Source organism: Anomaloglossus baeobatrachus, unplaced genomic scaffold (assembly GCF_048569485.1).
Source record: "Anomaloglossus baeobatrachus isolate aAnoBae1 unplaced genomic scaffold, aAnoBae1.hap1 Scaffold_164, whole genome shotgun sequence".
NCBI lineage: Eukaryota > Metazoa > Chordata > Amphibia > Anura > Aromobatidae > Anomaloglossus > Anomaloglossus baeobatrachus.
In genome coordinates this window covers 80,633-224,811 of record NW_027441934.1, presented here as the reverse complement: position 1 = coordinate 224,811, position 144,179 = coordinate 80,633, and the positions used below count along the sequence as shown (strand labels likewise).

The following is a 144,179-nucleotide window of genomic DNA, read 5'->3' as shown; positions in this document are numbered from 1 at the left end:
GATGGTGGCAGTCTCACTTTTTGGCTGTTGTGATGGGATGACTGCTATCTCACTTTCTGGCTGTTGTGATGGGATGACTGCTGTCTCACTTTCTGGCTGCTGTGATGAGATGATGGCAGTCTCACTTTCTGGCTGCTGTGATGAGATGATGGCAGTCTCACTTTCTTGCTGCTGTGATGGGATGACTGCAGTCTCACTATCTGGCTGCTGTGATGAGATGATGGCAGTCTCACTTTCTGGCTGCTGTGATGAGATAATGGCAGTCTCACTTTCTGGCTGCTGTAATGGAATGATGACTGTCTCATTTTTTTGGCTGCTGTGATAGGATAGTGGAAGATTCACTTAATAGCTTCTGTGATGGGATGACGGCAGTGTAACTTTCTGGCTGCTGTGATGGGATGACTGTAGTCTAAGTTTCTGGCTGTTGGGATGGGATGGCGGCAGTCTCACTTTCTGGCTGCTGTGATGGAATAACGACTGTCTCATTTTTATGGCTGCTGTGATGGGATGATGGCAGTCTCATTTTCTGGCTGATGTGAAGGGATGACGGCAGTCTCACTTTTTGGCTGATGTGATGGAATGACGACAGTCTTACTTTCTGGCTGCTGTGATGAGATGACGGCAGTCTCACTTTCTGACTGCTGTGATGGGATGACTGCAGTCTCACTTTCTGGCAGCTGTGATGGAATATCGACAGTCTCAATTTCTGGCTGTTGTAATGGAGTGACGAAAGTCTTACTTTATGACTGCTGAGATGAAATGTAGACAGTCTCAATTTCTGGCTGTTGAGGTGGAATGACGAAAGTCTCACTTTCTGGCTGCTGTGATGGGATGACGGCAGTCTCATTTTCTGGCTGCTGTGATGGAATGACGACAGTCTCATTTTTATGGCTGCTGTGATGGGATGATGGCAGTCTCATTTTCTGGCTGCTGTGATGGGATGACAGTAGTCTCATTTTCTGGCTGCTGTGATGGGATGATAGCAGTCTCACTTTCTGGCTGGTGTGATGGGATGATGGCAGTCTAATTTTCTGGCTGTTGTGATGGGATGACTGCTATCTCACTTTCTGGCTGTTGTGATGGGATGACTGCTGTCTCACTTTCTGGCTGCTGTGATGAGATGATGGCAGTCTCACTTTCTGGCTGCTGTGATGAGATGATGGCAGTCTCACTTTCTGGCTGCTGTGATAGGATGACAGCAGTCTCACTTTATGGCTGCTGTGATGGGATGATGGCAGTCTCACTTTCTTGCTGCTGTGATGGGATGACTGCAGTCTCACTATCTGGCTGCTGTGATGAGATGATGGCAGTCTCACTTTCTGGCTGCTGTGATGAGATGATGGCAGTCTCACTTTCTGGCTGCTGTAATGGAATGATGACTGTCTCATTTTTTTGGCTGCTGTGATGGGATGGTGGAAGATTCACTTAATAGCTTCTGTGATGGGATGACGGCAGTGTAACTTTCTGGCTGCTGTGATGGGATGACTGTAGTCTAAGTTTCTGGCTGTTGGGATGGGATGGCGGCAGTCTCACTTTCTAGCTGCTGTGATGGAATGACGACTGTCTCATTTTTATGGCTGCTGTGATGGGATGATGGCAGTCTCATTTTCTGGCTGATGTGAAGGGATGACGGCAGTCTCACTTTTTGGCTGATGTGATGAAATGACGACAGTCTTACTTTCTGGCTGCTGTGATGAGATGACGGCAGTCTCACTTTCTGACTGCTGTGATGGGATGACTGCAGTCTCACTTTCTGGCAGCTGTGATGGAATGTCGACAGTCTCAATTTCTGGCTGTTGTAATGGAGTGACGAAAGTCTTACTTTCTGGCAGCTGAGATGAAATGTAGACAGTCTCAATTTCTGGCTGTTGAGGTGGAATGACGAAAGTCTCACTTTCTGGCTGCTGTGATGGGATGACGGCAGTCTCATTTTCTGGCTGCTGTGATGGAATGACGACAGTCTCATTTTTATGGCTGCTGTGATGGGATGATGGCAGTCTCATTTTCTGGCTGCTGTGATGGGATGACAGTAGTCTCATTTTCTGGCTGCTGTGATGGGATGATAGCAGTCTCACTTTCTGGCTGGTGTGGTGGGATGATGGCAGTCTAATTTTCTGGCTGTTGTGATGGGATGACTGCTATCTCATTTTCTGGCTGTTGTGATGGGATGACTGCTGTCTCACTTTCTGGCTGCTGTGATGAGATGATGGCAGTCTCACTTTCTGGCTGCTGTGATGAGATGATGGCAGTCTCACTTTATGGCTGCTGTGATGGGATGACAGCAGTCTCACTTTCTGGCTGCTGTGATGGGATGATGGCAGTCTCACTTTCTTGCTGCTGTGATGGGATGACTGCAGTCTCACTATCTGGCTGATGTGATGGGATGACGGAAGTCTCACTTTCTGGCTGCTGTGATAGGCTGATGGCATTTTCACTTTCTGGCTGCTGTGATGGGATGATTGCTGTCTCACTTTCTGGCTGCTGTGATGGGATGACGGCAGTCTCACTTTCTGGCTGCTGTGATGGGCTGATGGCAGTTTCACTTTCTGGCTGCTGTGATGGGATGATTGCTTTCTCACTTGCTGGCTGCTGTGATGGGATGATTGCTGTCTTACTTTCTGGCTGCTGTGATGGGATGATGGCAGTCTCACTTTCTGGCTGCTGTACTGGAATGACGACTGTCTCATTTTTTTGGCTGCTGTGATGGGATGATGGCAGTCTCATTTTCTGGCTGATGTGAGGGGATGACAGCAGTCTCACTTTCTGGCTGCTGTGGTGGGATGGTGGAAGATACACTTAATAGCTTCTGTGATGGGATGACGGCAGTGTCACTTTCTGGCTGCTGTGATGGGATGACTGCAGTCCAAATTTCTGGCTGTTGGGATGGGATGGCGGCAGTCTCACTTTCTGGCTGCTGTGATGGGATGACGGCATTCTCACTTTCTGGCTGCTGTGATGGGATGACAACAATCTAATTTTCTAGCTGATGTGATGGGATGATGGCAGTCTCACTTTCTGTCTGCTGTGATGGGATGATGGCTTTCTCACTTTCTGGCTGCTGTGATGGGAAGACTGCAGTCTCACTTTCTGGCTGCTATGATGGGATGACGGCAGTCTCACTTTCTGGCTGTTGTGATGGGATGATGGCAGTCTCACTTTCTGGCTGCTGTGATGGAATGACGACAGTCTCATTTTCTGGCTGATTTGATGGGATGACGGCTGTCTCACTTTCTGGCTGCTGTGATGGGCTGAAAGCAGTTTCACTTTCTGGCTGCTGTGATGGGATGACGGCAGTCTTACTTTCTGGCTGCTGTGATGTAATGACGACTGTCTCATTTTTGTGGCTGCTGTGATGGGATGACGACAGTCTCATTTTCTGGCTGATGTGAAGGGATGACGGCAGTCTCACTTTTTGGCTGATGTGATGGGATGACGACAGTCTTACTTTCTGGCTGCTGTGATGAGATGACGGCAGTCTCACTTTCTGACTGCTGTGATGGGATGACTGCAGTCTCACTTTCTGGCTGCTGTGATGGAATGTTGACAGTCTCAATTTCTGGCTGTTGTGGTGGAATGACGAAAGTCTCACTTTCTGGCTGCTGTGATAGAATGATGACAGTCTCATTTTCTGGGTGATGTGATGGGATGATGGCAGTCTCACTTTCTGGCTGCTGTGATGGGATCACGGCAGTCTCACTATCTGGCTGCTGTGATGGGATGACTGCAGTCTCCCTTTCTCACTGCTGTGATGGGATGACGGCAGTCTCATTTTTTGGCTGTTGTGATGGGATGACTGCTGTCTCACTTTCTGGCTGCTGTGGTGGGATGACGGAAGTCTCACTTAATGGCTTCTGAGATGGGATGACGGCAGTGTCACTTTCTGGCTCTTTCTGACTGCTGTGATGGGATGACAGCAGTCTCACTTTCTGGCTGCTGTGATGGGATGACGGCAGTCTCATTTTCTGGCTGTTGTGATGAGATGATGGCAGTCTCACTTTCTGGCTGCTGTGGTGGGATGGTGGAAGTCTCACTTAATGGCTTCTGTGATGGGATGACGGCAGTGTCACTTTCTGGCTCTTTCCGCTGCTGTGATGGGATGACGGCAGTCTCACATTCTGGCTGCTGTGATGGGAGGATGGCAGTCTCACTTCGAGGCTGCTGTGATGGGATGACGGTAGTCTCACTTTCTGGCTGCTGTGATGGAATGACGACAGTCTCACTTTCTGGCTGCTGTGATGGAATGACAACAGTCTAATTTTCTAGCTGATGTTATGAGATGATGGCATTCTCACTTTCTGGCCGCTGTGATGGGATGATGGCAGTCTCACTTTCTTTCTGCTGTGATGGGATGACTGCAGTCTCACTATCTGGCTGCTGTGATAGGATGACGGAAGTCACGCTTTCTGGCTGCTGTGATAGAATGACGACCGTCTCATTTTCTGGCTGATTTGATGGGATGACGGCAATCTCACTTTCTGGCTACTGTGATGGAATGTCGACAGTCTCAATTTCTGGCTGTTGTAATGGAATGACGAAAGTCTTACTTTCTGGCTGCTGTGATGAAATGTCGACAGTCTCAATTTCTGGCTGTTGTGGTGGAATGACGAAAGTCTCACTTTCTGTCTATTTTGATGGGATGACGGCAGTCTCATTTTCTGGCTGATGTGATGGGACGACGGCACTCTCACTTTCTGGCTGCTGTGATGGGATGACAGCAGTCTCATTTTATGGCTGCTGTGATGGGATGATGGCAGTCTCACTTTCTGGCTGCTGTGATGTGATGACGGCACTCTCATTTTCTGGCTGTTGTGATGGGATTACTGCTATCTCACTTTCTGGCTGTTGTGATGGGATTACTGCTATCTCACTTTCTGGCTGTTGTGATGAGATGATGGCAGTCTCACTTTCTGGCTGCTGTGGTGGGATGGCGGAAGTCTCACTTAATGGCTTTTGTGATGGGATGACGGCCGTGTCACTTTCTGGCTGCTGTGATGGTATGACTGCAGTCTAAATTTCTGGCTGTTGGGATGGGATGACGGCAGTCTCACTTTCTGGCAGCTGTGATGCGATGACGGCAGTCTCACTTTCTGGCTGCTGTGATGGGATAATGGTAGTCTCAATTTCTAGCTCTTGGGATGGGATGACGGCAGTCTCATTTTCTGGCTGCTGTGATGGGATGACTGCTATCTCGCTTTCTGGCTGTTGTGATAGGTTGACGGCAATCTCACTTTCTGGCTGCTGTGATGGGATGACGGCAGTCTCACTTTCTGGCTGCTGTGATGGGATAATTGCTGTCTCACTTTCTGGCTGCTGTGATGGGATGACGGCAGTCACACTTTCTGGCTGCTGTGATGGGCTGATGGCAGTTTCACTTTCTAGCTGCTGTGATGGGATGATTGCTGTCTCACTTGCTGGCTGCTGTGATGGGATGATTGCTGTCTCACTTTCTGGCTGCTGTGATGGGATGACGGAAGTCTCACTGTCTGGCTGGATTGATGGAATGACGACTGTCTCATTTTTGTGGCTGCTGTGATGGGATGACGGCAGTCTCATTTTCTGGCTGATGTGAGGGGATGACGGCAGTCTCACTTTTTGGCTGCTGTGATGGGATGACGGCAGCTTTACTTTCTGGCTGCTGTGATGAGATGACGGCAGTCTCGCTTTCTGATTACTGTGATGGGATGACTGCAGTCTCAATTTCTGGCTGCTGTGATGGAATGTCGACAGTCTCAATTTCTGGCTGTTGTGGTGGAATGACGAAAGTCTCACTTTCTGGCTGCTGTGGTAGAATTACGACAATCTCATTTTCTGGTTGATGTGATGGGACGACAGCACTCTCACTTTCTGGCTGCTGTGATGGGATAACAGCAGTCCCATTTTCTGGCTGCTGTGATGAGATGATGGCAGTCTCACTTTCTGGCTGCTGTGATGGGATGATGGCAGTTTCAGTATCTGGCTGCTGTAATGGGATGACTGCAGTCTCCATTTCTGACTGCTGTGATGGGATGACGGCAGTCTCATTTTCTAGCTGCTGTGATGGGATTATGGCAGTCTCACTTTCTGGCTGCTGTGATTGGATGACGTCAGTCTCACTTTCTGGCTGCTGTGTTGGGATGGCGGCAGTCTCACTTAATGGCTTCTGTGATGGGATGACGGCAGTCTCACTTTCTGTCTACTGTGATGGGATGACGGCTGTGTCACTTTCGGGCTGCTGTGTTGGGATGGCTGCAGTCTCACTTAATGGCTTCTGTGATGGGATAACGGCAGTCTCATTTTCTGGCTGCTGTGATGGAATGACGACAATCTCATTTTCTGGCTGATGTGATGGGACGACAGCACTCTCACTTTCTGGCTGCTGTGATGGGATAATGGCAGTCTCACTTTCTGGCTGCTCTGATGGGATGATGGCAGTCTCACTATCTGGCTGCTGTGATGGGATGAATGCAGTCTCCCTTTCTGACTGCTGTGATGTGATGAAGGCAGTCTCATTTTCTGGCTGTTGTGATGGGATGACTGCTATCTCACTTTCTGGCTGTTGTGATGGGATGACTGCTGTCTCACTTTCTGGCTGTTGTGATGAGATTATGGCAGTCTCACTTTCTGGCTGCTGTGGTGGGATGGCGGAAGTCTCACTTAATGGCTTCTGTGATGGGATGACTGCAATGTCACTTTCTTGCTGCTGTAATTGGGATGACTGCAGTCTAAATTTCTGACTGTTGGGATGGGATGACGGCAGTCTCACTTTCTGGCTGCTGTGATGCGATGACGGCAGTCTCACTTTCTGGCTGCTGTGATGGGATAACGGTAGTCTCAATTTCTAGCTGTTGGGATGGGATAACGGCAGTCTCACTTTCTGGCTGCTGTGATGGGATGACTGCTGTCTCGCTTTCTGGCTGTTGTGATGGCATGACTGCTGTCTCACTTTCTGGGTGTTGTGATGGGTTGACAGCAATCTCACTTTCTGTCTGCTGTGATGGGATTACGGCATTCTCACTTTTTGGCTGCTGTGATGAGTTGCCGGCAGTCTCATTTTCTGTCTACTGTGGTGGGATGGCAGCAGTGTCACTTTCTGGCTGCTGTGATGGGATGACGGCAGTTTCACTTTCCGTCTGGTGTGATGGGATGATGGAAGTCTCACTTCGAGGCTGCTGTGATGGGATGATGGCAGTCTCACTTCCTGGCTGCTGTGATGGGATGACGGTAGTCTCACTTTCTGGCTGCTGTGATGGAATGACGACAGTCTCATTTTCTGGCTGATTTGATGGGATGACGGCAGTCTCACTTTCTGGCTGCCGTGATGGGCTAATGGCAGTTTTACTTTCTGGCTGCTGTGATGGGATGATTGCTGTCTCACTTTCTGCCTGCTGTGATGGGATGACGGCAGTCTCACTTTCTGGCTGCTGTGATGGGCTGTTGGCAGTTTCACTTTCTGGTTGCTGGTATGGGATGATTGCTGTCTTACTTGCTGGCTGCTGTGATAAGATGATGGCTATCTCACTTTCTGGCTGCTGTGATGGGATGACGGCAGTCTCACTTTCTGGCTGCTGTAATGGAATGACGAGTTTCTCATTTTTGTGGCTGCTGTGATGGGATGACAGCAGTCTCATTTTCTGGCTGATATGAGGGGATGACGGCAGTCTCACTTTCTGGCGGCTGTGGTGGGATGGCGGAAGATTAACTTAATAGCTTCTGTGATGGAATGACGACAGTCCCACTTTCTGGCTGCTGTGATAGAATGACGACAGTCTCATTTTCTGGCTGATGTGATGGGACGACGGCACTCTCACTTTCTGGCTGCTGTGATGGGATGACAGCAGTCTCATTTTCTGGCTGCTGTGATGGGATGATGGCAGTCTCACTTTCTGGCTGCTGAGATGGGATGATGGCAGTCTCACTATCTGGCTGCTGTGATGGGATGAATAAAGTCTCCCTTTCTGACTGCTGTGATGTGATGACGGCAGTCTCATTTTCTGGCTGTTGTTATGGGATGACTGCTATCTCACTTTCTGGCTGTTGTAATGAGATGACGGCAGTCTCACTTTCTGGCTCCTGTGGAGGGATGGCGGAATATTCACTTAATAGCTTCTGTGATGGGATGACGGCAGTGTCAATTTCTGGCTGCTGTGATGGAATGACTGCAGTCTAAATTTCTGGCTGTTGGGATAGGATGACGGCAGTCTCACTTTCTGGCTGCTGTAATGGGATGATGGCAGTCTCACTTTCTGGCTGCTTTGATGGGATAACGGTAGTCTCAATTTCAAACTGTTGAGATGGGATGACGGCAGTCTCACTTTATGGCTGCTGTGATGCAATGTCGACAGTCTCAATTTCTGACTGTTGTTGTGGAATGACGAAAGTCTTACTTTTTGGCTGCTGTGATGGGTGATGGAATGACGGCAGTCTCATTTTCTGGCTGCTGTGATGGCATGACGACATTCTCATTTTCTGGCTGATGTGATGGGATGATGGCAGTCTCACTTTCTAGCTGCTGTGATGTGATGACGGCAGTCTCATTTTCTGGATGTTGTGATGGGATGACTGCTATCTCACTTTCTGGCTGTTGTGATGGGATGACTGCTGTCTCCCTTTCTGGCTGTTGTGATGGGATGATGGCAGTCTCACTTTCTGGCTGCTGTGGTGGGATGGCGGAAGTCTTACTTAATGGCTTCTGTGATGGGATGACGGCAGTGTCACTTTCTGGCTGCTGTTATGGGATGTCGGCAGTCTCACTTTCTGGCTGCTGTGATGGGCTGATAGCAGTTTCACTTTCTGGCTGCTGTGATGGGATGATTGCTGTCTCACTTGCTGGCTGCTGTGATGGGATGATTGCTGTCTCACTTTCTGGCTGCTTTGATGGGATGACGGCAGTATCACTTTCTGGCTGCTGTGATGGAATGACGACTGTCTCATTTTTGTGGCTGCTGTGATGGGATGACGGCAGTCTCATTTTCTGGCTGATGTAAGGGGATGAAGGCAGTCTCACTTTTTGGCTGCTGTGATGGGATGATGGCAGTCTTACTTTCTGGCTGCTGTGATGAGATGACGGCAATCTCACTTTCTGACTGCTGTGATGGGATGACTGCAGTCTCACTTTCTGGCTGCTGTGATGCAATGTCGACAGTCTCAATTTCTGGCTGTTGTTGTGGAATGACGAAAGTCTCACTTTCTGGCTGCTGTGATGGGTGATGGAATGACGGCAGTCTCATTTTCTGGCTGCTGTGATGGAATGACGACAGTCTCACTTTCTGGCTGCTGTGATAGAATGACGACATTCTCATTTTCTGGCTGATGTGATGGGACGACGGCACTCTCACTTTCTGGCTGCTGTGATGGGATGACAGCAGTCTCATTTTCTTCCTGTTGTGATGGGATGATGGCAGTCTCACTTTCTAGCTGCTGTGATGTGATGACGGCAGTCTCATTTTCTGGCTGTTGTGATGGGATGACTGCTATCTCACTTTCTGGCTGTTGTGATGGGATGACTGCTGTCTCATTTTCTGGCTGTTGTGATGGGATGATGGCAGTCTCACTTTCTGGCTGCTGTGATGGGATGACTGTAGTCTAAATTTCTGGCTGTTGGGATGGGATGACGGCAGTCTCACTTTCTGGCTGCTGTGCTGCGATGACGGCAGTCTCACTTTCTGGCTGCTGTGATGGGATAACGGTAGTCTCAATTTCTAGCTATTGGGATGTGATGACGGAAGTCTCACTTTCTGGCTGCTGTGATGGGATGACTGCTGTCTCGCTTTCTGGCTGTTGTGATAGGTTGACGGCAATCTCACTTTCTGGCTGCTGTGATGGGATGACGGCAGTCTCACTTTCTGGCTGCTGTGATGTGATAATTGCTGTCTCACTTTCTGGCTGTTGTGATGGGATGACGGCAGTCTCACTTTCTGGCTGCTGTGATGGGCTGATGGCAGTTTCACTTTCTAGCTGCTGTGATGGGATGATTGCTGTCTCACTTGCTGGCTGCTGTGATGGGATGATTGCTGTCTCACTTTCTGGCTGCTGTGATGGGATGACGGAAGTCTCACTTTCTGGCTGAATTGATGGAATGACGACTGTCTCATTTTTGTGGCTGCTGTGATGGGATGACGGCAGTCTCATTTTCTGGCTGATGTGAGGGGATGACGGCAGTCTCACTTTTTGGCTGCTGTGATGGGATGACGGCAGCCTTACTTTCTGGCTGCTGTGATGAGATGACGGCAGTCTCGATTTCTGACTACTGTGATGGGATGACTGCAGTCTCACTTTCTGGCTTCTGTGATGGAATGTCGACAGTCTCACTTTCTGGCTCCTGTGGTAGAATGACGACAATCTCATTTTCTGGCTGATGTGATGGGACGACAGCACTCTCACTTTCTGGCTGCTGTGATGGGATAACAGCAGTCCCATTTTCTGGCTGCTGTGATAGGATGATGGCAGTCTCACTTTCTGGCTGCTGTGATGGGATGACTGCAGTCTAAATTTCTGGCTGTTGGGATGCGATGACGGCAGTCTCACTTTCTGGCTGCTGTGATGCGATGACGGCAGTCTCACTTTCTGGCTGCTGTGATGAGATGACGGCAGTCTCATTTTCTGTCTACTGTGGTGGGATGGCAGCAGTCTCTTTTAATGGCTGCTCTGATGGGGTGACAGCAGTCTTACTTTCTGGCTGCTGTGATCGGATGACGGCGGTCTCACTTTCTGGCTGCTGTGATGGGATGACGGCAGTCTCATTTTCTAGCTGCTGTGATGGGATTACGGCAGTCTCACTTTCTGGCTGCTGTGATTGGATGACGTCAGTCTCACTTTCTGGCTGCTGTGTTGGGATGGCGGCAGTCTCACTTAATGGCTTCTGTGATGGGATGACGGCAGTCTCACTTTCTGTCTACTATGATTGGATCACGGCAGTGTCACTTCCTGACTGCTGTGATGGGATGACGGCAGTTTCACATTCCGTCTGCTGTGATGTGATGATGGAAGTCTCACTTCGAGGCTGCTGTGATGGGATGACGGTAGTCTCACTTTTTGGCTGCTGTAATGGGATGACTGCAGTCTCACTTTCTGGCTGTTGTGATAGGATGATGGCAGTCTCACTTTCTGGCTGCTGTAATTTAATGACGACAGTCTCATTTTCTGGCTGATGTGATGGGATGATGGCAGTCTTACATTCTGGCTGCTGTGATGAGATGACGGCAGTCTCACTTTCTTACTGCTGTGATGGGATGACTGCAGTTTCACTTTCTGGCTGCTGTGATGGAATGTCGACAGTCTCAATTTCTGGCTGTTGTGGTGGAATGACGAAAGTCTCACTTTCTGGCTGCTGTGATGGAACGTCGACAGTCTTTATTTCTGGCTGTTGTGGTGGAATGACGGCAGTCTCATTTTCTGGCTGCTGTGATGGAATGACGACAGTCTCATTTTCTGGCTGATGTGATGGGACGACGGCACTCTCACATTCTGGCTGCTGTGATGGGATGACAGCAGTCTCATTTTCTGGCTGCTGTGATGGGATGATGGCAGTCTCACTATCTGGCTGCTGTGATGGGATCACTGCAGTCTCCCTTTCTGACTGCTGAGATGACGGCAGTCTCATTTTCTGGCTGTTGTGATAAGATGACTGCTATCTCACTTTCTGGCTGTTGTGATGGGTTGACGGCAATCTCACTTTCTGGCTGCTGTGATGGGATTACGGCATTCTCACTTTCTGGCTGCTGTGATGAGATGACGGCAGTCTCATTTTCTGTCTACTGTGATGGGATGGCAGCAGTCTCTTTTAATGGCTGCTCTGATGGGGTGACAGCAGTCTTACTTTCTGGCTGCTGTGATCGGATGATGGCGGTCTCACTTTCTGGCTGCTGTGATGGGATGACGGCAGTCTCATTTTCTAGCTGCTGTGATGGGATGACGTCAGTCTCACTTTCTGGCTGCTGTGTTGGGATGGCGGCAGTCTCACTTAATGGCTTCTGTGATGGGATGACGGCAGTCTCACTTTAAGGCTGCTATGATGCGATGACGGCAGTCTCACTTTCTGGCTCCTGTGATGGAATAACGGTAGGCTCAATTTTTAGCTGTTGGGATGGGATGATGGCAGTCTCACTTTCTGGCTGCTATGATGGGATGACTGCTGTCTCACTTTCTGGGTGTTGTGATGGGTTGACAGCAATCTCACTTTCTGTCTGCTGTGATGGGATTACGGCATTCTAACTTTTTGGCTTCTGTGATGAGTTGACGGCAGTCTCATTTTCTGTTTACTGTGGTGGGATGGCAGCAGTGTCACTTTCTGGCTGCTGTGATGGGATGACGGCAGTTTCACTTTCCGTCTGCTGTGATGGGATGATGGAAGTCTCACTTCGAGGCTGCTGTGATGGGATGATGGCAGTCTCACTTCCTGGCTGCTGTGATGGGATGACGGTAGTCTCACTTTCTGGCTGCTGTGATGGAATTACTGCAGTCTCAATATCTGTCTGCTGTGAAGGGATGACGTAAGTCACACTTTTTGGCTGCTGTGATGGAATGACGACAGTCTCATTTTCTGGCTGATTTGATGGGATGACGGCAGTCTCACTTTCTGGCTGCCGTGATGGGCTAATGGCAGTTTCATTTTCTGGCTGCTGTGATGGGATGATTGCTGTCTCACTTTCTGCCTGCTGTGATGGGATGATTGCTGTCTCACTTTCTGCCTGCTGTGATGGGATGACGGCAGTTTCACTTTCTGGTTGCTGGTATGGGATGATTGCTGTCTTACTTGCTGGCTGCTGTGATAAGATGATGGCTATCTCACTTTCTGGCTGCTGTGATGGGATGACGGCAGTCTCACTTTCTGGCTGCTGTAATGGAATGACGAGTTTCTCATTTTTGTGGCTGCTGTGATGGGATGACGGCAGTCTCATTTTCTGGCTGATATGAGGGGATGACGGCAGTCTCACTTTCTGGCGGCTGTGGTGGGATGGCGGAAGATTAACTTAATAGCTTCTGTGATGGGATGACGGCAGTGTCACTTCCTGGCTGCTATGATGGGATGACTGCAGTCTCATTTTCTGGCTGCTGTGATGGAATGACGACAGTCCCACTTTCTGGCTGCTGTGATAGAATGACGACAGTCTCATTTTCTGGCTGATGTGATGGGATGACAGCAGTCTCATTTTCTGGCTGCTGTGATGGGATGATGGCAGTCTCACTTTCTGGCTGCTGAGATGGGATGATGGCAGTCTCACTATCTGGCTGCTGTGATGGGATGAATAAAGTCTCCCTTTCTGACTGCTGTGATGTGATGACGGCAGTCTCATTTTCTGGCTGTTGTTATGGGATGACTGCTATCTCACTTTCTGGCTGTTGTAATGAGATGACGGCAGTCTCACTTTCTGGCTGCTGTGATGGCATGACGACAGTCTCACTTTCTGGCTGCTGTGATAGAATGACGACATTCTGATTTTCTGGCTGATGTGATGGGACGACGGCACTCTCACTTTCTGGCTGCTGTGATGGGATGACAGCAGTCTCATTTTCTTCCTGCTGTGATGGGATGATGGCAGTCTCACTTTCTAGCTGCTGTGATGTGATGACGGCAGTCTCATTTTCTGGCTGTTGTGATGGGATGACTGCTATCTCACTTTCTGGCTGTTGTGATGGGATGACTGCTGTCTCCCTTTCTGGCTGTTGTGATGGGATGATGGCAGTCTCACTTTCTGGCTGCTGTGGTGGGATGGCGGAAGTCTTACTTAATGGCTTCTGTGATGGGATGACGGCAGTGTCACTTTCTGGCTGCTGTGATGGGACGACGGCAGTCTCACTTTCTGGCTGCTGTGATGGGCTGATAGCAGTTTCACTTTCTGGCTGCTGTGATGGGATGATTGCTGTCTCACTTGCTGGCTGCTATGATGGGATGATTGCTGTCTCACTTTCTGGCTGCTCTGATGGGATGACGGCAGTATCACTTTCTGGCTGCTGTGATGGAATGACGACTGTCTCATTTTTGTGGCTGCTGTGATGGGATGATGGCAGTCTCATTTTCTGGCTGATGTAAGGGGATGACGGCAGTCTCACTTTTTGGCTGCTGTAATGGGATGATGGCAGTCTTACTTTCTGGCTGCTGTGATGAGATGACGGCAGTCTCACTTTCTGACTGCTGTGATGGGATGACTGCAGTCTCACTTTCTGGCTGCTGTGATGCAATGTCGACAGTCTCAATTTCTGGCTGTTGTTGTGGAATGACGAAAGTCTCACTTTCTGGCTGCTGTGATGGGTGATGGAATGACGGCAGTCTCATTTTCTGGCTGCTGTGATGGAATGACGACAGTCTCACTTTCTGGCTGCTGTGATAGAATGACGACATTCTCATTTTCTGGCTGATGTGATGGGACGACGGCACTCTCACTTTCTGGCTGCTGTGATGGGATGACAGCAGTCTCATTTTCTTCCTGTTGTGATGGGATGATGGCAGTCTCACTTTCTAGCTGCTGTGATGTGATGACGGCAGTCTCATTTTCTGGCTGTTGTGATGGGATGACTGCCATCTCACTTTCTGGCTGTTGTGATGGGATGACTGCTGTCTCACTTTCTGGCTGTTGTGATGGGATGATGGCAGTCTCACTTTCTGGCTGCTGTGATGGGATGACTGCAGTCTAAATTTCTGGCTGTTGGGATGGGATGACGGCAGTCTCACTTTCTGGCTGCTGTGCTGCGATGACGGCAGTCTCACTTTCTGGCTGCTGTGATGGGATAACGGTAGTCTCAATTTCTAGCTATTGGGATGTGATGATGGCAGTCTCACTTTCTGGCTGCTGTGATGGGATGACTGCTGTCTCGCTTTCTGGCTGTTGTGATAGGTTGACGGCAATCTCACTTTCTGGCTGCTGTGATGGGATGACGGCAGTCTCACTTTCTGGCTGCTGTGATGTGATAATTGCTGTCTCACTTTCTGGCTGTTGTGATGGGATGACGGCAGTCTCACTTTCTGGCTGCTGTGATGGGCTGATGGCAGTTTCACTTTCTAGCTGCTGTGATGGGACGATTGCTGTCTCACTTGCTGGCTGCTGTGATGGGATGATTGCTGTCTCACTTTCTGGCTGCTGTGATGGGATGACGGAAGTTTCACTTTCTGGCTGAATTGATGGAATGACGACTGTCTCATTTTTGTGGCTGCTGTGATGGGATGACGGCAGTCTCATTTTCTGGCTGATGTGAGGGGATGACGGCAGTCTCACTTTTTGGCTGCTGTGATGGGATGACGGCAGCCTTACTTTCTGGCTGCTGTGATGAAATGACGGCACTCTCGATTTCTGACTACTGTGATGGGATGACTGCAGTCTCACTTTCTGGCTTCTGTGATGGAATGTCGAAAGTCTCAATTTCTGGCTGTTGTGGTGGAATGACGAAAGTCTCACTTTCTGGCTCCTGTGGTAGAGTGACGACAATCTCATTTTCTGGCTGATGTGATGGGATGACAGCACTCTCACTTTCTGGCTGCTGTGATGGGATAACAGCAGTCCCATTTTCTGGCTGCTGTGATGGGATGATGGCAGTCTCACTTTCTGGCTGCTGTGATGGGATGACTGCAGTCTAAATTTCTGGCTGTTGGGATGGGATGACGGCAGTCTCAATTTCTGGCTGCTGTGATGCGATGACGGCAGTCTCACTTTCTGGCTGCTGTGATGGGATAACGGTAGTCTCAATTTCTAGCTGCTGTGATGGGATGACTGCAGTCTAAATTTCTGGCTGTAGGGATGGGATGACGGCAGTCTCACTTTCTGGCTGCTGTGATGCGATGACGGCAGTTTTACTTTCTGGCTGCTGTGATGGGATAACGGTAGTCTCAATTTCTAGCTGTAGGGATGGGATGACGGCAGTCTCACTTTCTGGTTGCTGTGGTGGGATGGCGGAAGTCTCACTTAATGGCTTCTGTGATGGGATGACGGCAATGTCACTTTCTTGCTGCTGTGATGGGATGACTGCAGTCTAAATTTCTGGCTGTTGGGATGGGATGACGGCAGTCTCACTTTCTGGCTGCTGTGATGCGATGACGGCAGTCTCACTTTCTGGCTGCTGTGATGGGATAACGGTAGTCTCAATTTCTAGCTGCTGTGATGGGATGACTGCAGTCTAAATTTCTGGCTGCTGTGATGCGATGACGGCAGTCTCACTTTCTGGCTGCTGTGATGGGATGACTGCTGTCTCGTTTTCTGGCTGTTGTGATGGGATGACTGCTGTCTCACTTTCGGGGTGTTGTGATGGGTTGACGGCAATCTCACTTTCTGGCTGCTGTGATGGGATTACGGCATTTTCACTTTTTGGCTGCTGTGTTGAGATGACGGCAGTCTCATTTTCTGTCTACTGTGGTGGGATGGCAGCAGTCTCTTTTAATGGCTGCTCTGATGGGGTGACAGCAGTCTCACTTTCTGGCTGCTGTGATCGGATGACGGCGGTCTCACTTTCTGGCTGCTGTGATGGGATGACAGCAGTCTCATTTTCTAGCTGCTGTGATGGGATGACGGCAGTTTCACATTCCGTCTGCTGTGATGTGATGATGGAAGTCTCACTTCGAGGCTGCTGTGATGGGATGACGGTAGTCTCACTTTTTGGCTGCTGTGATGGGATGACTGCAGTCTCATTTTCTGGCTGATGTGATGGGATGATGGCAGTCTTACTTTCTGGCTGCTGTGATGAAATAACGACAGTCTCACTTTCTGACTGCTGTGATGGGATGACTGCAGTCTCACTTTTTGGCTGCTGTGATGGAATGTCGACAGTCTCAATTTCTGGCTGTTGTGGTTGAATGACGAAAGTCTCACTTTCTGGCTGCTGTGATGGAATGTCGACAGTCTTTATTTCTGGCTGTTGTGGTGGAATGACGAAAGTCTCACTTTCTGGTTGCTGTGATTGGATGACGGCAGTCTCATTTTCTGGCTTCTGTGATGGAATGACGACAGTCTCATTTTCTGGCTGATGTGATGGGACGACGGCACTCTCACATTCTGGCTGCTGTGATGGGATGACAGCAGTCTCATTTTCTGGCTGCTGTGATGGGATGATGGCAGTCTCACTATCTGGCTGCTGTGATGGGATCACTGCAGTCTCCCTTTCTGACTGCTGTGATGACGGCAGTCTCATTTTCTGGCTGTTGTGATAGGATGACTGATATCTCACTTTCTGGCTGTTGTGATGGGTTGACGGCAATCTCACTTTCTGGCTGCTGTGATGGGATTACGGCATTCTCACTTTTTGGCTGCTGTGATGAGATGACGGCAGTCTCATTTTCTGTCTACTGTGGTGGGATGGCAGCAGTCTCTTTTAATGGCTGCTCTGATGGGGTGACAGCAGTCTTACTTTCTGGCTGCTGTGATCGGATGACGGCGGTCTCACTTTCTGGCTGCTGTGATGGGATGACGGCAGTCTCATTTTCTAGCTGCTGTGATGGGATTACGGCAGTCTCACTTTCTGGCTGCTGTGATTGGATGACGTCAGTCTCACTTTCTGGCTGCTGTGTTGGGATGGCGGCAGTCTCACTTAATGGCTTCTGTGATGGGATGACGGCAGTCTCACTTTCTGTCTACTGTGATGGGATGACGGCAGTGTCACTTTCTGGCTGCTGTGATGGGATGATGGCAGTTTCACATTCCGTCTGCTGTGATGTGATGATGGAAGTCTCACTTCGAGGCTGCTGTGATGTCATGACGGTAGTCTCACTTTTTGGCTGCTGTGATGGGATGACTGCAGTCTCACTTTCTGGCTGTTGTGATAGGATGATGGCAGTCTCATTTTCTGGCTGCTGTAATTTAATGACGACAGTCTCATTTTCTGGCTGATGTGATGGGATGATGGCAGTCTTACATTCTGGCTGCTGTGATGAGATGACGGCAGTCTCACTTTCTTACTGCTGTGATGGGATGACTGCAGTTTCACTTTCTGGCTGCTGTGATGGAATGTCGACAGTCTCAATTTCTGGCTGTTGTGGTGGAATGACGAAAGTCTCACTTTCTGGCTGCTGTGATGGAATGTCGACAGTCTTTATTTCTGGCTGTTGTGGTGGAATGACGAAAGTCTCACTTTCTGGTTGCTGTGATGGGATGACGGCAGTCTCATTTACTGGCTGCTGTGATAGAATGACGGCAGTCTCACTTTCTGGCTGTTGTGGTGGGATGGCGGAAGTCTCACTTAATGGCTTCTGTGATGGGATGATGGCAGTGTCCCTTTCTGGCTGCTGTGATGGGATGACTGCAGTCTAAATTTCTATCTTTTGGGATTTGATGACGGCAGTCTCACTTTTAGGCTGCTGTGATGCGATGACGGCAGTCTCACTTTCTGGCTCCTGTGATGGAATAACGGTAGGCTCAATTTTTAGCTGTTGGGATGGGATGACGGCAGTCTCACTTTCTGGCTGCTGTCATGGGATGACTGCTGTCTCGCTTTCTGGCTGTTGTGATGGGATGACTGCTGTCCCACTTTCTCGGTGTTGTGATGGGTTGATGGCAATCTCACTTTCTGGCTGCTGTGATAGGATTACGGCATTCTCCCTTTTTGGCTGCTGTGATGAGATGACGGCAGTCTCCCTTTCTGTCTACTGTGGTGGGATAGCAGCAGTCTCTTTTAAAGGCTGCTCTGATGGGGTGACAGCAGTCTCACTTTCTGGCTGCTGTGATCGAATTACGGCGGTCTCACTTTCTGGCTGCTGTGATGGGATGACGGCAGTCTCATTTTCTAGCTGCTGTGATGGGATTACAGCAGTCTCACTTTTTGGCTGCTGTGATTGGATGACGTCAGTCTCACTTTCTGGCTGCTGTGTTGGGATGACGGCAGTCTCACTTAATGGCTTCTGTGATGGGATGACGGCAGTCTCACTTAATGGCTTCTGTGATGGGATGACGGCAGTCTCACTTTCTGTCTACTGTGATGAGATGACGGTAGTGTCACTTTCTGGCTGCTGTGCTGGCATGACGGCAGTTTCACTTTCCATCTGCTGTGATGGGATGATGGAAGTCTCATTTCGATTCTGCTGTGATGCGATCATGGCAGTCTGACTTCCTGGCTGCTTTGATGGGATGACGGTAGTCTCACTTTCTGGCTACTGTGATAGGATGATGGCAGTCTCACCTTCTGGCTGCTGTGATGGAAAGACAACAGTCTTATTTTCTGGCTGATGTGATGGGATGACTGCAGTCTCACTTTCTGGCTGCTGTAATGGAATGACAACAGTCTCACTTTCTAGCTGCTGTGATGGGATGACGACAGTCTCATTTTCTGGCTGATGTGATGGGATGATGGCAAACTCACTTTCTGGCTGCTGTGATGGGATGACGTAAGTTACACTTTCTGGCTGCTGTGTTGGGATGGTGGCAGTCTCACTAAATGGCTTCTGTGATGGGATGACGGCAGTCTCACTTTCTGTCTACTGTGATGGGATGACGGTAGTGTCACTTTCTGGCTGCTGTGATGGGATGACGGCAGTTTCACTTTCCATCTGCTGTGACGGGATGATGGAAGTCTCACTTCGATTCTGCTGTGATGGGATCATGGCAGTCTCACTTCCTGGCTGCTTTGATGGGATGACGGTAGTCTCACTTTCTGCCTGCTGTGATAGGATGATGGCAGTCTCACCTTCTGGCTGCTGTGATGGAATGACAACAGTCTTATTTTCTGGCTGATGTGATGGGATGACTGCAGTCTCACTTTCTGGCTGCTGTAATGGAATGACGACAGTCTCACTTTCTGACTGCTGTGATGGGATGACGACAGTCTCATTTTCTGGCTGATGTGATGGGATGATGGTAAACTCACTTTCTGGCTGCTGTGATGGGATGACGTAAGTAACACTTTATGGCTGCTGTGATGGAATGTTGCCAGTCTCACTTTCTGGCTGCTGTGATTGAATGACAACAGTCTAGATTTCTGGCTGCTGTGATGGAATGACGACAGTCTAGATTTCTGGCTGATTTGATGGGATGAAGGCAGTCTCACTTTCTGGCTGCTGTGATGGGCTGATGGCAGTTTCACTTTCTGTGTGCTGTGATGGGATGATGGCTGTCTCACTTTCTGGCTGCTGTGATGGGATGACGGCAGTATCACTTTCTGGCTGCTGTGATGGAATGACGACTGTCTCATTTTTGTGGCTGCTGTGATGGGATGACGGCAGTCTCATTTTCTGGCTGACGTGAAGGGATTACTGCAGTCTCACTTTCTGACTGCTGTGATGGAATGTCGACAGTCTCAATTTCTGGCTGTTGTGGTGGACTGACTGCAGTCTCACTTTCTGGCTGCTGTGATGGAATGTCAACAGTCTCAATTTCTGGCTGTTGTGGTGGACTGAAGAAAGTCTTCCTTTCTGGCTGCTGTGATGGAATGACGGCAGTCTCATTTTCTGGCTGCTGTGATGGAATGACGACAGTCTCACTTTCTGGCTGCTGTGATAGAATGACGACAGTCTCATTTTCTGGCTGATGTGATGTGACGATGGCACTCTCACTTTCTGGCTGCTGTGATGGGATGACAGCAGTCTCATTTTCTGGCTGCTGTGATGGGATGATGGCAGTCTCATTTTCTGGTTGATGTGATGGAATGACGGCATTTTCACTATCTGGCTGCTGTGATGGGTTGACTGCAGTCTCCTTTTCTGACTGCTGTGATGGGATCACGGCAGTCTCATTTTATGGCTGTTGTGATGGGATGACTGCTATCTCACTTTCTGGCTGTTGTGATGGGATGACTGCTGTCTCACTTCCTGGCTGTTGTGATGAGGTCATGGCAGTCTCACTTTCTGGCTGCTGTGGTGGGATGGCGGAAGTCTCACTTAATGGCTTCTTTGATGGGATGACGGCAGCGTCACTTTCTGGCTGCTGTGATGGGATGACTACAGTATAAATTTCTGGCTGTTGGGATGGGATGATGGCAGTCTCACTTTCTGGCTGCTGTGATGGGATGACGGCAGTCTCACTTTCTGGCTGCTGTGATGGGATAACAGTAGTCTCAATTCCAAGCTGTTGGGATGGGATGACGGCAGTCTCACTTTCTGGCTAATGTGATGGGATGACTGCTGTCTCACTTTCTGGCTGCTGTGATGGGATGACGGCAGTTTTTCTTTCAGGCTGCTGTGATGGGATGATGGCAGTCTCACTCCCTGGCTGCTGTGATGGGATTATGGCATTCTCACTTTCTGGCTGCTGTGAAGGGATGACTGCAGTCTCACTTTCTGGCTTCTGTGATGGGATGACGGCAGTCTCACTTTCTGGCTGCTGTAATGGAATGACGACAGTCTCACTTTCTGACTGCTGTGATGGGATGACGACAGTCTCATTTTCTGGCTGATGTGATGGGATGATGGTAAACTCACTTTCTGGCTGCTGTGATGGGATGACGTAAGTAACACTTTATGGCTGCTGTGATGGAATGTTGCCAGTCTCACTTTCTGGCTGCTGTGATTGAATGACAACAGTCTAGATTTCTGGCTGCTGTGATGGAATGACGACAGTCTAGATTTCTGGCTGATTTGATGGGATGAAGGCAGTCTCACTTTCTGGCTGCTGTGATGGGCTGATGGCAGTTTCACTTTCTGTGTGCTGTGATGGGATGATGGCTGTCTCACTTTCTGGCTGCTGTGATGGGATGACGGCAGTATCACTTTCTGGCTGCTGTGATGGAATGACGACTGTCTCATTTTTGTGGCTGCTGTGATGGGATGACGGCAGTCTCATTTTCTGGCTGACGTGAAGGGATTACTGCAGTCTCACTTTCTGACTGCTGTGATGGAATGTCGACAGTCTCAATTTCTGGCTGTTGTGGTGGACTGACTGCAGTCTCACTTTCTGGCTGCTGTGATGGAATGTCAACAGTCTCAATTTCTGGCTGTTGTGGTGGACTGAAGAAAGTCTTCCTTTCTGGCTGCTGTGATGGAATGACGGCAGTCTCATTTTCTGGCTGCTGTGATGGAATGACGACAGTCTCACTTTCTGGCTGCTGTGATAGAATGACGACAGTCTCATTTTCTGGCTGATGTGATGTGACGATGGCACTCTCACTTTCTGGCTGCTGTGATGGGATGACAGCAGTCTCATTTTCTGGCTGCTGTGATGGGATGATGGCAGTCTCATTTTCTGGTTGATGTGATGGAATGACGGCATTTTCACTATCTGGCTGCTGTGATGGGTTGACTGCAGTCTCCTTTTCTGACTGCTGTGATGGGATCACGGCAGTCTCATTTTATGGCTGTTGTGATGGGATGACTGCTATCTCACTTTCTGGCTGTTGTGATGGGATGACTGCTGTCTCACTTCCTGGCTGTTGTGATGAGGTCATGGCAGTCTCACTTTCTGGCTGCTGTGGTGGGATGGCGGAAGTCTCACTTAATGGCTTCTTTGATGGGATGACGGCAGCGTCACTTTCTGGCTGCTGTGATGGGATGACTACAGTATAAATTTCTGGCTGTTGGGATGGGATGATGGCAGTCTCACTTTCTGGCTGCTGTGATGGGATGACGGCAGTCTCACTTTCTGGCTGCTGTGATGGGATAACAGTAGTCTCAATTCCAAGCTGTTGGGATGGGATGACGGCAGTCTCACTTTCTGGCTAATGTGATGGGATGACTGCTGTCTCACTTTCTGGCTGCTGTGATGGGATGACGGCAGTTTTTCTTTCAGGCTGCTGTGATGGGATGATGGCAGTCTCACTCCCTGGCTGCTGTGATGGGATTATGGCATTCTCACTTTCTGGCTGCTGTGAAGGGATGACTGCAGTCTCACTTTCTGGCTTCTGTGATGGAATGACGACAGTCTAATTTTCTAGCTGATGTGATGATGGCTGTCTTACTTTCTGGCTGCTGTGATGGGATAATGGCTGTCTCATTTTCTGGCTGCTGTGATGGGATGATGGCAGTCTAACTTTCTGGCTGCCGTGATGGGATGACGGCAGTCTCACTTTCTGGCTACTGTGATGGGATAACGGTAGTCTCAATTTCAAGCTGTTGGGATGGGATGACGGCAGTCTCAATTTCAAGCTGTTGGGATGGGATGACGGCAGTCTCACTCCCTGGCTGCTGTGATGGGATTATGGCATTCTCACTTTTTGACTGTTGTGATGAGATGACGGCAGTCTCACTTTCGTTTCACTGTGGTGGGATGGCAGCACTCTCTTTTAATGGCTGCTCTGATGGGGTGACAGCAGTCTCACTTTCTGTCTGCTGTGATGGGATGACGGCAGTCTCATTTTCTGCTGCTGTGATGGGAATACGGCAGTCTCACTTTCTATCTGCTGTGATTGGATGACGTTAGTCTCATTTTCTGGCTGCTGTGTTGGGATGGCGGCAGTCTCACTTAATGGCTTCTTTGATGGGATGACGGCAGTCTCACTTTCTGTCTACTGTGATGGGATGACGGCAGTGTCACTTTCTGGCTGCCGTGATGGGATGACGGCAGTCTCACTTTCCGTCTGCTGTGATGGGATGATGGCAGTCTCACTTCGAGGCTGCTGTGATGGGATGATGTTAGTCTCACTTCTTGGCTGCTGTGATGGGATGACGGTAGTCTCACTTTCTGGCTGCTGTGATAGGATGACGACAGTCTAATTTTCTAGCTGATGTGATGGGATGATGGCTGTCTCACTTTCTGTCTGCTGTGATGGGATGATGGCTGTCTCACTTTCTGGCTACTGTGATGGTAAGACTGGAGTCTCACTTTCTGGCTGCTGAGATGGGATGATGGCAGTCTCACTTTCTGGCTGCTGTGATGGGATGAATGCAGTCTCACTTTCTGGCTTCTGTGATAGGATTACAACAGTCTCATTTTCTGGCTGATGTGATGGGATGATGGCAAACTCACTTTCTGGCTGCTGTGATGGGATGACGTAAGTAACACTTTCTGGCTGCTGTGTTGGGATGGCGGCAGTCTCACTTAATGGCTTCTGTGATGGGATGACGGCAGTCTCACTTTCTGTCAACTGTGATGGGATGACGGTAGTGTCACTTTCTGGCTGCTGTGATGGGATGACGGCAGTTTCACTTTCCATCTGCTGTGATGGGATGATGGAAGTCTCACTTCGATTCTGCTGTGATGGGATCATGGCAGTCTCACTTCCTGGCTGCTTTGATGGGATGACGGTAGTCTCACTTTCTGGCTGCTGTGATAGGATGATGGCAGTCTCACCTTCTGGCTGCTGTGATGGAATGATAACAGTCTCACTTTCTGGCTGCTGTGATAGAATGACAACAGTCTTATTTTCTGGCTGATGTGATGGGATGACTGCAGTCTCACTTTCTGGCTGCTGTAATGGAATGACGACAGACTCACTTTCTGGCTGCTGTGATGGGATGACGACAGTCTCATTTTCTGGCTGATGTGATGGGATGATGGCAAACTCACTTTCTGGCTGCTATGATGGGATGACGTAAGTAACACTTTCTGGCTGCTGTGATGGAATGACGCCAGTCTCACTTTCTGGCTGCTGTGATGGAATGACGACAGTCTAGATTTCTGGCTGCTGTGATGGAATGACGACAGTCTAGATTTCTGGCTGATTTGATGCTATAAAGGCAGTCTCACTTTCTGGCTCCTGTGATGGGCTGATGGCAGTTTCACTTTCTGTCTGCTGTGATGGGATGATGGCTGTCTCACTTTCTGGCTGCTGTGATGGGATGACGGCATTATCACTTTCTGGCTGCTGTGATGGAATGACGACTGTCTCATTTTTGTGGCTGCTGTGATGGGATGACGGCAGTCTCATTTTCTGGCTGACGTGAAGAGATGACGGCAGTCTCTCTTTTTGGCTGCTGTGATGAGATGACGGCAGACTCACTTTCTGGCTGCTGTGATGAGATGACAGCAGTCTCACTTTCTGACTGCTGTGATGGGATTACTGCAGTCTCACTTTCTGGCTGCTGTGATGGAATGTCGACAGTCTCAATTTCTGGCTGTTTTGGTGGACTGACGAAAGCCTCCCTTTCTGGCTGCTGTGATGGGATGACTGCAGTCTCATTTTCTGGCTGCTGTGATGGAATGACGACAGTCTCACTTTCTGGCTGCTGTGATAGAATGACGACAGTCTCATTTTCTGGCTGATGTGATGCGACGATGGCACTCTCACTTTCTGGCTGCTGTGATGGGATGACAGCAGTCTCATTTTCTGGCTGCTGTGATGGGATGATGGCAGTCTCATTTTCTGGTTGCTGTGATGGAATGACGGCATTTTCACTATCTGGCTGCTGTGATGGGATGACTGCAGTCTCCTTTTCTAACTGCTGTGATGGGATCACGGCAGTCTCATTTTCTGGCTGTTGTGATGGGATGACTGCTATCTCACTTTCTGGCTGTTGTGAAGGGATGACTGCTGTCTAACTTCCTGGCTGTTGTGATGAGGTGATGGCAGTCTCACTTTCTGGCTGCTGTGGTGGGATGACGGAAGTCTCACTTAATGGCTTCTTTGATGGGATGACAGCAGCGTCACTTTCTGGCTGCTGTGATGGGATGACTACAGTCTAAATTTCTGGATGTTGGGATGGGATGATGGCAGTCTCACTTTCTGGCTGCTGTGATGGGATGATGGCAGTCTCACTTTCTGGCTGCTGTGATGGGATAACGGTAGTCTCAATTTCAAGCTGTTGGGATGGGATGACGGCAGTCTCACTTTCAGGCTACTGTGATGGGATGACTGCTGTCTCACTTTCTAAGTGTTGTGATGGGGTGATTGCTGTCTCACTTTCTGGCTGCTGTGATGGGATGACGGCAGTCTTTCTTTCAGGCTGCTGTGATGGGATGATGGCAGTCTCACTCCCTGGCTGCTGTGATGGGATTATGGCATTCTCACTTTCTGGCTGCTGTGATGGGATGACTGCAGTCTCACTTTCTGGCTTCTGTGATGGAATGACGACAGTCTAATTTTCTAGCTGATGTGATGGGATGATGGCTGTCTCACTTTCTGGCTGCTGTGATGGGATAATGGCTGTCTCATTTTCTGGCTACCGTGATGGGATGACGGCAGTCTCACTTTCTGGCTGCTGTGATGAGATAACGGTAGTCTCAATTTCAAACTGTTGTGATGGGGTGACTGCTGCCTCACTTTCTGGCTGCTGTGGTGGGATGACGGCAGTCTTTCTTTCAGGCTGCTGTGATGGGATGATGGCAGTCTCACTCCGTGGCTGCTGTGATTGGATTATTGCATTCTCACTTTTTGACTGTTGTGATGAGATGACGGAAGTCTCACTTTCGTTCTACTGTGGTGGGATGGCAGCAGTCTTTTTTAATGGCTGCCCTGATGGGGTGACAGCAGTCTCACTTTCTGTCTGCTGTGATCGGATGATGGCGGTCTCACTTTCTGGCTGCTGTGATGGGATGACGGCAGTCTCATTTTCTAGCTGCTGTGATGGGAATAAGGCAGTCTCGTTTTCTATCTGCTGTGATTGGATGACATTAGTCTCATTTTCTGGCTGCTGTGTTGGGATGGCGGCAGTCTCACTTAATGGCTTCTTTGATGGGATGATGGCAGTCTCCCTTTCTGTCTACTGTGATGGGATGATGGCAGTGTCACTTTCTGGCTGCCGTGATGGGATGACGGCAGTCTCACTTTCCGTGTGCTGTGATGGGATGATGGCAGTCTCACTTCGAGGCTGCTGTGATGGGATGATGTTAGTCTTACTTCTTGGCTGCTGTGATGGGATGACGGTAGTCTCACTTTCTGGCTGCTGTGATGGGTTGATGGCTGTCTCACTTTCTGTCTGCTGTGATGGGATGATGGCTGTCTCACTTTCTGGCTACTGTGATGGTAAGACTGCAGTCTCACTTTCTGGCTGCTGAGATGGGATGACGGCAGTCTCACTTTCTGGCTGCTGTGATGGGATGAATGCAGTCTCACTTTCTGGCTTCTGTGATGGGATGACGGCAGTCTCACTTTGTGACTGAAGTGATGCAATGACGACAGTCTAATTTTTGTGGCTGCTGTGATGTAATGACAAAAGTCTCGTTTTCTACCTTATGTGAGGGGATCACGGCAGTCTCACTTTTTGGCTGCTGTGATGTGATGACGGCAGTCTCACTTTCTGGCTGCTGTGATGGGATGACTGCAGTCTCACTTTCTGGCTGCTGTGATGGGATAACGGTAGTCTCAATTTCAAGCTGTTGTGATGGGATGACGGCAGTCTCACTTTCTGGCTTCTGTGATGGGATGACTGCTGTCTCACTTGCTAAGTGTTGTGATGGGGTGACTGCTGTCTCCCTTTCTGGCTGCTGTGATGGGATGACGGCAGTCTTTCTTTCAGGCTGCTGTGATGGGATGATGGCAGTCTCACTCCCTGGCTGCTGTGATGGGATTATGGCATTCTCACTTTTTGACTGTTGTGATGAGATGACAGCAGTCTCAATTTCGTTCTACTGTGGTGGGATGGCAGCAGTCTCTTTTAATGGCTGCTCTGATGGGGTGACAGCAGTCTCACTTTCTGTCTGCTGTGATCGGATGACGGCGGTCTCACTTTCTGGCTGCTGTGATGGGATGACGGCAGTCTCATTTGCTAGCTGCTGTGATGGGAATACGGCAGTCTCACTTTCTATCTGCTGTGATTGGATGACGTTGGTCTCATTTTCTGGCTGCTGTGTTGGGATGGCGGCAGTCTCACTTAATGGCTTCTTTGATGGGATGACGGAAGTCTCACTTTCTGTCTACTGTGATGGGATGACGGCAGTGTCACTTTCTGGCTGCCGTGATGGGATGACGGCAGTCTCACTTTCCGTCTGCTGTGATGGGATGACGGCATTCTCACTTCGAGGCTGCTGTGATAGGATGATGTTAGTCTCACTTCTTGGCTGCTGTGATGGGATGACGGTAGTCTCACTTTCTGGCTGCTGTGATGGGTTGATGGCTGTCTCACTTTCTGTCTGCTGTGATGGGATGATGGCTGTCTCACTTTCTGGCTACTGTGATGGTAAGACTGCAGTCTCACTTTCTGGCTGCTGAGATGGGATGACGGCAGTCTCACTTTCTGGCTGCTGTGATGGGATGAATGCAGTCTCACTTTCTGGCTTCTGTGATGGGATGACGGCAGTCTCACTTTCTGACTGAAGTGATGCAATGACGACAGTCTAATTTTTGTGGCTGCTGTGATGTAATGACAAAAGTCTCGTTTTCTACCTTATGTGAGGGGATCACGGCAGTCTCACTTTTTGGCTGCTGTGATGTGATGACGGCAGTCTCACTTTCTGGCTGCTGTGATGGAATAACGGCAGTCTCACTTTCTGGCTGCTGTGATGCAATGACGACAGTCTCATTTTTGTGGTTGCTGTAATGGAATGACGACAGTCTCATTTTCTGCCTGATGTGAGGGGATGGCGGCAGTCTCACTTTCTGGCAGCTGTGATGGGATGACGGCAGTCTCACTTTCTGGCTGCTGTGATGGGATGAAGACAGTCTCACTTTCTGGCTGCTGTGATGGGATGATGGCAGTCTCACTTTCTGGCTGCTGTGATGGGATAACGGTAGTCTCAATTTCAAGCTGTTGGGATGGGATGACGGCAGTCTCACTTTCTGGCTACTGTGATGGGATGACTGCTGTCTCACTTTTTAAGTGTTGTGATGGGATGACTGCTGTCTCACTTTCTGGCTGCTGTGATGGGATGACGGCAGTCTTTCTTTCAGGCTGCTGTGATGGGATGATGGCAGTCTCACTCCCTGGCTGCTGTGATGGGATTATGGCATTCTCACTTTCTGGCTGCTGTGATGGAATGACGACAGTCTAATTTTCTAGCTGATGTGATGGGATGATGGCTGTATCACTTTCTGGCTGCTGTGATGGGATAATGGCTGTCTCATTTTCTGGCTGCTGTGATGGGATGATGGCAGTCTAACTTTCTGGCTGCCGTGATGGGATGACGGCAGTCTCACTTTCTGGCTGCTGTGATGGGATAACGGTAGGCTCAATTTCAAGCTGTTGGGATGGGATGATGGCAGTCTCACTTCGAGTCTACTGTGATGGGATGACTGCTGTCTCACTTTCTAAGTGTTGTGATGGGGTGACTGCTGTCTCACTTTCTGGCTGCTGTGATGGGATGACGGCAGTCTTTCTTTCAGGCTGCTGTAATGGGATGATGGCAGTCTCACTCCCTGGCTGCTGTGATGGGATTATTGCATTCTCACTTTTTGACTGTTGTGATGAGATGACGGCAGTCTCACTTTCGTTCTACTGTGGTGGTATGGCAGCAGTCTTTTCTAATGGCTGCTCTGATGGCGTGACAGCAGTCTCACTTTCTGTATGCTGTGATCGGATGACGGCGTTCTCACTTTCTGGCTGCTGTGATGGGATGACGGCAGTCTCACTTTCTATCTGCTGTGATTGGATGACGTTAGTCTCATTTTCTAGCTGCTGTGATGGGAACACGGCAGTCTCACTTTCTATCTGCTGTGATTGGATGACGTTAGTCTCATTTTCTGGCTGCTGTGTTGGGATAACGGCAGTCTCATTTAATGGCTTCTTTGATGGGATGAAGGCAGTCTCACTTTCTTTCTACTGTGATGGGATAAGGCAGTGTCACTTTCTGGCTGCCGTGATGGGATGACGGCAGTCTCACTTTCCGTCTGCTGTGATGGGATGATGGCAGTCTCACTTCGAGCTGCTGTGATGGGATGACGGTAATCTCACTTTCTGGCTGCTGTGATAGGATGACTGCAGTCTCACTTTCTGGCTGCTGTGATGGAATGACGACAGTCTAATTTTCTAGCTGATGTGATGGGATGATGGCTGTCTCACTTTTTGTATGCTGTGATGGGATGATGGCTGTCTCACTTTCTTGCTACTGTGATAAGAAGACTGCAGTCTCACTTTCTGGCTGCTAAGATGGGATGACGGCAGTCTCACTTTCTGACTTAAGTGGTGCAATGAAGACAGTCTAATTTTTGTGGCTGCTGTGATGGAATGAAGACAGTCTCGTTTTCTACCTTATGTGAGGGGATCACGGCAGTCTCACTTTTTGGCTGCTGTGATGGGATGACGGCAGTCTCACTTTCTGGCTGCTGTAATGGGATGAAGACAGTCTCACTTTCTGGCTGCTGTGATGGAATGACTGCAGTCTCACTTTCTGTTTGCTGTGATGGGATGACGGCATTTTCTCTTTCTGGCTGCTGTGATGGGATGAATGCAGTCTCACTTTCTGGCTGCTGTGATGGGATGACCGCAGTCTCACTTTCTGGCTGCTGTGATGGGATAATGGCAGTCTCACCTTCTGGCTGCTGTGATGGGATGACGACAGTCTCATTTTATGGCTGATGTGATGGGATGACAGCAGTCTCACTTTCTGGCTGCTGAGACGGGATGACGACAGTCTCACTTTCTGGCTGCTCTGATGGGATGATGGCAGTCTCACTTTCTGGCTGCTGTGATGGGATGACGACAGTCTCATTTTCTGGCTGATGTGATGAGATGACAGCAGTCTCACTTTCTGGCTGCTGTGACGGGATGACAGCAGTCTCACTTTCCGGCTGCTGTGATGGGATGACAGCAGACTCCCTTTCTGGCTGCTGTGATGGGATGACGGCAGACTCACTTTCTGGTTGCTGTAATGGGCTAACGGCAGTCTCACTTTCTGGCTGCTGTGATGGGATGATTGCTGTCTAACTTTCTAGCTGCTGTGATGGGATGACTGCAGTCTCACATTTTGGCTGATTTGATGGTATGATGGGAGTCTCACTTTCTAGCTAATGTGATGGGATGACGGCAGTCACACTTTCTGGCTACTGTGATGGGATCACGGCAGTCTCACTTTCTGGCTGCTGTGATGAAATGACGACAGTCTCATTTTTGTGGATGCTGTAATGAAATGACAACAGTCTCATTTTCTGCCTGATGTGAGGGGTTGACGGCAGTCTCACAATTTGGCTGCTGTGATGGGATGATGGCATTTTCTTTTTCTGGCTGCTGTGATGGGATGAATGCAGTCTCACTTTCTGGCTGCTGTGATGGGATGACGGCAGTCTCACTTTCTGGCTGCTCTGATGCAATGACAACAGTCTCATTTTTGTGGTTGCTGTAATGGAATAACGACAGTCTCATTTTCTGCCTGATGTGAGGGGATGGCGGCAGTCTCACTTTCTGGCAGCTGTGATGAGATGACGGCAGTCTCCCTTTCTGGCTGCTGTGATGGGATGAAGACAGTCTCACTTTCTGGCTGCTGTGATGGGATGACTGCAGTCTCACTTTCTGTTTGCTGTGATGGGATGACGGCATTTTCTCTTTCTGGCTGCTGTGATGGGATGAATGCAGTCTCACTTTCTGGCTGCTGTGATGGGATGACGGCAGTCTCACTTTCTGGCTGCTGTGATGCAATGACGACAGTCTCATTTTTGTGGCTGCTGTGATGGAATGACGACAGTCTCGTTTTCTACCTCATGTGAGGGTATCACGGCAGTCTTAGTTTTTGGCTGCTGTGATGTGATGATGGCAGTCTTACTTTCTGGCTGCTGTGATGGGATGACAGCAGTCTCACTTTCTGGCTGCTGTGATGGGATGACAGCAGTCTCACTTTCCGGCTGCTGTGATGGGATGATGGCAGTCTCACTTTCTGGCTGCTGTGATGGGATGACGACAGTCTCATTTTATGGCTGATATGATGGGATGACAGCAGTCTCACTTTCTGGCTGCTGTGATGGGATGACGACAGTCTCACTTTCTGGCTGCTGTGATGGGCAGCATGGGGGATGGAGCACGATGGGGAGTGCGCAGCATGGGGGATGGAGCACGATGGGGAGTGCGCAGCATGGGGGATGGAGCACGTTTGGGAGTGCGCAGCATGGAGGATGGAGCACGATGGGGAATGCGCAGCATGGGGGATGGAGCATGATGGGGGGTGCGCAGCATGGGGGATGGAGCACGATGGGGGGTGCGCAGCATGGGGGATGGAGCATTTTTGGGAGTGCGCAGCTTGGGGGATAGAGCACGATGGGGAGTGCGCAGCATGGGGGATGGAGCACGATGGGGAGTGCGCAGCATGGGGGATGGAGCACGTTTGGGAGTGCGCAGCATGGGGGATGGAGCACGATGGGGAATGCGCAGCATGGGGGATGGAGCACGATGGGGAGTACACAGCATGGGGGATGGAGCACGATGGGGAGTACGCAGCATGGGGGATGGAGCACAATGGGGAGTGGGGATGGAGCACGATGGGGGGTGCGCAGCATGGGGTATGGAGCACGATGGGGGGTGCGCAGCATGGGGGATGGAGCAGGATGGGGGGTGCACACCTCCCCCCAAAACACACACACACTGCCACACACGCACTGCACAACACACCACACACACACTGGGAACCACAAACACTGCCCTACACAGACACCCACACACACAGACAATGCCGCACACACACAACACCCAACACACAAACACCGCAGCACACACAAATATATGCACATACCGCACAACACACACATTGCACAAAACATACCTCCCCCCAAAACACACACACCCCACACACACACAAACTGCGCAACACACATACACAACGATACAGACACACAGCGCTCCACAAATAACGACACACAACGCAACACCCAAACAAAACCGCTCTCACCCCCTGCCACACCCAGACAACACCCAGAACATGTACAGCCCCTACACAAACACTTGGTAACTACACACAACAACATCTATATATATTTATAACAAAAATCATACATTAACTACACAATACGTAAATTCTAGAATACCCGATGCGTAGAATCGGGCCACCTTCTAGTATATATATATATAATTGCCTTATTCTGTCTGTCTGTCTTGCTCCAAAATTGTGTCACCGTGACAGTGTCACCGTGACAGTGTCGTTAGCGTGACAACTGTCGGATTGGCCGCTGGGCTCGGCCTGGCCCCACCCCCCGCATGGATTAGCCACTCGCCCCGGCCCTCCGCACGCATTGCCCGCTCCAGCGTACACTGGCTCCCGGTACACATGTGCAGGGAGCCGGCATACGCTGATGCCTCGCCCGCTCGCTCCCGCCACACGTTGGCACACTCGGCCCCGCCCCCGGCGGACATAACCTTGCGATGCTGGGATCGTGACGGAGCCGGTGTACGCTGGTAACCATGATACACATCGCGTAACTATAGGAAGTGCTTCCCTTAGTTACCCGATGTGTATCATGGTTACCAGTGAACACCGGCTCCCTATACACATGTGCAGGGAGCCGGCATACGCTGCGGTCAAAAATGAAGTGTCATGCAGCGGTGAAAGAGTTAAAGACACTGCAAGACACTTCATTATAGGCAGCGGGCACCCCCAAAAGAGAGAAGACAGAAGAAAGAAGACCCCGCAGTCATACTCACCAGACGCCGACCGGGAGCAGGTGAGCGCATCAAGGTCCTTCAGCGGTGGAACACACACACACACACACACACACACACACATCCACACACACACATCAGATCACACTCACATCAGATCACACTCACTCACTCTCACACACACATCAGATCGCATCCACACACTCACAACATCCAGTGATATCGCTTACTACTTGGCGGCGATACTGTTCGTGCAGTGACCTTCCAGGACCTGCCGGAGGATCCCATGGCCAGAAGCATGTGGTATCTCCAGATGTTGTGAGTGTGTGTGAGCGTGTATGTGCGACATCGTCAGTGTGTGTATGCGATCGGATGTGTGCGTGTATGCGATCGGATGTGTGCGTGTATGCGATCGGATGTGTGCGTGTATGCGATCGGATGTGTGCGTGTGTTCTGATGTGTAAGTTACGCGATCGGATCTGTGAGTGTCGGCAGAAGGCAGAGGAGCACGGCGTGCAGCACAGCTGCTGGGACCGCCCACCGGAGGACACGGAGAAGTGGGGTGTGAGTGTATGCGATCAGATGTGTGCGTGTATACTGTCTGATGTGTGACTGTGGAGCAAGATGGGGAGCACGCAGCATAGGGGATGGAGCACGATGGAGGGTGCGCAGCATGGGGGATGGAGCACGATGGGGGGTGCGCAGCATGGGGGATGGAGCACGATGGGGGGGTGCGCAGCATGGTGGATGGAGCACGATGGGGAGTGCGCAGCATGGGGGATGGAGCACGATGGGAGTGCGCAGCATGGGGGATGGAGCACGATGGGGGGTGCGCAGCATGGGGGATGGAGCACGATGGGGGGTGCGCAGCATGGGGGATGGAGCACGATGGGGGGTGCGCAGCATGGGGGATGGAGCACGATGGGGGGTGCGCAGCATGGGGGATGGAGCACGATGGGGGTGCACACCTCCCCCCAAAACACACACACAGCGCCACACGCTCACCGCACAACACACCACACACACACTGGGAACCACAAACACCGCCCTACACAGACACCCACACACAGACAACGCCGCACACACACAACACCCAACACACAAACATCGCGGCATACACAAATATACGCACATACCGCGCAACACACACACTGCACAAAACATACCTCCCCCAAAACACACACGCACTCCACACCCACACAAACCGCGCAACACACACAGCACCACACACAGACAACACTGCAGACACATAGCGCTCCACAAACAACGCAACACACACAACGCAACACACATACAACACCGCTCTCACATACCCCCCTACCCAGACAACACCCAGAACATTTACAGTGCCCTACACAAACACTGGCAACTACACACAACAACATCTATATATATATATATATATATATATATATATATATATATAACAAAAATCATACATTAACTACACAATAAATTCTAGAATACCTGATGCGTTAGAATCGGGTCACCTTCTAGTGTAACCATAAGCATCCCCGACTGTTATCAGGATATAAGGCGTGGATAACACGTGGAAACACAATCTATATATTTTTCTTTTTTTTGTTTGTTTAGTTTGTTATATTTGTGGCATCCCTGAGGGGCTGTCTCTTGTGTGGCGTGGTCTATGCCTTATATCCTGATAGCAGTCGGGGGGTGCTTATTGTTACATTGGCCTCGGTATTAGCTCTCTTCTATACTTTTATTAAAAGTTATGTTTTAGCCTCTTATTTGCTTTTTGATATCCACTTTATATAATGCGAGACATTCATACACTGCAAGCGACTCCCAGTGGGCCAAGCGCCGAGCACTGAGCACCGAGTATATCCGAGCACAGAGCACAGCGCTGCTCCCCCCAGTGGTCACATTGATAAGGCACCCAAACTCCAAAAACTAATTTTTTTTTTGTGAAGTCCGGGTTCACTACAAACACCGAACAATAATGTTCAGGACCTGTCATGTCTACCCCTGACCCCACACATAAACTTCCCCTCATCCAGAGCCCTGCATACACTGAGGAGCTGATCATGTGACCCTGACTCCTCCCCTCCATGTGACATCATCACAGGTCCTGTAAGCACAGAGCAGCCATATATCTAGTGTGCGGCTCTGCAGGTGGAGGTAGGTGCAGGGTATTATATATCTAGTGTGCGGCTCTGCAGGTGGAGGTAGGTGCAGGGTATTATATATCTAGTGTGCGGCTCTGCAGGTGGAGGTAGGTGCAGGGTATTATATATCTAGTGTGTGGCTCTGCAGGTGGAGGTAGGTGCAGGGTATTATATATCTAGTGTGCGGCTCTGCAGGTGGAGGTAGGTGCAGGGTATTATATATCTAGTGTGCGGCTCTGCAGGTGGAGGTAGGTGCAGGGTATTATATATCTAGTGTGCGGCTCTGCAGGTGGAGGTAGGTGCAGGGTATTATATATCTAGTGTGCGGCTCTGCAGGTGGAGGTAGGTGCAGGGTATTATATATCTAGTGTGCGGCTCTGCAGGTGGAGGTAGGTGCAGGGTATTATATATCTAGTGTGCGGCTCTGCAGGTGGAGGTAGGTGCAGGGTATTATATATCTAGTGTGCGGCTCTGCAGGTGGAGGTAGGTGCAGGGTATTATATATCTAGTGTGCGGCTCTGCAGGTGGAGGTAGGTGCAGGGTATTATATATCTAGTGTGCGGCTCTGCAGGTGGAGGTAGGTGCAGGGTATTATATATCTAGTGTGCTGCTCTGCAGGAGGAGGTAGGTGCAGGGTATTATATATCTAGTGTGCGGCTCTGCAGGTGGAGGTAGGTGCAGGGTATTATATATCTAGTGTGCGGCTCTGCAGGTGGAGGTAGGTGCAGGGTATTATATATCTAGTGTGCGGCTCTGCAGGTGGAGGTAGGTGCAGGGTATTATATATCTAGTGTGCGGCTCTGCAGGTGGAGGTAGGTGCAGGGTATTATATATCTAGTGTGCGGCTCTGCAGGTGGAGGTAGGTGCAGGGTATTATATATCTAGTGTGCGGCTCTGCAGGTGGAGGTAGGTGCAGGGTATTATATATCTAGTGTGCGGCTCTGCAGGTGGAGGTAGGTGCAGGGTATTATATATCTAGTGTGCGGCTCTGCAGGTGGAGGTAGGTGCAGGGTATTATATATCTAGTGTGCGGCTCTGCAGGTGGAGGTAGGTGCAGGGTATTATATATCTAGTGTGCGGCTCTGCAGGTGGAGGTAGGTGCAGGGTATTATATATCTAGTGTGCGGCTCTGCAGGTGGAGGTAGGTGCAGGGTATTATATATCTAGTGTGCGGCTCTGCAGGTGGAGGTAGGTGCAGGGTATTATATATCTAGTGTGCGGCTCTGCAGGTGGAGGTAGGTGCAGGGTATTATATATCTAGTGTGCGGCTCTGCAGGTGGAGGTAGGTGCAGGGTATTATATATCTAGTGTGCGGCTCTGCAGGTGGAGGTAGGTGCAGGGTATTATATATCTAGTGTGCGGCTCTGCAGGTGGAGGTAGGTGCAGGGTATTATATATCTAGTGTGCGGCTCTGCAGGTGGAGGTAGGTGCAGGTTATTATATATCTAGTGTGCGGCTCTGCAGGTGGAGGTAGGTGCAGGGTATTATATATCTAGTGTGCGGCTCTGCAGGTGGAGGTAGGTGCAGGTTATTATATATCTAGTGTGCGGCTCTGCAGGTGGAGGTAGGTGCAGGGTATTATATATCTAGTGTGCGGCTCTGCAGGTGGAGGTAGGTGCAGGTTATTATATATCTAGTGTGCGGCTCTGCAGGTGGAGGTAGGTGCAGGTTATTATATATCTGTGTGCGGCTCTGCAGGTGGAGGTAGGTGCAGGTTATTATATATCTGTGTGCGGCTCTGCAGGTGGAGGTAGGTGCAGGGTATTATATATCTAGTGTGCGGCTCTGCAGGTGGAGGTAGGTGCAGGGTATTATATATCTAGTGTGCGGCTCTGCAGGAGGAGGTAGGTGCAGGGTATTATATATCTAGTGTGCGGCTCTGCAGGAGGAGGTAGGTGCAGGGTATTATATATCTAGTGTGCGGCTCTGCAGGTGGAGGTAGGTGCAGGGTATTATATATCTGTGTGCGGCTCTGCAGGTGGAGGTAGGTGCAGGGTATTATATATCTAGTGTGCGGCTCTGCAGGTGGAGGTAGGTGCAGGGTATTATATATCTAGTGTGCAGCTCTGCAGGTGGAGGTAGGTGCAGGGTATTATATATCTAGTGTGCGGCTCTGCAGGTGGAGGTAGGTGCAGGGTATTATATATCTAGTGTGCGGCTCTGCAGGTGGAGGTAGGTGCAGGGTATTATATATCTAGTGTGCGGCTCTGCAGGTGGAGGTAGGTGCAGGGTATTATATATCTAGTGTGCGGCTCTGCAGGTGGAGGTAGGTGCAGGTTATTATATATCTAGTGTGCGGCTCTGCAGGTGGAGGTAGGTGCAGGGTATTATATATCTAGTGTGAGGCTCTGCAGGTGGAGGTAGGTGCAGGTTATTATATATCTAGTGTGCGGCTCTGCAGGTGGAGGTAGGTGCAGGGTATTATATATCTAGTGTGCGGCTCTGCAGGTGGAGGTAGGTGCAGGTTATTGTATATCTAGTGTGCGGCTCTGCAGGTGGAGGTAGGTGCAGGGTATTATATATCTAGTGTGCGGCTCTGCAGGTGGAGGTAGGTGCAGGGTATTATATATCTAGTGTGCGGCTCTGCAGGTGGAGGTAGGTGCAGGGTATTGTATATCTAGTGTGCGGCTCTGCAGGTGGAGGTAGGTGCAGGGTATTGTATATCTAGTGTGCGGCTCTGCAGGTGGAGGTAGGTGCAGGTTATTGTATATCTAGTGTGCGGCTCTGCAGGTGGAGGTAGGTGCAGGGTATTATATATCTAGTGTGCGGCTCTGCAGGTGGAGGTAGGTGCAGGTTATTATATATCAAGTGTGCGGCTCTGCAGGTGGAGGTAGGTGCAGGGTATTATATATCAAGTGTGCGGCTCTGCAGGTGGAGGTAGGTGCAGGGTATTATATATCTAGTGTGCGGCTCTGCAGGTGGAGGTAGGTGCAGGGTATTATATATCAAGTGTGCGGCTCTGCAGGTGGAGGTAGGTGCAGGGTATTATATATCTAGTGTGCGGCTCTGCAGGTGGAGGTAGGTGCAGGGTATTATATATCTAGTGTGCGGCTCTGCAGGTGGAGGTAGGTGCAGGGTATTGTATATCTAGTGTGAGGCTCTGCAGGTGGAGGTAGGTGCAGGTTATTGTATATCTAGTGTGCGGCTCTGCAGGTGGAGGTAGGTGCAGGGTATTATATATCTAGTGTGCGGCTCTGCAGGTGGAGGTAGGTGCAGGGTATTGTATATCTAGTGTGCGGCTCTGCAGGTGGAGGTAGGTGCAGGGTATTGTATATCTAGTGTGCGGCTCTGCAGGTGGAGGTAGGTGCAGGTTATTATATATCTAGTGTGCGGCTCTGCAGGTGGAGGTAGGTGCAGGGTATTATATATCTAGTGTGCGGCTCTGCAGGTGGAGGTAGGTGCAGGTTATTATATATCAAGTGTGCGGCTCTGCAGGTGGAGGTAGGTGCAGGGTATTATATATCTAGTGTGCGGCTCTGCAGGTGGAGGTAGGTGCAGGGTATTATATATCTAGTGTGCGGCTCTGCAGGAGGAGGTAGGTGCAGGGTATTATATATCTAGTGTGCGGCTCTGCAGGTGGAGGTAGGTGCAGGGTATTATATATCTAGTGTGCGGCTCTGCAGGTGGAGGTAGGTGCAGGGTATTATATATCTAGTGTGCGGCTCTGCAGGAGGAGGTAGGTGCAGGGTATTATATATCTAGTGTGCGGCTCTGCAGGTGGAGGTAGGTGCAGGGTATTATATATCTAGTGTGCGGCTCTGCAGGTGGAGGTAGGTGCAGGGTATTATATATCTAGTGTGCGGCTCTGCAGGAGGAGGTAGGTGCAGGGTATTATATATCTAGTGTGCGGCTCTGCAGGTGGAGGTAGGTGCAGGGTATTATATATCTAGTGTGCGGCTCTGCAGGTGGAGGTAGGTGCAGGGTATTATATATCTAGTGTGCGGCTCTGCAGGTGGAGGTAGGTGCAGGGTATTATATATCTAGTGTGCGGCTCTGCAGGTGGAGGTAGGTGCAGGGTATTATATATCTAGTGTGCGGCTCTGCAGGTGGAGGTAGGTGCAGGGTATTATATATCTAGTGTGCGGCTCTGCAGGTGGAGGTAGGTGCAGGGTATTATATATCTAGTGTGCGGCTCTGCAGGAGGAGGTAGGTGCAGGGTATTATATATCTAGTGTGCGGCTCTGCAGGTGGAAGTAGGTGCAGGGTATTATATATCTAGTGTGCGGCTCTGCAGGTGGAGGTAGGTGCAGGGTATTATATATCTAGTGTGCGGCTCTGCAGGTGGAGGTAGGTGCAGGGTATTATATATCTAGTGTGCGGCTCTGCAGGAGGAGGTAGGTGCAGGGTATTATATATCTAGTGTGCGGCTCTGCAGGTGGAGGTAGGTGCAGGGTATTATATATCTAGTGTGCGGCTCTGCAGGTGGAGGTAGGTGCAGGGTATTATATATCTAGTGTGCGGCTCTGCAGGTGGAGGTAGGTGCAGGGTATTATATATCTAGTGTGCGGCTCTGCAGGTGGAGGTAGGTGCAGGGTATTATATATCTAGTGTGCGGCTCTGCAGGTGGAGGTAGGTGCAGGGTATTATATATCTAGTGTGCGGCTCTGCAGGTGGAGGTAGGTGCAGGGTATTATATATCTAGTGTGCGGCTCTGCAGGTGGAGGTAGGTGCAGGGTATTATATATCTGGTGTGCGGCTCTGCAGGTGGAGGTAGGTGCAGGGTATTATATATCTGTGTGCGGCTCTGCAGGTGGAGGTAGGTGCAGGGTATTATATATCTAGTGTGCGGCTCTGCAGGTGGAGGTAGGTGCAGGGTATTATATATCTGTGTGCGGCTCTGCAGGTGGAGGTGTGTGGAGATTCCCCACTACTGGGGCAGGGGGCATTAACCCCTTCAGCTCTGAGACTTTCTTGGAGTTTTTCTCTCGCTGATTTCTATGAATTGTGAGGTTTTTGTTCCTTTTCCTCTGATACATACAGACGCCCCAACTATGAGAGGCCGGAAGTGAGGAAACCCGTCTGCCCTCAGTCCTCGGCCCCTTTTTGCCCTCAGTCCTCGGCCCCTTTCTGCCCTCAGTCCTCGGCCCCTTTCTGCCCTCAGTCCTCGGCCCCTTTCTGCCCTCGGTCCTCGGCCCCTTTCTGCCCTCGGTCCTCGGCCCCTTTCTGCCCTCAGTCCTCGGCCCCTTTTTACCCTCAGTCCTCAGCCCCTTTCTGCCCTCAGTCCTCGGCCCCTTTCTACCCTCGGTCCTCGGCCCCTTTCTGCCCTCGGTCCTCGGCCCCTTTCTGCCCTCAGTCCTCGGCCCCTTTCTGCCCTCAGTCCTCGGCCCCTTTCTGCCCTCGGTCCTTGGCCCCTTTCTGCCCTCGGTCCTTGGCCCCTTTCTACCCTCACACAGTATAATGTTCCCCCAGAATGTTCCCATTATATGTTTCCCCTTATTCTCTCCAGTAATTGTATTATTACAGCGGATTCTTTATGATGTTACATCGTCATCTTCTCTCCATTCAGGTCCCTACAATATCGGATCCTCTCAGTGGAGATCTTCTATAGAAGAGAATTCTCCTGATTGCCCCGTGAAGGATGGATATGGACAGGGACAAGATGGCGGAGAGGATATTACACCTCACCCTAGAGATCCTCTTCCGGCTTACTGGAGAGGTGAGAGATTCTGATGACGTCACATTACATCATTCTTATCTATGGGAATAACAGATGGACAGAACTGGAGAGGTGAGGACTCTGGAAATGTCTGGAGTGAGATTTATTACTGTGTCTCTCCATAACCAGGATTACACAGTAGTGAAGAAGACCTCTAGTGAGCGCTGTCAGGCCCCTGTGTCTGAGGGATGGGGAAGACCCCTGAGCCCAATCACGGGGCCTCCACCTCACCCCCCGATACATGAGGACATCAATGACCAGAAGATCCTAGAACTCGCCTACAAGATGATTGAGCTGCTGACTGGAGAGGTGACACTGCTGGGAATGCTGGGACATTATACAGTAACGCTATGAAGGGATCGGGGGTGACGGTATCATTGTATGTGTCAGGTTCCTATAAGGTGTCAGGACGTCACCGTCTATTTCTCCATGGAGGAGTGGGAGTATTTAGAAGGACACAAAGATCTGTACAAGGACGTCATGATGGAGGTTCCCCAGCCCCTCACATCATCAGGTAATAGACAGGACTAAATACACACGGACTATAATTATCTGTATGTAAGGAATGAATTCAGTCCCTGTATGTGTCTCCTCCAGCTCTATCCAGTAAGAGGACAACACCAGAGAGATGTCCCCGTCCTCTTCTCCCACAGGATTGTAAACAAGAAGATCCCGATGTTCCTCAGGATGTGTTTCCTCCAGATCTATCCAGTAAGAGATATCTACTCATGTACTTTCTGCACTAATTTGTGTTTACATTTTTAGGCTTTCTGCTGTTTTTTTCAGCTGTATTTTCTTTGCTTCTGCTTCTTCTGCTGTTTGTTTCTAGTCCCTTCTCTATGTTGTTATGAAGGCAACTCAAAGACCTGCAGATGGTTCATGAATGCCCTGTTTCCCCGAAAAGACGACATACACCGAAAATAAGACCTAGCACGATTTTATGGGATTTTTGGAGAATGCTTGAAATATAAGCCCTACTAAAAAAAAACCCCTAGTTACAGTCAGGGCCAGCGTTGGAAGGAGTCAAATTGAGCAATTTCTCAGGAACCCCACTCTCTTAGTGACCACATCAGTTGTATTCTAAGGTTGATTGTTTAAGAATCTTTGACTTCAAAGTCATGTGACATGATGTAACCAAAGGTCTCTTAATTGCAGGAGTCTAAACTGAACAGGACACAGGCTGGCATTAGGGGAAAGGAAGAGCAAATTAGAATTGTGCGACTTTTGTAGGTTGGCCAGAAGAAGGGTGTGAAGCTACCGCTTCTCTAATTCATAACAAACTTCGGCATTCCCTATGACAGAGATTTCACTCCAGTCCCTGACGTAATTTTTCAGTGTCCATCACTGGTATTCATGAATTAGAGCCGTAATGTTTATCTGCACAGACCGCAAGACCCTGCTACCTGCTTTGGTTAGAAAGCCTAAAGGTACCGTCACACTTAGCGACGCTCCAGCGATCCCACCAGCGATCTGACCTGGCAGGGATCGTTGGAGCGTCGCTACATGGTCGCTGGTGAGCTTTGAATCAGGCAGAGCTCCACAGCGATCAGAGATTAGACACTGGCCACCAGCGACCTGTGTAACCACGCTGTGCTTGGTAACCATAGTACACATCGGGTTACTAAGCAAAGCGCTTTGCTTACAGTTACCCGATGTGTACCTTGGCTACGTGTGGAGGGAGCAAGGAGCCGACTTCTAAAAGCTGCGGACGCTGGTAACCAAGGTAAATATCGGGTAACCAAGCAAAGCGATTTGCTTGGTTACCTGATGTGTACCTTGGTTACCAGCGTCCGCAGAAGCTGGCTCCCTGCTCCCTGCACATTCAGATCGTTGGTCTCTCGCTGTCAAACACAGCGATGTGTGCTTCACAGCGGGAGAGCAACGACCAAAAAATGGTCCAGGACATTCAGCAACGACCGGCGACCTCACAGCAGGGGCCAGGTCGTAGCTGGATGTCACACACAGTGACATCACTAGCAAGATCCGGCACACTACCGATTTCCCATAAACCAAAAAAGAATGCAGTAGTTGGATGTCAAAATCCTTTTCTTTTATTTCATTTTGTAAGTGCAGAAATGTGAAAAAAACGGTGCTGTACAATTGTCCGCACTTACAAAATGAAATAAAAGAAAAGGATTTTGACATCCAACTACTGCATTCTTTTTTTGGTTTATGGGAAATCGGTAGTGTGCAGGAGTTAGCCTCTCATGACTGTTTATTTTCTCCCGAGCACCTACAAGAGGTGATGCGAGGTCTTCATTCCTTCACTAATCACTAGCAAGATCGCTGTTGCGTCACAGAAACCGTGACTCAGCAGCGATGTTGCTAGCGATGTCGCTTAGTGAGACGTAGCCTTAACGCAGGCGTCACACGGTACGATCTATCGTGCGATCTTACCCGCCCCCGTCGTTTGTGCGTCAAAGGCAAATCGCTGCCCGTGGCACACAAAGTCGGTAAACCCGCGTCACACGCACTTACCTGCTGAGCGATGTCGCGGTGGGCGGCAAACAACCACTTCCTGAAGGGGGAGGGACGTTCGGCGTCACAGCGACGTCACACAGCGGCCGGCCAATAGAAGCGGAGGGGCGGAGATGAGCGGGACGTAAACATCCCGCCCACCTCCTTCCTTCCACATAGCCGGCGGGACGCAGGTAAGCTGTGTTAATCGTTCCCGGGGTGTCACACGGAGCGATGTGTGCTACCCCGGGTACGATGAACAACCAGCGCAAAGAAGAAAAAACGATTTTTTAAAAATTAATGACGTGTCAACGATACACGATTTGTAACCGATTTGCGAACGGTCAGAGTCGCTCGTAGGTGTCACACGGGACAACGTCGCAAACAATGCCGGATGTGCGTCACGAAAACCGTGACCCCGACGACATATCGTAGGATAGATCGTCTCGTGTGACGCCCGCATAAGGATAGGCCATCAATTTTTACAATCCCGGACAACCCTATTAAATATCCGGCATCTGTCTGTAACTATTATATTAGTCTTTGAAAAAAATCTCTTTAAATTGTCTATGCTGTTGGTCAATGTTACAAGGAGATTTTTTGCAGATTTTCACAACTATCATGGTGGTTTCAGGATCTGTGGAAATTATAGATTCTGGTACTCTGCATGTTAACTTCTCTGATGTCTGTGAGCAGCGCAGGGAGACGTAGGCATCGAACCACAGGCTTGGGCAGTCTAGCAAGAGTTATTCTCTGCTGGGCTGCTGGTTAATTTCTTTGATCACATGCTGTAGGGGAGCCAGTATCATTCTCTCCCTTTCTGTATATGCTGGCTGGGCTATTTCATTAATGCCAGCTATAATTTACCTATACTGGTCTGGTGAGGTGTTGTGATCCAGACTTACAGGTAGTTGTTGTGCATTATTGCTGTGAGCTGTTGTTGTTCTCTTTTTATCGCTGCCTTCCTGCTCTTGCTTTTCTCTTTAGTCTCTCACTGTTTATTTCTGTGAGTTTGCATTATGTCCTGTCTGTCTTAATCTGTGTTTCCCATCTGTCTTAATCTGTGTTTCCATCATACTACTGCCCCTTCCTTCCCGGGGGGGGATAACAGATTAGATCTGGTCAGGAGAATAGTAAGGTATGGGACTCTGGCGTCTCCATCTTCAAGGATAATCCAGAGGTTAGCAATAGCTTAGGGTCCCCTAGCGTGAGGGACAGTATAGGAGCTTCCTGTCCCTCATTATCCTGCAGTCACATTGTGACAATCAATCAGATTATTTACTGTAGCACATTCCAGAGAACTGGTGCTAGGAATGGGATATCCGCATTAACAAAGATGCAACTCTTAAGGCCGCTTTACACGCTGCGAGATTGCTAGCGATATCGCTACTGATAGCACCTGCCCCCATCGTTTGTGCGTCATGGGCAAATCGCTGCCCGTGGCGAACAATATCACAGGTAAGCGTCACACGAACTTACCTTCCTAACGACGTCACTGTGGCCGGCAAACAACCTCTTTGTTAAGGGGGCGGTTCGTGTGGAGTCACAGCGACGTCACACAGCAGGCCACCAATAGAAGCGGAGGGGCGGAGAGCAGACGCAAGAACGACACTCCCACCTCGTTGCCGGAGGACGCAGGAACACTGTTGTTCGTCGTTCCCGGGGTTTCACACGTAGCGATGTGTGCTGCGTCAGGAACGACAAACAACCTGCGTCCAGAGCAAGCAACGATATTTTGAAAATGAACGATGTGTCAGCAATCAACGATTTGGGGAGTATTTGGGATCGTTAGCGGTTGCTTGGAAGTGTCACACGCAATGACGTCGCTAACGAGACCGGATGTGCCTCACGAATTCCGTGACCCCAGCGATATCTCGTTAGCGATGTCGTTGCATGTAACGGGGCTTTTAGATGTCGAAATTGGACAACAGATTCAGAATACATTTTTTCCTAATTTAATTTATGATGTTCAGGTTTAAAAAAGTAAATGTACTTTCAAGATAATATCATTAAAAAATAATAACATTGTGTTTATTTTTAGCAGATGGCTGTATTGGGAGTTCAGATGGAAATCAAATACTTTCATCATCTGTTATAAATTCTGAAGATATCACACATGATACGTATGAAGAGCATGCTGCTGTCCCAGATATACCTCCAGTCCTTCCTCGGAAAGCTCTATCATCTGATCTTTTCAAACAAGTCCAAAATTCCGATTTATCACAGAATTGTCAGCAAAATAAAACTTACGGAAGGGATGTGGAACATAAAATGGCTCATACAAAGGAGAAACCATTTTCATGTTCAAAATGTGGGAAATGTTTTACCAAGAAATCACATCTTGTTAACCTTCAAAAAGTTCAGACACATGAAAATCTGTTTTCATCTCCTCAATGTGAGAAATGTTTTGCTCGAAAATCAAACCTTATTGATTATCAAAAATATGAGACTGGGAAGAAGCTATTTTCATGTTCAGAGTGTGGGAATTGTTTTAATTGGAAATCAGAACTTGTCCAGCATCAAAGATTTCACATAGGCAAGAAGCCATTTTCATGTTCAGAATGTGGGAAATGTTTCAACCAGAAATCAAGTCTTGTTAGACATCAAAGATCTCACACAGGGGAGAAACCATTTTCATGTTCAGAGTGTGGGAAATGTTTTATTCGGAAATCAGATCTTGTTATACATCAAAGATCTCACACAGGGGAGAAACCATTTTCATGTTCAGAGTGTGGGAAATGTTTTATTCGAAAATCAGAACTTGTTGAGCATCAAAGATCTCACACAGGAGAGAAGCCATTTTCATGTTCAGAGTGCGGGAAATGTTTTATTCAGAGATCAAACCTTGTTAGGCATCAGAAAATTCACACAGGGGAGAAGCCATTTTCATGTTCAGAGTGTGGGAAATGTTTTATTCAGAAAGCAGAACTTGTTGGGCATCAAAGATTTCACACTGGAGAGAAGCCATTTTCATGTTCAGAGTGTGGGAAATGTTTTATTCGGAATTCAGATCGTCTTAGACATCAAAGATCTCACACAGGGGAGAAACCATTTTCATGTTCAGAGTGTGGGAAAGGTTTTAGTGATAAATCATACCTTGTTAGACATCAGAAAATTCACACAAGGGAGAATCTATTTTCATGTTCAGACTGGGAAATGTTTTAATTGGAAATCAGAACTTGTTGGGCATCAAAGATCTCACACAGTTGAGATAGCAAGGACAATTGTAATATCCACTTTTGAAGATCATGAGCATTGTTCTGTCTCGTGGCTTTTGGCTTTGGTTTGTACTGTGTGGTTTAGGGAAAAAGTAGCTTGACTACTAGTTTCTGTAGTGGAGCCCAGTGTAAGAGGCGGCTGTTTTGCAGAGGATCTCACAGAGACTATTAGTAACAAGTCGAGAAGAATTACAAAGAGACAGGGAGAATTATCATGTACTATCCAAACAGGATATTCCTCAACCTACACCGAAAAACCCTACTATTGGTGAGCCAATAGGCTCCACCATGAGTGGTTCTAACCATACAAGAGGTTTCATCAACAGTAGATATAAGAAGACTAGGTTTCAGCAATTCAGTAGCATTAGATCACATTCTGCTGATCCTTGTGTGTCATCTCCACTGCTAGTCAGTGTGGGGAGACAATAGTTCACAAAACATTGACCAAGTGACCCCTCCTGTACGGACCACTACCCCCCCCTACAGTCCTTGAGAAATACTCATCTCTTCCTCCTTCTATTGAGGTTATTAAAGTACACATTTCTTCTTCTATTGCTCCTATTACTACTAATATAATGCTTATGGGGGCAAATACTCTGTCCTCGGATGTTAATAAGGTTTTTGATACCAATACAGACAAATTCAACACTCATACAGAACAGGATTTGGCTATCATTCAGACGCAAGTTGATAAATTGAGGAAAGAGAGACGTGTAGTTTCTTTGATGGCAGCTAATTCCAGCTCCTTTAAGTAGATTGGAATAGTTGACTCTGTATCTTAGGGGAACTTCACACACAGCGAGATCGCTACTGAGATCGCTGCTGAGTCACGTTTTTTGTGACCTCATTAGTGTTCTCGCTGCGTGTGACACTGAGCAGCGATCTGGCCCCTGCTGTGAGATCGCTGCTCGTTACACACAGTGCTGGTTCGTTTTTTTATTGTTGTTCTCCCGCTGATAAGCACACATCGCTCTGTGTGACAGCGAGAGAGCAACAATCCTGAATGTGAAGGGAGCAGTAGCCGGCGTCTGACAGCCTGCGGTAAGCTGTAACCAAGGTAAACATCGGGTAACCAAGGTGGTTACCCGATATTTACCTTCGTTACCAGCCTCCGCAGCTCTCACGCTGCCAGTGCCGGCTCCTGCTCCCTGCACACGCTAAGCTAAGCGGTGTGAGCTGGTAACTAAGGTAAACATCGGGTAACCATACCTGATGTTTACCTTAGTTACCAATGTCCGCAGCTTCCAGACGCCGGCTCCGTGCAAGCGCAGCGTCGCTTGCACGTCGCTGCTGGCTGGGGGCTGGTCACTGGTCGCTGGTGAGATCTGCCTGTTTGACAGCTCACCAGCGACCATGTAGCGATGCAGCAGCGATCCTGACCAGGTCAGATCGCTGGTCGGATCGTTGCTGCATCGCTAAAGTGTGAAGGTACCCTAACTCTCTGGCATCTTTTATATATTAACCCTCTAGTATCTAATACTTGTAACATTACTTCATTTGATTTGCTTGATCTCACCATTCATGATATTATAGAAGATTTTACTGCAATCCCTGGTTCATCCTCTACACTACCTGATCATAATAAACTTATCACTATTGATAATTCCACTAATGCTGCAACATTGGTGCCTTTTTTACCCAAGGCCACCCCCGGTCAGAACAATGTGATAACCAATTATCTAAGGGGTGCTTCACACATAGCGAGATCGCTACCGAAATCGCTGCTACGGTTTTGGTGACGCAACAGTGACCTCATTAGCGATCTCGCTGTGTGTGACACTGAGCAGCGATCTGGCCCCTGCTGCGAGATCGCTGCTCGTTACACACAGCCCTGGTTCGTTTTCTTCAAAGGCGCTCTCCCGCTGTGACACACAGATCGCTGTGTGTGACAGCGAGAGAGCGACGAAATGAAGCGAGCAGGGAGCAGGAGCCGGCATCTGGCAGCTGTGGTAAGCTGTAACCAGGGTGGTTACCCGATATTTACCTTAGTTACCAGCCTCCGCAGCTCTCATGCTGCCTGTGCTGCCGGCTCAGGCTGTCAGCACATGTAGCTGCAGTACACATCGGGTTAATTAACCCGATGTGTACTGTAGCTAGGAGAGCAAGGAGCCAGCGCTAAGCAGTGTGCGCGGCTCCCTGCTCTCGCGGTTATGATCGCTGCATCGGCTGCTGTGTTTGACAGCTAAGCAGCGATCATAACAACGACTTACAAGGTCGCTGTTACGTCACAGAAAATGGTGACGTAACAGCGACCTCGTTGTCGCTGTCGCTTAGTGTGAACCAGCCCTAACTCCAAAGTCAGTAAAAAGAAAAAACGTTACAGAGGGACCAGATCTGGAGCCAAAACAAAGCAAAAAAGGGAAAAAAATGTATCTGCTGGATGCTTAAATAAGAAAAATAATATATTTCATCTTTCGGATACACCTACTACTACTGAAACTTCTTTACTTAAGGGCTTTTCTTTTTTCCCTATTTTTAATATAAAGGAACTTGATTTATTTACCGATCTACAGACATTTATTAGAAAATTGACTCTGCAGAGACACTATGCCGTTATGGCAGGTAGGGCGACATCCAATAGTGCACTTTTAGGTGATTCGGTCACTGGTCAATTCTTACACACTGACCTTAGAAGGACCTCTAATTTTTATCCTACGAAAAGTAAAGGACACAATTTACACATATTCTGTGAAATGGTGCTTCAGGATTTCAACCTGTTAAAAAGCCGATGTGGAAATATTCCTTATAACTTATCCAGATCTGAAAAGAGGGCATTAAACTCCCTAAAAGGCAATAATTATATCATCATCAGACCAGGGGGTTGTCCTACAGAATAAATCAGACTGTATAGCAGAGGCTTTCAGAATCCTATCCGATCCCACAAATTACCGGCAGGCAACACAAAAGGATTATCAACTAGCCGTTTTAGAATATAACAACATGATTAAAGGAGCCATCACCTCTAATATCTTAAGACAGAGAAAAAATTCCTCACAGTAGTTATCCCTACTATGGCATTTTTCTACCATCTAACAAAAATACACAAAGATTTATCCAAACCCTCGGGTCGTCCGATAACCTCAGGGATCGGTTCCTTAACATCCAATTTAGCGTCATACATCGACTTTATAATGCAGCCCCATGTTAATAGAATGGACAGCTATCTAAGGGATTCTACCCAACTTATAGGCTTGGTTAATGACATTCCATGGAAAGATTATTTTGTTTTCTTCTCCATGGATGTCTCTGCTCTCTATTCTAATATTCCAGACAATTTGTGTTTATTATGTTTTGATTTTTTTTTCTGGAAACGGATGACAGGATTCCTCCAATACAGAAACTGTTTATTTTGCAAGGCATGTCATTAATTCTAAATAATAAGTACTTCACATTCATTGATAACATGTACCAACAGACACTCGGGACCGCAATTGGCTCAAAAGTGGCACCTACGTATGCAAATTTGTTTATGACCACCTTCAAGTTTATTTTTATCTTTAACAATGATTTATCAGGTCACATTGTGCAATATAAATGGTACATTGATGACCTTTTTATTATTTGGGACAACTCTGCCAGTAATATCGATATTTATCTGCAATAGATGACAACAATTGGGGCTTAAAATTGTCACCAATCTTGAGTGTAGACTTCCTAGATCTTACCATTTTTCACGATGGGAATTACATTCTGACCAAGACGTTTTTTAAAGAGGTCGATGCTAACAGTTATGTTCACTATAATAGTGGGCACTACTATAAATGGATGCGCAACATACCATCTAATCAGGTTAAGCGAATAAGAAAAAATTGTACCCTGCATGCTGATTTTGTGACAGTCCAAGATCCTTTCTGAGAGGTTTTTGGACAAGCAATATCCCAAAAGGATAATCAAGAAAGCTTTTGTTGATTCTAGCAAATTGAATCAGGGTGATTTAATTACATACAAAACTGTCTGATTGTGATTATTCCCACAGAAACAATCTTGTCACTACATATTGTTCTGACAGCATAAAAATAAGGAACATTCTACAAAAACACTGGGGCATTTTGACTAATGACCCAATATTGGGTAAAATGCTTCTCAGGTTTCCTGCACTTATGTTTAGAAGAGCACCAACACTTCACAATCTTTTGGCCCCCAGCAGGTTAAAGGTTGGGGGTGATAAGAGTGGACCGGTTATTAGAACAAGGGGATCGTACAAATGTATGACACCGCAATGCATGTGCTGCAAATCCATTTGTCACAACAGGAATACTTTTTGTTCGCCTGTTGATACATCTGTAGGGTTATCCAGTTAAACAACACCTCAATTGCCAATCGAGTTTTGTGATCTACCTGATAGACTGTGAATGTAGTAAACAGTATGTAGGTAGGACGACACAACCCCTACATCGGAGGATTAATTCTCATAGGCACAATATTGCCAAAGGGTTTTTGCTCCATGGACTCTCGAGGCATTGTACTCTGGTTCACAAAAGACAGTAAAGCTCAGTTTTACCCCAAATGAGCAAATCCCAGTGGAAGCTCCTAACCGTATTCAGACTTTGAATCGGAAGGAAACTTTCTGGATCCATAAATTGAAGACTTTGAATCCATTGGGTCTGAATGAAGTTACGGATCTTTTGAAATAATTATTTTTAACTAGTTAATATATGTAAGTCCATTATCTATTCTCCATGTGGAAATCTAATAGTGTTTCTTGCCCCTCCCCCGCCCTGGACTGAATGCTGGATTCTATTGTTACATCTTTTAGCTTTTTAATGATTAATCATTGCATGATATTAAACAATTAGATATATGGATATTTTTACCAACCAATTTAATAAATACATAGATACTATTTATTTTTGATACTATTACCTTTTATTGGACTTAATAGTATCCATTCTGTCTCGTTGAGGGTGGGTACTACTATTTGTTTTAGTTTTATTGTATATGATTTTGCACTCTCTTCATCAGTAGATAATCATATCTGAGATTTATCCCTTTTAAATGCACGCAATTGTGTGCACAACTCACTCCACATGATGCCCCTTTAAATATTAATACAACTGTTTTGATGCATTCAATGATCATCCTGCCTTACTACTTATGGATTAATGATCGATATATACACAGGGTCTACACAGGTTCTATGTATTTCTTACCTTTATTTGTTTCCCTCCTCCAGAATGTTTCCTGCTGTGATGGTTTCATTACTATGTTGGAGCTGTTTTTTCTTTCAATCTGAATGGGGGACCACTGTGGGTTAATTGCGTTGGTTCGTTTTCTTTATCACCCTCTTGACCGGGTGTAGCCCTACACTGGTCCTGGGCTCATTGCTTCCTATACCACCTCTAAGGGACTGGCGTCACAGTTTGGGGGGTTCTCATACACTCTCCTCATGGTGTTTTCCCCTTTTTATTTTTGCTTCATGTTTGTTGATACATTTTACCTGATGTTAATTAGGGTTTTTTATAATCATTTTTATCAGATATTCATGTCCTGCGCAAATCTATAGGGGTTTTTTTTACTATTAACAAGTTCAGAGTGAAGAGAATGAGAAAAGAAGCTGTTGCTGGAGATAAATGGCTGGTTTCAGCTAATATGTGTATTTATAAGAACTATTCATTTGTGTTTGCACTAATTTCTGCTCTTGTATTCACAATGTTGTTTCTCATGATTACGAGCGATTTGGATTATGACACCGATCTTCTCTGGTGGCTCCTATGGTTAATGAACAAATACACACATTCTTTTTCCCTTTTTATTTTGGGGTTCTGATCCCCACTGATTTGTATTTATCTATTTTATTTATTTGGTGTTTATCACATTGTATCTCTTTACAGTGGTTTTATGAGAATTATTAAGAACATATTTGTGTTATTTTTCTGTAACATGTCATTTGATATTTTTTTTCTCTGATCATTGTGAACACTCGCCCCCTCATTTACTAGACCATATATATATGTGCCTTTCACCTGTATATGCTAGTCCTGATGAAGAAGCCTCTGAGGGCTTTTAAACTCGTTGACCAATAAATCACATTTTATCTATATTATTTGGACTGGTTTTGGGGCGCAGGAGATTAACTCTTTTTTTTCCTTCCATTGTTTGTATCTCCACGTGGGTTCCGCTGCGGCCCCAGGCATTTTATGGTGGTTGAGACTTGCACCTCCTTTCGGAGATGTTTCACCTTTGATTTTATTTTGATAAGACCCTATTTTGCACAATTTCTCTTTCCAGGTCCTATTTACTGCAGAGGATCTCAGAGCAGATGTGCCTTCAGCTTTTGAGCCAGTTTCTCTTTGAGACCCACGTGTAGGGGGTTATCTCTGACTTTTCTTCATAGCTAACCCTGTTGACGTTGGTGGGCGCACACTGGAAACCGTCTCGGCACTTGTCACATCATGCAGATGCAGGAGAGCATTCTGGCCTCTAATAGACAATTGTCTAGCGCTATCTGGGACCCCCAATCATAATGGTGGTCTAACAGATGGAGGGGCAGGTGGAAATTGTGAATGAGTCGTAGTCAACTTTACCTTTACGGCAGCGGCTTTTGGCGTTACGTATTGCCTTCCAGTACGCTTGCTTATTAAACTGTTTCCTCCTATGGCCTCCATGGTTTGTTTTAGATTTCCCAGTCTAGCCTTTGGTAAACTCTGGCAAGCCATTGGGGGGCAGATAAAAGGTATCACAACTACAAAATTATAATTTTGTTTTTCTCACTGAGAGCAATCAATCAGAAAATCCCAGAGATTGGCAGCACGTGTTGTTATCTGACAGTTCTCTGTTTCTGCAGTAGCGGACTCGGTTGCCAGTCTCTGACTTCCTTTATAAACCTTACCATGGGGTGCTTTAAGTGTGGTTTATAGCTGTTCCTGGCTGTGGTCTTTAGCTGTCTTCTCCTCTTGTTGTTCCATAGATGTCTGTGGTAACTGCTCTTAAGAAAAGTGTTTGACTTTTGCTATATACCTGGGCTCACGTGGTAGCATCTCTTTTTCCCCTGTATTGTTTCCTTTTGTCTCCGTTAGCGTTCGTGGTGTTGACGTCCAGTGCATACCCACCATCCTTACTTAGGGCCCAGATCAGGGTTTGCCTAGGGTGAGGTATTCCTGCTCGACAAAATGTGCACGATTTCTATAGGGTTGGTGAGGGTTAGCTGCAGGTTATTGTCAGGGGTCACAACCGGCCATAATCAGACCATTTCCGGGGGAGTGAAGTCTATAACAATGTTTTTACCTCCCCTTGAAAGCCATTGAAACACTGAAAGCAGCTCGCACTGTGGTTAGTACCGAGTGTACCCGAGCACAGCGATGAGAGATAGTGGTTAGAATACATAATGGACCCGAACTCTGAACTCCATCACTGATTTATTTTTTTTATAAAATCTGTGTTCGGTGCAAATTTTACTGTTCGGGTTCACTTATCTCTGCCCACAAACCTTTATTACAGTTTAGATTATGGGTGTAGAAGAGACAAGAACTAAAAGAGGCCTATCACCTAATGAAGAGCAAGTAACATTTATGATACCTATGCTGGGGTTTTGTGAAGGGATTCTGTCACTAAGTCTTTACTTCTTAATTAAAAATCAGAATAATATAAAGTCAGTGTCACGCTAGGTACGAGGAAGTACCAGGAGAAAGGGAAACCCTGTGTCTAGGGAAGGGGGAGACAGTGACCCCTGACAAAGCCTAACACTGGGCCCTGGGTTCCCTCACTGCCATTGATAGGTTCCACGCCTATGCACCGAGCCGGATACCTGACTCCAGGCTGACCCTGATCTGAGCCCTAAGTAGGGAGCAGATGGGATGAGCTCTTCGTCAACCCCATTAGGCACTAAAGGCCACAAATAGATAACAAACAAGGGAAAACAATAACTTATCTCTAGACGACTCAGTAAGAAGTTCAGTAAACTGAGCAGCAACGATCCTACTGATGCGTGCAAGCCACCTGCTTGCATCCAGGGCTTGTAACCCACCTCTTCCGACAAGCCTACAACCTGCAGTAACCTTCAGTCCATTAGACCACTGCAAAACCAGCTCTGTCCTCACCTATTGTACCCTCACCCATTCCCTGTAGACTGTGAGCCCTTGCGGGCAGGTTCTTCTCTCCTGTACCAGTCTGTTTTCATAATGTTCATGATTGTTGTACTAGTTTTTTATCTATACCCTTTTCACTTGTAAAGCGCCATAGAATAAATGGCGCTCATTATTATTAATAATAATAACTGAATATCACAGGGAAAATTAATGAATTTAAGCCCAAGGGGAAATACAGATGATTAACAGCTGAAAGGAAGAGGAGCTCCCCTGGATCCTAAATGGAAAAGGATGAAAACCTGGGAGAAAAACTACCTAGTACACTGTATACTGACAGCAGGAACAATAGAAAATCAGGAACCATTTTGCACAGCCAGACGCTGTGACCTTCTATTGCCGGACACCACAGGACTGTCTGTCACGTGTGACAGACAGAGACTCTGATTCCAATGATGTGTAATTTTCTGAGCTTCTTGCTGTAGTTTTGATAAAGTCACTGTATTATCGCTAGGGGCTTATCACTAGATAACTAGTAAATCTGCTGCGATGTATCCTCCATCTCCATCAGCTCTGTATAACCCCATCCCCACCCCTGATTGGCAGCTTTCTGTCTGTGCTCACTGTATACAACTGAAAATCAGTGGTGTGGGAGGGTTATACACAGAGCAGTATTTCGAGAACTGGTAGATCTTAAGCAGATAAAACTGATTTTTATCAAAACTTCAGCAAGCAGCCAAGTAAGTGACACATCGCTGGAATCAGGGTCTCTGCATATACAGGTCGATTGGACACAAGTTACAGGTAGCTTTGTTCCTCCTAATCTAGAAAACACATCTCGAAGCCATACGCTATTACATGTTATATATTTAATCTGAAAAGTAGGCAGGAAATTAACTCCTGCTAGTCCGATCACTAATGAGCATAGGGCTGTTGGTCTGTGCAACTCAGAAGCACAAGAGAGAGTATAGTGTGGAGTGTCACAGTCTGTGGTCTGAACAGCGTCTGATGCCGCCATGACACCCGGCGAGTTTACAGAAAAACACCTTGGACATTTTTAAAAAGTAATTTTATTGTAAGTTTATTTAAAAAACATTTTCAAACCTTCATCCAAAATATTGTATAACACTTTAGAAAATACATCATCTGCATTGATTGCAATCTACGGTAAGTAGTATTATTGTCATATGTCATATTCTCATTTTATATAAAGAGGCATCAATAGCCCTATACATCCCGCCTTCTCTGACTTACGTATAACCAAACAGTTGTTATTTTTTAGTTCACAAATCGGCATTAAATAGATTTTTTGTAAATTATATACCTTTTATTGGAGGAGACATAACGGTGCGGAGCCAACTGGTCCTTTTCTATCATATTCTGGAACATGTGTAATGATGGTACGCGAGATGTTACTGGATAATAATGAGGGTTTGAGGCCTTTGGTTTTACATCATGGTCCCCCACCAATTCTTCCAAATTACGATCCTCATCCATTTAGTTTAGCATTACAATGGCCTTCTGTTCAGAGAAGGATAATTCTTCAAATTCATTACACGTTGTAAATTTATTACTAGAGTAATTCTGACCTGAAACATTTCTATCCACAGCAAAAAAAATGCCAGGGACAAAATTTAAGCCCCTGTCCAGGACTTCAGTGTGCTCAACTGATAAGACAGTGGGTGTCGGGGGGGGTGGCTTGGCCATGGTGGTGTGAGGATGTGATTCTGTGACGCCCTGGACTAGCCAGGGGGGTCACAGATAGGCCCTTGCACTACACCTGTCCCCCACAAAGGTACCAACAGTCACCCAAAAACCCTGAGTCACCCCCATCTGTACCTGACGTCGACACCCAGGGGCGGAGTTAGGCGGTTGGCCACGCCAACCGAGTAGGATTGATGGTCAGGGGCGGGGAAAACCAGACAGTTGAAGTTAGGAGTTGAAGTTAGGGAGAGGAAAGGAGAGGAGGTAGAAGTGTGAGCGGAGTAAAAGTCTTTCAGGGCCTAGGTCGGAGCCTAGGGACCCTGTGGCCAGGAGACAGGCGGTGGTGGCCATCTGCAGGAGACCTGGAGTACAACCATCAAGGCACCGGGTCCAGGTAGTGGCCCGCCGGTACCAAATCGGGGAGTCAAACTGAAACCGGAGTACCAGGAAAGGGTACTCAGACCCCGTACAAGGCCCAGAAGCAACTAAACCAAGTCAAATTAACTGATTGCGGTCTGGACTATAGGTCCATTCCCACCCCAAGTCCTGAAAGAAGGCAACAGCCCACCGAGGGGGATAGGAAGCCACCGCCCAGGCACCAAGATCCCACGGGCCAGCACCTGCGGGCAAAAGGGCTCCTCCGGCATCTACAAGTCGGGGAGTGGACTACCGTTGTTCAGGCATAGTAGTCACACAGCTTATAGAGCTGCAGGAGAAAGATGGACACCATAAACCCGAGTAGGGGGAACAACGCAGCCGGCTGCGGGCACCGACCACCATCCCGTTTTTGGTTTACCAGTGACTCCAGTGTGTTTCCTCAGAGTGAGTACACCAGTGCCCTCTGGCACCGAACCGCGCTACGCCGCCCTGGCCTGCACCCCTCCGGCATCATCACCCCAGCGGGCCCCGGGACCCACATCCCCTACCCACGGAGGGGTCAACACCTAGCTGCGCCACAACACCTCACCCGGGAGACCCCACCATCACCAGCAGCGGTGGTGCCAATAATCACCACAACCCGAGGGTGGCGTCACGAATAATCTCCATCGCGGCCCCGACCGCGCACCCACCCGATCACCAAAAAAAACACCTTCACAGAGCGACGTGGCCCCCGGTCTGGAGGTGCTCTAGCCACCGACCCAGCGAGCCCGGATCCGAGCGGCTCGGCAGCAGCGGCTGAGCCCCCAGGGCAGTACACATCGACCTCTTCTGGCGTCAAGAACCGGATAGAACCAGTCCACTTACCCGTGGAAGTGCGCCTTGAAGTTACCGTCAGCGGCGCCCCTCTGAAAAATCGGAGAAGTTGCCAACTTTGGGCGTGAAGTTTCCCGCCTCAGTCATCTTCTTCCAGCGGCGCTGCAAAAAGCAAGAGAAGTGCCTGGAAGAAACCACGGGGGAGCGGGTGAAGAATGGCGGCATGTAACTAGCGCTACAGCGTGCAGAGACGCCAGGACTCTGCCGAAACCCGTTCCTGGATCCAGCAGCAGGATGTGCCAGGAGCTCCAGGCCACAGTCCACTCCATGATGGCGGAGTGGATGTCGGAGATGAAGGGCCTGGTTGCAACCGTGCGGGCATATGAAGTGGAGGTGGTCTCAGAGGAGCGGGTAAGCGACCCACGCCCCTATGTCCCCGGGGGAACGGCCGCTGCGGCTGAGGGGCCCGGCCTGCAGCCATCCACCACGCAACCTTCCTCACTGCCCACGCCCGCGGCCACCGCCCCGACCGACCCGTTACCCCTGTCACCGGTAGCGAAGCCCGCAGCGTCTGTGTGAGAGGGCCCAGACCTGGGGCCCCCTGGCATTACCTTTGTCACCGCCCTGGCACCCGTCCCGGCTGCGACGGAGATGATGACAGCCCCGGCAGTCCGCCCGGCTGCAACTGAGGCGATCCTCGCCCAGAAGCCAGCACCGCAAGTCCCACTGACCGCTCCCAGACACCCAGCCTCGGCTGAGGCACGGCGGGGATGTAGCTGTCAAGCGGCAGAGCAGGCCACGTCACAGCGGGGTCCCTCGTTACCAAAGGTGCCAGTCGTAGCCGGCATGGAGGGATTCCAGCTGGGCCCGTCCCCCACGCAAGCTGACCCGAAGCAGGTTGAAGATGCTCCATACTAGGAGCGGCAGCTACGGCAGCTGTGCCACGAGATCGCTGTTTAAAGAGAAGAGTGTTGAAAGGTAGCGGTACCCGGCTACCATTTTAAAGTCCCCGTTGGGACCCTGTTGATGTTCCAGTTAACCTCTAAAGTTAAGGAATCCAGTCGGAGCAGTCGTTCCCGCACCGCCGGCAGCTGAAAATGGAGTCCTGTGGGACAGTGTCGCTCGTGAGTGCAGGTGGCATTGGGGGCTTGTGCTGCCCGGTGGTGGGCCGTGGGAAAGCTGCAGGAGGAGGCTGTGCCGGCAGCAGATCCCGCTTGTAAATAATACCTTCTTTACTTCCTTCCAGCTGTTGCCAGTCTCCGGAGAGGCTGGTTGGAGGATGGGCCTGTGGGAAGATGATGGCCAAGGCCCGCCACCACTGAAGCCGGTGGCGATCCTTCGGGGCAGGGGTCCCCTGGACGTGGGGCCTCTGAGTGACTGCAGGGTGCGAGGTACCATACCTGTTCCGCTTGGGTGACCTGGGCCAGTTCCCCTTTCCGGACTGGGGAAAAGGGGTGCTGCCTGTTTCTTAGGGGCAGCATCAAGGCGCAGGTTGCTTGGGTGGGAAAGCGGAAAGACATGGATCCGTTAATGTTATTAAAAATGTTCCGTAACGTTTAAGTGAATGCCTCCCGTAATGGGAAGAACTGAATACAAAGCTTGCTTGATGTATATACTGTTAGTATAATTGTGTTTTCCCATTTTTTCTATTTTACAGTTGAAAAAGAAAAATAAACCCGGTGTTGGTGGCCCGGCAGCGGATGGTCTGCATTAAACCAAGGGGGAACGTGACGCCCTGGCCTAGCTAGGGGGTCACAGATAGGCCCTTGCATTACACCTGTCCCCCAAAAAAGTAGCAATAGTCACCCAAAAACCCTGAGTCATCCCCATCTGTACCAGACGTCCACACCCGAGGGCGGAGTTTGGCGGTTGGCCACGCCCACCGAGGAGGATTGATGGTCATGGGCGGGGAAAACCAGACAGTTGAAGTTAGGAGTTGAAGTTAGGGAGAGGAAAGGAGAGGAGGTAGAAGTGTGAGCGGAGTAAAAGTCTGTCAGGGCCTAGGTCGGAGCCTAGGGACCCTGTGGCCAGGAGACAGGCGGTGGTGGCCGTCTGCAGGAGACCGGGAGTACAACCAGCGGAACCGTCAAGACACCGGGTCCAGGTAGTGGTCCGCCGGTACCGAATCGGGGAGTCAAACTGAAACCGGAGCACCAGGAAAGGGTACTCAGACCCCGTACAAGGCGCAGAAGCAAATTAACTGATTGCGGTCTGGACTATAGGTCCATTCCCACCCCAAGTCCTGAGAGAAGGCAACAGCCCACCGAGGGGGATAGGAAGCCACTGCCCAGGCACCAAGATCCCACGGGCCAGCGCCTGCGGGCAAAAGAGCTCCTCCGGCATCTACAAGTTGGGAAGCGGACTACCGTTGTTCAGGCATAGTAGTCACACAGCTTACAGAGGTGCAGGAGAAAGACGGACACCATCAACCTGAGTAGGGGGAATAACGCAGCTGGCTGTGGGCACCGACCACCATCCCGTTTTTGGTTTACCAGTGACTCCAGTGTGTTTCCTCAGAGTGAGTACACCAGTGCCCTCTGGCACCGAACCGCGCTACGCCGCCCTGTCCTGCACCCCTCTGGCATCATCACCCCAGCGGGCCCCGGGACCCACATCCCCTACCCACGGAGGGGTCAACACCTAACTGCGCCAAAACACAGCACCCGGGAGCCCCCACCATCACCAGCAGCAGTGGTGCCAATAATCACCACAACCCGTGGGTGACATCATGAACAATCTCTATCTCGGCCCCGGCTGTGCACCCACCCGATCACCAAAAAAAACCCCTTCAGAGAGCGACGTGGCGCCCGGTCCGGAGGTGCTCGAGCCACCGACCCAGCGAGCCCAGATCCGAGCAGCTCGGCAGCAGTGGCCGAGCCCCCAGGGCGGTACAATTCCTTAGAGCTCCTCAGACCAGGTGCCATTTATCTGCTAAATCTGCAGCAGAATATGTCCAGGAGGAAGACAGGGGTGACGCAGGGCACCCTACCTCACCGAGCAGCAGTGCGGCGGCGGATCGCCTTTTTAAAGGTGTGTAGCCTTCACCAACTTCCAGGCTGGGCCCAGCAATGGCACCGGCGGCTGCACGGTCCCCTTCAGACATCGTAGTCCCAGGAGATGGTGGCGCAGGAGAGAGGTCATCGGCAGGGGAAACTGCCAAGAAACAGCGTGGAGCGGGATCTGTGCAGTCGGGTGCCAGAGTACAGCACTTGCTCCAGACACAGGCGAGCCCTGAGGCGACAGGAGCGTATGCTGATGTGGGAGCTGTGCAGGAAAATGGCAGTGGAAAGCTCCAGTTCCCCCTTACAGTGCAAGGTATGGAGGGCTGCTCTGGATCGCTGAGGGGAGATTCTTGCAACCAGAATGCCCCCCTGGGAACACAGGGAGTGCAGCCCCCTTGGGAGAGCATACCACCCTAGAAGGGATCCCTAGGAGACAGACTCCTGCTACAAGTTGGATGCAAGAAGGAGGACAGGCCCTGCAAGGCATTAACCCTGTGATGTCCTCAGCAGATGCAGACCGTATTTTACAACTACTGGCAGCTCTTCCCACTAAAAATGATCTGGACTGCCTTGTGACCAGGATGGAGGCTGCACATGAAAGAGCAATCTCTATTGTTAAAGGGGACATTGACCTGCTTAACACCTGCACTGCCGGAATAGAGGAGGCGGTGTCTGTTCTCTCTGAAAGGGTTACCATGTTGGAACGAGATCTCTCCAGGACTGAAATGCACGTACAAAACATCGCCATCCTGCTGGATGACCAGGAAAACAGAGGGAGGCGGAATAAAATCCATCTGAAAGGCCTTCCAGAGAATATTTCAACAGCATCCCTTTCAAAGTCAGTCATTTCAATTTTCAACAAAATCACTGGAAACCCGGAGGACAATTCATACATGATCAACAGAGTACACCATGTGTACCGTCAGGGGCCTGTGGATGCTTCTTCCCCACGAGATGTTCTGTGCAGATTACACTATTACACGGATAAGGAAGCCATCTTGAGGCACGCCTGGACCCGTGGGACTGTCTCGTATGAGGGGTCAGAAATAAAGCTCTTCCCAGACATCTCTTCTCGGATCCTTTATATGAGGTGTCAGCTTATGCCAGTGCTCCAAAGAATTAAGGAGAAAGGAGCCTCCTACAGATGGGCCATCCATTTCATCTTATTGTTCGTCACAATGGAGCGCAGTTCCTCCTGAAACATCCAGAGGACTTGGAGGGTCCTTTTCATTTTCTGGACATTCCTGCAGTCAAAATCCCCAACTGGTTATTATTATTATTATTATTTATTATTATAGCGCCATCAATTCCATGGCGCTTTACATGTGAAAGGGGTATACATAATAGGGACAAGTACAGCTGGACAGACCTCCCGGCCAACATCAAAGAAAGAGAAGAGGTAGTCGTACATCTCGGGGGCCACGAGGAGGTCCATGGGAGTTCGTGAGCGCGGGGGAGCCCGCTCTTGGAAATCCAGATTGATGGACATGTTTCTGACAGGATGCCTTTGTCTTCTCTGATGGACGCCGTCTGCGAAGGGGTGAGATGTGAGTTGATAGATTTAGCACGTTAAAAAATTGGTTGATGGAAAAAGATGCATATTAAATTATAGATGTTGTAATAGAGATATGAAGAAATACATAATAAATACTGCACCAAAAATCTAGGACTAATTAGAAAAGGACAAATCGCAATAGTAAAACAGGAGGAGGAAAAACACGATCTAAAGGTCCAGATATGAAAAATAATTTTATTGAACCAAACATAGGAGGAAAGATGGTGACAAAAGATGTGGCGGATATAACAAAAACCACCTGGGTACAAAAAGGTACATATAGGCAATCCAATTACTATTTATATGCAATAGTTGAAAAAACATAAAAATAAACGGGTAGACGCTTACCTCTGGGTCTTACTATCGTGCAGGTACTGTCTGATATCCTCTATCTAAGGCCTCTTTCACACGTCGGTGATTCTGGTACGTTTGTGCTTTTTTTTAAACGTACCAGAATCACTGACATACGCAGACCCATTATAATGAATGGGTCTGCTCACACATCAGTGATTTTTCACTGACCATGTCTCCGTGCAGCGTTTACTTTTTTTCTGGCATCACTGATGTCCCACAGACCACGCAGTGGTGTGATCCGTGAAACACGTGCCAGAAAAAAACGTGCTTTTAAAATAAAAATCATTTTTACTCACCCGGCTCCAGCGACGCTCTCTGCAGCCTGTTCTGCCGGCTGCTTCTGAGCCGGCTCATTATTGTCGCGCATATTCATGATGCACGACACAGCTGACCCGTAAGCAGCTGCTGCGGGGGTCAGCGCCGGCCGGATGCTGCACCGCGGGATCGATCAGCACCATGGAAAGCGGGAGCGTGCACAGGTGAGTTAATCTCTAAGTGCAATCACGGGCCACGGAGAACGGAGCTCGAATTGCACTTAGACAACCCACGTGTGCCGTGATTCACGGCACACGGAGGGACATGTGCGTGCTTTACACGCCAGTGAAAAACGTCAGTGTTTTTCACTGACGTGTGAAACGGGCCTAACGCAGTATGGCATGTATATTTTTTTTCTCTATTTTGACCATTCATTTGGTCTATTATAGCATGGTACAGTGCTAATTCTCTGTCTTTATTTTGCTCTCTGCTGTAGTTTCTTCTAGGCATATATTCCTTTTCTGTACATTTGTCAGCAATATATTTATGTTTTTTCAACTATTGCATATAAATAGTAATTGGATGCCTATATGTACCTTTTTGTACCCAGGTGTTTTTTGTTATATCCGCCACATCTTTTGTCACCATCTTTCCTCCTATGTTTGGTTCAATAATATTATTTTTCATATCTGGACCTTTGATTGTGTTTTTCCTCCTTCAGATTTAGCACATTGTATATTCTCATTTATCCCTGGAATCTGAATGGCTTTGACCCCTGGTGTTCCACGTACCCCGAGGGGTGTTCTCACTTCCGAGAACACCAGGTCTCAAACATTTCTTGAGACCGTTTAGAATTGTATACTTGTATTTTGATTTCGTTCTTCTCTTTTTTCTTTTCTCCTTGTCTAGCTCTTTCTGTCTCAGACTTTTATACCTCTTTTCCCCCTTTCTTCTTAAACACCTAACCTCCCCTTTCCCGTCCTTTGATTGCAGGGGGGCATCTCCACCCAGATAGGTAGTCATGCACGAACCGGTGAATGCCGATGTGAAATGTGGAACTATTAATGTTAAGGGACTACATAGTCCAGGCAAGAGATCCATTTTAGTTAACATGTTGAGAAGAGTTCACGTTCAAATTGCTTTGTTACAGGAAACGCATACATGCAAGCACAAGCCTTTCAAGATGTCGAACCGTTGGTTTCCCGAGGTACACCACAGCTTCTCTCCTAGCTCGAAGTCCTGCGGGACTAGCATTCTCATCTCTCGTTCCATCCCTTGGGAGTACCTGGATTTTCGGAGTGATGACGCGGGACGGTTGCTCTTGGTAAAGGGTAGGATCGCCTCGCACATATACACTTTAGCCTCAATCTACTTACCTAATGTGGGCCAAATTACGACATTAGCGGGCTTCCTGGAAACTATGGAGGATTTTGTGGAGGGTACACTCATTGTGTGGGGAGATTTCAACATAGCTTTGAATCAGGCCCAGGATACCTCTTCGGGCTCTTCCACATATTCATTGTCTGCCTTACGCAAGCTTAGGTGCATGCTACATGATTATCAACTTTTGGATACTTGGAGGCTTTTTCATCCATCCGATAAGGACTACTTATTTTATTCAACAGGTCATGGAGTATATTCCAGACTTGACTATCTTTTTATCAAACATAGTGAGCTTGCCAGGGTGTCCCAGGCCCAAATAGAGAATATAACATACTCAGACCATGCTCTCTGCACGGTTACGATACTATTGCAATCTCCCATACCACTTCAGTGGCAGTGGAGGTTGAACACGTCCCTTTTGGATAATCCTGAAGTTTTAAGTGTGATAAACATTTCCCTGACTATTTTGCCTTGAATACCTCAGAGGATACTCCCCCAACATCAGTTTGGGAAGCCCATAAGTGTGTCATTAGAGGCATATTTATTCAACAGGGGGCAAGACTGAAGAGGGAAAGGGAACTAGAGATATCTATGCTTCTGGCGCGGCTGAAAGACTAAAGCCGGCATTACACGCTACGATTTATCTGGCATCGTTAGCGACGTCGTTGCATGTGACACCTACGTGCGACTCCGAACGATCGCAAATAGGTTGCAAATCGCTGATCACTAACACGTCGTTCATTTTCAAAATATTGTTCGTCGTTAGGATAGCAGCAAACATAATGGTACGCTTGACACCCTGCAAACGACGAACAACATCCACACGACCGACTTGGTCAAACAATATATCGCTGAATGATTTTGCGTCGCATGTGTGATCGTTACGTGTGACCGCTAGTAAACAAGCTATGTGCGATCTCGGCAAATCGTAACTATGATCTGGGCATGTCACGTCGCTCATGAGATCGTTAGATAAATCATAGCGTGTAAAGCGGCCTTTAGAGACCCGACACAAACAATTACCCTCGACGGAATTGGGCGGAGCGCTCTTTAAAGTCCGGGATGATTTACAGAAAATCCTTAACTCTAAGGCGAAGCGGGTTTTGTCTCGTTGTCGTTGACATTTCTATGAATACAGAAATAAATGCAGTAAGACATTAGCAAGAGCCCTTAGACAGCAACAAGCGTCGACCTTCGTCTCTAAAATCGCCTCTTTACGCCCTCAAAACACTATGTTACATTCATCCCTAGAATTTGCGGATATTTTAAAAAAATTATATGCGGCCCTCTATAATTTAAATGCAAGCAGCCCTCCAAAGTCCACTAATGCTATGAATAACAAAATTGTAGATTATATTAGAAAGGCAAAAATGCCGCAGCTAACGGAAGCAGAGGTGGCAGCGTTGGAGCTTCCAATTTCAAACCAAGAGCTGTGGGATGCTATAGCATCCTCTAAGTCAGGCAAGGCACCTGATGGACTGCCCCTCACATATTATAAAAAACTCAGAGACAAGCTGACCCCACACATTCTGCTGGCCTTTAACTCCAGAGCTCGACCAATGCCGAAAAGGCGTTTCACAGAGTAGACTGGACATTTATGGAGGCCATGCTCAGGAGTCTGGGGTTGGGGAATGGAATGTTGAGATGGATATTGTCTCTCTACTCGGCCCCTTCAGCTTGGGTACGGGTGAATGGTATCCTTTCGGACTCATTTAACATCTCAAACGGCACCCGCCAACCAAGGGTGCCCGTTATTTCCATTGATATTCATCCTGACTCTGGAACCCTTCCTCAGACACATACGAACCAATAGTGACATCGCGGGCATAGAGGTTCACCAGATCATACATAAAGTAGCCGCGGATGATCTTTTGGTTTTTGTATCCGCGCCCAGAATATCCCTCCCTAACTTAATGAGAGAATTTCAGGTCTACGCACAACTGTCCAATTTCAAAATTAACTTCCCAAAGTCTAAAGCGTTGAATATAAACCTTTGTCCTAAGGAGGTGAAGGAGTTAAAGTTGTCCTTGAGCTTCAGGTGGGCAGCCCAGTCTCTCAGCTACTTGGGGATACATCTCACTAGTGATACTAGATACTAGATACTAGTCTCCTATACCAAAATAATTTTCCTACCTTGCTTGCCTCAATTAGGAGGGACTGTGACCAATGGGGGAAGACTCTGTTCTCCTGGTTTGGTAGATGCCAAATCTACAAAATGAACATTTTGCCCAGGATCTTGTACGTGTTACAAGCGCTCTCAGTAAAGATTCCGTCTGCCTTCTTTAAGGCACTTGAATTGGTCCAGTCCTCTTGTATATGGGCAGGGAGGTCAGCACGCATACGACGAACAATCCTGTTGAGACCCAAACACAGAGGGGACATTGGTTGCCTGATGTAAGACTCTATCACTTGGCAGGACACCTTACAAAACTTATAGATTCGTGCAGGAACGGTACGCAGAAGGTGTGGGTGCAGTTAGAGCAGTCCTTCTCCCCCATACCATTAAATAAACTGCCGTGGGTACTCTTTGAGGTTCCAGTGCTGATGAAGGCACACCCAAACATTGGCCCAACAGCAACATATTGTGACACGGCCTCGGTTCGTGCGAGATTGATCCCCTCCCATTCTAGAATGACCCCTATCCTGAGCCATCCTTCTTTCGAGCCAGGTAAAACAGACCCCATATTTCAAATCTGGGTGCATAATGGGTTAGATCGGACGGAGGACTTTGGGGACAATGCGGTTTGGTCCTCAGTATCCATGTTGGCTGTTAGACAGACCCCAGCTCTGCTTGGACAGTGGAGATGTTTGCAACTCGCACATTTTTTCAGTAAGCTTCCGCCTAGGACTCGCTTTTTGCTCCCCAAGACACAGTTTGAACTCCTGTGTGGGAGAGTGGGCCCTGTGCGTCATTCACTTTCGGTAATATACGCGATGTTGTCCTCCCCCCCTGATCAGCCTCTTCCTTCTTTCAACCTACAATGGGAACGGGACCTTGGTATTGCCTTGTCTCCTGACCAGAGGGAGCGGGTGTTTTCACTAGCACACAGCTCATCCATTAGCTCTAGGTTCCAGGAGGCCAGCTACAAATTGCTCTCTAGATGGTACAGGGTGCCAACTAAGGTGCACGCCATATTTCCGTCGGCGGACCCCACTTGCTGGAGGTGTGGTAGGGATGAGGGCACATTGCTTCATGTGTTTTGGGAGTGCGAGGCGAATCGGCCGTTCTGGTTGGGAGTATCCGATATTATTCGGAAGGTGTCCGGAACTACTGAGGAATTGGGACCGGAGGCCTTCCTGCTTCATCACTATTGGTCCCCTTTAAAAGCCTACAGATCCTCACTGAGGAAGTTCCTTATAATGGTTGCTAGGTCATGCATTCCTGAGAGATGGAAAAGTCAAGTGCCACCTACTGTCGCACAGTGGATTGCCAGATCCAATGAACTCATGCACATGGAGGACCTGACCTCTTCTGTGCATGACTCCTACACAAAATTCTGGGCCACTTGGAGAGAGTGGATGGACTTACAACAAACAGTGGAGTACTGAGACCTGGTGGGGGATTGCGCAGAGTCCAATGGTGGGGCGTCATTGTAGGTCTGGAGTGGTGCTTGGCTTGTGTTCGCAGAGACGGTGTGTTGCCTTGCCTTGTTTACCCTGCCTCCCCTCCCCACCCTCCCTTTCTTCAATACCCCTTGTTCCTCGGTCTTTTCTTCTTCCTTTTTCTTTTTTCTTTCTCTTCTGATCTGCTTTAGGCTATCACGTCTGATAGTCTGTTTAAATTCTAGTTGCCTTTCTATTAGGTCTATTGTTTACCTTGTTTTTATTTCAATATTTGGAATCTTAAGGTGGTGTCACACACAGCGACAATGACAACGATGTCGCTGCTACGTCACCCTTTTCTGTGACGTTGCAGCGACGTCCCGTTGCTGTCGCTGTGTGTGACATCCAGCAACGACCTGGCCCCTGCTGTGAGGTCGCCGGTCGTTGCTGAATGTCCAGCTTCATTTTTTGGTCGTCGCTATCCTGCTGTGACGCACACATCGCTGTGTGTGACAGCGAGAGAGCGACGAAATGAAGCGAGCAGGGAGCAGGAGCCGGCGTCTGGCAGCTGCGGTAAGCTGTAACCAGCGTAAACATTGGGTAACCAAGGGAAGACCTTTCCCTGGTTACCCGATATTTACCTTCGTTACCAGCCTCCGCCGCTCTCAGCTGTCAGTGCCGGCTCCTGCTCTGTGCACATGTGGCTGCAGTACACATCGGGTAATTAACCCCATGTGTACTGTAGCTAGGAGAGCAAGGAGCCAGCGCTAAGCAGTGTGCGCGGCTCCCTGCTCTCTGCACTGTGACATGTAGCTGCAGTACACATCGGGTTAATTAACCCGATGTGTACTGTAGCTAGGAGAGCAAGGAGCCAGCGCTAAGCAGTGTGCGCGGCTCCCTGCTCTCTGCACTGTGACATGTAGCTGCAGTACACATCGGGTTAATTAACCCGATGTGTACTGTAGCTAGGAGAGCAAGGAGCCAGCGCTAAGCAGTGTGCGCGGCTCCCTGCACTGTGACATATAGCTGCAGTACACATCGGGTTAATTAACCCGATGTGTACTGTAGCTAGGAGAGCAAGGAGCCAGCGCTAAGCAGTGTGCGCGGCTCCCTGCTCTCTGCACATGTAGCGACGTTATGATCGCTGCTGCGTCGCTGTGTTTGACAGCTAAGCAGCGATCATAACAGTGACTTACAAGGTCGCTGTTACGTCACAGAAAATGGTGACGTAACAGCGACGTCGTTGTCGCTGTCGCTATGTGTTAACCCAGCTTTACACTCATCTTGATGTAGTTGGGTTGTTAGGCCTTGGAGTGTTTATGTTGATTCCAACTAATCTAAATAAATAAAGAATAAAAAAAAAAAGACTGTGGGTGTCAAAACCAAAACATTATGTCACGCCAGAGTGTACAGACACTCAGCGTGCAGCGTAACACAAGGGTAACAATAGAAATGGTAAAAAAAAGGCCCTGATGATGGGGAGAGGGAACACCATCTGCAACTCACCTGAATCTGTACCCTACAGTCCCTAATGTCCCTATACGGGTTCTTCCCCCCATCATCATCACGTGCCTAGGCACTCATTCGCTCTGGCTAGTGAGGTGGCAGGCAAGAGCATTAGTCTCCCCACTGCATTAACACAACAGGTAAAGGAGATAAAGAGAAAATAGACATAGAAAGGAAAAACATTTCAAGCTCTTCCAATGCAGCTAAACACCACAGCAGCAATAATTACAACTCTTCAGCTTCTTCCAGAGATAGGCTCTTTCCAAAGAGGTCAGCATGAAATGAGAATCTGGTAAGATACATTACTTTTTATAAAAAATGGGAGTGGCCAGAAAAAAGATGCACCTGAGATTAAGGACAGCCAGCTAGGAAAGAGTCCTTAACCCCTGCAGCACTAAAATAAAGTAGATTCCCTCAAATCAAGTTGTAGACCTGTAAACAATAAGGCGCTGTGACCTTCTGATCCCAGACTCACCAGAGATCTCCCCAGAGGCGGACACAGTCTCATGACACATTATCCCTAAATTCATTCATATTCAAGTTAATTTCTTATCGTTCCGTATTGGATATCTTCTCATATCCTTCTTATTGGTTCTCCTTCCTCCTCTTCATTTTCTGAATTCCGGAATTCTCTGAATGACGTATTAGAATGAACATTTTCTAATCACTTAAATTATCAGGATTACAGTCTGAAGATTCCAGATCTGTAGATTTTGCAGCGTCCGTGCAATAGTTATTGTGAGGGATTTTCTCCAAGATTTACTTCTGTGAAAGAAGGTGTTTGCCCGACATTGTGCTATGAGCCAAATGTCTATCATGGTGCAGATCACAGGGTAGGTAGAGAAGTCGGGTTAAATGCTGCGCTAGAAACCACAAATCCAGGAGATGTAATGAATTCTTTCCTTTATTAACACAGGTCTACGCGTTTCAAAGGCATCTCCGCCTTCTTCATCAGGACAAAGAAAGAAACAGAATGACATATGCTGCTGCCATGCAATACATATATAACAGTGGAAGGAGTAGCCACGTTTCAAAAAATGGCGTCAGCAATCCAGTGACTAATCGCCACGTGGAACAGGCAGAAAAAAAAGAGAGAGAGAAATAAAAGAAAAAAATGTGGGGTGTAACCGGTTAAAAACTACTGAAATCCCTAAGGCACACAAAAAGGGTATAAAGTCATAGTGTTATTTTGAAAATGTGATGGAGATGTGCAAAAAAATGGTTTTACTGTGAACATAGAAGGCAAAAAGGAGTATATTTGATAATTTTAATAAAATCTTGTGAAACAATAAATGTGTACTACAAAGTGTTTAATTATTTAAGGAAGAGGAGCCAAATGAAAAAAACCCTTGCATATTAGGGGCAAAAAAGCCGTATTTAACTCTGTCGAAGAACATTACTGTGTTAGTGAAAGTGAATCAAAAGTTTGAAGCCGTGAGAAGATGTATACTGCGCAAGCGCGAGTAAACTCCGCTGTTCAGGGAAACCCGCTCACAGGGGTGAAATGGGTTCAGAGCGTGGGAAAAAATCATAGCGCATGCGCGTGAAGAATATCAAGGAACAAGATAGGAAACAATTGTGCAGTGTCAAAAAGGATAGACAAAAGGAATTTAAAAGAAGGGGGGATCTATGGATGGAAATGTGAAGGGGGTATTTAGGAGCAGATATGCAGAAAAGTAATTCGAGTTATGATAGTAAGGGGAAAAAAATATATATAATGTCTCGTATACCCATATCCTAATGAATAATGAAAAAAGGGGGGGGGGGGAAAGTAGATGTCTACAAGTTTGTAGAGAAACCTGTTGTGTTATAGGTAGTCATAACAAAACGTGACATGAGACGCGTTGTAGAAAGCCGTGGAAAATTCATACATATTAAAAGCTCTATGGGGACAAACACATAGTAGCACCTATCATATTAAATGAAAAATAAAAAATAAAAAATGTGTATAAGGTTATAAAAAATCCCTATATATATGCATATATAAACATATATATAAAAATACAAATGAGGATAAAAATATATAACCGGCAAAAAGGGAGTATATTGAAGGTAAAAAAATTATTAATAATAATATAAAAAACTGATGGCATATGATCAAATGCGCACTTAAATACATAAATACACATATAAATATATACACCTACATACATATATTCTATGAAACTGAAACTTTTTGGAGAGTATATAAGTAGTGATATTAAAATTACATTTAATATAAAAACATTAACTTTATAAAAATGCATAAAAATGGGGAAGTGTAAAAATATAAAAAGACTTATATAGAAAGACAATGGGATTATTGTAAAAGAAACCAATGCCTCTAAAACAGTAAAAAATTAATAAATGGCAAATTAGTAAAAAAGATCAGTTAATTCATTTAGACCATGGGGTTTCAGAGTGCCGAGCTTGTGGATCCAAAAAGTCTCCTTCTTGCTCAAAAATTCAAGTCTATTGGGTATGTTAGGTGAAATGAGCTCTATAGGAGTAATTGTAAAAGATATTGTTTTATTGTGGAATAAAGCACAATGTCTCGACAAACCATGTAGCATATAGCCGGTTTTTACATTATATCTATGCGAATTAAGCCTATTGTGAAGTCCTAGACTCATCCTCCCCACATATTGTTTACCGCATACACAATCTATCAGGTAAATGACGTGATCTGTCTGGCATGTCAAATGGTCTTTGATGGGAAAATTTTCAGACCCCCCAAAGGAACAAAAAGATGTCCTATTGTGGCAAATGCTTTTGCAGCACAAACAATTCCTGGTGTAGCATTTAAAAGACCCTATCACTGGAGTTGTGGTCCTAAGATTCTGTAGCCTTTTCAGCCTGCTAGGGGCTAATATATTTTTTATGGTCGGGGCTCTCCTAAAAGTGATACCAGGCTGGGACGGTAAAATATTTTTTAAAACAGTCATTTAAGAGCACATTCCAATGTTTTACAAGAATATTTCTGATTCTGAAGTTATCGCTGCTGAAAGTGGTGATAAAGTTGGGGGCAAAGGCATTATCTGTATGATCTGTATTTTCTGCCTTATTCGCTAGCTGAAAAGATTTTTTGGAGACAAGCAGATCCTTTTGCTCAAAAGTTCTGGTGGCTTTATATGCTCCTTTTAGCAGCTTCCTAGGGTATTTTTTCTCTAGGAAACGGTCTTTTAATATATCTACTTGGATTTTAAAATCTTCATCTGTCGTACAATTCCTCCTAATTCTTTTGTACTGGTTGATGGGAATATTCTGTAACCATTTACTATAGTGTTCACTATTAAAGTTGATGTAGCTGTTGGAATCAACTTGTTTAAAAAAGGTCTTGGTAATTATTTTACTGTCATGATGGTAAATAGTTAGATCCAAAAAATGTGTGGTCTTTTCATGAACAGGTGGCGTGAACTCTAGTCCCCAAGAATTGTTTTTAAGTGAACTGAGGAAAAGGTCAACATTATTGTGTTCATTGTCCCAAATAAAGAACATATCATCTATAAATCTTTTATAGACGACTATGTCATTATTATAACCCCCATCATATATGTGGAGGGTCTCAAAAAGCCCCATAAATAAATTAGCATAGGAACAAGCTGCCTTTGATCCCATCGCTGTGCCGAGGTGTTGATGGTATAATTTATCAGAAAAAATAAAAAAATTGTTATGTAATATAAAACTCATCGCCTCGAAAAGAAAATTCTTCTGTATATCTGGAAATCTATTGTCTTTTTTGAGATAATATAAAAAGCTGAAAAGACCTAAATCATGCGCAATGTTTGAGTATAAAGCAGATACATCGATAGTTATGAAGAGATAGGAATGTTTCCAGGGGACATCTTTAATAATATCTATGAGGTGAGAAGAATCTCTGAGATAACTACTGAGCCCCAACACATGTGGTTGCATTAGTTGATCAACATATGCTGCTAAATTAGCTGTGAGGGAATTAATACCCGAAATAATGGGGCGACCTGGGGGGTTAACCAAATTTTTGTGTAATTTAGGTAGATGGTAGAAAAATGCCATATTAAAATTATTTAACTGTAAAAACCTTTTTTCGGCTGAATCGAAAATATTATTTTCAATAGCTCTCTGTATCATGTTTCTATAGGCTATCACTGCTGTTTCATAATTAACCCATTCGACAACATGGTAGTATGCAGGGTCCGACAGTATCCTTAAAGCTTCTTTCATATAATCACCTCTATCTTGGACGACTATACCTCCTCCTTTATCAGCAGATCTAATAACAATTTGCTGGTTCTCTTTGAGGTTTTTTAATGCTAATTTCTCTTTGCTTGTAAGATTGTGTTTTATACACCTATTGGTGTTAAACACTTCTTTGAGATCTGTGAGAACTAAATCGCTAAAAGTTTTAATATGGTGGCCTTTGCTCCCCGTAGGGTAGAATTTAGATTTAGGTCTCACTTTAGTGTGAAAAAAAGGGGGGTTTGTGGAAGAGTTAGCAATATCAGTATTAGTATAGGGGGCAATTAGAAGAAAATGTCTTTTCAGAGTTAGTTTTCTGATGTAATTTTGCACATCCATGAAAACATCAAAGTCTTTTGACTTATAGGAAGGACAAAAAGAAAGGCCTTTGCGTAGTACTAAAATTTCTCATTTATCAAGGTCATAGCTGGAAAGATTAAAGATGTTACTAGTGACTTTCTCTGATTTAGATCCTAAAACAGTCTGATTTCTTTTTTGCTGGAGCCGGCGTCCTGCTCGGACTCCTCTAGAATGTTTTTTCTTTTTTTCGTGGTTGATTTTGGAATTAGGAAGTCTGTTATCAGGCTCTCTTTGTTGGCCCTGGCTGGGGGCAAAAAAGGAACCAAAGGGGTAGTTTTGCGGGTGTTATCGATCGTAATGCATTTACTGCTCGTGGGATTATTCGTGGAGGAGGTGTCAGTGGCCTGTAAAACAGGTGAAACTTGCACCTCTGGTGAAAGCATGACATCCTCATGCGTGGACAGGTTTAATAAATCGATAAAATCATTATCATGGGTAACATCAGTATAATCCTCAGGGATGTTTAGACTTTGTGATTCAAAAAGGTCCCTCTCTTTTCTAATTTTCTCTATCTGCAATCTGATTTTTGCTAGATGTTCGCGTGTCTCGTTTGAATCCCTTTGTTCAGGTTTCAAAAAAGGAACATCAGTAATAGTTTTGTTAGAGGGTGTGTTTTTTTCGGCTTTTATTCCAAATAAAGGATTTTTTGGGTGTATATTTTCTTTAAAGGGGTTATCCGGCTTATTTTGATTTTTTTTATTATTACCCTATTGGGCTACATTGGGGCAGGTAAGTAGATAGTGACCACTTACCTGCCCTGCTGTCAGCCCCTCTCTCCCGGCTTAGAGTGGTCATGTGACCGCTCCTGCCGCGATTTTGCTGCTTCCGGTCATTTCATGTCAACATGGGCAGGACCATGTTGACATGCAAATCTGGGAACAGCTTGTTGCCGCCCTGCTGGGCGGCTACAGTGCATGAGTCCCCACCGCCCCTTCCCTGCACCCTCCCACACATTCCCCGCACCCTGTACTCTCCTCGCCCACGGTGTCACCGCCAGCACCGGGCCCCCTGCTCAGGATAGCAGGAGTGCCCGTGCAGTCTGTGTCCTGCTCCCTGCCAGCCTCACGGCTGCTCGCACTACAGTATCAGCAGCTTCTCACCCTGCAGTGCGTACAGCTGTGGGGATGACGATCGCTGCTGTCAGGAGGTTAGATGAAATCATTATCTGCGGTGACGATCTCCTGCGTCAGCGCTGTCACTGCCTTCTCTGCCCGTCTCGCGGGCGGCCCGAGACTGTCACTAGTGGTGACGTCACTGGCTCCCACGAGTTTTCGCTGAGAACGCGGCAGGCATAGAAGGCAGTGACAGCGCTGACATCAGCAGTGCAGGAGATCGTCACAGCAGGTAATGATCTCATCTAACCTCCTGATGGCAGCGCTCGTCATCCCCTGCAGTGACCTGGGCTGACCTATTGATGTTAGCTCAGGTCACTGCATTGCTCTCCCAGCCAATGGGGAACATTGTGTTCTTCATTGACTGGGACATTGGCTATGGTATGGATCGTCCTGGGACCCCCTTATTGGATTACGCCGGAACCGGATTTGTTTTTCTTTTCAATAAATTGGTGAAAGAGGGAATGTTTTGGGGAGTGTTTTTTCAAATAAAACTTTTTTTGTTGTCTATTTTTTTTATTACTGACTGGGTTCGTGATGTCAGGTATCTGATAGACGCGTGACATCACTAACCCCAGAGCTTGATGCCAGGTGACATTACACATCTGGCATCAACCCCATATATTACCCCGTTTGCCACCGCACCAGGGCACGGGATGAGTTGGGGCGAAGCACCAGGATTGGCACATCTAATGGATGCGCCACTTCTGGGGCGGCTGTAGCCTGCTATTTTTACGATGGGGAGTATCCAATAACAGTGGACCTCCCTAGTCTGAGAATACGAGACAACAGCTGTCCGCTTTACCTTAGCTGGTGATCCAATTTGGGGGGGACCCCACGTTTTTTGTTTTAAATTATTTAATTTAAAATAACAGCGTGGGGTGCCCTCTGTTTTGGATTACCAGCCAAGGTGAAGCTGCCAGCTGTGATCTGCAGGCTCCAGCCATCTGCTTTACCCTAGCTGGCTACAAAAGATAGGGGAAACCCCACGTTGTTTTTTTTTAAATTATTTTTTTTAGCTAAATACAAGGCTAAGCACTCTTTAGTGCCACATGAAAGTCACTAAAGGGTGCCAGCTTAGAATATGCAGGGGGGTAGGACATTATGTCTATCTATCTATCTATCTATCTTTCTATCTATCTATCCCTCTGTTCATTCATTCATCCATTCATTCATTCATCCCTCTATCTCTCTGTCTCTATATCTATCCATCTCTAGATCTACTCATCTATTTATCTTTCTTGCTGCTTCCGTTTTTTGCGGTCCTCAAAAAAATGGAAGGCACACGGATGCGAACCGCAAAAACGGAATGGTCATGTGAATGTAGATGTAGCCCACATGTGTTTCCTATGGGGGTAGGGGTCGGTACAGAACGATGGTGGGGAGGGGTCGGTGCAGAGCGCCGTGTGTGTGTGGGAAGGGTTGCAGAGCCTGATGTGGTGTGTGGGGCAGACCCTGATGTGAGGCTGTTATTTATAATGCTGTGATGAGAGGTCAGGTGCTGGGGCAGAATACTGACAGTGAATGTGTGGGCAGAGGGCGGGGCTGGACACTGACTGGGAGGTTTAGCAAAGGAAGTGGTCAGTTTGCTGGAGCTGAATGTAAACAAAGATCTGCAGAGAATAAAGGGATAATTCAAGAGGAACAAAAGTTAGAAAACAAATAACAATGTAGGGGTGTTTTATATGACAATACAGCACAGATAAACTCAATATTTTGGTAAGCTAATGTCAGACAACTCCTTTAACAGTACAAAACTGGTATAGGAGGAGAGAGAACCCTGCCCACGAGGGCTCACAGTCTACAGGGAATGGGTGAGGGTACAATAGGTGAGGACAGAGCTGGTTGCGCAGTGGTGTACTGGACTGAGGGCTATTGTAGGTTGTAGGCTTGTTGGAAGAGATGGGTCTTGAGGTTCCACTTGAAGCTTCACACGGTAGGGGAGAGTCTGATATGCTGAGGTAGAGCATTCCAGAGTATGGGGGAGGCACGGGAGAAATCTTGTATGCGATTGTGGGAAGAGGAGATAAGAGAGGAGTAGAGAAGGAGATCTTGTGAGGATCTGAGGTTGTGTGCAGGTAGGTACCGTATAACTAGATTGTCCCCATTATTTAGAGGAATGTGATATGTACATTGTGTAATGTTCAGCAAAGATTTGGGTAACAGAAGAATGACTTTCACTATCTGCAATTATTATTTTACTGGATAAAAATAAATGGTATTCACTGATAAAGGGGAGAATAGATCAATAGAAAACTAATCAATAGATGTAAGGGGAAGAGAAATTCAGAGTTGTCACAATTTTCCGGATCATTGTTGGATATTTGTCTGACAACATCCACTTGTTACACGCCTGTCCCGTGTCTGGGATCTGCTCCTTCCCCCGCTCTGCTAAATTTTCCTGTGCTCCACGTTGGGCTTTGTAAGTATCCGGACACGCTCCATGTGCTGAGCTTAACTGGCCTATATAAGGCTACCAAGATACACCCCTGTGTCCTGGTATTAGGACTATTAGTCTGTGCACAGCGACCTGTCTGCAGCCTCCAGAACATCTCCAGACTATCTGTGGCCTCCAGCACCTCAGCTACCAATCTGCCTGTGGCTTCCAGTATGTCTGCCCCTGTCTGAGGTCTGCAGGACGTCTGCGACTTCCAATACCTCAGTTACCTGTCTGCCTGTGGGTGTCAGTACCTCTGCAGCCTGTCTGCAGTCTTCAGGACCTCTGCTGTATGCCTGTGACTGGTAGTGCCTCTGCTGCTCGTCCCAGGTCTTCCAGGATATCTGCTCCATGTCCGTCCACGGCTTTCAGTCTCCTGTCTCCCTACAGCCTCCATTACCTCACTTTGTCACCCCTTCACAGAATCCAGGACCATGGCTACCAATGGCGCAATTATTAACTCTTTTGGGGGAGTCCGCACACGGCTCTGCTCCGTACACCTCGTACACACACGGCTCCGCTCCATACACCTCGTACACACACGGCTCCGCTCCGTACACCTCGTACACACGCGGCTCCGCTCCGTACACCTCGTACACACACGGCTCCGCTCCGTACACCTCGTACACACACGGCTCCGCTCCGTACACCTCGTACACACATTGCACCGCTCCGTACACCTCGTACACATGCAGCTCCGCTCCGTACACCTCATGCACACATGGCTCCGCTCCGTACACCTCGTACACACACTGCTCCGCTCCGTACACCTCGTACACACACGGCTCCGCTCCGTACACCTCGTACACACACGGCTCTGCTACATCCACACTGTAAACCCCTCCTGACCCCACACATAAACTTCCCCTCATCCAGCACCATGACAACCAGCACAGCAGAGCCCTGCATACACTGAGGAGCTGATCATGTGACCCCTGACTCCTCCCCTCCATGTGACATCATCACAGGTCCTGTAAGCACAGAGCAGCCATATATCTAGTGTGCGGCTCTGCAGGAGGAGGTAGGTGCAGGGTATTATATATCTAGTGTGCGGCTCTGCAGGTGGAGGTAGGTGCAGGGTATTATATATCTAGTGTGCGGCTCTGCAGGTGGAGGTAGGTGCAGGGTATTATATATCTAGTGTGCGGCTCTGCAGGTGGAGGTAGGTGCAGGGTATTATATATCTAGTGTGCGGCTCTGCAGGTGGAGGTAGGTGCAGGGTATTATATATCTAGTGTGCGGCTCTGCAGGTGGAGGTAGGTGCAGGGTATTATATATCTAGTGTGCGGCTCTGCAGGTGGAGGTAGGTGCAGGGTATTATATATCTAGTGTGCGGCTCTGCAGGTGGAGGTAGGTGCAGGGTATTATATATCTAGTGTGCGGCTCTGCAGGTGGAGGTAGGTGCAGGGTATTATATATCTAGTGTGTGGCTCTGCAGGTGGAGGTAGGTGCAGGGTATTATATATCTAGTGTGCGGCTCTGCAGGTGGAGGTAGGTGCAGGGTATTATATATCTAGTGTGCGGCTCTGCAGGTGGAGGTAGGTGCAGGGTATTATATATCTAGTGTGCGGCTCTGCAGGTGGAGGTAGGTGCAGGGTATTATATATCTAGTGTGCGGCTCTGCAGGTGGAGGTAGGTGCAGGGTATTATATATCTAGTGTGCGGCTCTGCAGGAGGAGGTAGGTGCAGGGTATTATATATCTAGTGTGCGGCTCTGCAGGAGGAGGTAGGTGCAGGTTATTATATATCTAGTGTGCGGCTCTGCAGGTGGAGGTAGGTGCAGGGTATTATATATCTAGTGTGCGGCTCTGCAGGTGGAGGTAGGTGCAGGGTATTATATATCTAGTGTGCGGCTCTGCAGGTGGAGGTAGGTGCAGGGTATTATATATCTAGTGTGCGGCTCTGCAGGTGGAGGTAGGTGCAGGGTATTATATATCTAGTGTGCGGCTCTGCAGGTGGAGGTAGGTGCAGGGTATTATATATCTAGTGTGCGGCTCTGCAGGTGGAGGTAGGTGCAGGGTATTATATATCTAGTGTGCGGCTCTGCAGGTGGAGGTAGGTGCAGGGTATTATATATCTAGTGTGCGGCTCTGCAGGTGGAGGTAGGTGCAGGGTATTATATATCTAGTGTGCGGCTCTGCAGGTGGAGGTAGGTGCAGGGTATTATATATCTAGTGTGCGGCTCTGCAGGTGGAGGTAGGTGCAGGGTATTATATATCTAGTGTGCGGCTCTGCAGGTGGAGGTAGGTGCAGGTTATTATATATCTAGTGTGCGGCTCTGCAGGTGGAGGTAGGTGCAGGGTATTATATATCTAGTGTGCGGCTCTGCAGGTGGAGGTAGGTGCAGGGTATTATATATCTAGTGTGCGGCTCTGCAGGTGGAGGTAGGTGCAGGGTATTATATATCTAGTGTGCGGCTCTGCAGGTGGAGGTAGGTGCAGGGTATTATATATCTAGTGTGCGGCTCTGCAGGTGGAGGTAGGTGCAGGGTATTATATATCTAGTGTGCGGCTCTGCAGGTGGAGGTAGGTGCAGGGTATTATATATCTAGTGTGCGGCTCTGCAGGTGGAGGTAGGTGCAGGGTATTATATATCTAGTGTGCGGCTCTGCAGGTGGAGGTAGGTGCAGGGTATTATATATCTAGTGTGCGGCTCTGCAGGTGGAGGTAGGTGCAGGGTATTATATATCTAGTGTGCGGCTCTGCAGGTGGAGGTAGGTGCAGGGTATTATATATCTAGTGTGCGGCTCTGCAGGAGGAGGTAGGTGCAGGTTATTATATATCTAGTGTGCGGCTCTGCAGGTGGAGGTAGGTGCAGGGTATTATATATCTAGTGTGCGGCTCTGCAGGTGGAGGTAGGTGCAGGGTATTATATATCTAGTGTGCGGCTCTGCAGGTGGAGGTAGGTGCAGGGTATTCTATATCTAGTGTGCGGCTCTGCAGGTGGAGGTAGGTGCAGGGTATTATATATCTAGTGTGCGGCTCTGCAGGTGGAGGTAGGTGCAGGGTATTATATATCTAGTGTGCGGCTCTGCAGGTGGAGGTAGGTGCAGGGTATTATATATCTAGTGTGCGGCTCTGCAGGTGGAGGTAGGTGCAGGGTATTATATATCTAGTGTGCGGCTCTGCAGGTGGAGGTAGGTGCAGGTTATTATATATCTAGTGTGCGGCTCTGCAGGTGGAGGTAGGTGCAGGGTATTATATATCTAGTGTGCGGCTCTGCAGGTGGAGGTAGGTGCAGGGTATTATATATCTAGTGTGCGGCTCTGCAGGTGGAGGTAGGTGCAGGGTATTATATATCTAGTGTGCGGCTCTGCAGGTGGAGGTAGGTGCAGGGTATTATATATCTAGTGTGCGGCTCTGCAGGAGGAGGTAGGTGCAGGGTATTATATATCTAGTGTGCGGCTCTGCAGGTGGAGGTAGGTGCAGGGTATTATATATCTAGTGTGCGGCTCTGCAGGTGGAGGTAGGTGCAGGGTATTATATATCTAGTGTGCGGCTCTGCAGGAGGAGGTAGGTGCAGGGTATTATATATCTAGTGTGCGGCTCTGCAGGTGGAGGTAGGTGCAGGGTATTATATATCTAGTGTGCGGCTCTGCAGGTGGAGGTAGGTGCAGGGTATTATATATCTAGTGTGCGGCTCTGCAGGTGGAGGTAGGTGCAGGGTATTATATATCTAGTGTGCGGCTCTGCAGGAGGAGGTAGGTGCAGGGTATTATATATCTAGTGTGCGGCTCTGCAGGAGGAGGTAGGTGCAGGGTATTATATATCTAGTGTGCGGCTCTGCAGGTGGAGGTAGGTGCAGGGTATTATATATCTAGTGTGCGGCTCTGCAGGTGGAGGTAGGTGCAGGTTATTATATATCTAGTGTGCGGCTCTGCAGGAGGAGGTAGGTGCAGGGTATTATATATCTAGTGTGCGGCTCTGCAGGAGGAGGTAGGTGCAGGGTATTATATATCTAGTGTGCGGCTCTGCAGGTGGAGGTAGGTGCAGGGTCTGTTATTTTGGGGTCATCATTATCATTAACCCTTTCATTTCTCAACTGTTTTCAACTTTAACCAGTTCAGGACCAGTTTCCCGCTATTCCTGACCGGATCATTTACATTCAGTTTAACCCCTTAAGGACAGAGCCAGTTTTGTACTTCATGACTCGGCCATTTTTTTGCAATTCTGACCAGTGTCACTTTGACAGGTTTCGAGAGGTAACGCCAAAAAGTGGACCCCACGGTTTATTATCCACTTTCTCATGAGCGCGGTAATTCCCCACATGTGGTCAGAAACCTCTGTTTGGACAAATGGGAGGAGCCGGAACAGAAGGAGAAATATTTGAATTTTGGAAAGGAAATGTGGCTGAAATAGATTGCGGGCACCATGTAGCATTTGTAGGGCCCTTAAGGTACCTAAACAGCATAAACCCCCACAAGTGACCCCATTTTGGATATTAGACCCCTCAAGGAATTTATTTAGATGTTTGATGACAACTTTGAACCCCCGGAGGCTTCACAGAATTTTATGACGTTGAGCCGTGAAAATAAAAAAAAATACATATTTACAACAAAATTGTTACTTCAACCAGAAAGCTTTTATTCACAAGGGTAACAGGAAAAAATGTACCATACAATTTATTGTGCAATTTCTCCTGAGTACACAGATACCTCATATGTGGTGGAAATCAACTGTTTGGGCGCACGGCTGGGCTCGAAAGGGAAGGAGCGCCATTTGACTGTAAAATTGGCTGGAATCATTAGCAAACGCCATGAAGTGTTTGGAGAGCCCCTAGGGTGCCTAAACAGAGGAGGTCTCCCACAAGTGATCCTATTTTGGAAACTAGACCCCTCAAGGATTTTATCCATTAGTATATTGAGCATTTTGAACCCACAGGTACTTCACAGAATTTGATAACCTTAGGTTGTCATATTGAAAATCTTCATTTTTTTTTTAACAAAAATGTTGCTTTAGCACCAAATTTCTCACTTTTTCAAGAGGAAACACCAAAAAGTGCATGCAACAGTTTGTTAGCCAAATTTGTATGAGTTCATTGATACCCCAAATGTGGCCAAAAACCTCTGTTTGGACAAACGGGAGGGCTCAGAACGGAAGGAGCACCATGTGAATTTTGGAAAAGTTGAAATAAATGGCGGGCACCATGTCACGTTTGCAGGGCCCCTAAGGTACCAATACAGCCGAACCCCCCCCCCACCCCCCACAAGTGACTCCATTTTGGAAACTAGACCACTCAAAAATTTTATTCAGGGTTACAGTGAGCATTTTGACTCCACATGTAGTTCACAAAACTGTTGCTGTAGTGCCAAATGTCTCACTTTTAGGCTGTGTGCCCACATTCCAGTGACACTGCATCTAGGACGCAGTGTTAGCCCTTCTGTGCAGATGCCAGTGTTGTCCACACGAGAATGCAGCTGCCTGTGCCCATGATCTGGGTTCAGGCCGCTGCGGACTTTATTCTCCTTGCGAAGAACACTCTCATCTCCACAGCATAAACTTATATCCTGCGTAGACCTCAGGAAGCCGCACTGCTGGTCAGTTTATGCTGCAGATAAAAGAAGCACAATGGGCATGAGATTTTTAAACATCCCACTACTGCGCTTGTACTGCACAACATCACAGTCAAAACACTCTGCGTCCAAACCGCTGCAAATCCTGATCGTGAGCACACACCCTAATAAGCTAGGATGGATAGATGGCTGGATAAATAGATGTAAAACACATATATAATGTCCCACCCCCCTGCATATTCTAAGCTGGCACCATTTAGTAACTTTCATGTGGCACTAAAGGGTGTTTAACCTTGTATTTAGTCCCCCAAAAAACAATTTAAATAAATAATTTAAAAAAAAAAACAACAAAAAAAAACAGCTAGGGTAAAGCAGACGGCTGCAGACCACAGCTGGCAGCTTCATATTGGCTGGTATTCCAAAATGAAGGTCTCCCCATGCTGTTTTTTAAATTTATAAATAATTAAAAAAAAGTGGGGACCCCCTGTGAAGGGGTCTTTCTCCCATATCACACTATCAACAGAGCGAGAGATGAGTGAACAATCCAAAGCATATTTATTCCATGCAATATAGAATGACGATCAAATAATCCACCACACGGAGGGTAAAACTAGTCCAGAAACGACATACATGTCCCGGAGTTCAGTCACACTCCTCCAGCAGTCCTTCTCCAGGAAAATCGGGGTTTCTCACAGTCTCTCTGGAGTGTTGACCGCAGCCTCAGCGTCTCCCTCAGACTTTCAATCTTGTTTCTTCTCTCTTGTAAAGGCCACGTCACACTAAGCAACATCGCTGCTAAGGAACAACTTTTGTGACGTAGCAGCGATGTTGCTAGTGATGTCGCTGTGTGTGACATCCAGCAACAACCTGGACCCTGCTGTGAGGTCACTGGTTGTTGCTGAATGTCCTGGACCATTTTTTAGTTGTTGCTCTCCCGCTGTGAAGCACACATCGCTGTGTGTGACAGTGACAGAGCAACAACTAAATGTGCAGGCAGCAGGAGCCGGCTTCTGCGGACGCTGGTAACCACGGTAAACATCGGGTAACCAAGAAGCCTTTACCTTGGTTACCCGATATTTACCTTCGTTACCAGCATCCGCCGCTCTCACACTGTCAGTGCCGGCTCCCTGCTCCCTGCACGTGTAGCAGAGTACACATCAGGTAATTAACCCGATGTGTACTGTGGGTAGGAGTGCAGAGAGCAGGGAGCCGGCACTGACAGTGTTAGAGTGGCGGACGTTGGTAACGAAGGTAAATATCGGGTAACCATGGTAAGGGCTTCTTGGTTACCCGATGTTTACCGTGGTTACCAGCGTCCGCAGAAGCCGCAGAAACCGGCTTCTGCTGCCTGCACACCTAGCAGAGTACACATCGGGTAATTAACCCGATGTGTACTGTGGCTAGGTGTGCAGGGAGCCAGCGCATAAGCGGTGTGCGCTGGTAACCAAGGTAAATATCGGGTTGGTTACCCGATATTTACCTTAGTTACCAAGCGCAGCATCGCTTCCACGCGTTGCTGCTGGCTGGGGGCTGGTCACTGGTTGCTGGTAAGATTTGCCTGTGGGACAGCTCACCAGCAACCCGTGTAGCGACGCTCCAGCGATCCCTGCCAGGTCAGGTTGCTGGTGGGATCGCTGGAGCGTCGCTCAGTGTGAAATCTCACCAGCGACCTCCTAGCAACTTACCAGCGATCCCTATCAGGTTGTATCGTTGTTGGGATCGCTGATAAGTTGTTTAGTGTGACTGGGCCTTAAAGGTGGCTTTACACACTGCAACATCGCAAACGACATCACTGTAACGTCACCGGTTTTGTGACGTAATAGCGACCTCCCCAGCGACATTGCAGTGTGTGAAACACATCAGCGACCTGGCCCCTGCTGTGAAGTTGCTGATCGCTACAAATCGTTCAGGACCATTCTTTGGTCCTTTGTTTCCCGCTGTGCAGCAAAGTCTCAGTGTGTAAAGGGGACTTAAAACACTGGAAACGAGTGATGTGTCACAATATCTGTCAATCACTATTCTCTGTCAGTTGGTCTCTCCCTCTCGGTCTCTATTCTCTCTCTGTCGGTCCGTCACTATCTCTGTCCCTCTCTCACAGTCTGTCGGTCATTTTCCCCTCCTCTCTCATACTCACCGATCCTCGGCGCAGCACTGCACGGCATTCACACTGTTGCGGCGGCTTTTCCTCTTTTGAAAAAGCCGGCCGCTCATTAAACAATTTCGTATTCCCTACTTTCCCCGCCCACAGGCGCCTATGATTGGTTGCAGTGAGACACGCCCCCACGCTGATTGGGTGCAGTGAGACACCTGTCAATCACAGCAGCCGGTGGGCGGGTCTATACTGTGCAGTGAAATAAATAATTAAAAAAAACGGCGTGCGGTCCCCCCCAATTTTAATACCAGCCAGATAAAGCCATACGGCTGAAGGCTGGTATTCTCAGGATGGGGAGCTCCACGTTATGGGGAGCCCCCCAGCCTAACAATATCAGTCAGCAGCCGCCCAGAATTGCCGCATACATTATATGCGACAGTTCTGGGACTGTACCCGGCTCTTCCCAATTTGCCCTGGTGCGTTGGCAAATCGGGGTAAAAAGGAGTTTTTGGCAGCCCATAGCTGCCAATAAGTCCTAGATTAATCATGTCAGGCGTCTCCCCGAGATTCCTTCCATGATTAATCTGTAAATTACAGTAAATAAACACACACACACGAAAAAATCCTTTATTAGAAATAAAAAATACAAACATCCCCTCATCACCAATTTAATAAGCCCCAAAAAGCCCTCCATGTCCGGCGTAATCTACGGACCTCCAGCGTCGCTTCCAGCTGTGCTGCATGCAGGTGACAGGAGCAGGAGAATACACCGCCGCTCCTGTCACCTCCATGCAGCTAATGAAGGCAATAGCGCGATCGGCTGAGCTGTCACTGAGGTTACCCGCTGTCACTGGATCCAGCGGTGGATGCAGCGGTGGCCGCGGGTAACCTCAGTGACAGCTCAGCTGATCGCGCTACTCACCTCAGTTGCTGCTTGGAGGTGGCAGGAGCGGCGGTGTATTCTGCTGCTCCTGTCACCTGCATGCAGCAGAGCTGGAAGCGACGCTGGAGGTCCGTGGATTACGCCGGACAAGGAGGGCTTTTTGGGGCTGATTAAATTGGTGATGAGGGAATGTGTTTGTGTTTTTTATTTCTAATAAATGATTTTTTCAGTTGTGTGTGTTTATTTACTGTAATTTACAGATTAATCATGGAAGGATTCTCGGGGAGACGCCTGACATGATTAATCTAGGACTTATTGGCAGCTATGGGCTGCCATTAACTCCTTATTACCCCAATTTGCCAACGCACCAGGGCAAATCGGGAAGAGCCGGGTACAGTCCCAGAACTGTCGCATATAATGTATGCGGCAATTCTGGGCGGCTGCTGACTGATATTGTTAGGCTGGGGGGCTCCCCATAAAGTGGAGCTCCCCATCCTGAGAATACCAGCCTTCAGCCGTATGGCTTTATCTGGCTGGTATTAAAATTGGGGGGGACCGCACGCCGTTTTTTTTAACTATTTAATTATTTATTTCACTACACAGTATAGACCGGCCCACCGGCTGCTGTGATTGGGTGCAGTGAGACACCTGTCACTCAGCGTGGGGGCGTGTCTCACTGCAACCAATCATAGGCGCCTGTGGGTGGGGAAAGTAGGGAATACGAAATTGTTTAATGAGCGGCCGGCTTTTTCAGAATAGTAAAAGCCGCCGCAGCAGTGTGAATGCCGTGCAGCGCCGCGCCGGGGATCGGGGAACGGTGAGTATGAGAGAGGAGGGGAAAATGACCGACAGACTGTGAGAGAGGGACAGAGATAGTGACAGACCGACAGAGAGAGAATAGAGACCGAGAGGGAGAGACCGACTGACAGAGAATAGTGATTGACAGATATTGTGACACATCACTCGTTTCCAGTGTTTAACTAGCTAGGTTGTTCTGCAGGTCCGGATCGCTGTTGCGTCGTTGGCCAGGTTTGCCTGTTTGACAGCTCACCAGAGACTTTGTAGCGATCCCGGCCAGGTTGGAATCGCTGGTGGGATCGCTGAAAGTCTCAGTGTGTAAAGGGGCCTTAGGTCTAACCCAGAATCACTAATCTCTCAGGTAAACAGAAAGTTAGGTGGATTCCAGGCCCCCTCCCCCAGACCTAGGCACAGAAGCACTTCAAGGGGATATAACCTGACTTAACAGGACAAACAATATATCGAATAGGCAGACTACCACGCCCAAAACATGAACCCCACAATATCACACCATGATATCCCCCAAATTGGATTTCCAGCCAAGGTAAAATGGATATCTGTGGTCTGGTATTCTCAGGATGGAAAGAACCATGGTTATTTGGCCCTTCCCAGCCTAAAAATAGCAGGCCTCAGCCACCCAGAAGTGGCGCATCCATTAGGTACGCAAATGCTGGCGCTTCGCCCCAGCTCTTTGCATTGCCCTGGTGCGGTGGCAAATGAGGAAATAAATGGGGTTGTTTTGGGTTAGGGTTAATGATGTCACGGCATATATCAGATACCCGACAGCAATAACCTAGTCAGTAATAAAAAAAGACAAAAAAATTATTTATTTGAAAAAGCACTCCCGAACACATTCCCTCTTTCACCAATTTATTAAAAAGAAAAAAAATCCGGTCTGCCATAATCCATTTTGGAAGTCATACGACGACTTTGGACCTTCCAGAATATGGGTGGCACACTTTGAGAACGTATCCCCCATTTTCTGAAAGTGCACACCCTCCATGTGACGAGTGTGGGTGCAGTGATACTGCACTCACACTCCCCGGGTCCACAGCATGGTAGTGTGAGCTGCAGTAAGCTCAGTGTTACTACTAGCAGGGAGCCGGCTGAGAGCCACTCTGCACATGTGGCCAGGATCTTCTGAGAAGAAAGAGGAGGGATCGGGGGGATCGTCACTGCAGGAGGTAACGGGAGACCGGAGATTGACGGGGTGACCTGGCTGGACCTGGGGAGAACTTTGAGGAGGAGGATGAGCGCAGCGGGTGAGCCGGCCATTTTAGATGATCAGTTGGGGCATTGGACTTTGGCTGGCACTTTGGCCACAGCAAGGGACCGGGGTAGGCAACTTATTTCCCATCTGTCATGATTGATCATGCCAGGTGGGATATAAATCATTTTTTCTGCCCAAATCATGATCTCCAGGGTCTGAGCTACACTTGGTAGCTGAAACCACAGAAATGTTTCGATGCTGGGGGGCGGTATACACTTTATTTCTTTATTGCTAACGGGAAGCAGCGGGAGGAGATTAACACTATGACCGCTAGGACATAATTTTACTGCCCACGGTCATTAAGGGGTTAAAGTCCACGAGCTCCGACACCAGTTTAGAATATCTAAACTTTTTTATTTACATAATTTTTTTAGTTTAGGAGTGAAATATAATGTGGGCATATTTTGTAATTGGGTTAATTTTCACTATTTTGCTGCCTTCATACAGGAAATGGGTGGTAAATTATGCGCGTCAGTGAGTGCACAGATCCGTACGCCATGTGTGGCCCCTCTTCTTCTGTTAGAAACAAGAATACATCAAATCCTAATTCCATTGCCCTGATCTTAACCGAAAAACTGGGAAATTATTTGTTTTTGCACTTTTGTATTTTCCTACTCTTATTCCGGGAGCAATTACTCTTTTATTTTTCCGCTCACATTGCCGTATGAAGGATTGTTTTTTTTTATAAAGATAATACTACTTTTACAGTTGTACTACTTACATAGCACATTTCATGTTGAATATTTGTTACTACCCAAATGATATCTCACCTGCATTATCTCCATTAATTTTCCATATGGGCTCATCTCCTTCCCATTCAGGTCCTTATAATATCAGATCCTCTCAGTGAAGATCTATATAAGAGAATTCTCCTGATTGCCCCGTGAAGGATGGATATGGACAGGGACAAGATGGCGGAGAGGATATTACACCTCACCCTAGAGATCCTCTTCCGGCTTACTGGAGAGGTGAGAGATTCTGATGACGTCACATTACATCATTCTTATATACTAGAAGGTGGCCCGATTCTAACGCATCGGGTATTCTAGAAATTATTGTGTAGTTAATGTATGATTTTTGTTATATATATATTGATGTAGTTGCCAAGTGTTTGTGTAGGGCGCTGTAAATGTTCTGGGTGTTGTCTGGGTGTGAGAGTGTTGTTTGTGTGTTGAGTTGTGTGTTGCATTGTTTGTGGAGCGCTGTGTGTGTTACGCGGTTTGTGTGTGTGTGTGTGTGTGTGTGTGTGTGTCTTGGAGTAGTCCTGGGGGGAGAGGAGGATAACGAGGGGAGTAGTCCTGGGGGGAGAGTGTAAAATGATTGAAATTAATACATCAAGTTATCAAATATTTCATAGTAAGACATATACGTTCATAGTTCTGTTTATGTTGGAGGGCATAGGTTATTAATAAAGTTTATAAGGGATAAATATGCCCATATTGAATATACTTGTGCTGAGCATGGAGGGATATATTTGAATCCTTCCCGAAGCTTTCCGAAGTTTCCAGAAGGTTACGTAATATGGAACTATATTCAACTGTGTTACACTAGAATGCCCTATATGGTTTGAACAGCTGGTATATAATGCACGATGGAGGGGGCTACTGTTCGCTCTCCACACTGCCTGCGGTAAGAAGACTCCAGTGCTGCAAGATATGACACGTTGTCCAGGCTAAGAGATGACATCCCCAGCATTGCCGTTCAGGAGCCAAAGAGAGATGGGTAAAGACTTCCCATTGTTCAATATGGACTAAATGAACTCTTTTTACATAAGCTATCAAAGTATATTATTTTTTTCCTTTCTGTAACTGAACCCTGGCAACCATTTTTAAATAGATAAAATACATTTATTTTTTACATCTTTGGAAGTTCTTTCTTTCATGCGGCCTTTACGTATTTGACGAAAAATATATTTAAGAGTATATTTTTTAACATTTGGTGAGCCACCCATTCGTAATTTTTTACGTTTTTTTGTTGTTCCTTCACTTTGCATAAGGGGGGTCGAAGTTATCAAAGTCATAAGTATTTTAAATATCTCCTGCAAAGGATCAGGAATCGACAATTTATAAAAAATCACGCAGAACCTAGGAAATACGTATGAGTCAAGTTGCATGAATGTTTTTTTTTTAATGAACTTTAAAGACTTTATAAAGCCACAGAAGTTAACTTTTGACGTATTTTTGAGCAAGAAAGATAGAGTCAGTCCATAAGAAGTATTGGACGGGTTGAACAAGGTGAATCAAGTCTTACAGGATCATCCATCAGATCATCTGATCATTTCAGGTAAGAAAATGGATTTTATCTCTTCATATGTAAAGCAAAGTAAACTTCAGTTCACTTATCCAGATATTTCTAATGTAGAAGAGATTTGGTTACGCTTTTATGGGGAGTGTGAACTTGAGAATTCACGTATAGAATGTGCAAGGTCTTTTAATAGAGAGAAACAGAAAATCAGAAATGTCTGTCATTTAGTCTATGATTTTCACAAGTTAATCGTAGAAAAGTGTAAAAATGGTGGAAATAGACAACCTGAATTGTCAGGAAAGTCAGTGACAGAGAAATCCAAAGACTGCTTAGAACCTGGAATGTCAGTCAGTGATATTGTGAATTCTGACTGTAATGTTGGCTGTAATTTTGTAAATCAGAATTTTGATAATGGCGACAGACACGTGTTACCTAGTCAAGGTGCCTTTCAAGATACTGAGAAAGAAGCAGGAAATGACGTAGTGAAGCCAGAAGGGGGAGGAGCCAGAATGGGACACGTGCAGAAAAGACACGTGGAGAGAGAAAATGGCGACGATCAGTTTCTAAAAATAGAACAGGCTAAGTTAGGGATTACACTTAGAAAAAATTTATTGGACATATGCAAATTAATTCCCGCATATAATCCTAAAATACATGTTTGCAGAAATTCAGAGGTTTTTGAAAGTTCCATCGAGAAATTTAATTTAACCAATAGTGAGACGAATCAGTTATTCCATATGTGGTTACCTCAGCATTTTTTTAGACAATTGGCATTAAAAAAGTCTTCTGGCAATGAGACATTTGATTGTTCAAATGATAACGACATCATAAGGCTGAAAAATCTCATATTCTGTACAAGGAATGAATCTGATCCAAACTATGAGATGTTGAAGGAATTACAAATTGAACAGAATGAGAGTACGTTCTCATTTATGTCCGTTTTTGAACGTTTGTATAGGGCGGTTATTCCAAATGTCGGATTGGATGGAATGATACGTTTATTCATCAAGAAATTTAATTTCCTTGACAATGCAGCCTGTGCGGTGGCATTAAATAAAAAGTCCCTATTCGAATGTACGACATTTATCGATTTTGTTAGAAATCGCCAAAGTCAATCAAAACAGAAATTAATTAATTCTGAAAAACCAACACAAAAAAGGGTGAGTTTTTGTGAAAAACCAACAGTGTCTCCCAGATCCAAATATTTTTGTGACAAAATTTATGAAATTCGCAGGAAATTTCATGTGAATTATAAGTCATACACCCCCCCTCTTTCCTTGTCACCTTCAATGAAAGAGAAAATTGTCACAAAATCTGATACCGATTATCTCAGACAAGCGATTTTTAAAAGCCCTGAAAGACAGAAACAGGTGTCTTGTGCGGATTCTCTCCCCTGGTCACTAGTGAAAGAAAAAAAGTCGTCCAGAGAATTTGATAGGCAGCGACAGCTGGGTGGTTTTCCAGAGAAAGATATTTTTCCTCATTTAAGGAAAAAAATTGAGTTACAAAATAACTTCAATTCCAATTTTCTGGAAATTACTGTAATAAATCGAATCTTGCAAAAATTGAGGTTTGGTTTTTAGCTGGATAAAAGGGGATTTCTGGATAAATTAATTTTGCTATTTGATAATCATAATTTTTCATATACAGTGAATATATATATATATTTATATATTAGAAGTAGTGATAGTAAATCAAGGTCATATTTTCATTTAGTCAAATGATAGTTTAATGTTATAAATTTAATAATTTGATCTCTGTATATGAATAATAATATTTAAAATAAAATAATAAGAGAAGGTAACGGATTTTAAGTGTTTCATTTTTATCATAAATATGATAATAATTTTATTCTTTTATTTCCCTCAGAATTTATCAGTAAAGCAGATTGATGAAGTATTAACTTTTTATTTTTACATATGTTCTTGTCCTCAATCAGGTAACATATATTTTCTTGTGTAAGGTTAATTCGCGAAAGCATGATTGAATAATAATTATTATTTTCTCAGGTACCAATGGTCAGAGAAGTATACTTGAACGTTTTTTTTATGAATATATATATCTCCTTTAGAGTTATTAGAAATGTAATCTGAGCTTTGGAGTGTTATAAAACTGCTTGCTGTCTTGGAATGGTGTTCCTTGCACGTGACCAGAGCATGACTTGATACTAAAAGCTAAAAATAAATGTTTGTTCCATGGTCATATGTACAGTGTGTAATACATTGGAATTTGTTTTTTTTCGAGAAGTACTTCAAATTAGTAACATAATCTTTGAAATGCGCATAGAATAATTGGGAATACAGGGATTTGAGTCCGTCAATGTTTTTATGTGAAAGTATGTTACAGTCTTGTGTGCATAGATGTGTCAATGAATGATTGATTGTTTGAGCAGCTGCTAAAGTCAAAGTATTTGGATCCAGAGAGAGAGGAAAAAAAAAAAAGAGAATTTTTGTTTTAACTTAGAAGTTATAAGATATGTATGTATACTATATAGAATAAATAAGTTATAGTACATAAGTATAAATAATGAAGGAATTTATACAAGATATATATTTTAATTCTAGAATAAGGTTATAACGTTTTGATTTTCTTATATCTTTTTGTGTTAGTCACTTCTTTTACTGATACACAGATTGGTAATCATTTTTTCTTTTCAAATATGGAAGTGATATTTATAATATGGTCTTGAAGATATACCACACAAATTTTAATTTAATTTAATCTAAACATATTAATTGTTATAATATCATATTTCATGATATTGAAAGGGGGAGGTTTGGTCTCAATCACACACATTTATATTTGATAAATATATGTGTTTACAGGATACTTTAATAATTAATATTTCAAGTACAAAGGAAGAATTGGGAATAAAAAAAAAATATATTTGAAGTATATCATAATGCATTTATATACTAAGAGAAGTGTATTATTTGCAAGGTTACATGACTTAATTATTTTTATTGGTTATTGATAGGCTTGGTAATTTATAAGATACTGGTAATATTAAGGTTATCTGGTAACATTAAGGTTATGTATTATTAAAGACATAGGTGTTATATACATAGAAGGCCTTATTTTTATTTCAAGTTTTATTTTTATTCCGATTTTCATTTTTCTTTTATTCCTATTTTTTATATTAATTATTTTAATATTCACATTTTTAAATTAAAATCTTAATTCTACAGTTTTATTTTTTTTTCTTCAGATTCTAAATATCTCAATTGAGAAAACACTTCAATATTTAGTTCAGTAATATCTAATATAAGAATATTACTTTATTAAATATGAATCATTTTAAAAAGGGAAAAGTTCCACTTTTTTGGAAGAAAAGATACTTCCTTCATAATATATACAATTGTTTACTTTCTGGTAATACATTATTTTTATATTAATATGGGTGAAATATTACTTATAGTTACACATTTCTTTATAGTAGGTTATTTAATAAATAATAGACAAATCAAATAAATTAAATTAGAGTAATAAAGATGGAAGATTAAGGTACATCTAGGTTTACCTTCCTATATTTACAAATAATATATATTATATTTTTAATCAATAATAATTTATAATGGGTATTATTGTGTTTTGATTATATCATCCAGTCTTTTTCAAAAGGTTATTTGCTTTGGTTTATAATTTTACAAATGATCTAACTAATAAGCCACATTGTTGCCTTTCATATTTATAATATGATACATGTTATAGGTACACATTATATTGTTTCATATTTTATATTATATTTTGGTTACATTCAACACATTGCCACCTATGGGTTTGGAAGGGTAATGCACCAATGACAAAAAAGGTTATTACAAGAAAATACTATTGTCTATACCATTATGCAGTATTTTATCATTCTGAGTATCAATTATATCAATACTTCTACGATAATAATAATAATGACATGGTATTATAGTATTAGAGTTATGATACGCTGTGACATTTATTAGTGATAGTTATTGCCATATTTGGTATCTAGATTAGGGAATGAATCAGTCTTCAATCAAGATTACAGAAGATAAAAAGACTTTATAATTATCCTAAAGTTAAAAGGGATTCTGCAAAAAGGTCCAAAAGGTAACGTCTCAAATAAGACTGTGAAACATACCAAATACACTTACCGTGCTTGCATCTCAAACATAGTGCTCCTATGGTTCCAAGATGGACAATGACACATGGTCTGAGCATTAAGACCTCCCTAAAGTTACTAAGAAGAGCAATGACGTGTTAAAGTTAACCCCTGTCGTGCTGACCAAGAACGTCTTAACATCTGTTCCTGGGTTATTTGACAACAGGCAGCATGAAAGGTGACTAGTGTAAATCACACTGCACAGACATCAAAGACTTTTGCTATTCTTCTACATTCATGAACTAAGGTTTATCAGCATTGGCTATGGACTTTGCAATAAAAAATAAAGTTTATGGACTTTGATCTGACAACGATAAACGCAATATGGGACTGTATGAATTGGTAACCATTCATTTTTATCAAAGGATTTATTTCTAAGAGACTGTGTTTATGCCGGATTACATCGGAGATAAGAAGACATCAACTCAGAGGACATCATATGGTGACCGGATTTGTTTTTTGCATTTCTTTTTAGGTCTAGCGAAGTATAGTTATATACATTTTTATATGATTGATCAGTCACAGCCTGTCATAACAGGAATCCACAATATTATATTATTGAACTTACAACATGAATAATGCAAATTAATTATTATTCATCATTATTATTGATACTAATCCATTATCGCCAAATAAGGAAAGAAGATTTGTTGTTTTAATGATGTATTAATTAATTTTCGGGGTTGCTCCACCCACTTCAAGGGGGAATTGTAAAATGATTGAAATTAATACATCAAGTTATCAAATATTTCATAGTAAGACATATACGTTCATAGTTCTGTTTATGTTGGAGGGCATAGGTTATTAATAAAGTTTATAAGGGATAAATATGCCCATATTGAATATACTTGTGCTGAGCATGGAGGGATATATTTGAATCCTTCCCGAAGCTTTCCGAAGTTTCCAGAAGGTTACGTAATATGGAACTATATTCAACTGTGTTACACTAGAATGCCCTATATGGTTTGAACAGCTGGTATATAATGCACGATGGAGGGGGCTACTGTTCGCTCTCCACACTGCCTGCGGTAAGAAGACTCCAGTGCTGCAAGATATGACACGTTGTCCAGGCTAAGAGATGACATCCCCAGCATTGCCGTTCAGGAGCCAAAGAGAGATGGGTAAAGACTTCCCATTGTTCAATATGGACTAAATGAACTCTTTTTACATAAGCTATCAAAGTATATTATTTTTTTCCTTTCTGTAACTGAACCCTGGCAACCATTTTTAAATAGATAAAATACATTTATTTTTTACATCTTTGGAAGTTCTTTCTTTCATGCGGCCTTTACGTATTTGACGAAAAATATATTTAAGAGTATATTTTTTAACAGAGAGGAGGATAACGAGGGGAGTAGTCCTGGGGGGAGAGGAGGATAACGAGGGGAGTAGTCCTGGGGGGAGAGGAGGATAACGAGGGGAGTATTCCTGGGGGGGAGGTGTATAGGTGCCCAATTTGTGCGGGGGCGTGGCTGAGCGGGCACAGTGTGCGGGGCCAAGCGGAGCGGCCAATGCAGGGGGCGGGGCTGAGTGGAGCGGCCAATGCGTGCGGGGGGCGGGGCTGAGCAGAGCGGCCAATGCGACGGTTGTCACTGTAATGACATAATTTTGGAGCAAGACAGACAGAATAAGGCAAATATGTATATATATGTATGTATATAATATAGATGGACAGAACTGGAGAGGTGAGGACTCTGGAAATGTCTGTAGTGAGATTTATTACTGTGTCTCTCCATAACCAGGATTACACAGTAGTGAAGAAGACCTCTAGTGAGCGCTGTCAGGCCCCTGTGTCTGAGGGATGGGGAAGACCCCTGAGCCCAATCATGGGGCCTCCACCTCACCCCCCGATACATGAGGACATCAATGACCAGAAGATCCTAGAACTCACCTACAAGATGATTGAGCTGCTGACTGGAGAGGTGACACTGCTGGGAATGCTGGGACATTATACAGTAACGCTATGAAGGGATCGGGGGTGACGGTATCATTGTATGTGTCAGGTTCCTATAAGGTGTCAGGACGTCACCGTCTATTTCTCCATGGAAGAGTGGGAGTATTTAGAAGGACACAAAGAGCTGTACAAGGACGTCATGATGGAGGTTCCCCAGCCCCTCACATCACCAGGTAATAGACAGGACTAAATACACACGGCCTATAATTATCTGTATGTAAGGGATGAATTCAGTCCCTGTATGTGTCTCCTCCAGGTCTATCCAGTAAGAGGACAACACCAGAGAGATGTCCCCATCCTCTTCTCACTCAGGACTGTAAACAAGAAGATCCCGATGTTCCTCAGGATGTGTTTCCTCCAGCTCTGTCCAGTAAGAGATATCTACTCATGCACTTTCTGCACTAATTTTGTGGTTACATTTTTAGGTTTTCTGCTCTGTTTTTTTTCAGCTGTATTTTCTTTGCTTCTGCGTCTTCTGCTGTTTGCTTCTAGTGTCTTCTCTTTGTTGGTATGAAGGCAACTCAAAGACCTGCAGAGGGTTCATGAATACCCTGTTTTCCCGAAAGTAAGCCCTAACATGATTTTATGGGATTTTTCGAGAATGCTTGAAATATAAGCCCTACTCCAAGAATAAGCCATAGTTACAGTCAGGAGCTGGGAGGAATCAAACTGCGCAATTGCTGAGGAACCCCACTCTCTTATGGACTCCATCAGTTGTATTCTAAGGTTGATTGTTTAAGGACCTTTGATGATTTCAAAGTCATGTGACATGATGTAACCAAAGGTCTCTTAATTGCAGGAGTCTAAATGAACTGAACAGGACACAGGCTGGCATGCAGGACTGTTATTAGGGGAAAGGGAGAGCAAACTGGACAATTTCACAGGGCCCCATAATCCTAGCGGCCCCAGTGTTTTGTATGCAAATTATAAGACTGCTTAAGGACTTTTTTACATCACATCATGTGACCAAAGGCTGGTGTGTCTGTGTGTTCAAGCCAATTTTAACCAGCTCTGCCAAAATGGGCAGAGCTTGGCCGGAACAAGGGTGTGATGCCACTGCTTCTCTAATTCATAACAAACTGCGATGTTCCCTATGCCAGAAATCTCACTCCAGTCCCTGACGTCATTTTTCAGTGTACATCGCCGGTGTTGATGAATTTGAACCCTAATGTTTATCTGTACAGGCTGCAAGACCCTGCTACCTGCTTTGGTTACAAAGCCTAAGGATAGGCCATCAGCGTTACAGTCCCAGACAACCCAGTTGAATTTTCAGCATCTGTCTTTACTTTATTTTCGTCTTTGAAAAAATACCTCTTTGAAATTGTCTATGTTGTGGATCAATGTTTCAAGGAGATGTTTGCAGGTTTTGCCAACTGCCATGGCAGCGTCAGGATCTATGGAAATGATAGACTCTGGTACTTTGCATGTTAATTTCTCTGCTGTCTGTGAGCAGCACAGGGAGACGCAGATATCAAACCACAGGCTTGGGCAGGCTAGCAAGAGTTATTCTCTGTTGGGCTGCTTGTTAATGTCTGTGATCACATGCTGTAGAGGAGAAAGTATTGTTTGCTCCCGTTCTGTATATGTTGGCTGGACTATTTCATTAATGCCAGCTATCGTTTACCTATACTGATCTGGTGAGGTGTTGTGATCCATATTTATGGGTGTTTTTTGTGCATTATTACTGTGAGCTGTTGTGGTGTTAACCCTTGTTGTCATTTTTGTTCCTGTCTTCCTGCTCTTGCTTTTCTCCTTACCCTCTCACTGTTTATTTTTGTGAGTTTGCAATGTGTCCCATCTGTCTTAATTTATATTTCCATCATAATCCTGCCCCTTCCTTCCCTTGGGGATCACAGATTAGATCTAGTCAGGAGACTAGTAATGCACGAGACTCCGGCATCTCCATCTTCAGGGGTAATCCAGAGGTTAGGAATAGCTTAGGGTCCCCTAGTGTGAGGGACAGTATAGGAGCCCCCTATCCCTCATTATTCTGTCGTCACATTATGACAATCAATCAGATTATTTACTGTAGCAGAGAACAGAGAACAGGTGCTAGGAATGGGAGAGCCGAATTAACAAAGATGTAACTCTTAAGGCTGCTTTACACACAACGAAATCGCTAGCGATCTCGTTGCGATGTGACACGTCCAGATCGTTGCTACGATTTGCCGAGATCGCTCATAGGTCATTTTTTAGTGGTCACACGTACCCATCTCACAAACGACGTTACATCGTTCAGCGAGATATTGTTTGACCAAGGCAGTCATGTGGATGTTGTTCGTCGTTGGCAGGGTATCAAACGTAGCAATATCGTTCCAAATGACGAACAATATTTTGAAACTGAACGTCGTGTCAACGATCAACGATTTTCGCTATTTTTAATATCGTTCGCAGTCGCACATAGGTGTCACATGCAACGACATTGTTAACAACGACGGAAGTGCGTCACGAAAACCGTGACCCCGACGACATATCGTCAGATAAATCGTAGCGTTTAAAGGGGCCTTTAGATCTCGATATTGGACAACAGATTCAGAATAATTTTTTCCCTAATTTAATTTCTGATGTTAAAAAATACTTGTACTTTCAAGATAATATCATTAATAATAACTTTGTGTTTATTTTTAACAGATGGCTGTATTGATAGTTCAGATGGATCTCTAATATCTTCAGAATTTATAACAGATGATGAAAGTATCCCACATGATACATATGAAGAGCATGCTGTTGTCCCAGATATAAATCCAGTCCTTCCTCGGAAAGCTCTATCATCTGAGTTTTTCAAACAAGCCCAAAATTACCATTTATCACAGAATTGTAAGCAGAATAAAAGTTACAGAAGGGATGTGGAATATGAAACGGTTCCTACAAGGGAGAAGCCATTTTCATGTTTAATATGTGGGAAATGTTTTACCAGGAAATCACATCTTGTTGAGCATCAAAGATCTCACACAAGGGAGAAGCCATTTTCATGTTCAAAATGTGGGCAATGTTTTACTAGTAAATCAAATTTTGCTAGACATCATAAAATTCACACAGGGGAGAAGCCATTTTCATGTTCAGAATGTGGGAAATGTTTTATTGAGAAATCAGTTCTTGTTGTGCATCAAAGATGTCACACAGGGGAGAAGCCGTTTTCATGTTCAGAATGTGGAAAATGTTTTATTCAGAAATCACACCTTGTTAGACATCAGAAAATTCACACAGGGGAGAAGCCATTTTCATGTTCAGAGTGTGAAAAATGTTTTATTCGGAAAACACACCTTGTTAGACATCAGAAAATTCACACAATGGAGAAGCCATTTTCATGTTCAGAATGTGGGAAATGTTTTATTCAGAAATCGGTTCTTGTTGTGCATCAAAGATCTCACACAGGGGAGAAGCCATTTTCATGTTTAGAATGTGGGAAATGTTTTATTCAGAAATCGGATCTTGTTTTGCATCAAAGATCTCACACAAGGGAGAAGCCATTTTCATGTTCAAAATGTGGGCAATGTTTTACTAGTAAATCAAATTTTGCTAGACATCAGAAAATTCACACAGGGGAGAAGCCATTTTCATGTTCTGAATGTGGGAAATGTTTTATTGAGAAATCAGTTCTTGTTGTGCATCAGAGATGTCACACAGGGGAGAAGCCTTTTTCATGTTCAGAATGTGGGAAATGTTTTACTAGTAAATCAGCTCTTGTTAAACATGTGAAGAAGCCGCACAGGGAAGGAACCTTTTTCATGTTGTGAATAATTGAAATGTATAACTGGTAAATCAAGTCTTGCCGACCATCAGAAAACCAACAGAGCGGAGTAGCCATTCTTGCTTTCCGAATTTGCCAAATGTTTTTAAGACTAATCCTATCCTGTTGTCCGATGAGTCACACAGGAGAAGCCATCATGATGTACTATAATTCAAAGGGTTTTATAAAAAGATTAGCTACAGTTGCTCAAGTAAGAATTTGTGAGGAAAAGAACCATTTTATTTATTTTTAAACTTATTGTATTTTTTGGACCATAAGACACACCTAGGTTTTGAAGGAGGAATATAGGGAAAAAGATTGACACAAAAAATGTGGTCATGAAGCACTGTTATGGGGGGGATCTGCTGCTGACACTGTTAGGCCGGCTTCTCACTTGTGATTTTCTCGCAGTAGTGCAATGCGAGAAATTCTTGCATTGCACTCGGATACATGTTAATCAATGAGGCAGCTCCCATCTGCTATTTTTTCTCAGTCCAAATCGGACTGAGAAAAAAAATCGCAGCATGCTGTGTTTTGGAGAGTTTCTCGCGCGAGTCTCTCCAATGCAACTCTATGGGAGCGGGAAAATAAACGGATGTTACACGGACCGGCACTCACACCATCCTAGTGACATTCGTTTTTCTAAATACATTTATCGCATGTTTCACAAAACACTGGAAATGAGTGAGGACTAGCAATGTCGGTCAATCTCTATCTCTGTCAGTCGGTCTCTCCCTCTCGGTCTCTATTCTGTCTTTGTCGGTTGGTCTCTCTCTCTCTCTCTGTCCATGTCGGTCTATTCCTTTCCTCCCCTGTCTCATACTCACCGATCCCTGATCACCAGCGTGGCGCTGCACAGCATTCACACTGCTCTAGCGGCTTCTCCTCTTTTGAAAAAGCCGACTGCTTCTTATTCAATCTCGTATTCCCTGCTTTCCCCGCCCACCGGTGCCCATGATTGGTTGCAGTCAGACACGCCCCCACAATGAGTGTCAGCTGTCTCTCTGCAACCAATCACAGCTGCCGGTGGGTGGTGGCAATCGAGGTAATAAGGAGTTAATGGCAGCAGCCTATAGCTGCCACTAAGTCCTAGGTTAATCATTGCAGGCGTTTCCCCAAGATACCTTCCATGATTAACCTGTAAGATAAAGGATTTTTTGGATGTGTGTGTTTATTTTCTTTATTTGTAATAAATGACAAAAAAACAACCTCTTTCACCACTTTATTAAAGTCCCTAAATACCCTTCCATGTCCGACGTAATCCACAGAGGTCCCACGACGCTTTCAGCTCTGCTACATCAGAAGCTGACAGAGAGTGGACAGACCACGACCGCTCTGTGAGCTCCCCGCAGTGACTGAAGTGAGTCGCGCTATCAGCGATGATGTCGCTCAGGTTACCCGCGGCCACAGATCTCATTGGGAGCACTTCAGCTGTGGCCGTGGGTAACCTCAGTGACGGTACCGCTGATCGCACGTCTCACTGCGGTCATTCAGGGGATTTGCGTTCACCGGTGAGACCTTCCCCGGTGACCGCAAATCAGGCCATGCCACACAGACAAAGCCGCGGGATGACAATGAAGTCGAGTGAAGTTCATCCGACTTCATTCTGATCGTGCAGCTCTGTCTGTGTCTGCTGGCAGTGGCTATTCAGCTCTGCTACATGGCTCTGTCTGTGTCTGCTGTCAGTGGCCATGTAGCAGAGATGAATGGCAGATGACATAGTAAAAACGGATCCCATACGCATCAAACACGCATTGCACACGCACTGAAATCATGAGAAAAATCCCAGGATCGCAGTGCAGTTGCATTGCACACTGATCATAAAGTGAACTAAAATCGTCCGACTTTTTATCATGCAACTCGGACCGATTTTACATGCATAAATGTGTTTCCAGCCTTACTGGGATAAAATCCCCCAATTCTGTACTGATGTCACGCATCCTGGGCCCTTTCCAGGTACTGTTGATGTGTCTCCCATCCTCATGTATACTGTATATCCATCCTGGTATATATGTTGCCCATCTTGATCCCATCCTGGTATATGTGATCCCCATCCTGGTATATATGGTTTTTGGCCTAGTATATATGTCCCAATTCTTGTATATATAGCCCTCATCTTGGGCCCATTCTGGTATATATTTCCCCATCACACTGCACACATAAGAAAAGAAATGATTATACTCCCCATCCCTCTGCTCTTCCAGTGCACAGTGTTCTCTTCTGATGCTGGCAAGTGACTTCATCATGTAAGTTGAGAAGCACATGACATTACTGCCATGTGCCCCCAGTTACACGCAGACGTACGTGTTAGATAATAGTCAGCCATAATGTGCTGAGCAGCCGTGTAGTATCTAACAGCCATCTTGGGAAGACTTGAGCAAACTAACTTTGCAGCTAATGAGCTGCACTGGCTAGAGTTCTCCCCCGCAGAGAGGAGATAGAGATGACATCAGCGTAATTAGCAAGTATAAGAAAAGGTCCAAAAAAGGTTAAATCGAATAGAAGAATACAATTGCATCAGTTGATAGATGGTGATATGTCGTCATGAATAGCAGGTATATTGAATTGATAAAGAAATTAAGTTGTCAATAGAGTTGTCAGTGTGTGAAGAGTTATGTGAAGTAGAGGCGCCTTCAGGGATCAGAAACGTCAGCAATGATGACACGGCTGAACTAGTGAAAAGTATCATGGAGGCTCATAGGAATCCAATACGTTTATACCGCAATGCTCGTAAATAATGTCATTATATTCTTTGTTCTCCAACGTATACGCCTTTCTCTGCAGTATGAGCTTTCCTTTGTCTAACATGTATAAAAGCCCCACACGCCTTTCGGGGGACACTTCTTCATCTGTGGCTAATTCTGCTGTTCTGCAAGACACCTGCGTGTGTCATCCTGCCGCATAACCTGTCTTATCTGCTCTGTTGCTATCTCGGAATAATCTTCAGTCTTTGCTTGGAACAGATTGTCTACAACGTCTTCTTAGCTCTCAAGATCTACAGACATTTTCTTTCAGTAAACTGCCAGAATATTGACTGCTCCCCACAGCCGGGATTATTTTTTTGGGGAGCAGTGAATATTCAATGTCTAATAGTAGACACATGTGATCGCCCAGTCATAGCAGTAATCGGGCGGCTTAGTAATCATGTGTACCCGATATTAAAGAGAATGAATATTCGCTGCTCCCCATGCTAATAATACCGCCTACTTCTTGGTTGGGGCTGGCTTCATTGCCTAGAGGTTGGTGGGATTATGGCGTGGGGAGCAGTGAATATTCATTTTCTTTTTTAGCTGGCACACTGTTAGCCTTTTTGAGAGCCTTTAGGAACATTTGTGAAAGGTTTTGATACTGGATTATATTTAGATACTTCACTTATCTCAGGTTGCCCACTGCTTTATTTACTAAAAAGCGCAGCCCCAGATTGGAGATAGGAACTCTGAAGTATATCACATTGTATATAATTGCATTTCAAAGCTTGTTTTGTTAATAAATGCTTGTAAATATATATTCTTCATGCCTAGCTTTGTCTATTGTGTAGATGTGATGATTTTGCCTCAGAACCTCTGGAGTTGAGGCAGAGCTGTAGACATTTTACACAATAATATTGAGGGGAGAATTGAATCACACTATGCCTCCTAGATATGTGGAAGTTGTTAAGACGCTCTGTTCCCAAATTATCAAAGCTTTTATGCCAAAAAAACTGTCACAAAAATTTGGAAAGTTGTGCCAAGATTTGGCATTTTCACTCTAAAATTGGCAAAGCTTGGGTGGGACGGGGGCGTGATACCACAGCTCCTTGTTGTTCCCTATGCCAGAAATCTCACTCCAGTGTCTGATGGGAGTAATATTTCTAGCATGGCACAAGGAGGCACATGCCACTCGTCAAAAGCTCCAGATTCATGAGGAGGCATTTACCTCTTCATGAATCAGGAGTGGCCCCCGCATAAATGGGGCTTTTTATGTTATAAAACTGATTCCTTTACAAAGGATAATTGTTGTAATAAAAAAAAACTAAAGGATTTTATCTGTCTGATATCCAAGAGGTTACTTTTTTGTGTGGCTACCCACACATAGAGATATACGGACCCGTTGAAGTTCGGGTTTTTCAGTCGGACTTTAAATAAAGTTCAGTTCGGGAACCGGACTGGTTCTGAACCCCGTTGGAAGTCACTGATTGGGCAGTTCGGGTCTCCGCCCACATGCATCCAGCCATAAACAGAGCATTTATTACCAGGGGAGGGAGGGTTTTTTCCTTGTACACAATACATCCTATAAGGCCTTGTGCGCACTAGGTGTTTTTACTGCGTTTTTAGCGGCGTTTGTACCGCGCTTTTGCGCTGAAAACGCAGTGACATTGCTTCCCCAGCAATGTCTATGAGTTTTCATTTTTTCCGTCCGCACACAGCGTTTTTTTGTAGCTGCGTTTTTGTGGTGACCACAAAAATGCAGCATGTCAATTATTTCTGCGTTTTTCACTGCGTTTTTCACCCATTGAGTTCAATGAGATGTTCAAAAACGCAAAGAGAAACGCATATAGCTGCGTTTCTATGACTAAAAACGCAGTTATAAACGCAAGGGGTGGGTAGTAAAGTGACGTGTACAGGAAGAGGATTCCTTCTGATGGTAAACACAGAAGCATGAATCCTCCCGGTACCGTCACCGCCGCTTCCACCTCCATCCTGTGCATGTCAGCTCCCGTGCGGCGTCATGGCTGGGCGGGAGGTGGAGGCAGCGGCAAAAACAAAAGTGAACAGTAGAAAAAATGTCATACTCACCTGTCTGCAGGGTCCCGGTGCCATGTCCGCTCTCAGCTCCTGTCCCGGTACTTCTGCTTCGGCTGTGTGCTTTCAGGCACGTACGAAGCCTGCAGGACCTGGCAAAGGATCACCTGATGCAGTCACCTGACGCATCAGCTGATCGTAATTCTCGCGGTGTCGCCGGCTTTCTAGCGCCCGGCCGGCTTAACTTATCAGCTGATCCTGCCATCAGGAGACTTCATCAGCTGATTACCGGCAGCTCCTGCAGCGATGGGACAGGATCAGACTCTCATCCAATCACTCCAGGAGCTGCCGGTAATCAGCACGGACGTGACTCAGTATTTTTTATTTCTTTTTTCTACTGATGCATCAGCTGATTGTATAACCGGCTTTTATACAATCAGCTGCTGTGTCATGTGATTCACATCCTTGATCCTGACACATCATCTGATCACTTTGCCTTCCAGCAAACCGATCAGATGATATTGGATCCGGATTGGAAGGCGCGGGACCCTTGACCCAGGATTACTGCGGAGGGGGGTTCTTTATTTCAATAAAGATGGAGTCACTAATTGTGTTGTTTTATTTCTAATAAAAATATTTTTCTGTGTGTTGTGTTTTTTATTTATCTTTACTAGAAATTCATGGTGGCCATGTCTAATATTGGCGTGACACCATGAATTTCGGGCTTAGGGCCACCTGATAATATACAGCTAGCCCTAACCCCATTATTACCCAGCGAGCCACCGTCACCAGGGCAGCTGGAAGAGTTGGATACAGCGCCAGAAGATGGCGCTTCTATGAAAGCGCCATTTTCTGGGGCGGCTGCGGACTGCAATTCGCAGCGGGGGTGCCCAGAAAGCAAGGGCACCCTGCACTGTGGATTCCAATCCCCAGCTGCCTAGTTGTACCTGGCTGGACTCAAAAATTGGGCGAAGCCAACGTCATTTTTTTTAATTATTTCATGAAATTCATGAAATAAAAAAAGGGCTTCCCTATATTTTTGGTTCCCAGCCGGGTACAAATAGGCAGCTGGGGGTTGGGGGGCAGCCCGTACCTGCCTGCTGTACCTGGCTAGCATATAAAAATATAGCGAAGCTTATGTTGGGTTTTTTTTGGGCAAAAAACTCCTGCATACAGTCCTGGATGGAGGATGCTGAGCCTTGTAGTTCTGCAGCTGCTGTCTGCTCTCCTACATACACTAGTTCTGCAGCTGTCTGCTCTCCTGCATACAATGAAGAACATATTGAAGAAGGAAATGACATCAAAACTTTTTTTTCTTCATCAACAATCTTTAATGGCATTTGTTCACTGAAAAAAAACGCACCAAAACGCGGTAAAAACGCATGCTTTTTTTGCCGCAAGTGCGTTTTTTAAGACAAAAACGCACATAAAAACGCAGCGTGAAAAAAACGGCTAGTGCGCACATACCCAAACGATGTTTTTTTCCTCCCCGTGAAAGCCATTCACACACTGCAAGCAACTCGCACTGGGCCGAGCACTGAGTGTACCCGAGCACACCGATGCTAGATCGAGTGGTTAGGATACATAAAGCACCTGAACTCTGAACTTTAACACTGATTCTTTGTATTAAGTCTGTATTTGGTACAAACCTCGAACTTTACTATTTAGGTTCACTCATCTCTGCCCACAAACCTTTATTACAGTTTAGATTATGGGTGTAGAAGAGACCAGAACTGAAAGGGGCCTATCTCTCGGTGGAGAGGAAGTAACATTTATGATACCTATGCTGGGGTTTTGTGAATTTTATGGGATTCGGTCACTAAGTGTTTATCCTTAATTAAAAATGAGAATAATATAAAGACAGTGTCACATTAGGTACGGGGAAGTACCAAGTGAATGGCGAAAGGGAAACCCTGTGCGTAGCAAAGGGCAAGATGGTGACTTCTGACTAAATCTATCACTGGGCCCTCGGTCCCCTCACAGCCTTAGATAGGTTCCACATCTATGAGCCGAGCCGGATACCTAACCCTAGGCTGACCCTGGTCTGGACCCTAGGTTGGATGAGCTCTTCGTCAACCCCACTCGGCACTAAAGGACACACAAGAATAACAAACAAGGGGAAACAATATACAACTTATCTCTAGATGACTCAGTAAGAAGTTCAGTAAAGAGCAGCAACAATCCTACTGATGCGTGCAAGCCACCTGCTTGCATCCAGAGCTTGCGAAGGAATTGAATATCACCAGCACAAATTCAGGGAAAATGTACTTAAACCCTAGGGGATATACAGATGATTAACAGCAGAAGGGAAGGGGAGCTCTGCTGGGTCCTACAGGGAAAAGGATGAAAACCCAGCAGAGGAGCTACCTAGTACACTGAATACTGACAGCAGCAATAATAGAAAGTCAGGGACCATTTTGCACAGCCAGACGCTGTGACTTTCTATTGCCGGAAACCACAGGACTGTCTGTTACCCGTGACAGACAGGGACTCTGATTCCAATGATGTGTCATTTACTGAGCTGGTTGCTGTTTTGATAAAATTACAGTATTCTTATTATTAGGGGATTATCACTAGAGAACTAGTAAACCAGCAGCCATGTATCCTCCATCTCCATCAGCTCTGTATAACCCAGCCCTCACCCCTGATTGGCAGCTTTCTGTCTATGCTTATTGTACACAGCAGCCAATCAGTGGTGTGGGTGGGGTTATACACAGAGGAGCATTTTGAGAACTGGTAGATCTTAAGCAGATAAAATTGATTTTTATCAAAACTTCAGCAAGCAGCCAAGTAAGTGACACTTCGCTGGAATCAGGGTCTCTGCTTATACAGGTCAGTTGGACACACACTATAGGTAGCTTTGTTCCTCCTAATCTATAAACCACATCCTGAAACCATACGCTATTACATGTTATATATTTAATCTGAAAAGTAGGCAGTGTTTATAAAAATGTACAAAAGATGTTACAAATGGAAACAAAACAATACAGCATATACAATTACATAAAATAAAACAGAAAATTAGGGAACCTGGGTCACAGAAATGGCTTCAGATTTCTGGAAGGAAGGACTCCACTTGAACGTACAGTACAGACCAAAAGTTTGGACACATCTCATTCAAAGAGTTTTCTTTATTTCCATGACTCTGAAAATTGAACATTCACATTGAAGGCATCAAAACTATGAATTAACACATGTGGAATGAAATACTTAAAAAAGTGTGAAAAAACTGAAAATATGTCTTATATTCTAGGTTCTTCAAAGTAGCCACCTTTTGCTTTGATTACTACTTTGCATACATGTAACAATGTTAAAAAAGGAAGACCCTGATGATGAGGAGAGGGGACACCTCCTGCAACTCACCTGAGGCTGTACGCTATGCTCCCTAACGTCTCTATACGGATCCTTCCTCCCATTGTCATCATGTGACTAGGCCTTTGCTCACCCTGATCTCACCTTGGCTAGTGAGAAGGATGGCAAAAGCAGTAGTATCACCACTGCAATAATACAACACAAGGTAAAGGATACAGAGGGAAAATAGACACAAAAAGTAAAAACATGTCAAGCTCTTCCAATGCAGCTAAACATCACAGCTGCAATAGTCACAACTCCTCAGCTTTTTCCAGAGACAGGTTCCTTCCACTTTTAATAACGACGAGGCGTGATCACAAAATAGATGCACCGGAGAATAAGGCTACAAAGGACAGCCAGATTAGAAAAAGTACCTAACCCCTACAGCACTAAAAGAAAGTAAATTCACTCAAATCAAGTTGTAAATCTACGAACAATAAGACGTTGTGACCTTCTGATCCCAGACTCACCAGAGGTCTCCCCAGAGCGGGACACTCTCATGACACATTATCCATAAATTCACTCATACTCAAGTTCATTTTTTTCTTGTTCTGTATTGGAGATCTTCTCATATCCTTCTTATTGATTCTCCTTCCTCCTCTTCATTTTCTGAATTCAGGAATTCTCTGAATGATGTAATAGAATAACCATTTTCTCTTTGTTACTCACTTAAATTCTCAGGATTACAGTCTGAAGATTCCAGATCTGTAGATTTTTGCAGCGTCCGTGCAATAGTTATTGTGAGAGATTTTCTTCGAGATTTACTTGTTTGAATTGGAGAGGATTTTTTCTTTTTCTTATATATACAATGAGAATAAGACATCAAACAGTGTCTATAAACCATCAGAAGGTGTTTGCCCAACATTGCGCTATGAGCCAAATGTCTATCATGGTGCAGAGAAAGGCGGCAATCGATCTCCCCCCTAGAAGTGGGACTCCTGGGACAGACAGGGGACACATTTGGAGTGGGAAATGTGTGATCAGTGTTGGACAGAAATAAAATCCATTTTAGTATAGGTTATTACTTATGTTCTGCTCTGATCTGGAAGAACAGGAATTGTGAGCACTTTGGGAATGTCACAGAATGGATTGATAAAGGTATAACTAGATTGTACCCATTATTTAGAGGAATGTGATATGTGCATTGTGTAATGTTCAGCAGAGATTTGGGTAACAGAAGAATGACTTTCACTATCTGCAATTATTATTTTACTCAATAAAGGATGAAAATAAATTATATTCACTGATAAAGGGGAGAATAGATCAATAGAAAATAATCAATAGATGTAAGGGGAAGAAAAATAAAGAGTTATCACAATTTTATGGATCATTGTTGTATATTTGGCTGACAACATACACTTGTTACACGCCTGTCCCGTGTCTGGGATCTGTGCCCTTCCCCCCGGTCTGCTAAACTTTCTTCTGCTCCACGTTGGGCTTTGCATGTAGCCTTCTAGTTAGTGTGTGTGCAGCGACCTGTCTGAAGTCTCCAGGACATCTCCAGACTATCTGTGGCCTCCAGCACCTCAGCTACCAATCTGCCTGTGGCTTCCAGTATGTCTGAGGTCTCCAGGATGTCTGCGGCATCCAATACCTCAGTTACCTGTCTGCCTGCTGCTTTCAGAACCTCTGCAACCTGTCTGCAGTCTTCAGGACTTCTGCTGTATGCCTGTGGCAGCTTTTACCTCTGCTGCTCGTCTCTGGTTTTCCTGGATATCTGCTAAATGTCTGTCAACGGCTTCCACAATGTCAGCTGTCTACCTACAGCTTCCATTACCTCTTACATGCGAATTTCTTAAGGGAGAGCCGCCAATAGCTTTGTTACATAACTTCTAGCCTGTAGGTAGTAAAACACCGGGAATGTGACAGTAGGATATTTAGCCTGAAGCTCCTCTATTGAGTACATGCGATGTTCCTCTAGATGGATCAAGTGTCTGACAGACGTTTGGGTATGTGCGCACTAGGCGTTTTTTTCACGCTGCGTTTTTATGTGCGTTTTTGTCTTAAAAAACGCACTTGCGGCAAAAAAACGCATGCGTTTTTACCGCGTTTTGGTGCGTTTTTTTTTAGTGAACAAATGCCATTAAAGATTGTTGATGGAAAAAAAAGTTTTGATGTCATTTCCTTCTTCAATATGTTCTTCATTGTATGCAGGAGAGCAGACAGCTGCAGAACTAGTGTATGTAGGAGAGCAGACAGCAGCTGCAGAACTACAAGGCTCAGCATCCTCCATCCAGGACTGTATGCAGGAGTTTTTTGCCCAAAAAAAACAAAACATAAGCTTCGCTATATTTTTGTATGCTAGCCAGACACAGCGGACAGAGACAGGCTGCCCCCAACCCCCAGCTGCCTATTTGTACCCGGCTGGGAACCAAAAATATAGGGAAGCCCTTTTTTTTTTTTTAATTTCATGAATTTCATGAAATAATTAAAAAAAAATGACATAGGCTTCGCTATATTTTTATATGCTAGCCAGGTACAGCAGGCAGGTACGGGCTGCCCCCCAACCCCCAGCTGCCTATTTGTACCCGGCTGGGAACCAAAAATATAGGGAAGCCCTTTTTTTATTTCATGAATTTCATGAAATAATTAAAAAAAATGACGTTGGCTTCGCCCAATTTTTGAGTCCAGCCAGGTACAACTAGGCAGCTGGGGATTGGAATCCACAGTGCAGGATGCCCTTGCTTTCTGGGCACCCCCGCTGCGAATTGCAGTCCGCAGCCGCCCCAGAAAATGGCGCTTTCATAGAAGCGCCATCTTCTGGCGCTGTATCCAACTCTTCCAGCTGCCCTGGTGACGGTGGCTCGCTGGGTAATAATGGGGTTAGGGCTAGCTGTATATTATCAGCTGGCCCTAAGCCTGAAATTCATGGTGTCACGCCAATATTAGACATGGCCACCATGAATTTCTAGTAAAGATAAATAAAAAACACAACAGACAGAAAAATATTTTTATTAGAAATAAAACAACACAATTAGTGACTCCATCTTTATTGAAATAAAGAACCCCCTCCGCAGTAATCCTGGGTCAAGGGTCCCGCGCCTTCCAATCCGGATCCAATATCATCTGATCGGTTTGCTGGAAGGCAAAGTGATCAGATGATGTGTCAGGATCAAGGATGTGAATCACATCACACAGCAGCTGATTGTATAAAAGCCGGTTATACAATCAGCTGATGCATCAGTAGAAAAAAGAAAAAAAAATACTGAGTCACGTCCGTGCTGATTACCGGCAGCTCCTGGAGCGATCGGATGAGAGTCTGATCCTGTCCCATCGCTGCAGGAGCTGCCGGTAATCAGCTGATGAAGTCTCCTGATGGCAGGATCAGCTGATAAGTTAAGCCGGCTGGGCGCTAAAAAGCCGGCGACACCGCGAGAATTACGATCAGCTGATGCGTCAGGTGACTGCATCAGGTGATCCTTTGCCAGGTCCTGCAGGCTTCGTACGTGCCTGAGAGCACACAGCCGAAGCAGAAGTACCGGGACAGGAGCTGGGAGCGGACATGGCACCGGGACCCTGCAGACAGGTGAGTATGACATTTTTTCTACTGTTCACTTTGTTTTTGCCGCTGCCTCCACCTCCCGCCCAGCCATGACGCCGCACGGGAGCTGACATGCACAGGATGGAGGTGAAAGCGGCGGTGACGGTACCGGGAGGATTCATGCTTCTGTGTTTACCATCAGAAGGAATCCTCTTCCTGTACACGTCACTTTACTACCCACCCCTTGCGTTTATAGCTGCGTTTTTAGTCATAGAAACGCAGCTATATGCGTTTCTCTTTGCGTTTTTGAACATCTCATTGAACTCAATGGGTGAAAAACGCAGTGAAAAACGCAGAAATAATTGACATGCTGCATTTTTGTGGTCACCACAAAAACGCAGCTACAAAAAAACGCTGTGTGCGGACAGCAAAAATGAAAACTCATAGACATTGCTGGGGAAGCAATGTCACTGCGTTTTCAGCGCAAAAGCGCGGTAAAAACGCCGCTAAAAACGCAGCAAAAACACCTAGTGCGCACAAGGCCTTATAGGATGTATTGTGTACAAGGAAAAAAAACCTCCCTCCCCTGGTAATAAATGCTCTGTTTATGGCTGGATGCATGTGGGCGGAGACCCGAACTGCCCAATCAGTGACTTCCAACGGGGTTCAGAACCAGTCCGGTTCCCGAACTGAACTTTATTTAAAGTCCGACTGAAAAACCCGAACTTCAACGGGTCCGTATATCTCTATGTGTGGGTAGCCCCACAAAAAAGTAACCTCTTAGATATCAGACAGATAAAATCCTTTAGTTTTTTTTATTACAACAATTATCCTTTGTAAAGGAATCAGTTTTATAACATAAAAAGCCCCATTTATGTGGGGACCACTCCTGATTCATGAAGAGGTAAATGCCTCCTCATGAATCTGGAGTTTTTGACGAGTGGCATGTGTCTCCTTGTGCCATGCTAGAAATATTACTCCCATCAGACACTGGAGTGAGATTTCTGGCATAGGGAACAACAAGGAGCTGTGGTATCACGTCCCCGTCCCACCCAAGCTTTGCCAATTTTAGAGTGAAAATGCCAAATCTTGGCACAACTTTCCAAATTTTTGTGACAGTTTTTTTGGCATAAAAGCTTTGATAATTTGGGAACAGAGCGTCTTAACAACTTCCACATATCTAGGATGCAGTGTGATTCAATTCTCCACTCACTATTATTGTGTGAAATGTCTACAGCTCTGCATCAACTCCAGAGGTTCTGAGGCAAAATCATCACATCTAGACAAAAGAGAAAGCTAGGCATGGAGAATATATATTTACAAGCATTTATTAACAAAACAAGCTTTGAAATGCAATTATATACAATGTGATATACTTCAGAGTTCCTATCTCCAATCTGGGGCTGCGCTTTTTAGTAAATAAAGCAGTGGGCAACCTGAGATTAGTGAATTATCTAAATATAATCCAGTATCAAAACCTTTCACAAATGTTCCTAAAGGCTCTCAAAAAGGCTAACAGTGTGCCAGCTAAAAAAGAAAATGAATATTCACTGCTCCCCACGCCATTATCTAAAATTATTATTTATTATTGGCCCATTTAGGCTCCTTAGGTCCTTATGTAATGACCCCTCTCCGGGTGGTGTATGATATAGGGAAGGTCTCACAGGTGGAGCACAGTGTGTGCTCCTTAATATGAGTCCTCCTGATTGACGTCCGACCATCAGGATTGTCTGGGTTTACCCAGTGAGAATGGATGATCTTGTTCCCGGGGGTAATCTCTGACTCCGGGAGGTTTCTATGAGTGGAGCGCATTTGCGCTCCATTTGATGTTTTACTTCCGGTCTGACGTCAGGGACCCTGGGCATTGTGGGCCGGAATGACTTCCGGTGTGACGTCAGACGAGTCTTATGGCCGGAAGTCACACACACGCGACCGAGCGTTAGATCACTGACTCAGGGAGGCTTCCATGAGTGGAGCGCATTTGCGCTCCATCTGATGATTTTAACTTCCGGTCTGACGTCAGGGACCCTGGGTATTGTGGGACGGAATGACTTCCGGTCTGACGTCAGACGAGATTTACGGCCGGAAGTCACATACACGCGACCGAGCGTGAGATTACACCGGGGACCCAGGGCATTGTGGGCCACGCTCACTTCCTGTGGGACGCCGGAGATCGCCACCGGAAGTATCTATATGCGATTTGGCGCGAGTTTTAAAAGACTCGGGGACGGTAAGCTTCCTGGAGGCGGGGCAATATAGGGTAATGGAGTTTATTTAAGAACAGGTGGACTAGGGAATGGTGTGGCATTATCCCTGACACCACCAATGAGACCGGACCTTGATTGTATGGTCCTAAGTGACATTATTGGGCACGATATCACCCGGATTTCCACTGTGTGACCGGCATATTGGGCACGATATCACCCGGATCTCCACTGTGTGACCGGCATGAGGATTCAACATTTGAATATCCTTTGAATATTTGAACATCTCCTGATGAACCCCCAGAAATTCTGAGGGAGAAACGCGTTGAGATGGGACCCTCATTTGCGATGGGATAAGTACTATTTATATTTTTAATGTACAGCTATTATGGTACTGCAACCTTAAATATATGTGCACGAGTATTGGTATGAGATATTTTTTTCTCTAACACCATTATAGTTGGTACTCTTTTGGACTGTAGAGAGCAGTTATTAGACAAATACATGATCTGCACAATATATTTACACATGGTGTATGGTGATGGTGATAGTGTATGTGGAGTGGAGGGTCAGTAAGGGACAGCCGCCGAGGAGCGGGGGCACCAAGTAAGCTAGGGTGTTTAACACTCCGCTGGTAGGTAGGGGATAAGTATAGGGTCAGCATTAGGTGACCCCTACCCCTGCCAAAATTTATCCTGAAAATACCATTGATATGCTCGGCGCACTGGTCCCTTTCACCTTTCTTCCACCTGTGTAATTTGTGGCTAATATATGTGACTGCACTGACAGTTTTTTAGAAAGTTGACTGAATAAAGATTTGATATTTTAAATAGGGATTTTTTCTTTTTGGTTTGGCAGAACAGCAGAATTAGCAACAGATGAAGAAGTGTCCCCCAAAAGACATGTGGGGCTCTTATACATATTAGACAAAGGAAAGCTCATACTGCAGAGAAAGGCGAATACGTTGGAGAACAAAGAATATAATGATACATCATGACATTATTTACGAGCATTGCGGTATAAACGTATTGGATTCCTATGGGCCTCCATGATACTTTTCACTAGTTCAGCCATGTCATCATTGCTGACATTTCTGATCCCTGAAGGCGCCTCTACTTCACATAACTCTTCACACACTGACAACTCTATTGACAACTTAATTTCTTTATCAATTTAATATACCTGCTATTCATGACGACACATCACCATCTATCAACTGACGCAATTGTATTCTTCTATTCGATTTAACCTTTTTTGGGCCTTTTCTTATACTTCCTAATTACACTGATGTCATCTCTATGTCCTCTCTGGGGGGAGAACTCTAGCCAGTGCATCTCATTAGCTGCAAAGTTAGTTTGCTCAAGTCTTCCCAAGATGGCTGTTAGATACAACATGACTGTTCAGCACATTATGGCTGACTATTCTGTAACACTTACGTCTGCGTGTAACTGGGGGCACATGGTAGTAATGTCATGCGCTTCTCCGCTTACCTGGTGAAGTCACTTGCTAGCATCAGAAGAGAACACCGTGCACCGGAAGAGCAGAGGGATGGGGAGTATAATCATTTCTTTTCTTATGTATGCAGTGTGATGGGGAAATATATACCAGAATGGGCCCAAGATCAGGGCTATACAGTTAGGTCCAGAAATATTTGGACAGTGACACAATGTTCACGAGTTGTGCTCTGCATGCCACCACATTGGATTTGAAATGAAACCTCTACAACAGAATTCAAGTGCAGATTGTAACGTTTAATTTGAAGGTTTGAACAAAAATATCTGATAGAAATTGTAGGAATTGTACACATTTCTTTACAAACACTCCACATTTTAGGAGGTCAAAAGTAATTGGACAAATAAACCAAACCCAAACAAAATATTTTTATTTTCAATATTTTGTTGCGAATCCTTTGGAGGCAATCACTGCCTTAAGTCTGGAACCCATGGACATCACCAAACGCTGGGTTTCCTCCTTCTTAATGCTTTGCCAGGCCTTTACAGCCGCAGCCTTCAGGTCTTGCTTGTTTGTGGGTCTTTCCGTCTTAAGTCTGGATTTGAGCAAGTGAAATGCATGCTCAATTGGGTTAAGATCTGGTGATTGACTTGGCCATTGCAGAATGTTCCACTTTTTTGCACTCATGAACTCCTGGGTAGCTTTGGCTGTATGCTTGGGATCATTGTCCATCTGTACTATGAAGCGCCGTCCGATCAACTTTGCGGCATTTGGCTGAATCTGGGCTGAAAGTATATCCCGGTACACTTCAGAATTCATCCGGCTACTCTTGTCTGCTGTTATGTCATCAATAAACACAAGTGACCCAGTGCCATTGAAAGCCATGCATGCCCATGCCATCACGTTGCCTCCACCATGTTTTACAGAGGATGTGGTGTGCCTTGGATCATGTGCCGTTCCCTTTCTTCTCCAAACTTTTTTCTTCCCATCATTCTGGTACAGGTTGATCTTTGTCTCATCTGTCCATAGAATACTTTTCCAGAACTGAGCTGGCTTCATGAGGTGTTTTTCAGCAAATTTAACTCTGGCCTGTCTATTTTTGGAATTGATGAATGGTTTGCATCTAGATGTGAACCCTTTGTATTTACTTTCATGGAGTCTTCTCTTTACTGTTGACTTAGAGACAGATACACCTACTTAACTGAGAGTGTTCTGGACTTCAGTTGATGTTGTGAACGGGTTCTTCTTCACCAAAGAAAGTATGCGGCGATCATCCACCACTGTTGTCATCCGTGGACGCCCAGGCCTTTTTGAGTTCCCAAGCTCACCAGTCAATTCCTTTTTTCTCAGAATGTACCCGACTGTTGATTTTGCTACTCCAAGCATGTGTGCTATCTCTCTGATGGATTTTTTCTTTTTTTTCAGCCTCAGGATGTTCTGTTTCACCTCAATTGAGAGTTCCTTAGACCGCATGTTGTCTGGTCACAGCAACAGCTTCCAAATGCAAAACCACACACCTGTAATCAACCCCAGACCTTTTAACTACTTCATTGATTACAGGTTAACGAGGGAGACGCCTTCAGAGTTAATTGCAGCCCTTAGAGTCCCTTGTCCAATTACTTTTGGTCCCTTGAAAAAGAGGAGGCTATGCATTACAGAGCTATGATTCCTAAACCCTTTCTCCGATTTGGATGTGAAAATTCTCATATTGCAGCTGGGAGTGTGCACTTTCAGCCCATATTATATATATATAATTGTATTTCTGAACATGTATTTGTAAACAGCTAAAATAACAAAACTTGTGTCACTGTCCAAATATTTCTGGACCTAACTGTATATACAAAAATGGGGACATATATACTAGGACAAGAACCATATATACCAGGATGGGGATCAAATATACCAGGATGGGATAAAGATGGGCAACATATATACCAGGATAGATATACAATATACACGAGGATGAGAGACACATCAACAGTACCTGGAAGGGGCCCAGAATGGGTGACAATAGTACAGAATTGGGGGATTTTATCCCAGTAACAGTGTCAGCAGCAGATCCCCCCCATAACAGTGCTTCATGACCACATTTTTTGTGTCAATCTTTTTCCCTATATTTCTCCTTCAAAACCTAGGTGTGTCTTATGGTCCAAAAAATACAATAGGTTTAAAAAGAAATAAAATGGTTCTTTTCCTCACAAATTCTTACTTGAGCAATTGTAGCCAATCTTTTTATAAAACCCTTTGAATTATAGTACATCATGATGGCTTCTCCTGTGTGACTCATCGGACAACAGGATTTGATTAGTCTTAAAACCATTTGGCAAATTCTGAAAGCAAGAATGGCTGCTCCGCTCTGTTGGTTTTCTGATGGTTGGCAAAACTTGATTTACCAGTTAAACATTTCAATTATTCACAATATGAAAAAGGTTCCCTTCCCTGTGCAGCATCTTCACATGTTTAACAAGACCTGATTTACTAGTAAAACATTGCCCACATTCTGAACATGAAAACGGCTTCTGTCCTGTGTGAGATCTTTGATGCCTAACAAGATGTGCTTTACGAATAAAACATTTCCCACATTCTGAACATGAAAACGGCTTCTCTCCTGTGTGAGATCTTTGATGCCTAACAAGATGTTCTTTCCGAATAAAACATTTCCCACATTCTGAACATGAAAATGGCTTCTCCCCAGTGTGAGATCTTTGATGCACAACAAGAGTTGATTTCTGAGTAAAACATTTCCCACATTCTGAACATGAAAATGGCTTCTCCCCTGTGTGAATTTTATGATGTTTAAGAAAATGTGATTTACTAGTAAAACATTGCCCACATTTTGAACATGAAAATGGCTTCTCCCCTGTGTGAGATCTGTGATGCACAACAAGATCTGATTTCTGAATAAAACATTTCCCACATTCTGAACATGAAAATGGCTTCACCCCTGTGTGAGATCTTTGATGCACAACAAGAACTGATTTCTCAATAAAACATTTCCCACATTCTGAACATGAAAATGGCTTCTCCCCAGTGTGAGATCTTTGATGCACAACAAGAGTTGATTTCTGAGTAAAACATTTCCCACATTCTGAACATGAAAATGGCTTCTCCCCTGTGTGAATTTTATGATGTTTAAGAAAATGTGATTTACTAGTAAAACATTGCCCACATTTTGAACATGAAAATGGCTTCTCCCCTGTGTGAGATCTTTGATGCACAACAAGAGCTGATTTCTGAATAAAACATTTCCCACATTCTGAACATGAAAATGGCTTCTCCCCAGTGTGAGATCTTTGATGCACAACAAGAGTTGATTTACTAGTAAAACATTGCCCACATTTTGAACATGAAAATGGCTTCTCCCCTGTGTGAGATCTTTGATGCACAACAAGATCTGATTTCTGAATAAAACATTTCCCACATTCTGAACATGAAAATGGCTTCTCCCCAGTGTGAGATCTTTGATGCACAACAAGAGTTGATTTCTGAGTAAAACATTTACCACATTCTGAACATGAAAATGGTTTCTCCCCTGTGTGAAGTTTCTGATGTCTAACAAAGTATGATTTCTGAATAAAACATTTCCCACATTCTTGACATGAAAATGCCTTCTTCCCAGTGTGATATTTTTGATGGTCAACAAGATGTGATTTCCTGGTAAAACATTTCCCACACTCTGAACATGAAAAGGTCTTCTCCCCTGTGTGAGTTTTTTCATGGATATTAAGATTTGATTTCCTGGTAAAACATTTCCCACATTTTGAACATGAAAATGGTTTCTCCCTTGTAGGAGCAGTTTCGTATTCAACATCCCTTCTGTAACTTTTATTTTGCTTACAATTCTGTGATAAATCGGAATTTTGGACTTTTTTGAAAAGATCAGATGATAGAGATTTCCTAGGAAGGACTGAAGGTATATCTGGGACAACAACATGCTCTTCATATGTATCATGTGGGATACTTTCATCATCTGTTATAAATTCTGAAGATATTAGAGATCCATCTGAACTCCCAATACAGTCATCTGCTAAAAATAAACACCAAGTTATTAATTTTTAATAATATCTTGAAAGTACATTTAATTTTTTTAAACCATAACATCAGAAATTAAATTAGGGAAAAAATTATTCGAAATCTGTTGTCCAATATCGAGATCTAAAGGCCCCTTTACACGCTACGATTTATCTGACAATATGTCGTCGGGATCACGGTTTTCGTGACGCACTTCCGTCATCGTTAACGACGTCGTTGCGTGTGACACCTACGTACGACTCTGAACGATCTGAAAAATAGCGAAAATCGTTGATCGTTGACACGACGTTCAGTTTCAAAATACTGTTCGTCGTTTGAAACGCAGCAGACATATTGCTAAGTTTGACACCCTGCCAACGACGAACAACATCCACATGACCGCCTTGATCAAACAATATCTCGCTGAACGATGTAGCGTTGTTTGTGAGATGGGTACGAGTGACCGCTACAAAATGACTTATGAGCGATCTCGGCAAATCGTAGCAACGATCTGGGAGTGTCACGTCGCTAACGAGATCACTAGCGATATCATTGTGTGTAAAGCAGCCTTAAGAGTTACATCTTTGTTAATTCGGCTGTCCCATTCCTAGCACCAGTTCTCTGGAATGTGCTACAGTAAATAATCTGATTGATTGTCACATTGTGACTGCAGGATAATGAGGGATAGGGGGCTCCTATACTGTCCTTCACACTAGGGGACCCCAAGCTATTCCTAACCTCTGGATTACCCCTGAAGATGGAGATGCCGGAGTCTCGTGCATTACTAGTCTACTGACTAGATCTAATCTGTAATCCCCAAGGGAAGGAAGGGGCAGGATTATGATGGAAATACAGATTAAGGCCCCCTTCACACGTCCGTGAAAAACACGCACGTGTGTTACGGGTCGTTTTTCGGGTCCGTGTCCCGTTTTTGTGTCCGTTTTTTATGGTCCGTGTGGCATCTGTGTGAATTGCGTATGCTAGCCGTGTTTGTGTGTAGAATGTCCGTGTGTGCGTGTGGAATGAACGTGTATGTGTACGAGGAATGTCCGTGTGTGTGATGCACAATGTCGTTTATAAATGTCGGCTGACAGCAGACAGAGTTGCGCGATGAGAATGAACTCGGGTTAACTTCACCCAACTTCATCCTCATACCGCGTCTCTGTCTGTGTCGAGTACTGATTAGCGGTCACCTGTGAAGGATTCACCGGTGACCGCTAATCCCCCGAGTGACTGAAGTTTCCCCCCCTCTCTCATACTCACCGATCCCCGATCACCGGCGCGGCGCTTCACGGCATTCACACTGCTGCGGCGGCTTTTACTATTTTGAAAAAGCCGGCCGCTCATTAAACAATCTCGTATTCCCTGCTTTCTCCGCCCACCGGCGCCTATGATTGGTTGCAGTGAGACACGCCCCCACGCTGAGTAACAGATGTCTCACTACAGCCAATCACAGCAGTCGGTGGCCGTGTCTATACTGTGCATTGAAATAAATAAATAAATAATTAAAAAAAACGGCGTGCAGTCCCCCCAATTTTAATGCCAGCCAGATAAAGCCATACGGCTGAAGGCTGGTATTCTCAGGATGGGGAGCCCCACGTTATGGGGAGCCCCCCACCCTAACAATATCAGTCAGCAGCCGCCCAGAATTGCCGCATACATTAGATGCGACAGTTCTGGGACTGTACCCGGCTCTTCCTGATTTGCCCTGTGCTTTTGGCAAATCGGGGTAATAAAAAGTTAATGGCAGCCCATAGCTGCCACTAAATCCTAGATTAATCATGTCAGGCGTCTCCACGAGATTCCTTTCATGATTAATCTGTAAGTTACAGTAAATAAACACACACCAGAAAAAATCATTTATTAGAAATAAAAAACACAAACATATACCCTGGTTCACCAATTTAATCAGCCCGAAAAAGCCCTCCATGTCCGGCGTAATCCAGGATGGTCCAGCGTCGCTTCCAGCTCTGCTGCATGAAGGTGACCGGAGCAGCAGAAGACACCGCCGCTCATGTCAGCTCCACGCGGCAAATGAAGACAGCTGCGCGATCAGCTGTGCTGTCACTGAGGTTACCCGCGGCCACCGCTGGATCCAGTGACAGCGGGTAACCTCAGTGACAGCTGAGCTGATCGCGCTACTCACCTCAGTTGCTGCGTGGAGCTGACAGGAGCGGCGGTGTCTGCTGCAGCTTCTGTCACCTTCATGCAGCAGAGCTGGAAGCGACGCTGGACCATCCTGGATTATGCCGGACATGGAGGGCTTTTTCGGGCTTATTAAAGTGGTGATGAGGGAATTTGTTAGTGTTTTTTTTTATTTCTAATAAAGGATTTTTTCAGGTGTGTGTGTGTGTTTATTTACTGTAACTTACAGATTAATCATGAAAGGAATCTCGGGGAGACACCTGACATGATTAATCTAGGATTTAGTGGCAGCTATGGGCTGCCATTAACTTTTTATTACCCCGATTTGCCAAAAGCACAGGGCAAATCAGGAAGAGCCGGGTACAGTCCCAGAACTGTCGCATCTAATGTATGCGGCAATTCTGGGCGGCTGCTGACTGATATTGTTAGGGTGGGGGGCTCCCCATAACGTGGGGCTCCCCATCCTGAGAATACCAGCCTTCAGCCGTATGGCTTTATCTGGCTGGCATTAAAATTGGGGGGACCGCACGCCGTTTTTTTTAATTATATATTTATTTATTTCAATGCACAGTATAGACACGGCCACCGGCTGCTGTGATTGGGTGCAGTGAGGCACCTGTCCCTCAGCGTGGGGGCGTGTCTCACTGCAACCAATCATAGGCGCCGGTGGGCGGGGAAAGCAGGGAATACGAGATTGTTTAATGAGCGGCCGGCTTTTTCAAAATAGTAAAAGCCGCCGGAGCAGTGTGAACGCCGTGCAGCGCCGCGCCGGGGATCAGGGAACGGTAAGTATGAGAGAGGGGGGAAACTCACCGACAGACTGTGAGAGAGGGACAGACAGACAGAGAGAGAGACCGACAGACAGACAGAGAGACCGACCGACGGACTCAGGGAGATCGACCGACAGAGACAGAAATAGAAAGAATGGCCGACATCGCTAGAAAAAAAAACACCAAACGGACTATAGGTAGATGAATACGTGTTTACTAACGTGTCTGCACATACCCATAGACTTTCATTGTGTCCATGTGTGCGTGCTCCGTGCAGATAACGGACATGCACCCGTGCAAAACGGAAACACATATGGATCACGGACACGCACACACGGAGATAATGAAATAACGCATGTGTGACCACAATCATAGATTAACATTGGTGCATGTTTGTCCCTGTCTCCGGTATATACGGAAACGGAACAAACACGCACGTGTTTCACTGACGTGTGAAGGGGGCCTAAGACAGATGGGAATCATTGCAAATTCACAAAAATAAACAGTGAGAGGCTAAGGAGAAAAGCAAGAGCAGGAAGGCAGCAACAATAATGACAACAAGGGTTAACACAACAACAGCTCACAGTAATAATGCACAAAACACCCATAAATCTGGATCACAAAACCTCACCAGGTCAGTATAGGTAAACTATAGCTGGCATTAATGAAATAGTCCTGCCAGCATATACAGAACGGGAGCAAACAATACTTTCTCCTCTACAGCATGTGATCACAGACATTAACAAGCAGCCCAGCAGAGAATAACTCTTACTAGCCTGCCCAAGCCTGTGGTTTGATGCCTGTGTCTCCCTGCGCTGCTCACAGACAGCAGAGAAATTAACATGCAAAGTACCAGAGTCTATCATTTCAACAGATCCTGACGCTGCCATGACAGTTGGCAAAACCTGCAAACATCTCCTTGAAACATTGATCCACAACATAGACAATTTCAAAGAGGTTTTTTTCGAAGATGAAAATAAAATAAAGACAGATGTTGAAAACTCAACTGGTTTGTCTGAGACTGTAATGCTGATGGCCTATCCTAAAGCCTGCTTTACACGAGTCGAACTATCGTGCGATAGCACGAGTGATCGTACCCGCCCCCGTCGTTTTTGCGTAATGGGAAAATCGCTGCCCGTGGCGCACAAACTCGTTTAACCCCGTCACACGCACTTACCTTCCGGATGACCTCGCTGTGGTCGACGAATGTCCACTTCCTGAAGTGGGAGGAACGTTCGGCGTCATAGCGACGTCACACGGCAGCCGGCTAATAGAAGCGGAGGGGTGGAGATGAGCGGGATGTAAACATCCCGCCCACCTCCTTCCTTCCATTAAGCCGGCGGGTGCCATGGGACGCAGGTAAGCTGTGTTCATCGTTCCCGTGGTGTCACACGGAGCAACGTGTGATGCCACAGAAACGATGAACAACCTGCACCCATGAAAATAAACGATATTATGAAAGTTAACGACGAGTACATGACTCACGATTTGTGAGCGATACTGAGGCGCTCGGAAGTGTCACACAAGACGACGTAGTGCGCTATGCCGGATGTGCGTCACGAAAACCGTGACCCCGACGACATATCGCATGATATATCGTCTCGTGTAAAGCCTGCATTAGGCTTTGTAACCAAAGCAGGTAGCAGGGTCTTGCAGCCTGTACAGATAAGCATAAGGGTTCAAATTCATCAAGACCAGTGATGTACACTGAAAAATGATGCCAGGGACTGGAGTGAGATTTCTGGCATAGGAAACATTGCAGTTTGTTATGAATTAGAGAAGCGGTGGCATCACACCCTTGTTCTGGCCAAGTTCTGCCCATTTTGGCAAAGCTGGTTAAAATTGGCGTGAACACACACACACACACACACACACACACACACACCAGCCTTTGGTCACATGATGTGATGTAAAAAAGGTCCTTAAGCAGTCCTATAATTGGCATATAAACACTGGGGCCACTAGGATTATGGGGGCCCTGTGAAATTGTCCAGTTTGCTCTCCCTTTCCCCTAATACCAGTCCGGCATGCCAGCCTGTGTCCTGTTCAGTTCATTTAGACTCCTGCAATTAAGAGACCTTTGGTTACATCATGTCACATGACTTTGAAATCATCAAAGTTCCTTAAACAATCAACCTTAGAATACAACTGATGGAGTCCATAAGAGAGTAGGGTTCCTCAGAAATTGAGCAATTTGATTCCTCCCAACTCCTGACTGTAACTAGGGCTTATTCTTGGAGTAGGGCTTATATTTCAAGCATTCTCGAAAAATCCCATAAAATCATGTTAGGGCTTATTTTTGGTGTAGGTCTGACTTTCAGGGAAACAGGGTATTCATGAACACTCTGCAGGTCTTTGAGTTGCCTTCATAATGACATAGAGAAGACACTAGAAGCAAACAGCAGAAGAAGCAGAAGCAAAGAAAATACAGCTGAAAAACCCAGAGCAGAAAGTCTAAAAATGTAAACACAAAATTAGTGCAGAAAGTACATGAGTAGATATCTCTTACTGGATAGAGCTGGAGGAAACACATCCTTAGGAACATCGGGGTCTTCTTGTTTACAGTCCTGTGGGAGAAGAGGACGGGGACATCTCTCTGGTGTTGTCCTCTTACTGGATAGACCTGGAGGAGACACATACAGGGACTGAATTCATTCCTTACATACAGATAATTATAGGTCGTGTGTATTTAGTCCTGTCTATTACCTGGTGATGTGAGGGGCAGGGGATCCTCCATCATGACGTCCTTGTACAGATCTTTGTGTCCTTCTAAATACTCCCACTCCTCCATGGAGAAATAGACGGTGACATCCTGACACCTAATACGAACCTGACACATACAATGATACCGTCACCCCCGATCCCTTCATAGCGTTACTGTATAATGTCCCAGCATTCCCAGCAGTGTCACCTCTCCAGTCAGCAGCTCAATCATCTTGTAGGTGAGTTCTAGGATCTTCTGGTCATTGATGTCCTCATGTATCGGGGGGTGAGGTGGAGGCCCCGTGATTGGGCTCAGGGGTCTTCCCCATCCCTCAGACACAGGGGCCTGACAGCGCTCACTAGAGGTCTTCTTCACTACTGTGTAATCCTGGTTATGGAGAGACACAGTAATAAATCTCACTACAGACATTTCCAGAGTCCTCACCTCTCCAGTTCTGTCCATCTGTTATTCCCATAGATAAGAATGATGTAATGTGACGTCATGAGAATCTCTCACCTCTCCAGTAAGCCGGAAGAGGATCTCTAGGGTGAGGTGTAATATCCTCTCCGCCATCTTGTCCCTGTCCATATCCATCCTTGATGGGTCAATCAGGAGGATTCTCTTATATAGAAGATCTCCACTGAGTGGATCCAATATTGTAGGGACCTGAATGGGGAGAAGATGACAATGTAACATCATACAGAATCCGCTGTAATAATACAATTACTGGAGATAACCGTTCACTAGATAGGGATGATTGATGCATTGCCATGAGGAGTCTAGACTAACTCTGCTGACTCATTACAGTGAATGGAGCCTTTGAGGGTTTCTTCTGAATCATGTCATTTGAAGAATTACATGTAGACCTTTCATGCTAATAGGTTGAGGAGAAGGGACGTAGCCTCACTGCGCCCTGAACCAGGCTTACCCAGAGGGGCATGATTAAGTGCCTACCCAGTTATCACCAGAGCCTCTGTAATTGGACTTTGCTGACAGTAGGCACCAGTTACCAATGTGTTCCACCAACAGGCTGTGTATCATGAGAAAGATGGGGTGGGAACCACTGCCTCTAGAGAAGACCAGGAAGGATAAACCCTGTCACTTACTCTGAGCAACCCTGAGCTCCCCGATGTCCCAAGACAGGTTCTTTCACGTCGTGCAACAATCACGTGTCTTACCTAACCAACAACCGTGTCTAGTGAGCAGGGCAGGAGGAACACTAGTCCTCCTTTATGATAATGACACAAAAGGAAAACAACAGACAAAGGAAAAAGAAACTGCATTATCAAATAACAAGTGGTAAAAAGGGGGGATGCAAGGGGGTGTGGCCTGGCCAGAGATGTGAGAAGCAGCTAAGAAGAGAGCTCCTGGAACTGCCGATTATCCTGACTTCCACTGGGCCGTGGCGAGGACAAAAATCATCCGTGCAGCAACCAGAGATCACCCTGAACTTACTGCACAGCTTGGACGGAGGTTAAATGGCTGGGGGGACGAGCAGGAGGCAGAAGGAGGCGGCAACAGGAATGGAAGGTACTGCACAAAATGGTAGTAGGACACAGACACCAGCCTCCAAAGCAGCTAGAGCTGCAGCAACTCATGCAGCTGAAAAACTATCTGAGTATGCCAGGGGCACAGAATGCAGGGCTCCCACGGTGCACAGGGATGAAAGAGTTAAACTGGGGAGCTCCAGGCAGCACAGCCCTCACAATGCAGTGAAGGAGGAAGGAGGAAATAGTGCAGACTCATTATTACAGCAAGGCTTGCAGGACAAGCTGGAGCTCCCTGCATCCATGCATAATAAATGTCCACATGAGCCTGACACAACTTTGCAGGGTGCTGAGCCCACTCTGAAAGACGTGCTTGCAGCTATAGCTCAAAATGGCTCCACGATGACATCCCTCAGCTTCCAGATGGGCCAAATCATGGAGGAGTTATCAGGTGTGAAACAGAGCCTCCAAAAAGTGAATGACCGCATGACGGCGTCAGAGGGGAGAATCAGTGACTTAGAGGACAAAATGTCCCAGGTTACCCGTGACTCCCACAGGCATGATCAGGAACTGTCATTTCTACTTAACAAGACAGATGATTTAGAAAATAGATTGAGGAGAAACAATGTGTGGCTGATAGGGGTTCCAGAAAAAACGGAGGGCACAAATCCGTCAGAATTCTTTGAGAGATGGCTGCAAAAAGTATTTGGCACAGAGGTCCTATCCCCCTGTATGCTGTGGAGAGAGCCCACAGAGTGCCCACCAGACCCCTGCCTCCGGGAGCTCCTCCAAGACCTGTCCTGGTGAAACTACTACATTATAGAGACCGGGATGCGATCCTAAGAGTGGCTAGAAACAAAGGCTCCATAACTGTGGACGGCCACAAAATATCCTTCTTGCCTGATTATTCAGTTGAAATTTCAAAAAGAAGAGCTCAATTCACAGATGTGAAACGACGCCTGAGACATGCACAAGTCTCGTACTCCATGCTGTACCCAGCGAGGCTCAGGGTAGCTGAGAAATGCACAAGTCTCGTACTCCATGCTGTACCCAGCGAGGCTCAGGGTGGCTGCACTGCAAGAGACATTCTTTTTTGAAAATCCTAAAGATGCTCTCAGATGGCTCGATATGAATGAGCAACGGCTCAGGCAAAGTCCACAACGTTGATATGTAACCCTTTAAGCACTTTATGGGTGATGAATACTCGACTGTCTGCTACGATTACATAGGATTGTCCCAGTGGATAAAATTATTATGATACCCATTGATTGGTTCCAGCAGAACTCCCTGGAAGAGGAGTTTGGGTTTCCTTTTTCTTTCCCTTTTTCACTTCCAGAGACGGTTTTTGGTTTTCTCACTTCCCTGCATTTTTCATTGTTCTCAGGCTTTTTTTTTTTTCTTGCCTTAAACCATTTTGGGAAGCGGAAATTTTGTCTCTCTTGTTTTCGGCTTCAGGATGGACTGGTGCCTCAGTTTCAACGTTTATGTTGTGGGACAACTGTTAGATGGGAGGGGGTTGAGGGGGGGGAAATGTTTCTGCAGCTTTATTGATGCTTTTATATTTATGTCTGCTAATGGTTCTCATGTGGTTCAGGAAGGTGGAGGAGGGTTGGAACTCTTTGCCGGGTGTGACTGCTTCCATTACATACGCATACCACCAGGATGGCGGGTAGGATTAACATTCTTTCTTGGAATGTCCGTGGCTTGGGGGACCCCAAAAAAAGGGTAGCAGTAATGGAACAGGTCAAATCCCACTTTCCAGCAATCATCATGAATCGCTCATGGGTGGGCCATTGTTTCCACTCAACCTACACAGCTCATTCCAGAGGTGTCAGTATCTTAGTCCACAGAGCAATCCCATTTGAGATCATTTCATCCACAGTAGTCAGGAAGGTAGATTCATTTGCGTGCACTGTAAAATATTTAACAAGGAGCTCCTTCTGATAACAGCTTATATACCGCCTCCATATAATAATACTGTTATGAACAAAATTGCGGAAATGATTAGCAAGACCCCCAATGTACAGGTGGTGTGCACGAGGGATTTCAACAACACCATTCACCCATATTGGGACAAACACAATGCGGGTACTCAGAACACTATCCTAACTCCAAATTTGGGGACACGGTGGCTGAACTGGCACTTTCAGATCTGTGGTGAATCAGAAACCCTGGAATCAAGCGATTCTCGTGCTATTCCAAAACACACAACAGTCTGTCCAGAATAGACCTGATCTTGGGCTCGGAGGGTATACTGCCAATGGTGGAAAACACAGAATACATTCCTAGAGGTTTATCAGACCATTCCCCACTGTTGACACGACTTAATATTTTACCCGGGCTTGATTGTACCCGCAGCTTGTGGTCCTTCAATCCTTTTTGGCTACAGATTATAGATGTGGGCCCGATTGAACTAGTCCTTGAATACTATTTTCAGGACAACTGTACTGGGGAGGTGTCGCTTAACACTGTTTGGGATGCCATGAAGGCCTGTCTGAGGGGGTCACTGATACAGGGGGTCAGTAGATCTAAAAATTTTCTTAAAGAACGGGTCCAGATGACAGAACAGAAGTACATTCTGTCAGGGGATACACGGGACTTACTGGAATGTAGGGGGCACAAGAAGCATATGACTCTCACATTAAGGAACGGGCCACTAACAAAAGACTTTTTTCACAACAGAGATTCTTTGAAGAGGGCGAAAAAGCGGGTCATTTATTAGCGGTGATTGCCAAAGCACAAAGGGAGAACACATTTGTGGGGGCGCTAAGGGACAAAACCGGGACCATAGTCAATCAACCTGACCAAATTTTGGCTACCTTCTCTGAATTCTACAAACAACTTTACAGTACTAAATTGCAATATGATAGGGAACAGATCGCTTCTTACCTGAAAGACATCCCCTTGCCCTCACTTTCAGATGAGGACAGGGTATACCTAAACAGTCCACTCACACTGGAAGAGTTGCATTTAGCGGTATCCTCCATGCCCAATAATAAGTCACCGGGTTCAGATGGGATCCCCACAGAGATTTACAAAAAGTTTGGAGACATCCTGCTCCCCCAGCTGCTGTCGGCCTTCCAGCAAGCAGCCAAAAATGGCTCCTTGCCCCAGTCGATGCGAGAAGCAGTGATAGTTGTCATACCTAAACCTGGCAAGGATCTCCTCATCCCTGACTCTTATAGACCTACCGTGTTTCCCAGATAGTAAGACACCCCCGATAGTAAGATGTTGTGGGGGTTTTGGGGGGGGGGGGTCGGCTAATGTAAGACGTACCCCGAAAGTAAGACATAGTAAACGGAAAGCGTTATTTATTTATTTTTTCTTCTTTACAGTACCGGCAGCCGACTATTGTGAACGATCAGCTGATCGCTCCCAATAGCCGGCGGCCGAGCGCCATGACATGCTGGCGGCCGAGCGCTCAGCTGAGCGCCCTGACATGCAGGCGGCCGAGCGCTCAGCTGAGCGCCCTGACATGCACGGCGGCCGAGCGCCCAGCTGAGAGCCGTCACATGCCGGCGGTCGGGCACCCAGCCGAGCGCCCTGACATGCCGGCGGCCGAGCGCCCAGCTGAGAGCCGTCACATGCCGGCGGCCGAGCGCCCAGCTGAGCGCCCTGACATGCCGGCGGCCGAGCGCTCAGCCGAGCGCCCTGACATGAGCGCCCAGCTGAGAGCCGTCACATGCCGGCGGTCGGGCACCCAGCCGAGCACCCTGACATGCCGGCGGCCGAGCGCCCAGCTGAGCGCCCTGACATGCCGGCAGCCGAGCGCTCAGCTGAGAGCTGTCACATGCCGGCGGTCAGGCGCCCAGCTGAGCGCCCTGACATGCCGGCTGCCGAGCGCTCAACTGAGCGCCCTGACATGCCGGCGGCCGAGCGCCCAGCTGAGAGCCGTCACATGCCGGCGGCCGAGCGCCCAGCTGAGCGCCCTGACATGCCGGCGGCCGAGCGCTCAGCCGAGCGCCCTGACATGAGCGCCCAGCTGAGAGCCGTCACATGCCGGCGGTCGGGCACCCAGCCGAGCACCCTGACATGCCGGCGGCCGAGCGCCCAGCTGAGCGCCCTGACATGCCGGCGGCCGAGCGCTCAGCTGAGAGCTGTCACATGCCGGCGGTCAGGCGCCCAGCTGAGCGCCCTGACATGCCGGCTGCCGAGCGCTCAACTGAGCGCCCTGACATGCCGGCGGCCGAGCGCCCAGCTGAGAGCCGTCACATGCCGGCGGTCGGGCACCCAGCCGAGCGCCCTGACATGCCAGCGGCCGAGCGCCCAGCTGAGCGCCCTGACATGGCGGCGGCCGAGCGCTCAGCTGAGCGCCCTGACATGCCGGCGGCCGAGCGCTCAGCTGAGAGCTGTCACATGCCGGCGGTCGTGCGCTCAGCCGAATGCTCGGCCACCGAGAAATGTTGCAGTAATGTTGTCCGTGGTCCATCAGGACCACGGACAACATACAAAAACACGCAGCCTCAGTGCCCTCATGTGCAGCAATCGCGGCAAGTCCCCATACCGTACATTGCATGGAGACTTGCTGCGATTGCTGTGGGATTTTTTTCCAATATAAGACATACCCCGAAAGTAAGACATAGTGGGACTTTTGGCGGTAAAAAGAATGTAAGACACTGTCTTACTTTCGGGGAAACACGGTATCTCTCTGTTACCTACAGATATCAAAATAATAGCTAACGTACTAGCTTCCAGACTTAATAAGGTTATACTTTCACTAATCCATTCGGACCAGTCGGGGTTCATGCCTTCCAGATCAACGGCAGTGAATATACGACAGTTACACCTCAACTTACAATTGCCAGTTGATAACTCAGGGGATAGAGTAATTTGCTCCCTAGACACCGCTAAGGCTTTCGACTCTATTGAGTGGGAGTTTCTCTGGGCAGTACTTGAAAGATTTGGACTGGGGAGGGACTTTATTTTCTGGGTAAGACTTCTATATAATAACCCTACTGCTAGGATCAAAGTTAATGGATGCCTTACTTCTCCTTTCCACCTAGGTAGCGGCACCCGCCAGGGATGCCCGCTATCGCCCTTACTATTTGCTCTGGCCATTGAGCCTATGGCGGCAATGGTTAGATCCAATCCAGACATAACAGGGTTCAGGAGGGGTGGTCAGGAGGAAAAAATAGCGTTGTACGCAGATGATACACTCCTTTTTCTGGCCAATGCAACATCATCACTGCCAAGAGCAATGGGGGTTATACAAGAATTTGGGAAGTACTCAGGTCTATCAATCAACTGGGAAAAGTCTGTATTACTTCCGGTGGATGGAACCACAAACTCACTTAACTACGTACACTCGGGCCTCCAGGTTGTTGCCCAGTTTAAATATTTGGGGATAATAGTCACCACTCGTGTTGAGGATTATGAGAATCTCAACCTAACCCCTATTCTGTCGAAATTTAAGGATGAGAAGGAAGTCTGGTCTCGCCTGCCCTTCTCAGCAGTTGGCCGCACTAACTTGATCAAAATGATCTGGATGCCCCAACTATTATACAAGCTACACAACTCTCCACAATGGATCCCACAAAGATTTTTCCATAAGGTAAATGCATTATTCCGGGAAGTGATCTGGAGCGGAAAGATGCAGCGCATTAGGCTCGAGACCCTGCAGAGGGATAAAAGTAGTGGAGGTCTGGCGGTACCCAATCCATGGGTTTACTATTTGGCGGCTCAGCTTCAGCACATTAGGGGATGGGAAGACCCTGGAGGTGGGGGGGGGGGGGGGGGGCACAGTATATAATTCTACAACAATATTTTCACTCCACTAGTCTATACGAGGTTCTTGAGGCAGGAGGCTTCGGAGCTGCTGCTAATAGTTGCCCAACCCTACTACTAATCCAAAAACTTTGGGATAAAACTAAAAAACTACAAGACATTCAGGGAATTTCACAATACACCTCTATATGGAAAACTCCATGGTTACCTAACTTGCATCGTTTAGAGGGGTTTGGGAGCTGGGCTTTGAGAGGGATAAATAGATTCACACATATTGTGGAGGGGGGGCAACTCAGAGGCTTCCCTCAGTTGCAAGCAGAGTTTGGGATCCAGAATTCTGAGTTTTATAAGTACTTGCAACTGAGACATGCCTATCAGGCAGAAATCTCTATTACGGGTAGAGCATTGGAGCAGAACAAAGTCATGCAACGCATAGCAACCTCTAGAGGCTCAGCGGGAGTGATCTCTCGTTTATATTGGGATCTATTATATTTGGTCCACCGGAACTTTCCAGTAAACGCAAAAGAAAAATGGGAACAAGCTATTCAGGACAACCAATGGGTAGAAATTTTAGAAAGAATTCCTAGTCTATCATTGGGGGAGGCATACAGACTGTCACACCTGTACGTTATTCACCAAGTATATCGCACTCCTAGATTCCTGTTTGATATCGGAGTCAGAACTGACCCCTTCTGCCCGCGATGCAAAATATGTTCCGGAGATCTATTACATATGATGTGGTCGTGTCCTGATATTGAACATTACTGGAGAGAGGTGACAGAAATAATCAATAGAGTATATACGATAGAGACGAGCTTAACTCCCTTTGTATGTATTCTGGGATACGTGGAGGATTTACCTTTGGAGGAGGAGGGCAAAGTGGCCGTATCTAGACTATTATATATTGCCAGGAAACTAATCGCTCAACACTGGATCTCGGACCACAGTCCTACAATATCTGAATATGTCAAAAAAGTTAATTGGGTGATAAATGTGGAGAAAAGTATATACCGGAAAAGAAATGGCGTCATCAAATTTGAAAAAATATGGGCACGATGGATAGATGGGTCAGGGATGGCTTCGAGGGAACTGATTAGGTTTAGATTGGGCTTACTCTAAATTGATAACAATGGGCAAAGGTCGAGAAATTTCTGCAGAACTTATCTATAATGATGACGGAGGTTTGGGGAGAAGAGAGTAACATGGGAACAGGTTAGATTCTTCATCAAAAATGACATTTAACCGTGTACAATGCCAAACAAAGCAAAAACTCAAAGAAAAACAAAAGTCTAATTGGATTAATTGATAAATGTAATAATGGTACTTAAGAACTTTTGTCTAGGAATGTGTGGAGCTGCAGATTTAACATTATCTCTCCTTTCTACAAGACTGTTTAATGTTTGTTGGGGAGGGGTGGGTTGGGAGGGGGGTAGCGGCTGGGTAGCCTCCAATGTTTATTTGGTTGTAACTTGTAAAACTTTAATAAAACCATTTAATTTAAAAAAATAATTTACAAGACCATTTACAGCTTCCTACATTACAGAACTGCAGTGTATCTGTGACGCCCTGGGCAAGCCAGGGGTCACAGGTAATGACATCACCACACCCTACACCCCGGTTAGGTACACCTGAGCTAAACCTGAAATCCTTGTTGCCTTCCTCCAGGGGCTGATGTCCATACCAGGGGGTGGAGCCAGGCGGTTGGTCTCCACCCACCAAGGAGTTCACAGTCCTGGAGGCGGGAAAACCAGGCAGTTCAGTTTTGGAGAGGAGAGAGGAGTAGTGCAGTGGGAGTGAAAGGAGGAAAAGTGACAGATTGAAAGCCTGAAGTTGGTCCGGGTGTGTGCCCCGGACCGAGACAGCAAGGTTAGCAGACGGCGGTGACCGTCTGCAGGAGTGGCCTATCGGAGTTACCGTAAGGACCGCGGACGGGTGGTGGCCCGGCGGTACCGGACCAGTACACAAGGAGAAGCCAGCACCACTGGCAGGGGCCTTTCGGATCCCGGCAAGGCTAGGAGTCGCCGTGAATTTGCCAAATCCGTCAGTGAAGGGGACCTCCGGGTCTCCAAACAACTAAGTCCCGATTGAAGGCAACAGTCCAACCGTATGAGAGAGACACCGCCACCGCCAAGGCACCAGTTTCTCAGGGCCAGCGCCTGCGGGCAAAGAGGGGCTCCTCCGGCCCATATCCAAGTCGGGGAGCGGGTTACCGGTGGGAATCTATCGCTACCAACAGTGAACGTAGGTGCAGTGAAAGAGACAGTCACCGTTAACTACCGGGGAAAAGCAACAGCAGCCGTCCCTGGGAACCGTCTTTCCAGCCGTGTGTTTTACCGAGAACTGTGTCATCGTCTCAGGCTGAGTGAGTACCACCGTGCCGTGAGGCACAGCGCTGCCCCCCACGACCCTGCACCTCACCAAGCCGTGCACCGGCCCTGCCATCCCTCATCCTCCACCTCATCACTGGGCCCCGGGACAACCACCCCCCTACCCACGGAGGGGAGAACTAACAACTTTGCTGCTCCCTGTCACCGCTCCCGGGATCCCCATACAGAGCAGCGGTGGTGCTATCAAAAATCACCACAACCGTGGGTGGCGTCACGGACAATAAATCCCCAAAACCAAACCCCTTTCACTCACGGGCGAGGAGCGCCGCTCGAGTCCCCGGGATCCGGCCCATCGCTCGAGCCACCGAGCAGCAGCAAGCCGCAGCAGCAGCGGCAGCCGGACCTGAGCAGTGGGAGAGCCCTCCTCCGCCCGCGACAACTTGGCGTCACGAACAGGATCTTACCGCTCTGCCGTTGGGTAGAGGTGCGCCTTGTTACCGCCGGAGGTGTCCGGCCGAAAAATTTCAGAAACCGCCATCTTTGGCGCGAAAAGTTCCCACTCGAGCGTCTTCTCGAGTAGTGGAGGCGCGAAGGCCAAAACCCTGCCCCGATAGAGGAGGGGCCGGAAAGAGGCTAAGGGGGCCGGAAACAAGATGTCTGCGCCCGACGGAGCCGCTGGAGGAGCGGTGGTCGCAGCCGCAGTGGCACCCGTGGATGGGAATGGGCCTGCCAAGGTCCCGGCCGCGCTGGCGGGGGGTGCCGCGGCCCCAGCTCTCGCTCAGGTGATGCCGTTCTCCTTGCCCTATGTGCCCGGAGCTACCTGGCTGCCGCAGTACGATGGGAAACCTGATGCGTTACAGGTCTTCCGGAAAAAGCTTAGCCCGCTCCTGGAATTGTACCCCCTGAATGATAAGCAACGTGCAGCGGTAGTGCTGGGGCAGCTAACCGGCGCGGCTGAGCAGGAGGCGGAGACCTGGGCCGAGGGGGACCGGTCCTCTGTAGCTACCATCTTTGAGAGACTACAGACTGCCTTTGAGACCCGTACCGAAGCTGAGCTGAGGATGCAGTTTTACCAATGCCGGCAACGACCTGGGGACAGTATTCGGGACTATGCTTTACGTCTGCAAACCGCACTCCGCACACTGAAGGGGTAGACACCATCAATGAGGCGGACAGCAACAAAATGTTAGCAGAGCAATTTGTGCAGGGGATGAGGTCCTCCGAGGATCGCAAACAACTCCGGCTGTGGGCCCTGGAACACCCTGATGTGGACTTTGCTGTGTTAAAGGAGCGGGCCATTAAAGCCCTGCAACCCCCAGCTTCGGAAGTCTTGGAGCCAGCCCCATGGCCAGTTGAGACAGCCCCCGTCGTGGTGGACCCTGCCCTACCGGCGTCCCCAGTACCTACAGCCCCAAGCAGTACGATGGAGGAACTGGCTGCCCAGGTCCGCCGCATGGATGGAGACCTCGCCAAGATTCTCGCCGCACTCCAACCTCTGACCAGATCTCAGCCTCCAGCAAAGATACAGCTCGCCGACAGCCCTGAGGATGTCCCCTGGATGCAGCGGAGAAGGGCTAATGATTCGCGGAACCGACCTCCAATCTGTTACAAGTGCAGCAAGCCTAGCCATTACTTCCGACAGTGCCCGTTAAACGAGCAACCCCTGGGGCCACGGGCCAATTCTCAGGAGTAGAACCCCGTGGCCCCCCAGACTGGCGGGACCGATATATCGGGGCCCGGGCCATCATCCCCGTGGCTGTGGACGGCATACCGGTGATGGCTCTCTTGGACACTGGATCACAGGTAACCACCATACCATACACATTGTACCAACGGTATTGGGGAACAGGCGAGCTGGCTCCCCCAGATACTAGTATAGCACTAATTGCTGCTGATGGACTCCCACTAACCCAAGTGGGATATAAACAAGTGGCCCTGACTGGGGGCGAGCTGAGCTACAACACCAGGGTATGATTGTGATCATGAATGAACCCAGTGATCATAACCCGAAGATAGTGCTAGGAACCAATGTGATGGAGCACTGTATGAGCGATGTGTTGACCCTACTGCAGCAGCTGGCTGCCACGGCGGCGGGGAGCTGACAGAGAGCTGTGCAGCGTGAGATCCGAGCCTTGATGTACCGCCAGCATGTAAACTCGACGGGAGGAGAGATTAGTGGGGTGAGAGTGATGGATGCTGCCCCGTTGATTGTGCCCCCTAGGAGTGAGATGATGATTTGGTGTAGGGCAGCAGTAGGGCCTCAGGGACGTGACTACCCTGCCATGATAGAGCCCATGCCCTCCGAGCACTGGCCCACAGTAATGGCCGCCCGAGGGGTGGTAGATGTAAAGAAGGGGAGAGTGCCCGTGAGGGTGCTGAACTGTGGGGAGGAAGAAGTCAGGCTTCCCTGGTATGCTACTCTTGCCAAGTTGCTCACCCTGGATCCCCACACCATCCACGGGACAGCCCCTCCAGTTTCACCACCTGCGACCAGCACTCACCCGCCCCAAGGGGAGTTAGACGAGTGGCACCAACAGCTACACGTGGGCACTGACGATACCCCTACACATCACAAAGAAGGGGTATACCGGGTGGTACGGGAGTATGAGCAAATTTTTAGCAAACATCCACTAGACTTTGGGCAGATCAAAGGGGTCCAACACCACATCCCCACCGGTGAGCACCCCCCCATCAAAGAGAGGTACAGGCCTATTCCCCCTGCACACTACCAATGTGCCAAAGACATGTTGAGGAACATGAAAGAGGCAGGGGTTATCCGGGACAGCTGTAGTCCCTGGGCCGCCCCATTGGTACTGGTCAAGAAGAAGGATGGCACCATGCGGATGTGTGTGGATTACCGGAAGATTAACCAGATAACGCGTAAAGATGCTTACCCATATTGAAGAGTCTTTGGCCGCACTGAGAACTGCGAATTATTTCTCTACCCTTGACCTCACCAGCGGGTACTGGCAAGTGGCTGTGGCACCGGAGGACCGGGAGAAAACTGCCTTCACCACCCCCATGGGGCTCTGTGAATTCAATAGTATGCCGTTCAGGCTGTGCAACGCCCCTGGAACCTTCCAACGGCTGATGGAGTGCTGTCTGGGGCATCTAAACTTCGAGACCGTCCTGCTATACCTGGATGATGTGATTGTGTACTCCCAGACGTATGAAGCTCACCTGGAGCACCTGGCTGAGGTGTTCGCATCCCTTGCCAAATACGGGATGAAGTTGAAGTCCTCCAAGTGTCATCTACTGAAACCCAGAGTGCAGTACCTGGGGCATGTGGTGGGTGCAGAAGGTGTCGCGAGACCCCGAGAAGATCACTGCCATCCAAGACTGGCCGAGACCAACCACAGTGAGGGAAGTAAGGCAGTTTCTGGGTCTGGTGGGGTACTACCGACGCTTCATCCAGGGGTACACGAAAATGGCTGCCCCCATGCAAGACCTCCTCGTGGGACAGACCAAAGGTGGTAGACCCATCGGAGCCCCACTGGTGTGGGAAAAAAGGCATGAAGAATCCTTCCGCCAGCTGAAAGCGGCCTTGACCGGAGAGGAGATCCTAGCGTACCCTGATTACAGCCGCCCATTCATCCTCTACACTGATGCCAGTAATGTGGGTTTGGGGGCAGTCCTATCCCAGGTCCAGGACGGGAAGGAAAAAGTGATTGCTTATGCTAGCCGAAAGCTCCGGCCGACTGAAAGGAACCCTGAGAACTACAGCTCCTTCAAGCTCGAGCTCCTGGCGCTGGTATGGGCTATCACCGAGCGGTTCCGCCATTACTTGGCCGCAGCAAAATTCACCGCTTTCACGGATAACAATCCGCTGACCCACCTGGACGCGGCCAAGTTGGGTGCGTTGGAGCAGCGGTGGGTGGCCAGGCTAGCCAACTATGACTTCACAATCAAATACAGGGCCGTTCGTGTCAACATTAATGGTGATGCACTCTCTCGAATGCCCCACTTGTCAGAAAAAGGGTGCGAAGATGATGACCTCGAAGAGATTGAGTTGCCTGCATTTCACCGGCCGCCAACTGAGAAGGTACATGTCCACCAACAACGGGTGAACCTGGACCCGCTGCCAAGTCAGGAATGGCAGGAAGCTCAAAACCAGGCGCCCGCTGTCTGCCTAGTCAAGACCCTGGTGGAGCGAGGCGCTGTTGGAATAGACCCTGCCGCCCCAGCTGAAGCCCAACGCTTGTGGAAGGAACGGACCCGGCTGTATCTACACCAAGGGAAGTTGTACCGTGAGCTGATTAATCCGAAGACTCATGAGAAAATTCACCAGTTGGTGATTCCCCAAGCTAATGTACCCACCGTTCTGCAGGCATACCATGATGGTGCCGGACACTTCGGATGGAAGAAGCTGGAGATGCTGTTGAGAGAGCGGTTCTATTGGAGTGGGATGCGGGAGTCTGTAGAGGCCTGGTGCCGAGAGTGCGGTCCTTGCACGCTGAGGAGGAAGGACGAGGCTAGCCAGAAGGCGCCCCTACACCCGATCGTTACACATCAGCCGCTGGAGCTGGTCCCCCTGGACCATGTAAAGCTCACCCCCAGCCGAAGTGGGTACACCTACGCTCTGACCATAGTAGACCACTATTCGAGGTTCATAGTGGTTGTCCCAGTCAAAGACCTAACTGGGCGTACTGCCGCTAGAGCGTTCCAGGCTTATTTCTGCCGACCGCACGGATACCCTGAAAAGGTGCTTACTGACCAAGGCCCGGCCTTTGAAGCGGAGGTGTTCCATGAGTTTTGCCAGTTGTACGGCTGCAAGAAGATCCGGACCACCCCTTACCATGCCCAGACCAACGGCATGTGTGAGAAGATGAACCACTTGGTCCTGGGACTCCTCAAGACGTTGCCGCTGGAAGAGCGGAACCTGTGGCCGGAGAAGCTACCCGACTTGGTCGATATGTATAACAATATCCCTTCCAGCTCAACGAAGTGTACCCCAGCATACCTGATGAGGGCTCGGCCCGGTCGGCTGCCGGTGGATCTGGACATGGGATTGGAGGCCCCATAAGCACTCCCTTCGACAGCTGAATGGGAAACTCGGCGGAGGGCACAATACCGACAGATTCAGGAATATGTCGAGAAGAACTTGAGTCGGAGTCGGGAACAGCAAGAGCAGCGCTTCAACCAGAAGGCGTCTGCTGGCCCTTTCCAGCCTGGAGATGTAGTGCTGAAACGGAAGAGGAGAACCCACAAGCTGGATGATAAATGGGAGCAAACCCCATATGTCATACAGCCCACAGGGTGGGAAGATGGGAAGGCCTACCAGATCAGTCGTGACCAAGGGGGCAGGTTGGCCACGGTTTCCATCTAAAAAGGTGCCAATCAGCATTGAGGGCAGCGGCTGAAGTTCCGGTTCCTCCACCAGCGGAAAAGAAAAAAGAGGTAATAAACACTGTGATGGGTGACTTTCCAGCGGACTGGCCTACACAGAACGGTGCGGTGATTCTTCCAGTGATACTGTTCCCACAACCTGTGGATGAAAAAGTGATGGAGGTGGTAAACCGTGAGCCTCCGCCTGCCCCACACATTGACAGGGAAGAGGAACTGATTGTTCCCTCTTCCCCACTGCCTGTCACCACTGACACCGGACCCTGGAGGTCCACTCGTCCCAACCTAGGTAGACCCCCACTTAGGTACAGGGAAACTGTCCTTTAAATAGGGGGAAAAATCTGTATGTGTGTACAAGTTCAAGAGTTGAAAGTTTTGAGAAAAATGAAAATGATCACCGAAGTCTCACCTGATTGAACCGTGATTTGGAACCGGCCGTTGCCGGCATTGTTGTCCCCGTGGGGATCATCTACAGTTTTGCATAGAAACTTCTATGAACAGGCCCGAGAACTTGCAGGGCAACCACAAACGTTAGTGGCTTGTAAATATGTTTTGTTGCAGCTTACCGTTACCGCCTCCGGAGAGGCAGGTTGGAGGAAGGGCCCGCAGTGGAGCAGGCTGGGGCCCAGCCACCACCGGAACCGGTGGCAATCCTCTGGAGGGCAAGGACAGATCCCGCTCGGGTAACTTGGTGCTGGACTGGGGTCAAGGGGTGCTGCCTGTTTCTTAGGGGCAGCATCAAGGCCAGGTTGCTTGGGTGGGAGAGAGCGGAAGCCGTAACCGTTGAAACCGTTACCGTAACGTTTAAGAAAAGTGCCTCCCGTTGTGGGATGATGCGGACGGTCTGCATTTTGCTAAGGGGGAATGTGACGCCCTGGGCAAGCCAGGGGTCACAGGTAATGACATCACCGCACCCTACACCCCGGTTAGGTACACCTGAGCTAAACCTGAAATCCTTGTTGCCTTCCTCCAGGGGCTGATGTCCATACCAGGGGGTGGAGCCAGGCGGTTGGTCTCCACCCACCAAGGAGTTCACAGTCCTGGAGGCGGGAAAACCAGGCAGTTCAGTTTTGGAGAGGAGAGAGGAGTAGTGCAGTGGGAGTGAAAGGAGGAAAAGTGACAGATTGAAAGCCTGAAGTTGGTCCGGGTGTGTGCCCCGGACCGAGACAGCAAGGTTAGCAGACGGCGGTGACCGTCTGCAGGAGTGGCCTATCGGAGTTACCGTAAGGACCGCGGACGGGTGGTGACCCGGCGGTACCGGACCGGTACACAAGGAGAAGCCAGCACCATTGGCAGGGGCCTTTCGGATCCCGGCAAGGCTAGGAGTCGCCGTGAATTTGCCAAATCCGTCAGTGAAGGGGACCTCCGGGTTTCCAAACAACTAAGTCCCGATTGAAGGCAACAGTCCAACCGTATGAGAGAGACACCGCCACCGCCAAGGCACCAGTTTCTCAGGGCCAGCGCCTGCGGGCAAAGAGGGGCTCCTCCGGCCCATATCCAAGTCGGGGAGCGGGTTACCGGTGAGAATCCATCGCTACCAACAGTGAACGTAGGTGCAGGGAAAGAGACAGTCACTGTTAACTACCGGGGAAAAGCAACAGCAGCCGTCCGTGGGAACCGTCTTTCCAGCCGTGTGTTTTACCGAGAACTGTGTCATCGTCTCAGGCTGAGTGAGTACCACCGTGCCGTGAGGCACAGCGCTGCCCCCCGCGACCCTGCACCTCACCAAGCCCTGCACCGGCCCTGCCATCCCTCATCCTCCACCTCATCACTGGGCCCCGGGACAACCACCCCCCTACCCACGGAGGGGAGAACTAACAACTTTGCTGCTCCCTGTCACCGCTCCCGGGATTCCCATACAGAGCAGCGGTGGTGCTATCAAAAATCACCACAACCGTGGGTGGCGTCACGGACAATAAATCCCCAAAACCAAACCCCTTTCACTCACAGGCGAGGAGCGCCGCTCGAGTTCCCGGGATCCGGCCCATCGCTCGAGCCACCGAGCAGCAGCAAGCCGCAGCAGCAGCGGCAGCCGGACCCGAGCAGTGGGAGAGCGCAGCGTCCCCTCCTCCGCCCGCGACATATCCGTAACACAATGTGTGCTGTATGGTGGAGCTGGTGGGAATCTGATGGTTTGTGCAGACATAGACCTGAATGGACGAGTCTCCTCTGATTTACGGAAGACACTAGAGGATGCTGGGATTATTCTCACACACAGATTCTGTCAGTGAGAAAGAAAATCCCCATCTGCACTGCCACATCCAATAACAATGGTCTGAGGGCGAGACGTTGTGTTATTTTATGGACAGCACTGAAAGTACATTAGTGTGAACGAGAACTTTAAGGAGGTAATGTAGATCCAAAGTAGTATGCAGAGTTTCACTAGTATGGCAAAAACAAAAAGATTTAAAATGAGTAAGAAACAAAAAAGTGCTCCTGTTTTGCCCCTTACTGGCTTCTGTAGCCCTCAGCGAGTGACGTCACCCAGCTCTCCCTTGTACGCGGTCACTGGAGGAAGTAGTTTTCCGTCCGGAACTCTCCTCCGCGTGTACCGTGTTTCACCACCCATATTAGAGCGCCCACTGCTCCCATGAGATCCACGGTGTCTCTAAGCACACTTCTAAGGAAAATCTGTTCCTGTGTATCCAGCGCTTACACCGCTGACCACCACTGCAAGGCAAGTGACTATACCGGCTTCTCCTGCACCAGCCAGATCTTTAGTCATTTTGTTAAATCTGGAACTAGTCAGACTACCTTTGTATATTTGTATATTTACAGCCTGTTAATCCTCCTTTGAACACCACATCTAATCCAATCTGGGCATTACATATTTGGACACCGAAATCAGACAGCCCCTATATGCCAGGCATTAGGATCACTGTACTATCCTATCTTGTAACAGTATTACCTAATCTTAACCTCCCCCATTCACTGATTTTATTCCCTTAAGGGTACTTTCACACTTTAGCGATGCAGCAGCGATCCTACCAGCGATCTGACCTGGTCAGGATCGCTGCTGCATCGCTACATGGTCGCTGGTGAGCTGTCAAACAGGCAGATCTCACCAGCGACCAGTGACCAGCCCCCAGCCAGCAGCGACGTGCAAGCGACGCTGCGCTTGCACGGAGCCGGCGTCTGGAAGCTGCGGACTAAGGTAAACATCGGGTATGGTTACCCGATGTTTACCTTAGTTACCAGCTCACACCGCTTAACTTAGCGTGTGCAGGGAGCAGGAGCCGGCACTGGCAGCATGAGAGCTGCGGAGGCTGGTAACGAAGGTAAATATCGGGTAACCACCTTGGTTACCCGATGTTTACCTTGGTTACAGCCTACCGCAGGCTGTCAGACGCCGGCTTCTGCTCCCTTCACATTCAGGATTGTTGCTCTCTCGCTGTCACACACAGCGATGTGTGCTTATCAGCTGGAGAGCAACAATAAAAAAACGAACCAGCACTGTGTGTAACGAGCAGCGATCTCACAGCAGGGGCCAGATCGCTGCTCAGTGTCACACACAGCGAGATCGCTAATGAGGTCACAAAAAACATGACTCAGCAGCGATCTCAGTAGCGATCTCGCTGTGTGTGAAGTACCCCTAAGGCCCAGTCACACACAACGACTTACCAGCGATCCCGAAAACGATGCGACCTGATAGGGATCGCTGGTAAGTCGCTGGGAGGTCGCTGGTGAGATGTCACACAGTCAGACCTTACCAGCGATGCAGGAACAATACAGGTTGCAGTAGCGACCTGTATAACGATCTCCGCAGTCACTGTGACCCTGTCACACAGTGTAAAACACAGCGATGTGTCCTGCCCAGCAGGATATCGCCTTTGAAGAAAATGGCCTGGACCATTCTGCAACGACTAGCGATCTCACAGCAGGGGCCTGATCGCTGGTAGATGTCACACATAACAAGATCGCTAACGGGATGCGTCACAGAAACCGTGACTCAGCTGCGATCTCGCTAGCGATCTCGTTATGTGTGATGGTACCTTTAGGCAAGATTCAGCCATACACCCTTGTTGCCCTTTCAGAGTCCACTATCTAGGGAACTACAAACCCTATCTCCATCTGGGAACCCAAAAAGCCAAGTTTATATCTATGACCCCACTGTAATCCATTACCCCCTCCCCCTCTTCCCCCCCCACTTTTTTTGTTTCATACTCATTTTAAATCTTTTTGTTTTTGCCATACTAGTGAAGCTCTGCATACTACTTTGGCTCTACATTACCTCCTTAAAGATCACTCAATTAACCTCCAAAACTGCAGGTATCCAAAATATTTTTAGTATTGATATATTTATACATATTTTATCCAATTCCCTTCTCACTGTGTTTCCTTTATTAGCGCAGCAGTCATATACATAATCCCGTTTTGTATTTTTACCCTGACAGGTTCACACGGACCCTGTCCACTGCTTGCAGCTTTCAAAATTGTGAGACTAGCTATCTTCTCAATAAACCTCATTTATTTCAGAGTTGATAGAGTTGATACAGCCCCCTTTCATCTTTTTCCGTGAGCACTAGTGTTTTGTTTTAGGGTACTGTCACACT

General features: G+C 47.0%; 3 protein-coding genes across 4 annotated transcripts; 2 read left to right on the top strand and 1 right to left on the bottom strand.

Moving 5' to 3' along the window:
- Positions 1-41,589: 41,589 nt before the first annotated feature.
- LOC142260687 (uncharacterized) lies at positions 41,590-101,216 on the top strand. Its single transcript, XM_075332053.1, has 4 exons — positions 41,590-41,701; positions 45,489-46,546; positions 67,764-67,768; positions 99,196-101,216. Exons 2-4 carry the CDS (start codon positions 45,719-45,721, stop codon positions 99,911-99,913), a joined length of 1,551 nt encoding a protein of 516 aa, XP_075188168.1. The 5' UTR covers positions 41,590-41,701; positions 45,489-45,718; the 3' UTR covers positions 99,914-101,216.
- LOC142260682 (uncharacterized) lies at positions 78,260-95,568 on the top strand. The gene is made up of 3 exons (XM_075332047.1): positions 78,260-78,309; positions 88,665-91,331; positions 95,557-95,568. Exons 2-3 carry the CDS (start codon positions 90,135-90,137, stop codon positions 95,566-95,568), a joined length of 1,209 nt encoding a protein of 402 aa, XP_075188162.1. The 5' UTR covers positions 78,260-78,309; positions 88,665-90,134.
- Positions 101,217-116,763: 15,547 nt separating the features above from the next.
- LOC142260683 (uncharacterized) lies at positions 116,764-124,866 on the bottom strand. Of its 2 annotated transcripts, none has more exons than XM_075332049.1 (3): positions 124,748-124,866; positions 124,551-124,664; positions 116,764-119,142 (listed from the first exon to the last, which is right to left on the bottom strand). In XM_075332049.1, the coding sequence occupies exons 1-3, from the start codon at positions 124,830-124,832 to the stop codon at positions 117,521-117,523; spliced, it is 1,821 nt and encodes a 606-aa protein (XP_075188164.1). In that variant the 5' UTR covers positions 124,833-124,866; the 3' UTR covers positions 116,764-117,520. The 2 variants fall into 2 exon arrangements, with proteins under 2 accessions (XP_075188164.1, XP_075188165.1); XM_075332050.1 differs by having other exon boundaries at positions 116,764-119,139.
- Between the last annotated feature and the right edge of the window lie 19,313 nt (positions 124,867-144,179).

Bases quoted from the DNA above. Each gene is read 5' to 3' on its own strand.
- LOC142260687 (XM_075332053.1), top strand. From the start codon at position 45,719: ATGGCTCATACAAAGGAGAAACCATTTTCATGTTCAAAATGTGGGAAA.
- LOC142260682 (XM_075332047.1), top strand. From the start codon at position 90,135: ATGGATTTTATCTCTTCATATGTAAAGCAAAGTAAACTTCAGTTCACT.
- LOC142260683 (XM_075332049.1), bottom strand. From the start codon at position 124,832: ATGGAGGAGTGGGAGTATTTAGAAGGACACAAAGATCTGTACAAGGAC. The intron at 124,665-124,747 runs GTAATAGACAGG...TGTCTCCTCCAG, and splicing joins CCTGCCCCTCACATCACCAG to GTCTATCCAGTAAGAGGACA. The intron at 119,143-124,550 runs GTAAGAGATATC...GTTTATTTTTAG, and splicing joins GTTTCCTCCAGCTCTATCCA to CAGATGACTGTATTGGGAGT.